The 144,179-nt window shown below is 43.7% G+C and overlaps 1 protein-coding gene across 2 annotated transcripts; it reads left to right on the top strand.

Moving 5' to 3' along the window:
- The first annotated feature begins 23,653 nt into the window (after positions 1-23,653).
- On the top strand, positions 23,654-104,667 carry MYMK (myomaker, myoblast fusion factor). Of its 2 annotated transcripts, XM_069609633.1 has the most exons (5): positions 23,654-23,869; positions 39,737-39,851; positions 45,119-45,267; positions 96,363-96,479; positions 101,619-104,667. In XM_069609633.1, exons 1-5 carry the CDS (start codon positions 23,735-23,737, stop codon positions 101,763-101,765), a joined length of 663 nt encoding a protein of 220 aa, XP_069465734.1. In that variant the 5' UTR covers positions 23,654-23,734; the 3' UTR covers positions 101,766-104,667. The 2 variants fall into 2 exon arrangements, with proteins under 2 accessions (XP_069465734.1, XP_069465735.1); XM_069609634.1 differs by lacking the exon at positions 96,363-96,479.
- Positions 104,668-144,179: the final 39,512 nt, after the last annotated feature.

Below are 144,179 nucleotides of genomic sequence, written 5' to 3' on the forward strand. Positions count from 1 at the left end.
CAATAGGTCTGCAAAAACTATTAGCCGCTTTCAGTACTTATATTGATTTAAACCAACTCATAATCAACACTGGTAAACCACAAATTGTAGTTTACTCTGCCACCAGAACTACTCACAATAAATTCACATGGTCAGTTAAAGGAACCAAACTGTTGACTGTTCCCAGTTATATGTATTTGGGTATGTCTCTTGAGGATAGACCACATGCTGTAGGTCAGGTAGATAGTGTGGAGCGAAAACTAGCCACTGCCATATCACAAACCAAGATAATCTTACATCGATATGGTAAATTCACACTGAACCCTGCTTTATCCTTCTGGAATAAGAAAGCGATTCCATGTATTTTTTACGGCCTCAAAACGCAGCCAATCTGGTTTCAATCCTCATTTGACAAATTGGAAGCAAAATTCTGGAGAAGCATTCTCTCCCTGCCACAATGTAGCCCAGGCTCATGGCTTTGCCATGAACGTGGCTTAGTAACCCTCCACGCTATCTATTTGTGGTGCCTTTGCGCTCTTTTTCGGAAATACTTGATTTCGACTGATTGTTATAACATCTTACAAATCTTGTCATCATACTTGTTTTCCACCTCTCATGTTTTTGTTCAAAAATGGAGAGAAGTTCACCTTGTTTTAGCCAGAGCTGAAATTACTATAGAAATCTTGGTCACCAACCCAGACAAGGCAAAAGATATGTTATGCCGCCATGACTGGATCAAGACCCAGACCAGATGTCTAAAATACAAGAATCGTTGTGACCAAATTCTTCATCCCAAACACATGAAAACTATGGAACCATAGCTGGTAAAATTTCCCTCTCCGGCTATGCGAAGTGCCATCCTAAGGCGACCCTTCAACCTTTGGCCCACGTGGGATATTCAAGCAAGACATCAAATCATTGACATACAAATTAATTTTTGTCGCTTTTGTGAGAATAGAGCCATTCCTGAGTCACTTGAGCATCTTATTTCACTTTGCTTCGTATTAACAGAGTTGCGACACATTTATTTTAGAGACCATTGTTCATACTTGGGCTCCTTGGAAATGGAGAGACAATGGCCTTATATTTTATGTGCTGGTAAAATGTCCATTCAGTTAGCTTCTGTGAATTTTCTAAAAGCTCTTAAATTGGATTAATAATTTTGTGCCGAAGCTTTGTTTAATTTTAAAGTTTGTGTAAACCTTTTAAGTATGAAGTACAAAGTTTACTTTTATATATGTGCATATTTGTATTTTGTATTGATATTGAAAAGTTGATATAATGTCAGCTAAAGCAATAAGAAATAAATTAAAAAAAAGAACATGTCATTCCTGCCTGCAGTAAAATGTGTCAGTGCTATGGTACTGGGAAGTACATTGCAGACCACACCACAGCCATTTGCATTGGTCACCAAGTGCTCTGACGGATCTGAAAAAGAGGGGGGGTGCATTATATTAGTCAGAAGAGAGGGAACATTGAAGGTAGCTTTTCTGTTGTGTTGATGCGTGCAGTTCAGAAGCATAGGGCATAGAGAAGTGGTGTGCAAGGCTCGCCCACCGAGGTGCTTGCTCCCCAAAACTCCCATCATCCCTCAGCATTGCCTATGCTGGCAAGGGCTGATGGGAGCTGCAGGCCAAGGTGTTCAGAGTGCCGCAGGTTGCTAGCCACTGGCTTAGAGGCGTTTGTGTACAGATGGGTGCATGACATGCCCATGATGCATGGGGTGGTTGTATGTAAGTTGGTTGCAGAGGAGCAGTTCTTCGGTTTGATGTCTGTAGAGAGGGGTTTTATATTGATGAGTGTGAAGATACTGGTGGGGGTGCCTGTACTTCCGTTCTCTATATGGTAGAGGAGAGGCACAGAGGACCCCAGCCAAGATTCTCAATTGGTACCAATGGACGAGCAATCAAGGACTAGCTTCTCGGGAGGTGATGCAGGCTGGTTCTTAAGTACAGTGTAGTCCCCGAACCCCCACAAAGGAATGTCCACACACTGTATTACTGAAAACACAGTCTTTATATAATTATATTCAAAAGGTATGTACACGATCACAATAACACACTTTGTACTCGGAGATCCACAATTATAAATATATCCAATTCTAACGTGGTACCACTAATGTTATCAAATCTCATTAAAGTGCATCAACTGTACGGTTAAAATGTCACAGAGATCAATAACGAGGAAACCAGCAATAGAGATAGGAAGGAATGCAAGATGTTTGAAACAATAGTCAGATTTCTGACCCCTACCCCTAGGCACAGTTCTGTGTGGAGATCCCCCCACCTGGGCAACCTGTAAATAAAGATATATAGCACAAGCCCAGTCCATATATTGTTCAATAGTCTTATTTCCTCCTATTAAGGTTTTACCCCCCCAATGTACCTGGTGGAGTAGAGTTCTCCGAAGATGCGTCGACCGATCCTTCTTGAGTGACTCCCTTTAAAGCAGGAGCCACGGATCGTCGAGAGGCGTCGAGGAACTCGGCGTTCGGTGTCGGGGAATCGACGGCCCTTCTTGAGTGCCCTCCCTTTAAGGCAGGAGTCACGGGTCGTCGAACGTCCGACGGAGAACAGGTTGAACTATGGCGGTGAAGTGGCAGCTTCGCTCCTAGCGGTGCTCGTCGACGACAGAGTGTTGGCGTCCTGCAAGGAAGGGGCATGCGGGGCACCTTGGTGACAATAGTTCTGGACCGCAAAGAGAGGATGAAGAACTGTGGCCCAGCAAGGGCGTCGAGTCGTCGGCGTCTCTGTGGTCTTTAGGTGGCGGGAAACCCACCGGCGGATGCTCCTCGGCGCTTCGACGGTCTGGCCTTCTCCAGCGGGATAAAGCGGGCGACGATGCAGACGAGAGCGTCCAATGATTAAATGAATTTCTTAGGCAAACGGGAGCACGGCGGCTCCGGTCGGCGACGGCGGTTGTCGACAGTGGCAGACAACAGTCCGGGTGCTTCCCTTTGGGATTCCGCTGCAGTCCCCGTCTCAGGTCGGCAGCCTGTCGTAGGTCTGTCTACCAGGGAGCTTTGGCAAAGATCAGCTGGTGCACGATGGTCCCTCGTATCTCGGGAAGAGGGCACCTTACCAGGTCCTCTCTGGGTCAGTCCTTGGAGACACAGCAGCTTTCAGATTGTGAAGGAGAGCATCAGCACTTCTTCTCTTCCAGCGGGGCTTCAAGGTCAAGCTTCAGTTACTCCAGTTACTCGTCGTAGTGGACTTCAGCTTCTGAACATGATTCCTAGCAGTGAGAGGTCCCCAGATATACTGTTGATCTGCCATTCATTCCGCTGGGTCACACTCAAGCATCCAATCACGACTAAGGGCATTCATGCAGACAGGCAGCCAATCAGGCACACAAGGTATTCAGGCCATTCACTTCTCTCCAGACACTCACAACAAGTTATGTGTATTGGGACAAGTACCGAGCCATTCAACACTCCAAACTGCATTCATACCGGTTTCGGGCAGGGCTGTCTCAGTCAATGTGTCAACCACCAGATACTAGACATCCACAACACAGAATGCATATTCGTCACACACTCTATTCACCCAGGTCCCACCCACAGGAGGTACCCACAACATACATCACTGGGAAGGCTCCAGCTAGTCTGGCCGGGCCTTCACAACAGCACCATATATGGCACTTCGACCCAACAGCCAGTCAGGGGGAAGGGACAGAGTCAGGGCTTCCCAGGACTTTGGGAAAACGAGGTGATAGGTAATAGAAAGCAAGAGGCCACCGGGGCCATTTTGTTTTCCATCCTGAATCAACTGATCCCAATCGCAGGGCCGGGGTATCCCAAAATGGAGGATACTCCACGCACCTGTCAAATTCAGCATGGAGCTGCCACCAGCCCATACCCGGCTCTGCGGGCCACCCACAGGTGCCCAAAAACATACACTAGGGGCACAGGGTTGCACCCCCACCCATGGGTGCCATAAGGATATCCCAGGGGTCCATTCACCAAACCAAAAGAGAGAGAGAGCTGCACCGCCAGGAGTCCCACATGAGCTCCTGCGCGGAAAACACGACAGAACACACGATAAAAAGCAGTAAAGGACAAGGATACGGAGGCCCTGCCCCTCCGATGCATTTCCAGCATCACAATGGGTATGAGGGGCCTAATTGTTTTGCGAATCATATATGTAGAGCAAAGGAGCATGTGTTGGAATACTTCCATTACATTGAAAACAAGGAATTCTACAGAGAGCAGGCTGGTGATGGATGGTGGCCATAGTGGAAATACAAATATAGTGATTTATTACATACTAGTGGGCAGGCCCGTGTACATAGGCCAAAGTGCAGGTTTTCATCCACACTGATGGACCACTGTATATCCTAAGCCTACAGCTCCTTCTAGAGGTGACAACAAGCAACACTATGCGAATTGGCATTGTCTCTATAAATCCTAAGGCAACAGCTCCATCTAGGTGAAGCCATGACTGCATAGACACACATGCAGGGACAAACATACATCTGGCCTTTTATTATATGGACGGATAGACTGTTATATGCTCATTCCTTACAGAAGTAACAGGAATGAATACATTATGAGTATTAACGTGAACATTGACATTCAGCACTTCTTTTCAAGAACAGAACTTACAGAACACAAAGGAGCAGCAATGGGTTTGTCCTTGCCACTATGGCTTCAGGCTTTTGAACTATATGTTCGTCCTTACTCTTCCTCTGTTTATGGCTCAATTTGTTTTTGATCACATGTCTGCAAAAATGATGATTACAATGCATGCTGGTTTGTAATATGTTACCCACAGAGAAAAGGACACATTGCTGCATTTTCGTGATACGATTTTAAATGTTTCAATAGAATTGAGAAGGTAAAGACCGTTTTCAATTGTAATTTATTTTTTGTGTAAAGTGGTGTTTTTTCTGAGTGTTGTTCTGTATTCGACTTTCTAAAGCACAGTAGCATTGAGTTGTCTCGCATCCATGTTCTTCCGCCCGCCTATTCACCAATTCATTTTTCATTGACTTCATCTATTCATCCATCCGTTCCAGTATCTATAATCCACTCATCCAAAAACCCATTCATCTACTTAGATATTCCATTCTTTACATGTCCAAAGTGACAGACCTACATCTTCAATGAGGTGCTAGTGGTAAAAGTGCCAAATTACCACCCTTGTTGATGCCGCCCCACTCACAGGCTGCTACGGAAACGCCTTTTAAGCGAGTAGAAGTGGCGCCTTCTCTTCGAAACAGAGTGGAAGAAAGGAAGCAACATGTATTTCCTGGGTAGCCTGTCGTTTTATCGCATATTTGTCATTAAGCCTCTTTTTTCCCACCGAATATTTACCGCAAAATGGGGTGTTTGGAAAAGGAAATATGGGTTGGGGGATAGGCGCAGTGTTGGTGGGAAGGGGTAGGGATTTTCTCGAAGAATATAGTGTATGAGTCCCCCCCGCATTTTGCAGTAAAATAATGGTAACAAATCGGGTGGAAAAAAGCCCTAATACAAAATTATGCGATAAAAAGAAAAAGAACCCAGTATCAAGTACTGTATAGCGTCCACAAAGGCTCCAGTCTACTTCCTGAAGGGTCCGAGCAAGGCATCTGATGACATGACACAGCCAGTTGCCACGAGCACTCCCCGAGCAAATATTCTGTAGTCCCTCATTGCTTCCATAACTGCAGCACAAACGCCTGCTGCTGTGACTGACTCATCAACATGACAACATTCTCAGCATCCCTGACTCCCAACCAGTCCAAGTTCCTGTGGGAGAGTACTTAATATGCCCCATACTTGCTCTTCAGGTAACCCTGCACAGTTTTCTGATGACTTACATTTGATTGTCAATTTGCTCACTCTCGTTGTTGCCACTGACTGCTAAGGCTTTTTCCTCTAGACTAGGGAAGCCAAGTTACTGATGAGAACCCAAGCTGAAACAACTCTTTTTTTAACAGGATACATAAACGCGTGCAGCATTTGATCCTAATGCCTATCTTCCTAACATAGAAAACACGCATTGGCAATGCCAACAGTTTGAGCTGTTGTGCGGGCATGGAAAGGCCCTTGCCAGGTCAGCATAGTGGAATTAACTGGCCATTGATGGCAGCCGGTGCTTAATGGTGTGAGTACCTGGGCATCTAATAGCAGTGTCTGGAAAATGCCTAATACCTATGCACAAGCCCAAACTGTTGGCTTTGCCAATGCTTGTTTTTAACCAGACGTCAATGAAGGTCACGAAGAGTGCTTTTAAATCGAGTGGCTGAAGCAGACCTGGTTGACATTCTTATTACACGACTAGTGGATTTACAACTCCAATTAAGCCATTCACTGTCAGAAGACTGCTTTGAAAAAAACACTGACAGGCACTTCGAGCCCACAGTTTGATTGTAAGGCTAGTTTAAAACCAGAACAAAGAGTTCCCTTGAGGATGTGTTATGTGCGGGAAGGGGCAGACACTGGGTGGGAAGGGCCATAGGGGCATAGCCATGGGCAGTCATTGGGTGGGCACATAACCAAACAACACCTACAAGCTTTGTGTCCCTCCTCATTTGCCATTTCTCCATATCTGTATTCTAATGCAATAGTTTCGTCTCATAGGTGTCACAAGCGACACCTAAAAGCTGCAACTAATGTGGCACAGGTCGATGCTGCAGATTCTGTGCAGTATAATTTGCTTCCGATCAAGACTGTAGCATGCCTGAGCTGTCACTGGCATCAGGAATATCCGAGGCAATATGTTGCTTTACATAATTTGAGCATTTGTCGATTGACCATCCCCCCACTGCATCTTCAGCTCACTGAATGACCCCTTCCTAAGACCATGATGACTATGCTGCTTTGAAAGGAGAGAGACCACCTTGACCTATGAATTCCTCTGGCCCTGCTCTGTCTATTGCCTTGTTTGAATTACATCCGTCAACTACTATATCCATCTTCCATTCCCAAAGTTTAGATGTGTGTACTCAAACCTGCAACAACTAGTTGTGTTGTCGCTTGTTTTCTCTGTACTCGTCCAAAACCTTTACAGTATCCTAATATTAGCAAGGAATGCATGCGTGATCAGAGGCAAACATGCATCAGTTAAGATTTGGGTGCTCCGGGTACACTCTCATTATGTTAATTAACATTATATACCCCCCTTTATCAATGTATACATAGCACATTTAAAATAGAGGCTGCAATTGCTCTGCTCTTTGCATTTTGTGATGGAGCAATTTTTTGTGTTGGCTGTTAGGTGGCACCCACACACCACCTTTGACGCCAACATAATTGCATTGGAGTACATCGTGGAGGAAGAATACATGTGGGTAGAGCCACACAGTTTTGGGGTGTTGTTTGTGTATTTACGCACTGATTTACTGCTCATCCTTATGACCATGCACACCCACTATTTGCTCCTCCCCACACAAAACACATTCTCCTGGGATCTCTTTGGACTAGCTCTTTCTACCAGTGATATCAAACGTTAGCTTGCAATGGCTTAACTGCAGCTATAAATGGGCTTCTGGTGTAATACAAAAACAAGTCCTCACCGAGCGTACCTTCAAACACTTGACTTATATCTGTTTCTTCCACTGAATTCCTGTTAAAACAATCATTGGCAAAGTCAACTGTTATGCACTGCTAATGTATGCCAAGCCCATCACACAATTTTCCATCTGTTGCCATCTTATGCCAGGTAGGACCATCATGTTAGCGCCTGGAAAATACCCAGCTCATGCTTACACAAAACCAATGAATTCTAAGCCTGTTTACGTGTACCATCTTTTGAAGATTCTCAAGCATTTTACAGCCACCCGACCTATCAAAGAAAAGGGCCAATGACAATCTATGCGGTCTGCAGTATTCTATTTATGGCATCTATGCTGCAGTGCCTAATGCAGTGCTGTCTTTGAAAGGCACACACTGCAATGCTATATGCAGTGCTATCAGCCAAAGGATGCAATGTGTATTGTATGTCCATATTTCCCTATGGTTTGCAGCACTTCAACATTACAATAAAGGTTCCCCATTCAAATGATTAGTGATTCCCCTTGTGGTAAGATCAGATGACATTCTTGCCACTTCATCAGTAAGGGTCACAGGCATACGTTAGATGGATACAATCCTAACAACATTCCCAGTAGCTTCCGATTTAGGGTAGTAGGGAATATATAATATTTTAGTTAGAAAGGAACCTGTAACAGTACTGATAGTGCTACAGGGTGTAATGGGTTGTGGGATGTATAGGGTGCCTATTAGAAAAGACAGTGGGCCTCATTATGAGGTTGGAGGTAAGGGGTTAACGGCGCCGGTAAAGGTGCCGGTGCCGTTAACCCCTTACCTCTGCATTATGAGGTCCTTTAGCGGGTCCTGCTAAGGGCAGCTGGTTTTAGGAGGAGTCCTTAGCGGGAGCCGTTAAAGGACCAGCATGCTAATAACGGGCCCGTTATTAGCATGCTCCCCATTCCCATTGAGCCCTATGGGGGCTTGAATGAGAATGGGGATGGTTTCCCTGAATGGGGAAATACCGGGTCCTCCAAGTTTGGAATGGCCCGGTAATTCCCCATTTAGTGAACCCGGACCCGGTATGCAGTAAGGGGGTAGCTATGGTGCTAATAGCACCATGGCTACCTCGAACCTCGTAATGAGGCCCAGTGTACTGAGTGAGTTTTGTAGTGTGCATCTTCTGGAGTGTGAAACATGTCCTCCTTAAACAGTGGGTTCGTGATTTTGTTTCACAATTATTTGAGAATGGGAGTGAGTCTGATGCTGATGGGTGTGTGATTCCACTGTTTGTGGAGATTGACATTGCCTCTTTCCTTGTTCTTTCTATTAAAGTTTAGCTTTTTAAGCTTGGACATATTCCTGTGTAGAGGGAATTTCACAATGGTGACATATACATTGGAATTAATCTCTCTTTTTCCTTCCTGATGTTCATTCACCCAGGTTTACTGTATGCATCCAATCTTGTCGTTTTTGCGTTGGTACATATAAGTACCACCTTGCATCCAAAACAATCTTAGAGTAAAATGAAGCAAAAGGTTGTTGAGAAGCACTCTTTCTCCTTCGTTACAGTCATTTGTTACAGTCCTCCTTCGTTAAAGTTGCTATTCCTGTCACAATCTGCCTTCATCACAGTGTTTGCTTTTTCACAGTCTTTCTTCTTCATTACAGCCCTTCACCACCTTTCTTCTGCTACATCAATGTCCTCCTTAATTACAGTGCTTTTCCTTCCTCAGAGTGTGTCTTCATCACAGTGCTTCGTCACATACCTTCACAACTGACATTCCTTCTCATTCATCACAGCCCTCCCTCATCACATTGAAAGTCTGCTTTTGTGACAGGTCTTCAATACAGTCTTTCTCCTTTACCGCAATCATTCATCACAGTCTTTCTACAACACCTCTTGTTTACAGACCATCGTCACTTTGCTTCTTTCTCCTTCTTCTCTGTCTTCCTTCATCATTTTGTCTCCCCTTTGCCATAGTTCTCCTTTTTAACAGACCTTCACCAAAGTCCTTCTTCTTCATCATGGTGGTTCTTCTTCATTGTAGTCCTTATTAACAGTCCCACACTTTCCTCACACTCCTTTGCCTTTATCACAGTCCTATTTCTTCACAGTACTTCATCACAGACCTTCTACTTTGTCACAGTCTGTCTTTTTTTTTTGCCACAGTCCACCGTCATTACAGTCCTCCTCTTTCATCACAGTCCTTCAACAATGTCCTTCTTCTTGATTACAGCCCTTCTCTATCACAGTCCTTCTCCTGTGTCTCTTGCCACAATCCCTGTCCTTCATCACAGTTTTTCATGACGTTTCTTCTCCATTGTCACACTATTTCATTACAGTCGTCTTCATCATGAATCCTGTCCTTCATCACACAATCATCACATTACTTTGTCTTGGTTAGTGGCCTTCATCATAGCCCTTCATTCTCCTTCATCCCAGTCCTCCTTCATCTGAGCACTTATCCTTAAGTACAATGCTTTTCTTATGTTCCACTAATTTATCTTTGCCAGTGCAGGAAGGAAAGAGACGGAAGACAATTATTTTCTGTCTACACTCACCGAATCTGGACTCTCGCCTCATGTCCACACCAGACTTGCCCCCTTGTTTCTGAATTTCGGGAAGGAGCCCACATTCTTCCTCTTCAAGGATAGTTTCTTCCCTAACACCTAGGTCTGCACCACCTTCAGTACCTACCTAAAATTCCATCATTAGAGCTTCTTCTTAATCACAGTTACTCTATGTCACTGCTCTTCTCTTTTATAAATACATCCTTCATCACAGTCCATCTGCTTTGTAACAGTCCTTCACCTTCATCACAGCTTTTGTACTGCCTCACAGTCCTTCTTCTTCATCTCACTCTTGCCCCGCCATCTCAGTGCTTCTTCACAGTCTTTCTCCTTCATCATACCCCTTCTACTTGATCAATGTCCTTCATCAAAGTAACTCTCTGTTATTACAGGACATCTCCTTCTTCATAGTCCTTCTATGTTGCCAGTGCTTCTGCTTCATCACCATTCTTCTTCGTCGCCTTCCTTCATCATAGTGCTTTTTCACAATCCTTCTCCTTATTACAGTCATTCTATTGCGTCACAGTCCTTTCCTTCATCACATTTCTTCATTAAGTTTCTTTTCCTTCTTCACTGTCATTCTTTGCCACTGCTAGAACCTGTGAAAGGTATTTTTGTGCAGAATACGAATCCCACAACTTGCCACCACCTGTTGGGAGAGTAACCACAAATAACCTTCACCTTCCCAAACACTGTGCGATGATGAAAGTGGAGACACAAAACTGATGCAGAAAGATACCACTGCATTCAGGAACACCTGTGGGTTATTGGGTAAAGAGAGTCAATCTAGATTCTACCCAGAAATACAGAATGATGAATAGCATTGCCCTGCAGACTGCTTACCTAGTATGAGATAGTGGGCATCTTGCCCCAGAATGTCCTGTGGGACTCAGGCTGCAGTGTAAACGTAAGGATACAAATCTGTAGATTTAAAACCCCTCTTGACCAGGGAAAAACTCAATTTTAAAGAAGAATTAATATATGTTGAAGGGAAACGAGGCAGGGATCTAAACACAAAGCATTTAAACTGCTCTATCCAGAGGGAAATACTCCCAAAAAAAGTAAAATGCACATGTGTTCAAGGTTAATGAAATTTCCAAAACCTGGGGAAATGGTGATAGAGTTGCACACTTTTAAGAGTACAGGTGTGGAAAGGAACTACCCTACTTTTCTTGCACCAGGCACCATGGAATAGCCATAGTACACCCTGACCAACCAAATGAGAGCACGCAGGTTAATGAGCCTTCGGAGTGAGAGAGAAGGCTGGTGACACAAACCATGGGAAGTCCAGTGCCAGAAATAACTATCACACAAGCAGAGCACACAAGGTCAGTCATGCAAGACAGAGACTAGATAGGGATGGGAATGCGGGCAAGGCAAAGGACGCGGTGGAGCACCAGGGAGTACCAGTGGAAATTAAGCCAGGGTCGGGAATAGAGCGAAGGACCAGACTGAATAACAAAACATCAAAATATCCCCAGACCAACAGAGGTGGAAAAAGAGGATAGCCCATGGAACAGGCAACTACTTTACAAAATGAGATTTCCAAATCAGAGTGTTGTTTATAATGCTGGAAATGTACTCCCTCCGAATTGCTCCCCCCACCCTTCAGATCTGCTTGCTTATGTTTGCCTTCTGCTAAACAATCAACCATCTTGGAACGGCGGTATCCTCTTCCTATCCCCCTCAAATGATTATACAAGTTCTAAGTTTTTCTTTTATATTATCCTTCTTCATTTTTATTATCTTCGAACATGATAGTCTCAGTCCTCCTTCAACTGAATCATTTTTTCTTTCTTTCTTTCTTTTTCTCTTTCTTTCTTTCTTTCTTTCTTTCTTTCTTTCTTTCTTTCTTTCCTTCTTTCTTTCTTTCTTTCTTTCTTTCTTTCTTTCTTTCTTTCTTTCTTTCTTTCTTTCTTTCTTTCTTTCTTTCTTTCTTTCTTTCTTTCTTCTTAAAAACATCATAGAAATGGTGGGAATGCCAGGGAGTAAAAGGCTTCTGGAGTGAAGTACAAAAAGAAATTGTTAATGTAATCCCAGTGGCTGCCCAGATGGGAGAGATGGTGTGGCTATGCGGATTTAAAGACTCACAGGCCAAGAAACTAACTATACCCCAATGGAGAAGCTTTATGGGACTGGTGATCGCGGCCTGGGCAACGATAGCGCAAAATTGGAAGAAAAGAGACCCACCACTGGCTTTCACCTGGCTGCAAAAAGTCTGGCCCCATATGACTATGGAAAAGATCACGAATCACCTACAGGACCAGAACAACACCTTCACGAGGGAGTGGGGCCGGTCCTGGAATACCTGAACTCTGACTACATGGCACAATGGTGCCCACATAACATCAGAATCTCGGACATATACAGCATGTAAAGTTCCCGGAAGAAAGACACAAGAGATCGGAACTTCTTCCGTAGGGGGGCGGGGGAGGAGGGAGGGGGGAGAAAGTTGGGGAAGTCACTGATGTTTGTTATTCGTCATAATTGTGAAAATGAATAAAAACATGTTTAAAAAAAAAAAAACATCATAGAAAGGGTGCATAGCATCATCATTTAATCTAAACATTGGCCACACAATATTTATGCAATTTATTAGTGCTGAAGTACGTTGTCTGATTCTGTGTGCTCTAAATAGTGGCAGGAATGAAATCACACTAATTTGAGTGTATTTGGGACACATTAGGATGGAGTGAATTTCAGACTCTTCATGCATCAGGCAGAAGAACTGGGACATACAGTAGTGTCATTGTGCCCGGTCCCTTCCTCAAAGCAATCGTTTTTACAAAAGTGAGCATTGTGAATCTACATTTTGTTAACCAACATCTAGCTGAAGACTCCCTAACCCGTTTTAAATTTCCCTGCATCGGGATATAACACGTGATCATGAAGGGAGTGTGATGTGCGGTTTTACTCAATTCAATGTTTCCCTGTAATCCTGTAATTTCCCAATCCGTCTATTACACAGATTTGTTTTATGACCATCTACAATCGAGTCCAGTTTTAGGAAGAGGGAATGGCATGGGACTGAGGTCATAGTGCATTGAACATAATTAAATCAAGGATTCTTGAGAAGATTATCTCACAGACACAGATTTGTAGTAATTCATCTTATTATTATTGCTTGGGCATTTACACACAGAGATAGTCAAAAGAAGCCAGGCTTAATGTTCACAAAGTCGAGGATGTACTCTTGTCCTAACTCATTGTGCACAGCAAAATTGGGTGATCAAATAAATACGCCCAATATTCTTTGGAAAAAACATTTTCAGCCACATAGTTCTCAGAACACCAAATCGCGGAGCAATAAAGTACAATTGCCCTCGATCTGGTCCGATAGATGTGCAGAACAGCTTGAAGCAATTAATTACCCCCGTCGTTGGTAGCCTTGAGAATAGCTCCATTGTCCTGGATCCTAACCATGTATTGCTTGCGTGTATAGGCAAACTATTTCAAATTGTCTAATCCTACCCTGTCGATTGAGAAAGAATGTATCGCCCTCTCCTTTAGGCATTTATATTTTTCTGTGTTCATTTTAATATCTAGTCCCTTCATCAAGTCTCTGTAAGCATTAACCAGTCCAAGAAGACTTCTTAGGGTCACTGCTACCAGGCCGTTATCCTCCATGTGCCAAACGAGGGGTATTGGCTCCCTCTGCACATCAACATTCTTACCAAAAACACACCACTTCTACATCACTGTTATATAGATTTTCCTTTGTGGACTTGCACATTCTGAATACTCACAAGGAAAAGTAGGTTTGTTCCTTCCTCCTTTTCCCTCCACTGCTCTTATTATTATTGTGTTTTGTAATGTATTTCACTGCCTTGTTCCCTCCATACGCCCTGTGGGCGCTTTGAAACAGTATTTTACTTGCTGTATAAGTGCCTAACAAGCAATCAATAAATAAAGAAAGAAAGCAGACAAAAGACCAGGCCAGGTAGACAGGTTCTTTCTGGAGGTAAAGATATTTCACTGCTAGAAGGTATACGCATGCATCCTGCGCCATAGTTCCAATGCCTTTTCTGAAACTTCCTGACGCGGAGGCACGGACAATGTTTTCCTCAACCCGTGTTGTCAATACGTTATATGTATCAACCTGCCAAAGGGTTTTAAGGTGGAATCAAGCAGGGAATATGACTTGGGAATGTTTCTGTCCCTTTATATTATGCATGAGGACAATTACAGCCCCGTGGCAGATGTCTGTGACTTTACCAGTCCTCCAGATGTTATTAAGGCACCGTGCAACAAAGGAGCCCATAAATCTGTATTTACCTCAAATAGATTGGCCGGGAAATCATCTGGCCCTGGGCTCTTGTTTGCATGTTGGTGATTGATGGCACTTCTTCCACTATAAGCTACACATCCTCACATAGTCCTGTGGATACACTTACTCAATTATTCTGTCTGATCCAAGCAAAGCCTGGATCACTAGGACCGTCAGGTGTATTGTAAATTTCGGAATATAATTTGATCCAATAGCCTGCCATAATGTTGGGTTTGCATGGTTTGCTTGGCATCAGGAAGGGTCCACGTGCTACCTCTGCACCAAATAATGTACCAACTTTAGATTTTACTACCACTTTTAATCTCTTATAGGTCGCATCTACCCATTATTTTTTGCCTGTGTCCGGTCCAATTTACAGTGCATGAGACTAACAGTGAATTATGCTTGTTGCGGGGTAAGCCATGTTTGGCCTGGAGAAGTCAGTGTTTCATATATTTACAAGTTGAAAAGAATCAGGTTGAGATCAACTCCTTCCTTGTTCTTAAACCGTTTGGTGTATCTGCTTGTAGGATTGTTCTGATTTTATGGAGAATCTTTTTCCTTCATTAAATCACTCCTTCATCGCAGTTCTTCTCCTTTGTCAAAGTCCCTAATCAAAATCTTTCTCCCACATCTCAGTTCTTCTAGTTCATCATAATCTCCTGCTTCCTTTGTCACACTCCTTCTCCGTTGTAATAGTCCTCCTTCATTTTCCTGACCTTCACCTTCCTCACAGTCCCTCTTTGATACAAACCCTAGTTGTTTTCGAGCACCTGGATACCATGCAAATGGTAACGATGAGCGGTACAAGTCATTTTAACATAACAAAACATAATCTTAATGTTTCTTTCATAAACCTTCATCGCAGTACTTCTCTTTCATCATGGTCATTTGCCAGAGTCCTTCTTCCTCATCACAGTCCTTCTCCTTCATCACAACCGCTTACTAACTCAAAGCACCTTCCCATGGACCCTAAAGACAGGACAAATCCTCCTGCTGCTAAACAAAAACACCCTGGATCCCGACAACTAAGGTAACCATCGCCTCATCACCCATCCTCCCTTCCTAGGTAAGATCATCAAGACAGCAGAATCTGCACAACTGCAGCAGAACATTGACACCAACAATCTCATCCAAACCTACCAATCTGGGTTCAGACCTGGATGCAGCACAGAGAAAGCAACCAAATAGGTGGTCAACAATGCCCTCAACATCGTTGATAACTGCCACCCTTGCCGCCTGGTCCTAATCAACCTCTCTGAGGCTATCGACACAGTGGACCACCAGTCTCTCAAGGACAACCTTCATCAGCGCATTGGGTTCAGTGAACTTGTCCTATGCTGGTATATATCCTACCTTGCCAACCGCCAACAGTTTGTTCAGATGGACTCCTCTAGATTGCCAATGCTACCAGAGCATTCTATCCTCTACCCAGTGATCTCCAGTCTCTACATGAAGCCACTGGGAGCCCTCATATCCACGCACAATGTCCACATCCACCAATACGCCGAAGACACACAGCTATATCTCAACATTGACTCTATCAAGGACATGCACATGCTCAAAATATGTCTCTCGCTGAACCAATCTTGGATGTCCAGTGCATACTTGAAGCGCAACCCCTCCATGACCAAATTCCTACTCCTCACCAACAACACCAAACACACAGACATACAGACCTGACTATCAGCCACAAACCTTTAGATCTTCACACCCAAGCTCACGTCCTGTGCTACGTTCCATGGGTCCCACATTGACAAACAACTCTCTTTCAAGACACACATAGCTAAGAAAACTCAGACAGCCTGGTGTCAGCTCTCACTCCCATGGAAAGTCAAGTCCTTCCTCTCTCTGGACAGCTTTGGATCCAGAGTTCAAGCACTGGTCCTATCCCACCTGGATGTGGGGCAATGCCCTCCTTGAAGGCCTCCCGTCATCCACTTGCGTGTCCCTGACAAGTGTCCTACATGTAGGCACATGCCTCATCAAGGGTCTTCATAAATACAACCTTATCACCACAGCTCTCATCAACCTTCACTGGCTTCCAATGCATGCACAAATCACCTTCAAATCTTGTGCATCATCTATAAACCAGTCACCTTCTACCTCGTGGAGAAACTCTGCATATCCTTGCAGAGAAACTCTGCATTTCCAACAGACAGTGCGCTACCAGAAGTCAGGGCACACGCAGATGTGAAATCCGGTGTTGCTAAAAGGAAAGGATCAGAAAGCAGGCCTTCACCGCCTATGCACCAAGACTATGGAACCTCCTCCATGTCAGCATCAGACTCACCCCCATGGTCCTACAATTCACAAAATAACTCAAGACTAACATCGTCAAGGGGTCTCTCCTCCTCAACATCTATTCCATCATGTCAGCCCTGCACCACTGGACTTGCTAGATGCTGTCTACCCCTTTGCTCCCCACCACTCTGTACAGCTGTGCCCCTCCCCTGTACTCCTCTGTATCCTACCCCCATTGTATATCTGTTTCGTTGTTAGCTCTGAAAAGTGCTCTGTTATACATCTGTACTGTTGTATACCCCTGTAAAGTTCTCTGCTGTGTATCTGTATTGCTGTATACCTCTATAAAGTGCTCTGTTGCCTTTCAAAGCTAGGTCCACGCTCAATAAATACAATAATAATAATAATAACAATAATAATAATAATAATAATAATAGTTCCTATTATTATTATTATTATTATTATTATTATTATTATTATTATTATTATTATTATTATTATTATTATCCTGGCTGTAAATCCGGCGGGATACCTACCAGTACCGGTGCCTGATAGGCCAGAATTACCAGCATAATACAGGTTCTGGCAATGGTAGGTTAATCCCCATTCCATGGAGTCCATAGGACTTCATGGAGTGATTGCTGGTATTACCGGCAGCAGTAATGCTGGTACCGGTAATGTGGCTGTTTTTGCCAGTGGGATGCCTGAGTTACCTCAAGTTCTTGGCTGGAGGTAAATCAGGCCACCCCATCAGCAAACCTGGAGTATGCTGGTTCGGAAGCATGCCGGTAAACAGAATGAATAGCATGCTAATTCCAGACCAGCATACTCCTAATGAGTCCCATATGTCTTTCATAACCATCCTTCTAGTTCATCACATTCCATCTCCTTTCTCAAAGTCCTGCTTAATTGTCATGCCTTCTCCTTTGTGAAAGGGCTTTAAAGTCCTTCTCCTTTGTGATAGTCTTTCTTCAGTCCTTTTCTTTGGTTTGAGTCCTACATCAGTTATTTTCTTTTGTCACAGTCCTTGCCATATGTTGGTCCATTTCCCTCCTCACAGTCCTTCTTCATCACCATCCTTCTTTTTCATCAGTGGTTTATCACAATCATCCTCATTCTTCATATTCCTCCATTGCCAAAGCCGGCCTTCATTACAGTGTTTCTCTTTAATTACAGTTTTTCTAATTTGCACCTAGCAACATTTGTGTACAGGTGCGTTATAAATGACTTATCATATCATATCATTCATCATACTGTTTCAGCTTCACCATAATCTTTCTCCTTAATTATAGTTAATCATAGTACTTTTCCTTCATCATAGACCATCCTTTTCATTATAATTGTTCTCCTTCACCACAATCCTTCATTACAGTGTTTCGCCTTCATCACAGTCCTTTCTCATAGTACTTTTCCTTCACCATAATCCTTATCCTTTGTGCTCAATTGTGTATTATTAGCATAGGCCTTCTCCTTCATCACAGTCATGCTTCATCACAGCGCTCGTTCATCAGTCATTTTCTTTCATCATTGTCCATCTCTTTTATCACAATCTTCATCACTGTTCGTCCCCTTCGATACATTCCTTCTCCTTCCTCATAGACTTTTTCTTTCCTCAAAGTCCTTCATCTCAGTCCTTTTCATTAATCACAGTCCTTCTCCTTCCTCAAGGTCCTTCTTTGTCATCAATCTTCCTCCTTCTTCGCAGAGCAGACCTTCATCCTATAGTGCTTGTTTTTCATAGTACTTCATCTTGGTTGTTCTCTTTTATCACAGTCATTTTTCATGGTCTTTCTTCCTTAGCACAGTCCTTGTCCTTTATCATTCCTTACATTTCAATACATTATTGCTTCATTAGAGTCCTTCTCTTTCATTAGTCCTTCATCCTAGTCCATCTACTTCATGAGGCTTCTTCATCTGAGTCCTTCTCATTTGTCAAAGCCTGACCCCTTCATCACAGCCCTCCCTCATCAAAGTCCTCATTCATCACAATCCTTCTCATTCAAAATAATGCCCACTTCTTTCTCAAAAGTCCTACTTCACAATTATTCTCCTTTGTCACAGTCAGTCATCATAGTCCTTTGCTAGTCTTTCTCCTTCATCACAGTCCTTCTTCATCACATTCCTACATCATAGTCTGTATCCTTTAACAAAGTCCATCATTACACCATCTCCATCATTACATTTCTTTCCCATTGTCACTGTCCTTCTCCTTTGTCTCATTCCTTCCTCTACAACACACACCTTCATCATTATCCTTCTCCTTCGCCATTGTGAAAATCCATTCTCATGGATTTTCTCAATCGTAATAACTCTTCTCCTTCACCTAAGTCTGGCTGTTAAAGGCAAAGCCACAGTAAGCCAAAGTCACAGTCCCCCAGTCCTTGTCCCCCACTTTATCACTTCATCTATCTTTTCTTATTTTCTCGCTGCATATGCCTCTTTTGTTCTTTCTCTAGCTCACGTTCTCCTTGCTTGCCATTGCTTTTTTTCTAATCATCATCATCATTGTCAAGAACATCATCATCATAAACATCATCATCATCATTGTTACCAGCATTTTGATCAACATCATCACCATCATCATTATCAGCATCATCATCCTTAACATCATCACCATTGTCACCGTCAATGTCACTTTATTGTGCAGCAAAGGCAATTACAACGGAACAAAATGTCATATTTTCATACCAACATAGACTAAACATATAATGGGTAGACAGTAAGCAATAAAATAAGACAAAAACATTCTAAGACATGAGCAATACAAATTACAGTTACAAAATTACAAAAAACACCTCCACAGCCCTTTCTGGCAGCTCACCCTATGCCTGTCTTAGCATGGGCCGCATATCTGGGGAACTAGAGCCTTCTTTTGTGCCAGTCATTAGTGGGATATTGGGTCACTACTTCTGTCAACCTCTCACAGGGGGGGTGGGGGAATGCACTATTCCACGGCCTCCTTATATATTCAAATATTGATTAACCTAAAGACGGGCAAGAGCCCCATCCATCTCATTCTATGACAAAATGGGTATAAGAATAAGAGGTGTTCCATGGTATCACAGTCTTATTATTACATTTAGATAGTCTGGCCCTACCCTAGCCCTGGGCGCCATGCCCCATGTAGCAGTTTGATAGCCCAGAGGAGGCATCCTACCATAAACTGCATAAATAAGTTCCTGGCATACATGAGGCCAAATAGTGTCTATCCCTCATATATCCTTATGTATGATCAACCAGGACAGTATGGGCCTTAGTACGGATGACCCATCATCACCTCCCTTCTACTAGGCCAAGATCTATGCCCCACTTCCCTAAAGGAATCCCTTATAGTCCTATTTGGAGGTGCCCACAGGGTTACAAACCCCAATGCATATCAGGTTTTCATCACCCTGTACAGCCACAGGATCTTCATACAAGTTTCCAAGTTTGAAATATCTTCCAATGTGGATTGGTATACTCCAGTCTCTGGGTTACCTCATAGTCTAATCTAATATAAAATGTGTAAAAGAGTGTTAGGATTAATCATAGAACAATCCCCTGTCTCTAGACTCAGACCATTCAACTTTGCAAAAGAAGTTTAGGGAATTAATTCTCAGTTACAGTTACTGTGAGACATGGCGCATGGCCCAGACATCAGGTCTATATAAAGCAGAAGGGACAGACTTCCATTGATAGACATCAATAGCCTGTGCAAGACAATTTACCATAAACGTCCTGTTGTTCCTCAGAACCCTGCTGGCAGGTTAATGCAATGTATTTCCTTTCCGTTCTATCAATATTTTAACATTACAAAAAAGACCCCTCGTGCACTTAGCTGAACTTATCACTGTTGCCTTTGTTTTGCTCTCTTTAATGATCAGTTTTATGGGAGTTCCATAATTACAATAGTGCCCAGTAGTTTATGCACTGCGATTTCTATGAGAGTAAGCAGCACATTTTCATTCACATATAGCAAGAGGAGAATGTCCTGGCCTCCCAGCTTGAAAACACTCAGTTGCTGGCCAACCAGAAACTTCTCTAAATAATTCTGGAATAGGCCAGAACATACCCCAGCCTGACATCCATCTGTAAAGCAAATTGCTCATCAGTTCTCTTTTCAGGCCATATCTTACTCTTGCCCCATAATGATCCATGAGCATCGCAGAGTATATCCATATTCCCTTCCCTCAGGACTCCCACAACAACTCCATTTTCACTTAGTCAAAAGTTGCTTTCAGGTCCATAGATCCCTTTCTATTTCCCTTCATCTTGCTGGGGTGTAGTGCTGGTCCAGATTGAAATCGTGCAAGACAAGGCTACACAATAATTAAAGGCTGGATGGACAATAAGTAAGGGTGCTTGCTCTTGCAAGCATAAACAGTGAAGCAAATGGTGTTCTCTTCTACTGAAACAACCCCACTCCAAGCTTGCCTTTGGTTCTGTAACTGGTGTTTCCACATTTTGAGTAGGGGAGGCATTTTTGAGGATTTGAGTTACCTAAGCTGTTATTAATGATGAAACATACTGGCAAAAACTGAGTAGAGCAGCTGCCTCTGTTGTCGCAGAGGTAATCGGTAATGCATAAATGATATTCAAATGTTTCTCAGCCTGAAATAGTCATATGTCCTTCACACTCTTGGACCTTCATTTCATCTGTTATGACTAGCATGTTTACATGAATGTTGATGCCCTCTTTGCATGACTAGTCAGCTGGTTACGGGTCTTGGTACTACACGATATTCTCACCTTACTGCAAACAATAGTTGTCAAGCAGTTCATACCTTTCTGCATATTATCTCAGTTGCTGCGCGTGTTAGTATTCTATTTTGAAGTGGTACATTCCTACATGTTGGCCCTGTCGTATGCAGATTATTAGGGTTTGCACTGTGCTGCTGTGCATTGTTTTCTGCCAAAGTAATTGGCAATCTAATGTGTGGTGGAACATTGACGGTGCCATGGTGGATGCTAAAGAGATCACAGTCATTGTTTGGGTCTTCCTAGTAGGCTCTGTAAACTGTAGGCTTTGTGCCTCAACTGCTGATTTAAAATATCTGAAGTATTTCATCTGCCAGCAGAGTCTAAAAGCTCACACGATACTAGTCATGTAATTACTAGCAATTCAGCTTGCATCTTCTTTGAACTGGGCCCATTCTTCACGGGACCAAAACAAATCCATGCCTATGAATGCAACATGCAAATATAAACTGCAAAATCCAAAACAATGCCCTTTGCCAATGTGCCTTTGCATTCGGGATAGTGTGTCAGGGAGTGTCTGCTTTCGGGATGGACCACTCCAAAAGTAGAGCCCCTCCCAATGTGGAAAGGTGAACGAAGAAAACATTCTACTGCAACATGTAGACTTTCATGCTTTAAAATGTCTCATGACTGTTGCTGCAGTTGTAGAAAAAATGGTAGGACCTTGTTGCAATGTAACATTTGGAGTCAGTGTGATGCAGTGCACTGTAAGAAGCTATAGTGCAGCGTTCTGACAACACAATGCACTCTTCTGCTAAACCACTCACATTCATGACACTACACTGGAATTCTACAATGTAGCATTGCCATGTATTGTCATGCACTGCACTGTCAACATTCACCAATTACAGCTGTGCCACGCAGTGCTGTGTTAAAATGTACCATTCACGGTCACAAAAATGTGCTGTGCTTGCAGTCAAGAAACTGCAATGAAATGATACCGTTACCCATTCGCAGTCAAAACACTGCACTGTGTTCTTGCAATTTAGCATTTACAGTCATGGTACTGCACGCACTGACACAATTTAGGAGATATAGCCAGCGTGCTTCACCTCTCTATTACAATCCATGTGCTGCAGTGTTAAATTGTGCAGTCTGCAGCAATGACACTGCATGTTCACAAAGTTCCTTTCACTCGGTGTACATTGCATTGCTTTATTAAAATGTACCACTTTGAGCAACTAAACTGAATTGTCACAATTTCACATGGTAGTGTGCTGCACTGCACTATTACAATTCCCAATGATTGCATTGCACCGTACATTTATAATGTACCAGGCAATGTCATTTCACTGCACTGTGCCATTTTAGCAGTTGCAGCCATGACGTTACATATTGCAATGTTGTATTCACAGCCAAGACGTTGCACTGCAATGTTATTCACAACCCTAGCATTGCACTGCTACACCTTCGCGTTCACTGCCACCATGCTCTACTGCAATGTTTAGCCTTTCACTTCGTACTGCACTGTTGGAGTGATCATCCCCAGCCATCGCACTAACATTCCCAGTCACTACACTGCAGGGTTCAGGTTTACCATTCACCATTATGACAGTGCACCCCGATGTCGCAATATACTATCTCCTACATTGCACCGCACTGCTCCGATTTGCCATTCACACTCAATGTACTACAAGGTTACAACTTAAGTCCTCTCCTTACCCTGAACTGTTACATCTGTCCATTAGCAGTCATGCACTGCACTATTAGAATGTGCGCTACGTGGCCATTAGAGCTCACTGCACTAGTACAACGTCCATGGTTATTGAATCCACTACTAGATATGATATGATAGGTTATTTATAACGTGCTTAATAACCAGATGTTTCTTGCGCGGACCCGGGGATCGAACTTGTGTTGCTGCGTGTCCTCTTGCTTCCAAGGCGAGCACGTTGACACTGTGCTATCCTCCCGAGACCAAGCAAACAGATACTGCACTGCATTGTTGAAATTATTCATTTGCAGTCCTCCTGACACTACAGTTGCAACTTACCGTTCGGTGTGCAGTGTGAAGTTTTAGAAACACGTTGATTGCCACCTATTTTAATAATTCACAAATGAAATATCATGGTGCGGGTGTATACTATTAAATATGTCATGTGTGAATAAGGAACACGTGCATGCACATGTGGCATCACTGCCGGGTCCTTTAAGGCCTGTCGCTGTAGCGGGGGTTCTCTAGGCGCTCTGTTTTAGTAGAAGTCTCTTTTGGCGTTGTGAGTGATACACAACATTGCGGGCTCTCTGACTCGCTCTCCCAGGACAGGGAGAATGACTTGCACAGGGCGCAGTCAGCTGTCGGGACATTTAACTCCGTGCAGTGCCACCTGTTTCTTTGACTGTGACATCAGCAGTGCTGTAGATTTGCATTTTAAAACGCAAGGGCTGAGCAGGGCCAGCCTTCACATGCAGTGCTGGGTCTAGAGAGCTCTCTGCTGGAACTAACTTTGCTGCTGGTTGGTCCCTCCTGCCGGCTTTCCATGGGGTCTATCGTTGCCAAAGTCCTCCTGCCGACTCTCAGTAGCCTGGCCTTCCTCCCCACCATCAGCATCGCCGCCAAGAGGCGCTTCCACATGGAGTCCATGGTCTATTTCTTCGCGATGTTCTTCATTGCGGTAAGAGCGCGCACGGCCTTTGTTTCCAAGGCGCTGGATGAGAACCAATCCCGTGTCCTTTGTCTGCTTGGGCTGTGGCCTCTCATCCTCGCCATTATTTGCGCATTCTGTTTTGACTTCTTGGAACTGCGTGCCATTCCAAGTGATGCGTGTGCTTTTGGGCTCTGATAATACAGCTTTTGAGGGCTATAATAGAGAGAGCTGGGCAAAGTCTGTGCCAAAAATGTGTCTTCATTGTTTCCCTCTTGGCAAGAAGGTGACATTTTAAAAAGCATGAAAGAGGCAGTGTAATGGCCATCCAAAGCAAACCCCAGAACTGCGCAGATTCTAAGGCATGACTGGAAACAAGTCCTCCATCGACATGCCAAAAATGTCCCCTAAAACCACGAATTCCAGCAGAAGATAGGATGCCAGTGCCCGCGCCTTCTTGGGACTGCTGCTGCTGCTCAGATGGCCACAATATTGCATGAATGACATGCTGAATAGCCCTGGGTGCTTCAAGCGCCCAGATGCCCAAGGGTTAGGTGCGCAATATAAATATAATACATAAATAAATGAAAAAATAAAGCGATGCAGATGCCATAGTCGATGATGGGGATGTAGCTTTGCTTGAAGGTCAGAGGAGGGGTGCAGTGAAGCACTGTATCTTTAGAATTCATGGGTGACTTGGTGTCTGTGAAGAAGGGATAGATATATAGATAGATAGATAGATAGATAGCTAGATGGATAGATAGATGTTCAGATGAGAGTGAATTAGGTCACATTCTTGCTTTTCCCTAAGTACCCATGTATCACACATTGCCACTGCACAGGTATTCCCATTAGCTCCCAAGCACATGACTATTAGATCCTTGCACTGGGGGTTCCTGCCTGGTGCCCCAGCCCCCCCTTTGAGCACACCGACGTTATTTCCCCATTCCTTCTCTTCACGATAGACACTGAACAACTGGGCATTGGGAAATATATGATGTGCACATCCTAATGGGTGAGGCTGGAGGTGAAAGATCAGGCCAAAGGGCCGGCCCCCACTAACAATGCCCGACTTGACGATGGTAGGGGCCAGTAATTAGGCACCTCATAATGGGGAGATGTGGGGGGGGGGGCAGGTGCGTGTTAATCATTTGTAGAGCAAAAACAAAGCCCCACAAGTTGTGCCTGAGCACTGTACAATAGGTCGATAACAACGATGTACAATAAAAGGCATGCGTGCAAGTCTATTACAGGCACAGAAAGGAAGCGGAGATAGCGTGGGCCTGGTTTACAAGGCGGTTTTCCCAATCGGAAAAAAACGCTCCGTGAATCAGACTCTGTGTGTATTAAGCTACAATCGAGATTACAAATATTTTAAAGTGCAGTCAAAGCAGAGTTTTAGGGGCCGACTCATGGAACGTTTAGCACGGCGCAAAGTGACTTCCCTGCCAAAAAACACGCTGCGCCGCGCCTAATTCACAGAGCAGTGCAACGTGTATTCACGGACCAAGGCGCATCCACCTCCTTAACCTGAGAACAGGCATCAAAAAGAGGCAGGTGCAGCCAGGTGCATTGGCCTACAGGCATACCCTGCTGCTTGTAGGACCCCACTCGGAGGAGCGGGAGTGGGGATAGCTGGACTCAACACGAGTGATGGGCCAGGGTTCTGTCCACTCCCTCGCTCTGGGCCTGCAGCGCCTCCCATCCCACGGGCTCCAATCCCACAGCCACTGGCCTCTCCTTTCTCTGTCGCCCAGACTGAAACAACTGTCATGAGTGACCATATGCACGATACTGCAACAGTTGGTCCTGCACTGCTCAGTGAGCCACCCCTCCTGCCATGCGTCCTGAGATGAGGGCATGGGCAGAACCACAGAGGGCCAGGCAGCTGCAGCTGGTCTCCCCTCTCAGTGAACACTGTGCCCCACTTATCAACCACCCCCCACCCCCACAGAGGAGCATTCCTGATTCCATGTGTTAATATCAAAGTGGCTTCTGCGTCAAACACATGCCTGTTGAAATGTAGTGCGACTCCTGCTCGGTCCCTGCATCCCTCATTCCACTTTACGATCACCCCAAGCTGCTACTTAATGTCTCTTAGGACATGTAGAATGTGATGTGCTCAAGTGCAAGGGTTACAGCAGGGCATAGTGGCTAAGCCCTTGACGATGGAGTTACTGCATGGCCTAGTGGCTAATCCCCTGACTTTGGAGTTACAGCATGGCCTATCTAAGTGCCTGATTTTGGAGTTTCTGCATGACCTACCGGCTAAGCCACTGATTTCAGAGTTTCTGGCACTGACTTTGGAGTTACTGCATGACCTAGTGGCTAAGCCACTGACTTTGGAGTTACAGCATGGCCAAATGGCTAAGCCACTGACTTTGGAGTTAGGGCATGATCTAGTGGCCAAGCCACTGACTTTGGAGTTACAGCATGGCCAAATGGTTAAGCCACGGACTTTGGAGTTACATCCTGGGCAAATGGCTAAGTCACTGACTTTGGAATTACAGCATGGCCTAATGGATAAGCCACTGACTTTGGAGTTACAGCATGGCCTAGTGGCTAAGCTCCTGACATTGGAATTACAGCATGGACTAATGGATAAGCTACTGACTTTGGAGTTACAGCATGGCATAGCAGCTAAGCCGCTGACTTTGGAATTACAGCATGGGCTAGTGGATTACCCCCTGACTTTGCAGTTACTGCATGACCTAGTGGCTAAGCCACTGACCTTGGAGCTACTGCATGGCCTAGTGGTTACACCACTGACTTTGGAGTTAAAGCATGGCCTAATGGCTAAGCCACTGACTTTGGAGTCACAGCATGGCCTAATGGCTAAGCCACTGACTTGGGGGTTACAGCATGGCCTAATGGCTAAGCGACTGACTTTGGAGTTACAGCATGGCCTAGTGGCTAAGCTCCTGACTTTGGAGCTACTGCATGACCTTGTGGCTAAGCCACTGACTTTAGAGTTACTGCATGACCTAGTGGCTAAGCCACTGACTTTGGAGTTACAGCATGGCATAGTGGCTAATCCACTGACTTTGGAGTTACAGCATGGCCTAGTGGCTAATCCACTGACTTTGGTGTTACAGCATGGCCTAGCGGCTCAGCCACTGACTTTGGAGTTACAGAATGGCCTAGTGGCGAAGCCACTGACTTTGGAGTTACAGCATGGCATAGCAGCTAATAAACTGACTTTGAAGTTACAGCATGTCCTAGTGGCTAAGCCACTGACTTTGGTGTTAAAGAATGGCCTAGCAGCGAAGCCACTGAGTTTGGATTTACAGCATGGCCTAGCAGCGAAGCCACTGACTTTGGAGTTACAGCATGGCCTAGTGGCTAAAACAGTGACTTTGGAGTTACTGCATGGCCTGATGGCTAAGCACTGACTTTAGAGTTACTGCATGACCTAGTGGCTAATCCATTGACTTTGGAGTTACAGCATGTTCTAATGGTTAAGCCACTGACTTTGGAGTTAGAGCATGGCTTAGTGGCTAAGCCACTGACTTTAGAATTAGTGCATGGCCTAGTAGCTAAACCACTGACTTTGAAGCTTTGAGAGCTGGGCGATAATCCTATCTTTAAAGTTGTTGATTTTGGGATTAGTCGCTCTCTGCCATAGATTTTGAATGTGTAGGAGCAGCTGTACAGTGTGAATTCTCTTGTCCTAAATATAGATTCGCATCGCAGCACGATGTTTAATTCTGTTGCAACTGGTGCCAGCGCACCAACATAGTGTTAAGCAGCTACACCTTCTGAGGTGGGCTCAGTGTTTTAAATGCAATACAAAGTCGAGGAGGGGCCTATGGCGAGAGTGGGCATGGCCAAATTGTGCTGGGCGTGACCTAAAGGACTGTCAGGAGATGTGTCGATGTGTGGCATGTGCTATGTGTGGCAAGTGTGTGCTTACTATTGTGCATAATGTACACACACCCCTTCTAATAATGTGTGTAAACAGGTGCTTGCCACCGCAGGTTTTGCCATGCTGAGCATGATACATTGGTGTGTTGCCGAAATAAGCAATACATAAACACAAACCCATACAACTGTATGAGATCACAAGCATTAGGAAATGGAGACATGCACACATACATAGGTGCAAACGGACATTTTTATAGACTCGCATATAACAATATTTAATACCAGGCAAACTAATATTTGGAGCTATTTTATGCTCCTACTAAACTGTTGTAGTAGGGGCTATAATTACCCAGTTTGTGGACACTGCTCCCCCATCAGGCCCCTGATATTTTCTGTGCATTCACTAAGCCTGCACTCTAGGTGCAGACAATGCGAGGACGGCCAGAGGTGAAAGGCAATCCATGGTCCCTCATAGCCGTGCTTAAGGACTTTTGTAATTAAAACGACTCCCTCATTATTGAGGCACCAGCGATGCCCAGTTCGACTCAGGCTGAAGGCGTACCTTTTTGCAGCTAATTAAAGGTGATTCTGCAAGTGCAGACGGCAAAGGAAAGGGACACACTGCAACTCTGTCCCAGCACACCTTAGCACGCCCCAGCCCACGGATTGGCACTGGAAGTGGTGAATATGTTGTTTTCAATCATCTCCCCCATTACACACAAGCACAGAGACACCTTCCCTGCGTACACATACGTTCCTGTCACCCCTGGGTGCTAAAGTTCTGTCGGGTGCTCCCAGTGGAGGACTGAAGGAGCAGAGACTCAACAGTGATCTGGCTCAAAGACCGTATTTGGAGACTGTCAGGGCTGTGTCCTGGAAAACCTCGGCCCACTTAAAGCCTTGGGTGGCCTTGGGTGGTAACAGCCCACTAACCCAAGTCTAGATAGACAAGAGTGAAGTGAGATCCTCGGCAAGGGCTTAAAATGTTTATCACCCAAGCCAGCCGTGGGAAGTGAAGCTTGACGCTATTAGCTCTTGACTTATTGAGCTGTGTGCCTAAAGTTTTTTTTTGTGAAAGAAAGATTTTCCCTTTGATAAATGGGCACTTGGACCGTGGAGCCCATTCAGCCAAGAGAATACTAGCCTATTTAAAGATTGCTACCACAGACAAACGACAGGGGCTCAGGAATGAGTCCCTTCTTACTTTCCATAGTGGCCTTCAGACAGGTTGGAGTCAGGTGCGGTCATGAGGGTGAGATTGGCCCAGCAGGTAAGTGGAAGGTGGAAGGGGATACGGGCGGCATGGAGGGGCCAGGCAGATGAGAGGAAGAGGAGATGAGAGAGAAGCAGAACTCCGGAGCCTTGCATGTGGGGAGCAGCAATCAGCTGTCCTTGAACACAGGCTCATATCCAGGGGTTCCACCCCGGTGTTCCAGGACGCTAGTTGACTGGCACACTTCTGCCAGGTGCTAACGCTACTATATGAACATCACCTCATAATCTGGAACCACTGGTTGTCACAGGAATGGTGTTGTAATGTGCTGTGTGTTCCTTCACACTAGGCCCCTACTGTATCTACAAGCTCAATAACATTGTTAAACCCCATTTGACATTTGAGTAACTCAACAGAGCATAACATATATAGGTACTAGCAGTTCCTGGGGGTAATGGCCCAAAATGTCCCTCTCATAATTTCTACGGCCGAAATTCCTGCTTTTTTGTAACACCCCCCCTTACACCACATATATATGTGGGGGGGGCTATGTGGTATTATAGTAATATGGGGTGGGGGCTCTATGGGGTCTCCACCTCGCATATATATCTAGTGTAAAGGGGGTTAAAAAATTAAATTTAAAAAGTCAGCATTTTCGGCCATCGGAATTGTGGGGGTCGCAGTGATCACATAGATCCGTTCCTGGAGTAGTGCTCGCTCCTTCGCTCTCGTGGTTCCTCACTGGCTCTTTCTCTCCCACTATATGTCTGTTGTCAGGTGCATGTTTGCTAGAAACACCCCAGCTATTTCTGATAGCAGAACAACCATAGAACAATCTCACATTTCTCAATGAAGGGAGCCAGGGGAGAAGGGTAGTGGGGGAGGTGCTGTGGTGTAATGGTTAACATGTGATAATGAGAGCAGCAGCGACAGAGGTATCCCCTGAGATGGGGACCAACCTGGTCTTTGGGGACATCCATTATTTTCCGTGTGTTCCCTGCAGCAATGGCGCCATCACACCAAGGCCCATTGTCCTTATAGCGCAAGGAGAGGGGGAATGTGAAAAAAAACAATTAGTGGGCGCTGTGGTTCTGACATCCTTTTTAATGGACCAGGAGATCAAGCTGCTAGGTCTGCAGCTGTGTATATTTTCTATTTGTATGTAATGGTGGTACATAGTGTAACAATTGTGTGAGTTTGCAGCACAACAAACACACCAATGGCAAGTACACACATTTAAAGATTGCTTTGCGGGCACACTGAAAAAAAAACGAAAATCATTGGTTTTAATTTGGACATGACCCTTTCCAGGAAGAAAGGCGATTTTGGGAGAAGAAACTGGGCTACATTCCCGACAAAAGAAGGTGGTTAATTTCGAATGATCACTTCCATTGTATGCGTTAGTAATAATATGAACGCTCCATTGTTTGTACTGTGCCAAGCACTTTCTCATAAAAACAGAATAATTAAGCAATATGACCCGAGCGGCGGGGCATTACTGACTCAGGTAATGCACCGGGGCCCATAGGTATAGGCCCCGAGCAAAGCGAGGGCCTTGCTGAAGGCCACAGGGCATTACGTGAGTCGGTAATGCCCCCCACCGTGAGGGTCATATTGCTATTAGTACCCCGGCCCGCATTATGTGCGTGAACGGGGCACTAAAAGCATTTTTTTCTAGCCCGAAACGCTGCGGCGTTTCAAGACAGAAAAAAAGAAAAAGGAACGACCAAGAAAATGGCCGCCATGGAAAGGGAAAACAGAGTCCGTTTTCCCTTGCCATGGCGGCAATCAGTGGTAGACGCACATGGAACACAGGTGTTCCCAGTGCGTCCGCTCCCAAAAAAGGATCAAAAAGAAGGTAAGTGGAGTTGGAAGGGCAGGAGTGGGACGGGGGAAGAGGGGAAAAAAAAGTACCTGCGTCCCCGGCGGGGGATGAGGGAAGCCACCAGCTGTGTGGAGGCGCAGACCGGGGATGGCCCCGCTCCGAGTCTCCACACGGCTGGAGGCTTCCCTCGTCCCCCACCGGGGACGCAGGCACAATAAGGTAAGTTGGGGGGGCGGCTGGGAGGGAGGGAAGGGAATAAACAAAAAAAAAAGACTTACCCGAGTCCCCGTTGGGGGCCGAAGGAAGCCTCTCAGCCGTAGGGAGGCTCGGAGCGGGGATGGCCCCGCTTCGAGCCTCCTCATTGGCTGAGAGGCTGCCACGCCCCCCGCCAGGGAAAAAGGCTGTGGAATCCCGATGGAGGGATTCCCGGCCTTGTAATGACTCGTTGAGGGCCAATCAGAATGGCTCTTTCATTCTGATTGCAACCTCGTCGGGTACTCATCATATAAATGACTTTCCGATAGACGTTTATCATTCCAAGAACAACAGTCTGGAACACTCCTATGCACAAAAGAACATTTTGGGAACGTTACAATTACCAGAACGCTTAACTCACCGAAGTAATTTGGGCTGGCAATTCACCACACCATAATCAGCCTGGAAGTCTAGCACCTACTGCTTGGGGGCAAAAACATGAGTGCTTTGTCTATGGCTGCCTTGATGCCCATCATGCCTCCAGACCGCCCAAGAGAGCATCTTGCCTCCTTTATGGGGGTGGGAGGGTTCTGGGGGGGGGTTAAAACCTGCTTGGAGAAGGCACTCCCGTTTTTGGGCAAATATGCAGAAAATAGTGCACAAAGTGGGCACACTGCCCTGTGACGAGTGCACTAAAAACATGACCTGATATGCCAAACAGGGGCAATGGAACGCCAATGACCTGCTAAGTTAGTTTGAGACCATTTGAAACATGAGAATAGTGTAAAAGGGTAGTGATGCAAATGCTACATTCGTAGGCACATTCATTGTCAATCATATTTATCGGTTCCACTATTTGCGCTGTATAATGGCACTGACCTTTTGATTTCACATACAAACACAGAAGGTGACTCTCCTAAAACATCCTGTGCATTCTATTTTTTAATGGAATTACTAAGATAAGTAAACACTGTTCTGCATAGTAATCTCTTGACATATTATTGAGTATATCATCACTGAGAATTATGCCACAAAAGAATAGCGACCACGCCCCCCTAAGGTTGTCTTGGAAAAGGTGGAACGGGAAGTCGAGAAATAAAGTATGGCAACATGACATAGAAGCCGCCAACGGACACAACCGAGTGAGACTGAAGCCATGTGATGTTAGAGCCCTGAGTGCTAACTTTGAGTCTCTAGAGGTGGGAGATGTGGGTTGGATTACGTGCCCATGCTCTTAGAATTTAGAGTCAAAAAGAATAAAGTTAAGGGCCTGGAGAAAAAAAAAAAAGCATCCATTCTTTTGATGAAAAAATCACCAATGAAAAAAAAAATGGTCATAGAGAGAATAGATCATTGGGCCGAAAAATGGATGAGGGTTTTCTCCTGTTAATTAAAAAAAACAAGCAGACATTTTGAAATTGGCTAACATCCTATTGAGCAATATTATTACAACAGGGTGCAGACGCTATACTAATGAAGATTAAAAGACCACAAGATAGGTACGCTGCTCCTTGCGGACAATCTCGTCCTTTTGGATCAACCTCTGACAGGGCTATAATGGAGCCGTGAGGCGTTGCAAGTCTTTACGACTAAAAATGGCATCGAGATGAATCCCAAAAAAACAAAAATCATGGTTTTTGGATTTAGAGCTGCTAAATGGAGTCTAACATATAAATGGTATTTGGAAAAGAACCCATTAACAGAAGTCCAGTCTTTGGTCTACCTCGGGACAGACATTGACAATAGGAGAGACGATAGACCGAAACTGTTGGTCTTGAAAAAAAAGCAAACATGCTGACATCACAGGTGAATGTAATTCATAGAAGGCTTGGCAAATTTTCAATAAATCCGGTTCAGACCTACTATGAAGCTGAAGTCACCCCAGCACTAATTTTTGGAGTGGAGGGTTTTCTCTTTACCCTGTAAAAAGTCTGGGCTTATGATAAGATATGATATGATAAGGCATTTGTAACGCGCCTATACACAAGCTTCTCTGGTGTGGGATTCTGGAGGAAGATCTCAAAGCTACCAAACTTGATAGCGACTTCCGTGATTAGGTACGAGTTGGGTTTAATATCGTTATATGGAAGAACGGTCTGGAAGTCGCTGTCATTCTTTCAGAAATGTATGTTTCCAATTCCACCTCTGCCTTTTGTGTTCCTTGGCGCAGCATTGGGTAAAAAGGGTCCTGACATCCTGAGACAGTGGGAGAGATGTTGTGGGGCCACGCTGGACTCTTTAAGCGTGAATTTAGAAACATTGGTAATCTAACCCAACAAGATTAAAAAAAAAAAAACAATCTGGGAGTCGCACTGGTTCTGTACAATGGGAAATAGGAATACCCATTGATTGCAGTCGGCTCATGGGGAAGAAGTCAAGGCCCATGTCTATATACCTAGATACTTGCAGCTTTTCCCTTCGATGTGGTATAGGTCACAGTTCCTCAGATTCCGTCTCAACCTGCACCCGACCAAGGATATCAAGAGGATCTATCTCAAGTCGAAGGAGGCGGCCTGTAAATTCTGTCAGTCTGAGACTCAGATAGAAACGCTGTAACATGTCACAGTATATTTTAAGTGTTTGAGGCAGTCAGAACTAGACATCTGGGTGATTGGATAAACAACAAGAGACAATGTTAGGGGGCAAAGAAGTTTTGGAACCTCCTAATGGATGGAGAAGACTTTCAGGCAATTTTTGTGTTGGTGCAATTCTAGACGAGGAGGGTGATGTAAGGGAGGGATCAATTTATTCTGGGATAAGGAGGGTGTTTGTGGGATTGTGACATCTAAGTGAGTTTTATGAATGTATAATGTATTGACAAGGATAGCTCAGTGGCAACGTGCTGGCACGGAACAACACAGGTTCGATCCCCGGTTCCAAGCTTAGAAACCTCTGGGTATTATATTGTATCATGAAAGTTTGTAATAAAATATAAAAAAATAAAATAATAAAAAACTGAGAACATCTTCTACAAGCAGGAACAGATTTTACCACCGTGTCATGCTTTGCATTTACATTCTTTGATTGACACATTGGGATTTCCTTTGTAGGGATTTCTTTGTGGTTGTATCACGTGGTTGAATGGATTCTGGCCAGTGACAAGTAAGATAGGGGAAATGCTGCAACACCGGGCTGTAATCTTCAGACCATACCTGTTGTCCAACGTTCTTTGTTCAGAAATCGGGACAGCAATCAAACTGCAACCAGTGCAGTCCTTGTGTGTATGTCCCATGTATCTACTCACCTGAAACGTACACACCATTTTGCGCACTCACATAACCCTTTGTTTGTTGGAGTACTGTCAATTGCGATAATCAACAATTTGCAAAGTAATCACCTTGGCATTGGGTTGTAATGGGATGTTAGTGGACATGAATGTGCATTCTCCCCTCCAACTTGGGCACTAAATTCTGGAGCAGGCCAATAACACTAGTTACAGCCCAATGTCTCGGGTTGGAGCACAACAAATGATTATGCCCATGATTATAGACTGCAGATCAAACTATCCCCCTTGTGCGGTTAGCACACACCTTTGTTGAAAATAAGTGTATAGTGAAAGTTTATCTAAATATGAAGTACAGTGAGACCAATTATTTTCCATACAAGAACCACTACACATGTTGATTATACTGCTTTTGCCAATCCACCCCTTCGAATATTTAAGTGACGTACAATTACAATCACGAGATGATTGCTAAAATAATGCACATATGTACCCAACGAGGGCCATGGAGTGGTAATGACAACACAGATCTTATTCCAGACTACGCGCAGTTATGTGTCATTCCATAAATAGGGAGTGAGCAAAAGCAGCTATGCTATGAACTGGAAATGCACAGTGTTGCTTTTGGTCATCAAAAAAAGAAATGACTGCCCAATGTCCATGCTAAGAACATTTTTCATGTTCACTACACTACTGTCAGCAATATAGAGGATCAATAAAGTCTACCTTCAAGCTACTGTGTGATAAGGATAAGCGGCTGGCGCCCATGAGGGGCAATAATTCAAGTTTATGTGACAGATTACACAGCAATGATACGTCAACATCATTGAATAATGATCAACCATGGGGTGGCCAGACAACACCATGCCACCAGGATTATACTTTTCCACTCCCAGTCTTTCCTTTTAAACATCATTAGTGCCCGGCGAGGGCACAATCAGAATGAGAGAACCATTCTAATTGGCCCTCGCCGAGGCATTACCCAGCCAGGAATCCCTCGGCTGGGATTCCACAGCCACTGTTCCCGGCGGGGGGCGTGGCAGCCCCTCAGCCAATGAGGAGGCTCGAAGTGGGGCCATCCCCGCTCCGAGCCTCCACGGCTGAGAAGCTGCCTTCGCTCCCGCCAGGGACTCGGGTACTTTTTTTTTGTTTCTCCTTCCCCTCCTCCACTTACCTTTAGCCGACTTTGGCCCCACTGCGGGACGATGGAAGCCTCCATCCGTGTGGAGACTCGGAGCATGGCCATCCCCGCTCGAAGCCTCCACACGGCTGGAGGCTTCCATCGTCCCCCGTCGAGGACCCAGGTAAGTGTTTTTTTTTATTTTTTATTTTTTATTGTTTTCTCTCCCCTCCCTCCCTCCCTTCCTCCCTCCTTCCTTCCCTCCCTCTTCCCTGCCCTCCCCATCCCACTTACCTTCTGCCTCATTTGTCCCTGACGGGGACGATGGCAGCCTCCAGCCCTGTGGAGGTTTGGAGCGGGGCTATCCCTACTCCGTGCCTCCACACGGCTGGAGGCATCCATTGTCCCCCACAGGGGCCAAACTACTTTTTTTTTCTCTCCCCCTCCCTCCCTTCCTCTTTCCCAACCCCACTTACCTTCTTCTCCTTTTTTTTTTTTTCGGGAGCAGACACGCGGGAAACATTTCTGTTTCCAGCGCGTCCGCTCCCGATGGCCGCCATGGAAAGGGAAAACGGACTCTGTTTTCCCTTTCCCGGCAGCCATTTTCTTGGTGTTTTTTTTGTTTTTCTGTCCAGAAATAAATGCTTTTAGTGCACCGGTCACGCAAATCATGCGGGCCGGGGTACTAAAAGCAATATGACCCTCGCGGCGGGAGCATTACCAACTCAGGTAATGACCCGGGGCCTTCGTTAAGGTCTGTGCTTCGCTCGGCCCTATAACTATGGGCCCCTGGGCATTACCTGAGTCATTAAAGCCCCCGCCGCAAGGGTCATATTGTTTAAGTGGTGTAAAGGGCTTAAGACCAATTGGTATTTACAACGGCTACAACACCTTGAAGGCATTCAGTTGTTAAATAAAATCCCATGATTTGCATTTGAGCACCCTACTTAGCCCACCTTTCATTGTGCATACATTGTGATATTTACATGCAAATGATCAACATCAAAGAAAACACACTATTCAATCCAAACGTGCTGATATGTGCAGCTGAGATCACTTAGCAGCACCTGATACCTACATGATAGCATTTAGAGGGAGGTGCAGAAGTCTGTTATCTCTTTCTTTGGTCAGGTGATATAGCTTGCAACACTGCAACTGGTTGAGAAGCAGGACGTACAGGAAAGGGGTGGCATCCTCAACTTGTCTTGGTGAAAATACTGTGAACAGTGTGGTGGCTGTGCCAGGTGCCTCACTACCCATTGGAGGCCGGTCACCACATAGGGGTACTGACGGCCAATGAAAGCAGTGTGGGAGTGAAGGACATTGCCTGCTGCAGCGGAACAAAGGACTCCTTAAAAACATGCTCTGATCTGTGGAGCGAGCGGTAAGAACAGCACGAATAAATAAAGCTCGCCACAGTCCAAAGAAAGGCAAGAGGTATACACGTTTGACTCGCAGCTAGAGCCAGAGAAGGGGTCTGCAATCTGCGGCTCTTCAAATGTTTTGAAATATGACTCCCACGTTTCCTCAACATTGACTATATTGGCTAGTGCTGATGGGAGTTGTAGTCCAAAACATCTGGAGAGCCAAATGTTGCAGAACCCTGACTCAGAGTGTGGCGTTGACCTTAGGAAGTTGGGAATAAGCAAGCAAAATGCAGAGTGGGGGGTCGAGGAGTAACACAGACGGATTAAAGGTCGACATAAGGACCTAGAGAAGAAGGCCCGAACTACTTTTGAAAAATAATTATTTGAGAACAGCAACACTGTGTGAAACGTGGAATATTATGAAACTGAGTTGTTATTCACAGTGAAATGAGTCGCTATGTGAGAATGCTGCATACTGGAGCACTGAGTATCTATTCGTAGAGTGCTTTGAGAAAGGCAACACTGTGTGAAATTCTGCATGCTGGGACTTTGAGTCCGATTTCCAGAGCGATCTTAGAAAGACAATTCAGAATGAAAGACAGAATACTGACATACTGGGACCTTTTTTGGCGCAAGTGAGCAACTCCTCACTTGCACCCAATAAAGTGACAGCCCCATTCGCAAAGGGCATCTGATTGAGCGTACCTTAGCTGCCTTTTTTCCCCTTTGCGCAAATAAGGTGGCGTTTCAGGGAATTTAAAGCGCACCCCAAATTCACAAACAGAATGTGCTTTAAATGCCCTGAAATGTCGGGCACCCTCCTGCACCTTTTAAAGCAGTTGCATGGGGAGGATCAAATCATGTCAGGGTTATTTCGGAACGTGCCATGATTTGTTTTTGAAGTGTGACAGCTGCAGGTTAAACAACGGCTGTCACACTCGGCGGATGGGAATGTTTTCCTTTTTTCCTCATCTGTTGTGACCACGTGCTTGCTGGCAGCCTGTCATACATTAGTGTCCGGAGCACACTCCAGACACTAGTATATGCAAAGAGGCTGAACAGCACACCGTTGCATCACTGCCCAGCACCTCCTGAAATGCAAAGGTCTCCTTTGAAAATAAGATGACCTATGCATTTGTAAAAATAGCTCAAATGAAACGAGCGTATTCTCTGTGCTCTTTCTTCCATTTGAGATTTTTTTTTGTGAATCTGGCCCAATGACCTTAAAATCACAAAGCAAACTGAGAAATGTTGCATGGGCTGAAACGAAAGGGCCGATTCATGGAATTTCACGCAAAAATCATACAAGGGCTGCATTCCGAGAAGGACACTGCGTGAGCCTGCGCACAAAAGAAAAAATGCATGCCCCGCGTATTCATGGATTTGTTCGCACAAAGTAACTGTATTCGCAAGTCACAGGTGGAACGCCCCTGACACGCCCACACGCAAAGCAAAAAACTGCTTGATCGCTACCTTTGCGCGCTTCCCAGGGCACCAATACATGCATCCTACAAACAGTGTGTGGGGTCCACCGTAAGCAGATCTGTCACTCAGGGACTCTGTGTGGGGACCCCCTAACTGTATCCAGCACCCCAACAACATGCGTACAAAAAAATCATAAACTGGGGAATAACTCAGGAAATCTGCGTGCAAACCCACGTAAAATGTTCCTGCACCCCGCTACACTGCTTACACGCACCCCTAAGTTACATTGGAACCCTGATTGAGTACACGCACCTGGAAATCCGACAAGCAACCCCACCTACGCAATGAAAATCCTACACGCAAGTGTACTTACGCCTGCCTTTGGGTGGCGGATCGTATGAAAGACTTGCGTGGCCATTTTCAGGTTGAGATGTTGTGCAATCGCATCCATGAATACTCTCGTGCCGTGCAATAGTGTGCGTGCGAGGGACGTGCTGCAGGCCAACCCTCGGAATGCCCACTTTTCCCACAAGTTCTTCCCCATGTTTGGTGTTGGGCTCCCTTCCAGCCCTCTGCGCAGGCCACACCCATGCTTTGCTCAGAGTCTCGCACAAGGCCCTCGACAGCTCGCACAGACAAGCCGAGCTAGCATGAAATCCATGCAAGTCCAGAGAAAGTACCGCGCATTTGGATCCATTAATTGATAAAGGCGGATTTGCGCACAGTTGTGCGTGCAAGTACCCTATTTTCCACACAGATAATTCCATGAATTGACCCCTGAGTCTTAAGTCCCAGTGCAAACTGAGAAAGGCGACATTAGGTTAAATACTGAGGGCCAGATTCATCATTTTTTTGCATGGTCCAAAGTGACTTTTGCGCTGCTAAAAAGTGATGTTGCACTGCCGACACAACCCTGATTCATGGAACTGTGCAAAGTGTCTTTGTGGAGTGAAAGTCGTTTGCACTAGAAAAATACACTTTGAACTGCTCCACCCTGATTCATGGATCAGTGCAAAAGACACTTTGCACTGTTCCATGAATCGGGGTGTTTGTTGGCAGTGCAAAGTCACTTTGCACCAGTGAAAAGTCACTTTGCACCCTGCAAAAAATTCAATGAATCAGGCCCTGAAAGCTGAGATACCAAGTCCCAATTTACAGAGCGAACTAGGAAATGCTTCACCACGTGACACTGCATGCTGGGAAGGTCATTGTGCATGAAACATTGTATGCTGGAATATGAAGTCCATAAGCGTACGGCAGACTTGATAAAGCTAATACATACTGGAGTTTTTTTTGGAATCCATGTCATACTGGATACAGAAGTCCCAAACTCTTTACCATTTAGTTTTGAGATTATGTGAACCATTAAAACCCATCCTAATACCACAAAACAAAACTTCCAAAAGTTCTGATTTAACTTTATAACTTTACATATTCTGTCATTTTGTTTTATTGAATCTTTTACAATGCATACTTGTTTTCATTAAAAGCATGACGTGTGCACCTGAATATTTAACTACAGAGATATATAGCAATAGTTTCAAGGAGCAAGGCCATTGTGTCCAGCACTGTTTCGGTCTGTTGACTAATGCCTACTTTTTCAGCATGTTTCCGAGTTCGGCCATCGTCTGCAATTAGAACCTATCTGTTTCCCTTTTCTATTAGTTCTATCACGCCTGTGAAGGGCCGGGCCTGGCTGTGATCTGCTTCATGAGGTACGATATCCTGGAATATTTCGCCATCTACGGAACAGCGCTGTCCATGTGGGTCTCGCTGATGGGTGAGTGTCTCGCGCTATGAAATGGTGGTATGCTATTTCATGTAATGCTTCCATATACTATGACATGTCAGCATTCTCTATGTTATCAGAACCTGTTTCCAAGGGACATAGTGCATACGCAATTAACATCTTGTTTAAATCAGAAGTGAATTCGTTTAAAAAGAAACTGTATTGAAACCCAAACTAGTTTCACAACATAGGGCTGTTTTATTCTGAATATATTACATAGAATCAAATCCAAAATTAAATAGATAATGTAGAACTAACATCCAATTAGATATAGCATAAACGAAATAGACAATATTTACAGCAACATGAGATATAAACGTGCAGTGAAATGATAATCATTTCACATGATAAACAACGGAAAGAAACCTAATTAGCGTTAAAGTTAAACATATGTCATGACACACATACAATAAACAATTAACGATCTCCAAAACGTCTTTTTTGGAGAACCATACTTTGTCAAAAATATACAGATTGTTAGTTTCTATAAGCATGTTAAACTCCTGTGCTCATCAGATAAACAAAGCCCAGTGCACATACAGCTCTCATTTAATTAGGATCACAATGTTTATCTTCTCTGCTAGTTCCTACTATGCCTTGTTGTTTCATGCTATGGTATGCGATGTAGTGTTATGCATTGTTACATTGTGTTATGCCATATTATACTCTATGTTATGATGTGATATGCTTTGTCATGTCGTGCTGTGCTGTGTTTTTTTATTTTATGCTATGCCTTATTTTGCCATGTCTTACTACACTATGGACCTCAACACGGGTTTGGCGGAGCGGTAAAAATGCAGAAGTAGCGCTATTACCGCAACATTACCACGCTACCCAATCATGAATGTGGCCGAAAAGTTGGGAGATTCACATCCATCTTTGAGCTGGAGGTAAATCTGCTGACTTTCCGCCCATTTGTTCGGCGCATTTACTGCGGCACAATTTGCGCCGCAGTACATGCGCCGAAAATATCCCATAGAGTTCTATGGACTCTGACTAAAATGAGGATTTACAGTCTTGCTGCAACTCGGGATCCAGCGCTAATAGCGCCAGACCGGGTTGCAGTAATGCTATTTGCATTGGGCGGTATACCGGCAGATTTACCACCAAGATACTGCCCAACTAGTGACTCTGCAGGGGTCTATAGCTGATATGCACCTGGGGATCTGCTATAGCCTTGTGTATGTTTCATTGTGTCATAACTTCCTATTTTTGAAAAATCGCAAAATCCACAATCTCTCAAAATTGTCTAACCTGATAGCACAGAGCAAGGAAACCCACTCCACCCTTGTGCAGGGTGAATGGGTGGGGTTGGTCACATATCACTATCACCAGTCCCCCCCAGACAAGTATAACAACCTCATGTCCTAACTTCCTATTTTTGGAAAAGTCTTCCAATCTTCCAAATTCGCTTATACTGTGGAGGGCGAATGGGTGGGGTTGGTCAGAGTTCATTGCCATGCCAGTACACCCCAGACTGGTATGCCGACATTGGGCCAGGATTTCAGCCCATCAACTGTTGTGGGGCTGGAGCCAACAATCGTAAAATCGTCAATTTCCTGAAATCACCTATACCGATAGCACAGGTACGGACCCTCCCTGTGCACGGCGAATGGGTGGGGTTGGTCAAATTTCACTATCGCCAGTACACCCCAGACTGGTACGCTGACCATGGGCCACTGTTGCAGCCCACCAACTGTTATGGGGTTGGAGCCGACCCCAAACATACAAACACACTTTCACAAATATATTTATATAGATAAGCTTTATCCCGTTCTACAATTTGAATGTTATGATATGTTATGCTAGCGTGTGTTATGCAAAGTTATGCTTTGTATGCTTATCTGCTCTAAAGGTAACTTATTTTAAGTGGTATGATGTTATGCCTTGCTATGTTGTACCATTTCATATTATGCTGAGTTATGTTTTGCTCTGTTATGTTATGTTATGTTTTGCTTTGGAATGTTATGCTATGCTTATTTTATGTGTTCTGATGTTAGACTATATGGAGGGATGCGTTGATATGTTGTGCTATGCCCTGCTATACAAAGTTTAGCCATGCTATGTTGATGTGCTATGCTATGCGCTGTTTTATGTTGTGCTATGTTGTACTATTTTACCTTATGCTGCGTTATGCTGTGCTTAATGTAATGTTGTGTTATGCTATGCTATTGTATGATGTTTTGGAATTTGTTATGTGAATTGATGTTATGCTGTTATGTGATGTTAAGTTATGCTATGTCAATGTGCGCATTGTTTAATGAGTGTGAATTTGAATCTAATATATTTGATTTAGGCCAGTTAGGTTTATAAAGCCTTTTCTAAGAGAGTTTGTTGTCGGCACCGCTCCCACAGCGTACTTGATGGCTTCTTGAAAAGGAAACTGCGGCTCATGACACAACTGATAGCTCACAGGGGAAGCAGGGCGCTGCCCATTCACACGCACCACACTCTGAGTCTCAGGAAATGCTGGGGAACCTCCCAAGCTTCAGGTCCGAGTCACTCAAGGCTGGGTAGGGAAAACCTGCTTCTTCTCTTGCCTGTCAGGCTGTGATGCCCCTTCAAAGAGTGGCTGGCAGGGTCCCTCCTCTTTGCTGCCCCCTGCCGCACACTGCCCGTCTGGCGGGTTGCCACCATTTGCCTGGCTGGTTTTGAAATTCATTAGTGTCCTTCTCAATGCCCCCTGGCACTGCTGCTAGTGTCATTTTTGGTGTAGTGCTTATACCATGAAAAATGGCACTTGTCACAGTGCAAATGTTTTCCAATATGGCCCCAATGTTTTTAGAACTATGGCAAACTTTGCCATAGTGCTAATAAGGTGCAACTTTGCACTTGCGCAGGTGCAACGTTTCTGTAATTTGGCCCCAAATGTCTCCCAAAAAATGTTAGTTTTTAACAGGAATTCAATGTAAGGAACAGCTCAGACGACACACGTGGTTCATAAAAAGGACATGTTAGAAGGAGCACATGGTTAAGGCATTTTATTACACTAGGAACTGATTTACAAATGCAATGAAGTCATTGGGCCTCATTCCGAGGTGGGCGCAAAGGGATGCCGGGCACCGTTAAGGACATTGGTGCCGGTAATCCATTTGCGCCCTATTCTGAGGTCCCTTAGCGGGTCCCGCAATGGGCGCCCAGTTTTACCAGGCGCCCTTAGCGGGAGCCGCTAAGGGACCACAGAGCTAATAACGGTAGCGCAAATTGCGGTACCGCTATTAGCTACTTCCCCATTCCCATTGAGCCCTATGGGCGCTCAAATGGGAATGGGGAATGGATTTTTCAATGGGGACTTACCGGTCTCTCCAGGATCGGAATGGACCGGTAAGTCCCCATTGAACCAGGTCGGACCCGGACCTGGTATGGGAGGTAGTCATGGCGCAAATAGCTCCATGACTACCTCCTTACTCGGAATGAGGCCCATTATATTTGAGGACACTGCTTAGAGATATCAATCGCAGCCCCATAAAAGCCCATTGTGTGTAGTTACTGCATGAAACAGGTAGCTCATAGAGATCTCAGGAGGGTATTCTGGGTCAGGAGAGGCCAGTAATGGATGAGAATGGACATGGGCGCTCAAAGGGTGGGTAACAAGTCAATCAACACCCGCAGAACGTGTGTCATTCTTTGCATCCCATCTCTCTAATGTCTCAATAGTTTTGACTTCATAGGTGGTACTGGAGTGACATTTACTCGCCAAGAGTGACGATCTGGAGCAGGATGGGTGGGAGATGGGATGAACAGTGCGATCACAATATAATACTATCACAGGAAAAGCTGGAGTTCCTTGTTGATTCCCTTATGAGTTCTATTCAAATTCCCCCCTTATATACCACTTACAGGAAATGTCCACACTATTGGCCTGAATCATCGAAAAGATTACATTATTCCAGCAATTGCGACTAAACGAGCATGACACTGTGCGACCCTTCATGCAGAATAAAAAAAGAATATTCGCAAGTCACGCCCGGAACGCCCCCTGAAATGCCTCCACGCAAACCATAAAAACCAAGAACAGCTACATGTGCGCACTCATACTGGTGCGAATACACGCACCCAGCAAACAGTGCTTGGGGTCCACGGCATGCAGGCCAGCATATCAGGGACCCTGTGCAGGGTCCCCCATAACTGTTGCTGGTACCCCGACAACATACGTATGAAACTTTGTAACTCGGGTAAAACCTAGAAAATTTGAGTATGGTACCCCAGTAAACCGGCCCTGCACCCCACTACGCAGTGTACGTACACCCCTAAGTCCAATCAAAACCCCGCCTGCATGCATGCACCCTTAATTCTGACATTCAAACCCACCTCCATGCTGCAAATTCTATGAGCAAGTGTCCATGTGCCTGCCTTTGGGTGGCAGAGACAACAAGGGATTTGAATGGGCAGTTTGAAAGCGAGATGTTGCACAGTCACATCCATGTCACACCCATGATTAGCCTTTGCCGTGTGCACTTGTTGGCGTGCTGTGTACTGCCTGCAGCTCGTCCCTCATAACACCGAGTTGTTCCCTTGTTCTTCCTCGTTTTCGGAGTTCTGCCCCCTACTCTGCCCTCTGCGCAGGCCTTGTCTACGCTCTGCGTGGAGTCTCGCGCAAGCATCTCGGCCGCTCGCAGAGCCTGCGTGAAATCCATGCAAGTACAAAGATTATGCTGCACATTCGATTCCATGAATTGACGAATGGGAATGTCCATGCAGTTTGGTGTGCAAATACCCTATTTTCTGTGAAAATAATTCCATGAATCCGGCCATAAATGTCCTATTTTGATGACGTTTTTAGATGAATGTGGGGCATTTTCTTTGATGTTTAAGATGGAATCTACACGCCTGGCTCCATTAACGTAGTCCATGATCACATTTTGAGTTGGGGTGGCAACGTCCCTCACTTAGGTCTCCTGAGGTGGTCCCTGATCCCGTTTTATCCTCTCTGTTGCAAACTCAATCACCTCCACACAGAGCACCAAGATGCTTCTACCATATTCTGGACTCAAAAAGGATCACGCTAGGGTGGAATGATATGGAACATGCTTGCGTTAAACATCAGCATGTCAGCACTGGAAACCATTTGCCTCTAGCAAGAGAGGACTAGGAAACACTGAGCATGAGAAACGTCCTACACTGGTCAAGGTTATTTCTTGATATCGGGGAGCACACTGTAGCATTAGCGATGATTCGTAGGGTATATGCCATGGAGCAAAGTTGAACTTTGTTGATCTTGATGCTAATCATTGCTCTGTTGACATTTCACCATCCAGCTCTGGCAGAATTTGATGAGCCGAAGAGATCCACCTTGGTGATGTTTGGGGTGCTGACCATAGCGGTGCGTATCTACCATGACCGCTGGGGCTACGGCGTCTACTCTGGACCAATCGGGACAGCTGTTCTTATGATCTCTGTGAAATGGGTGAGTGCCTTCCAAACTCCTTCCCTGCTTAAAATGTTTCCCAGTATGTTTACCTAACAGTTACTTATTTGATTTGAGGATTTTCCATCCCATGAAGGCTACTCGAGGACACCCGAATGCTGTGCAGCAATCCTAAAAGGATCTTCAGCATCAGCGAAGTGCCATACAAGTTTCCAAGGGGAAAGTGCCCTAGTGGAGCAAGTTGGCACAACTTGTTTCCTCAGAGAGGTGCCACGAACGCATGGCTGCTGCCATTACTATGGGGCACTACGCACTCTGCTTCCCCCAAAAGGCTGTCAGAACCCAAATAGATCAATGCTTTTCACCTTCATCAAAATTGTGAGGCAAGTGGAGATGCAGGCAGATTAAGCACATGCAGTGGGAACAGGTGCATATTGTATTTTCCATTCCACGTCCCATTTGGTGCAGCAAATTGGTGCTAAAATATACCAGATGGTAACATCTGTGGCAGTTTGTTGTGCAAGCCAGTCATCTCTCTCTCTCTCTCTCTCTCTCTCTCTCTCTCTCTCTCTCTCTCTCTCTCTCTCTCTCTCTCTCTCTCTCTATCTCTCTCTCTCTCTCTCTCTCTCTTTCTCTTCCCCCCCTCCCTCCTGGCTCCAAGTGGTGTGAGCTGGAGCAGAATGGGACTAGCATTATTAGGTCTGTGGTTAAGTGACTTCAACCTGGAGTAAGGAACTCCTCCCTTCCTGTCTTTGTTCCTTCCAGATATTTAGTGGGTTCTCAGGAAATGACAAAGTCCTAATGCTGCAAGCTGCACAGAAAGCTTGTTTGATTAAAGGCTGAAAGATGACAGATTATGTGTCATTTACTAAAAATGTAATAAAACATTTCTCCCTGTACCTCTCTGCAGCGGTGGAGGCATCTTTTGGTGCAAGAGGGCAGGGGGGCAAGTGACTCCAGAGGGAGCACCAGCATTCAACGCCTAGTGGTGAACTTTTTAATTGCAGGGACTTAAATATTTTCCATAAATGTGTGTGAGCGACTGAGCAGAAAGAGAGAGCCCCGTTGAAGAGGGCTTTTGGTGGGTACTCCCCCCAAAAATGATTTTATATAATTGGTTAAAATGTTACATTTACAAACACTCTTTCTAAGAAAAAGTGTTTTATACCTATACAATTTACATTCGGTTTTAGAGGGCAATGCAAGAAAACATCCAGTAGATTCCAGATCACTAACAGCACACAGGATCGTTTTCATACACACATAAATTATGCCTATGCACAGCATATATTCCAGTATTATGCCTGTGTAAGAAGTCATTTTCATATTGCCTCTGGCTATGAGTTTCAGTATCCGCAGGTAAGAACCCTAAATTTGGTTCTCCTCTTAATGCCACTAATAACCAGCAGTCCACATCAAGAAAACATCTACATGCTGCCTTTGCCCATGACAGTATCTTCACATAGGAACACACATGTTTGCTTTGCTCATAATGCCTGAACGAATGCCATGCCACTTAAAACAAACAAAAAAGTGTCAATGCTGTGGCTATGTCGCTGAGACCAGTATGCCCAATGACCAAGCGCTCAGTTAGGCTGTGCACAGAATGCCATTAAAACATGACATGCCGCTATAACAAAACTAATCCCTATAGAGCAACTACAGGAGCCAAACTCGATTATTGCAACACCCTTCTAGCTGGCACCTCTGCCACAAACATTCACAGACTGCAAGCCACACAAAACAATGCCCTCAGAGCTGACATGAGCATCCCTAGAAGAGACCATATATCCCACGCCCGACGTGAAGCACGGTGGCTCCAGGTCAAAGACCGTATTACTCTGAAAATCCTCACCATCACTCACAGGTGCATCAACAAAACTGCTGCAGCATACCTATCTGAAGCAATATCAAGGACCACATCCACTTGCCCCACCAGAGCTCAGTACACCAACCATCTACACATACCACGCATAAAGAGAGCCACAGCGGGAGGTCTAGGTTTCTCCTATATGGCACCAAAACTCTGGAACTCACTCCCTGCCACCCTTAGAGCTGAAACTTCCATCTCTGTCTTCCGCAACAACCTCAAGGCCACTCTCCTCAACTAGCAAGTGGACGACTGCCTCCTCCGCTTCTGCCATGTATATTGTAATATAACACAAATGTAATATAACTATATTGTAACCTGTATATATACTGCTAATGACTCTGTAACTATATTGCAACCTGTATATATATATATATATATTGCTAATGACCATGTAACTAAGTAACTAAGCTTTGTACTGTAACAAGTGCCACAATGTCCTCGGGCTGTTGTGCGCTATATAAATACAAATAAAACAAAACAAATATCTCAGTGCAAAAACACTCATCATGTTGGTTTTGCCCATAATGTCAGTAGAAATGCCATGCCACTGTAAAAACATGTCCACCCTTGCTGCACCAATGTAGGCCAGTCTGGCAATCAAGAAACATGCATCATGTTGGTGTTGCCAATCATGCCAGTAAAATTGCCATGCCACTGTAAATAATGCATCCATCCTGGCTGCACCAATGTAGAATGCCAGTAAGAATGCAATGCCCCTGTTAGAAAACATGTCCATACTGGCTAAACCAGGTCAGGCCTGTATACCCACATGTTGGTTTTGTCCATAATGCCCCGAAAAAATGCATTCCAATTCCACATCAAAAAAACATTTTAGTAGGCAAATAACCCACGTTAAACAATCATTTTTGCTTTGACCCATAATGCTATACCTGTTTAAGAAAACATACCCATGCTAGAGTTCCCCAGTTCGTACACTGACTCTTCCGATCATGGGGAACCTGTCAATCCCTCCCACACCCACCCCCTCTGAATTCACATACATTCATTCTTACTCACATTCACCAACCCCCCACCACCCTCTTTCACTCACACACATATATACACACATTAATTCACTAGCCCTCCTTCTCCCAAGCCTGCACAAACACACAGGTGCAACTACACTTATTTTTTATAGAAATCATACGTTTCCTGACTCACATGCATGAAATTGAAATTCTACTCTGTGGTTGCAGGAACTGCATCACACATATTGCTTGGTAACCTATTTCTGATTCCTGGCAGGTTCAAAAGGTGGTTGCCATGCAATGCTCGACTCACCTCCAGCTTGGCTCCAGTAGTCACTACAATGTATGCAAAATGCATGCATTGCAATCACTACTTTTATTACACAGTGGGTGGTGCTCTGTGAAGAGGACGAGGGGCCCAAGGAGAGCTACCTTCCATGTATTGCCCTGGCTCTGCCACTTGCAAGTAAAAGATGCTACTCCATATTGGGAAGTTGTCCCTCCAGCACATGCAAATGTGAAATGGTTTTTTAGCTGTTAGAATGCTGGCCAGGCAACAATGATGCATGGCATGTAATCCTGACTTTCATACTTGGCTAAACCTTTGCATCTTTGGAATACGCTAATTTCCGTGTATCTCAGTTGCCTGCCAAGTTCAGGAGTGCTTTGAAACAGGTACAACCCAATTACAGACCACTGTAAAAGAAAGTGGACATGAAAGTGACCATACAGATGATGCTCTGTACATTTCCTCCATGTTCCCTGTTCCCCCAGATTTAGAGACAAGACCTTGTGGTAAGGCCTTGTACTCCATTATTGTTCACCTGTGTGCCCCTACTGCACCCCAACATTCAACAGCAGACTTTACAAATAGGTTATGCATATTTATTACACAAAGTGGGTGATCACCTAACCAAGCTGGCGTCATCACACGTTAGTCTGCACAATGTTCTAAATTGACCAGTGTCAGTAGCATCTAAAGACAGGGAAGACGAATGACATTTATGCAAGTCATACCATTTCTGTATCTCACTAAGCTTCTCTTGTGTTGAGCTCTTTGGATCATGCCCTCTCTGGCTTTTAGGATGGTCTCAATTATTTGTTAATTCATTAAATGTAAGTCCTTGAATAAATCCAAACATTCGTTTGGTGCTCTTGCTTTCACCAGCGATGTACACTTCTTTCAAAGGCAGCCCAACAAAAGCTATTTAGTGGTCATTGCATGCTCGGTCATGAGTACGCAGGTTGACATTGATGGGTGTCCAAGCATCACCCTTCTTGGCTGCTGACCGTGTAGCACTTAAGAAAGCCTTGGTAGAGTTGCCTGCCAGATCTTCACCCATCTGAAACACTTGTCATGGTAGAGACTCGAGCTCCACTTGGAAATGAGTGATGTGTTGGGTCTTCCCTTGCACCTATGACCCGCTACAACTCTCCACGTGTGGCCTCTCCGTTTGATCCCCCTTCATCTCCTAAGTCAACCTGCCCCTTGATAACCCAATCCTTCCTTCTCTCTCTTTGTTATGATGTCACCCTAGAACTCCGAGCTCTCTGCGTTCTGGAGAGAAGTTTGAGAAGCCGGACGGTTTGTTGGTGAGGCTCCATTCTCATTCTCTTTCTCTCTCTCTCTCTCTCTCTCTCGCGCGCTCTCTCTTTCTCTCTCTCTCTCTCTCTCTCTCTCTCTCTCTCTATCTCTCTCTCTCTTCCTCGCTCTCTCTCTCTCTCTCTCTCTCTCTCTCTCTCTCTCTCTCTCTCTCTCTCTCTATCTCTCTCTCTTTTCCTCTCTCTCTCTCTTTCTCTCTCTCTCATGTCACGTGCTACACGCATCAAAGAAAAGGCAATGTCAGATGCCAGGAGGACAAAGGAGCGTTGGTTCATCTGAATTAAAGAAGGCACATTCATTGTAAAACAGTCTATTTTAGCTTATATATGCAAAGTAAGATGATTTAAATGGTGGCTTTCTTCTTATAAGTGCTGCAAATGTGAAAATATAGTTGAGTTAAAATAAGAATGGGTTTCCTCATTCCTATTGAGGTGGATACTTTTGGGAGTAGTCGCACTTTCCTGCTTATCAAATGCCTCAGCATCCCGTGTCACATGGTGCCGGATGCATGGGTTGGTGGTTAGGTGACTGGACTCAGATTGGGAAGTTGGGAGTTAAGGGACTGTCTAAGCCCAATGACACACGTCCATGAGGGAAAACGCTTTATCGCTGCCTGACTCATTTGCAGACTGGGAGTTTCTTGGAATGGTTTTAAAGAGGGAGTGCCCTATAGACGCATTGATGTTTTGTAGTTTCTAGAAAATGCAGGACATTGGGAAAAAAGATCCCTGGGTGCACACATCACTTGGAACTCAATTACCAGAATAACTCTTGGCTGGTTGCCATGCCATTGTTGCTGTCTGCAGCCGAAAGAGACCGTGGATGCTGATATTGGTCCGTCGCTGATATACACGGTGCAGATGTTCTCTGTATCTGGTGTTAGATATAAAAATACAACTTTGGGAGATGAAAGTTTAAACACAAGTTTCCAGATATAAAAGTGAGAAAAAGAGAAAAAAATAAAGCAACCAAGAACCATTGGCAAAGCCGTGAGGCAGATTATCAGTAGGCATGAGATAGGCATTTGCTTATAAATAACACTAGTGGGCTCTATACAGAACACAGTTTGATTTTACTGCTTGAACAGCTTGGTACTGCTAGTTAAAAGAGATCCCAGGAGGAAGAGCTTTGGGCCGGAAGAGACAGGAAGTGGAAGGCAATGTCCATAGGATTTAGCCTGGTCATGGCATTCAATGGTTGAGTAAACAGTCAAACAAGACCTACAATCTGTGCGTCCCTCCTGAACCCCCATCTTCTTCCCATATGTACTGCAATGTATGATGTTTGGCTTTCGGTGGCAATAGCCAAAACAATTAACTTATCAGGTGCAAGAGTTAAGACAATAGGTTGACAACTTGAGTATAATACCCAATAAAAATGAATAGGATGAAAACATACATAGTTTAGAAGAAATGAGGCAGGACGAAACAAGGGGGTATCAGAGAGGTAGCAAAAGGGAAGGCAATTGCATATACATCATTATCAAATTGAATGCACCATGAAATGCACATTTTCATACTTTCTTTTTGAACTGAAAGATATAGGAATAGAAATGATACATACTGTTCATTGTTGAATTTTAATGTTTGAGGTTTCATTTTCAAACTTCGGTGTTTCAAATTTAAATTTGAGAACAAATCACCCAATTTCCCCTAAATGGAGTATCTATTCATATGTAACTTGGTGAAATCTGCAACAAAAGCATCCCTCATTTTGTATCCCCTCTTTTCACCTTGTATTATCCACGATGAAGGACCCCTTTTCGTTTAAAACAAAAAAAAAAGAATTTGATATACTTTTAATCCTGAGTATACAAACGATCTGCATTTCAATATTACACCTTTTCAAAAGCTGTCATTCAGGCACATTGCTTTCAATGGGCCTCGTTACAAGTTCATCACTATGGTAACAAAGTGGCAGTAGTGGTAACTGAATAACCACTGTTTTTACTGCACCACCAAATTCAGAGTTTGACCTTTAAGTCATTTTCACTTTTAATCCCAAAATCATTGGATTTGCCGTTCACAGTAAACCACCAAAAATCCCACGGAGTCCCATGGACCCCCAAAATGGGGAATTACACCCTCATACTACCACGTGTAATCCTGTCATAATAGCCCGGGACATACCACTGATTTGCCACCTAAACCTTAATGAGGTTGTCTGTACCGTAAAGTTGCCACTCTGGTAGGCATTGCTTGCAAAGCAAGCACTGTCAGTGCCAATAGGTTTGGTAATAGGTCTGACTTGGTAATTTATACTATTCATTTGTTCTGTAAACACACCTATATCCGGAAACTACTGACGTGGGAAAAGGAGATAGGAGAGAAATGGAATAAATGGAGGGACACATACTCAGCATCCTCTATTCCATTGGTGCCAGATGCATGGGTTGGTTGTTAGGTAACTGGACACAGATTTGGAAGCTGAGAGTTAAGGATTTGTCTAAGCCCAATTACACACTTCCTGTCCATGAGGGAAATCGCTATATCGCTGCCTGACTCATGTGTTGTTTCGCTTTTTGCCCACCTATTGACTGCCAATGGCCATGCTAGTCCCAATGGCTATTCCTACCCACTTCCTGCCCTTCCCCACCAAAAACACCCTGTGGGATTCGTTTGAGGTAGCGTTGTGCTTTTAAGGGGATGCCAGTGGTATTTCAAAGCAGTCCATTAAAAGTGATTGGCTTAATTGCAGGTGTAAAGCAGCTCATAGGGTGATACAAATGTCTTAATCAAGTGTTCCTTCAGCCACTTGTTTTATAAGTAACATGGAAGTCTTTGCATGTGTTTCTTGCACTGAATTCCCTTTTAAAACACACACTAGCAAAGCCAAAATGGTCACTCATTAGATAGGTGTTTTCCACACACTGGCATGGTATGCCCAGCCATGAACACCATTTGCTATCTGATGCAATCATATGGCCTGGTAGTACCATTATGGCAGTGCCTAGAAAATACCTATTTTGACTTTGCCTACAGAAAAGGAAAAATTGTGCCAATTTGTGTATGAATAGATGGTATTGTTAGTTTATGGATAGATGAATGTATGAACGGATGGATGAGTTTGATATTTTAGATGACGAATAGGTGTGCTGTTGAATGGAACTGTGGGGAAGTAAGTGATTGTGTGTATGGAATTGATGAGTGAGTGTATTTGTGGTCCTTAGCAATAGAGATGGCTGGGTTTAAATGCGTGCATTGATGAATGAGTGAAATGATGTGGATGCAGGGATGGATACATGAATGTGATGTATTGGCTGTGACCAGATGGGTGGCCGGTTGAAAGACAAAGAAGCAGAGTGCTTGCGTTGTGGATGAACGTGGGTGGGCTGATTAGTGGATGTGTGAAATTTGATGCATAGATGACATTTGTTAGGTGAGTGTATGGATGGTTCTTATAGGATTAGTGAAAAACTTCCAGGCTTTGGGAATCACAAAGGATTAGGAATACAGAAACACATAAGAGTCACAATAGCCATTCTAGGCATAAAAGGCATAAGAGGCACACACAGGAATAAGAAGCACAAAAGTCGTGAAGGCAGAAAAGTCATGCATTGAAGTAAAGGCATGCAATGTACAAAGAAGGAAAATGAGGCACACGCGAGGCAGACAAAGGGAAAGCGGCACACAAAGGCATGAAGGCAGAAACGCAAAAAGGAATAAGAGACACACGTACTGTGTAAAGATACTCTGGACACTTCAGGTAGGATACTTCAGAGTACCTTTATTGTAGAAGCGTCAAGTCTCCTTAAGTTAGAGAGGAACAGACTAACTCCCACCGATCAGGCTTCATGTCTCCAACTGCTTTGGTTGGGACTGCAGCACCTTAGCCTTCTCCCACTTATACATCAACATTTTTATTTATTTTATTTATTGTTCACTTGTTAGGTACTTATACAGCAAGTACATTCTATTTCAAATCGTCCACAGGGCAACAGGGAGGGGACATGGGAATGAGACACATGAAAAGGCATACATATATTAAATACAGTGGAGGGGGAAAAAGGACAAACCTACTCCGCATTGTGAGTATTCAGAATGTGCACGTGCAGAAGGGAGGGGCAGTGAGGGTAGGTGCTGGCGTGCCACTGCTTGGGGTGAGCAACAGATGAAGTCCAAGGTATGGTAAGTGCGAGCCTCCAGGACAGAGGGTGTGCCGAGGCAAGTGCTGAGGATAGACATAAGCTGGGGGCGATTCGGTGTGGGAGGTCAGGGCCCCGAGCATGCATAAGTGCACTGGACACCAATCAAAGCAACTGTGAGAATTAGCAGAGGAGAGAAGGGGGGAAGGAGGAGGTAAAGAGGAAAGTGTTTAGGAGCCTCCTACAATATAAAAAAGTCCTGCTCGCGACGCAGAGGCAGTGGGAGGCTGTTCCATAGAAGGGAGCCAGCTGAGGAAATCAATCGACCTCCTGCCCTCTGTTCAGTGAAATGCTTTACACAGAGGGACGCAGAGGTCTAGAGGGAGAATTTAGTAAGAGAGAGTTGCAGATAGTGTGTCTCTCGGACCCAGAAAGCCTTGTGGATGATACAGAGGGATTTGAATTGGATCCGTAAAGCAACCAGAAGCCAGTTGAGGCTTTTTAAGGCAGGGGTGATGTGGTCCCTGGGTTTGAGGCCAAGGATAAGTCTTGCTGCCCTATTTTGGATTAGCTGGAGGGGTCGCAGAGTGGACGAAGATAAATTCAGGAGGAGGCTATTGCAAAAGTCAAGCCTTGAGAGAACCAGGGCTCGAGTAACATTGAGCTTCTGGGGCAACATGCGAAAAGGTAGAATTCCTTTTCCGATGGAAGAGCTGAAAGTGGGACTTCTTGGCAATGTCCTGAGTGTGAGGGAGGAAGAAAAGAGAGGAGTCAAAGATGACCCCAAGGTTTCTGGCTTCAATAGAAGGAGCATGGGGAGAGTGAAGGGAAGAAGGTGGCAGCAGGGGTCCCAATGGAAAGGGTCACGGTTTTGCTGGCATTGAGGCAGAGATCATTGGAAGTGCACCAGGCCTGGATGGCAGATAGGGAGACAGGGATGATGCAAGGTACAATAGGGTCAGCAGGAATTTTGAAAAAGAGTTGTGTGTCATCTGTATAACACTGGAAGTTGGGGAGAAGGAGGCGATGAAGAGTGCCAGTAAGGTTGTTGTTAAAGATCCAAGGGGAGAGGATAGAACCCTTGGGGACACCACAGGTGGAAAAGGAAGTAGGAGAGGAGAAGGTGCCCAGGATGACCTGGGATGTGCGGTCATTTAGGAAGGAGGGCAGCCAGTCCGGTGCCCATTCCAAGATAACAAGAGTGTCGTGGAGCCTTTGTACGAGGATGAGTGGTTGACCATGTCAAAGGCAGATGAGAGGTCAAGTAGGATGAGGACAGCTGGGGAGTTGGAATCCAGGGATGCAAGCAGTTCTTCACAGGTGTTCAGAAAAAGCAGTTTCTGTGCTTCTTGATGCTCGGAATCCAGATTGATGGTCGGGAAGACCACCAACAAGTTCAGTTTGAGAGTTGAGTTTGGGCAAGACCAGCTTCTCCAGCAGTTTACCCAGGAAGGGGTTGATGGAAATAGGGTGGTAGTTGGCTGGGCAGGTGGGGTCTGCTGACAGTTTTTTAAGGAGTGGGCACACAAGGGAGTGCTTGAGGGATGAGGGGAAAGGTCCAGTGGTAAAAGATTGGTTGCAGAGATCAGCGAGTGTGGGGGTAAGAGAGCCAATGTTGTCCTTGATGGTTCTAGATGATCAAGGGGAAACCTGTTTGGAAGAGACCTTGTTGGAGCGGAAAACTCTGGTGACTTGTTCAGGTGTGACAAGGGCGAAGGAGGAGAAGGAGGAAGGAGGAGGGTGAGGGGCCAATGGAGGCAAGGGGGTGTGGGATAGGTTGGAAGGGTGAGTAACAAGGCTGTTCAGGATGTCCTGAGTTTTGATGGAGAAGTGAGTGGCCAGTGCATTGCAGAGGGCCTGGGAAGGAAGAGGGGAGGAGGAGACTGCCGAAGGGTTGGCTAGTTCCCTGCAGATTTTGAAAAGTTCAGGCGTGTTGTTGGATGCACCAGATACCCATAATTGAATGTGGGCCCTTTTCTTGGCACAGATGGAGAGTCTGTATTGCCTTTGGAGCAGGCAGCAGGCCAGTTTGTCAGAGTGTGAGCCTGAACTTTGCCACTTCCGTTCTGCCACTCTCCACTTTCATTTCAGGGCTGCAAGTTCAGAGTTGTACCAGGTGTTACACTTAGAGGCGGGTTTCAGGCGGATCCTCATGACTGGTGCAAGAATGTCAAGAGTGTTGGTAATGGGCAAGTGGAAGTTGATGAGGGCAGTGTGGGCGGTAGAGTCTGAGGTAGGGAGGTAGGGGGGGATAAAGGTGGAAGTCAAGGCAGTAGTTGACACTTGTTTCATCGGGTGGATGTTTGTGAATGAGGTTGGCAGGGCTTTTGGGTGTGTGGTCAGAGAGCCAGAGTGACCCAGGTGGGAGGAGAGAACAGAGTGATCTGAGCAAGAGAAAGGGGTGACCAGAGGAGATGAGAGAGGGAGGTCAGAGAGGATGAGGGAGTCCAGAGTGTGTCCAGCAAAGTGGGCTCGACCAGATTGGAGAATGGGAGAGGTGCAGAGGCCAACGAAAAGTCAAATTGGATGTTGAAATCATCCAAGAGGAGCAGACTAGAGGAATTTGAAAGAAAGGAGGAACAGGAATCAGCCCATTCAGAGATGAACAAGGAGGTAGCACCTGGAGACCGGTAAATGGTAGCAATGATCAGGGTGGAGGAGGGAGAGATGACCAACTTGCACACCAGGCTCTCAAACGAAGAGAAGGGCTGGGTGGGTAAGATGGAAGAATGAACCCACTCAGGGAAGATTAAGGCAACCCCACCACCAGCACAGTGAGGTTGAGGCTTGTAAATGATTGTGAAGCCATCAGGAAGGAGGGAGTCAAAAAGCGTGACTGAGCTGGCATTGAACCATGTCTTGGTAAGAGCGCGAAGGTCGAGGTCATTGTGTTCAAGAAGGAGGCAGATGTCAGCAGAGTGTTTGTTGGCTGTGTAGGTGTTAAGAGTCGCCATGAGGAGATGGTCTCTGACTTTGAAGGTTTTCTGAGGTGGAGTACCGGAGTGTGGTATTCCAGTCAGATGAGGGGGGGCAGAGAGAGTGGTAGGAGGAGAGGCAGAAGAAGGAAGAAAGTTAATGAGGGACGACAGGATCTGGTTAAATAGAAGGAGGTTGGCTTGAGGACCCTGAACTAGGATAGTGCCCGTGTGGTAGACATTAATGAAGCAGCTTGATGAGAAGAAGCCTGCCAAGAGGAATTCTCACTTGGTTCCACCATTTATGGGAGAGGATCTGAATGGGGAGAGAGTAGAGATGATACGAGATGTCCATAGGTCTGGAGAGGGGAAAGAGAAAAGGATATCCGTGAAGATCACTCTGGAAGATGCGCTGAAATAGGGTACTGCAATGGGAAGGCTTGTATTTGCACCCAGAATGTCTTTATTGTGCTTTATTCATCCAGATTTCGTGAGAGAGGGAGGATAGGTGATAGTGTAGCAGTTAGAGAAGATAGGAGACATGGTGAGTGCTATCTCAGTGGCAGAGGATAGATGAGAGAAGGAAGGAAGGGGGGTGCTGCACTGCACTGCCCCGGCCCTTACTCCAAGGTGGCCTAGTAGTGAAAAGGGCACACATACACATGTAGAGCAATAGGTGGGGTGCAGGATTCAATTATAAAAAGGATCACAATGCAGTGCACAAAATGGATGCAAGATCTAAAGCACACCCACCTAGAAATGATTTTAAAAAGGATCACAATGCAGTGCACAAAATGGATGCAAGATGTAACGCACACCCACCTAGATGCGATTTTAAAAGGATCACAATGAAGTGCACAAAAAGCATGCAAGATGTAGAGCACACCCACCTAGATACAATTTTAAAAAGGACCACAATGCTGTGCACGAAATTGATGCAAGATGTGAAGCAAACGCACCTAGATACGATTTTAAAAAGGATCATAATGCAGTGCACACAATGGATTCAAGATGAAAAGTATACCCAACTAGGTACGATTTTAAAATAATCACAATGCAGTGCACAAAATGCATGCGAGATGTAAAGCACACCCACCCAGATACGATTTTGAAAGGATCACAAAACAGTGCACAAAATGAATGCAAGATGTAGAGCACACCCACCTAGATACGGTTTTAAAAAGGATCACAAATAAATGCAGTGCACACAGGGATGCCAGATGGAAAAAGGAAGACACACAACTTCTAGGAATTTACCTTTGTAGAACAGAGAGTGCAGTGAAGAGAAATAGGTGGTTGGATAGAAAAGGAAGGATTGGATTGGCACAGTTATGGATCAAGGAGATAGATGGAGGAGGCACTAGGGCAGTTCAGCCATCACTCACAAATGAGCAGAAGGGAGTCCGGAGGTGCTGGGGACCAAGTTTGTGCAAGAACAATATGTGCACAGAAAGCTGCAGCATTGTTTGTAGAGGGACACAAATGTGGGTGCCCTCCCGAGCCCTTCCAGGCCCAGGCAGGCTCAGACAGGAACCTTACAGAGGGGTCTTGCTGAGAGGGGCAGGCAATCTCAATTGGTGTTTAAAGTGTGATGCTGCCAAAAGAGTCAGCTTGCAGGGCCTTCCAACAACCCCTCTGCACAAGGAGGATGCCACCATCTTTAAAAAAACATTAGGGAATGGATTCACATCGCCCACTTACTACAACGCTGGTGGAAATGCATGAATTAACATTGCCCAACACATGCGCCTCCACTGATTGAATGATGAAGCAGATGTTGGCCTCCTCTCATGCCAGCTGAAAATGCGAGCAGTGCTGTCCTGCAGAGGTCTCCTGTCCCCTACCGTAGGCAGCATCCGATGAGGGGGGTATACAACAAATCCAGCCCATGCCTGTGGCCCCGGCACCATGTAAAGGGCTCGCCCAACAGCAAGTCACGGTGGAGACCTAGGCTACAGCCGAGGTCACGCAGAGTGAGGACTGCACGGGTACTCCTGTGGCACACTCCACAATCCAGGGGCACCGCAAGTGCATCACCCACTGTCAACACTAGGACCCAGGGAGAGCCACCAGAAGCGTGTATGCACAGGTCCCCCTCCTCCGCTCTGCTCACCTGCAAATGCACCTCAGAACAGGTCACAGCGGCAAAGCAGCACCATCCCCGACCCTCCGCTGGGCAAATGCAAAGCAGCACTGTCCCCGACCCTCCTCTTGGAAAATGCACAATTTCCAATTTCCAGCCCCCAGCATGATCGCCATCTCTGGGTGTCGCACCAAACTCTGACTGCACCCTCACACCTGACCAGAGCCCACACCACTCAGCCGCGTCCGGCAAGCGCAGAGTTTTAGGAAAGACAGTTTTGGGAGCGAACAATACAGATTTTGCACTGACCTTTTTATTTGTTTTAGTGAGGATCGTGTTTGGGGTTGAGATTCTGGTGAGTGGTCATAGCTTTCACCAGACATGCTTTCCGACAATGTTTACTGGTATAATGCATTCTCTGCTAATCTGCCATTTTCTCGAAGTGTGACTAGCCATGCATGTGGCTCTATGCTTTGCTTGTCGTAGCTCAGCCTACTGAACTCTTAACCAGCTGGATTTAACATTTTTCTGCACTCCATTTCTTCCGATAAGCAGAGTATTGCTTATGTTTCGTCTCCTTCAGATGAAACGCAATTTATTTCCATTTGTAAGTGCTGGATGAGTGGAGGTTGACCTCAGAAATGCTTTCTGCATCCCAGGGATCGAAAACAGTGCAGTAAACATGGTGGTACTCCTTCCCCACCACTTTTTTCCGATCTGTAGGATTTTCCTGGATTAGGCAGGGGGGATTTATGGAGCTGAATGGATATAAGACATCCGCTAGCTTTTGCGATCCGCCTGCCACTTCCGTCAGATCTACCGCCTTCCAACATTCTCTCTGCCCTCATGCATTCCAGACTATCTTGCATGCATCCATCCAGCGAAGCACTTCACAACACACCTTCCCCCTACTAGACACACACATCATTCACACTCACTCATCCTACTCCAAGCCTCCACTCTCACACATCCCACTCCAATCCTCACATCCATCAAAGCACTTCACAACACGCCTCTCTTCCTTACCAGACAGCCACACAATCTACACTCATGCATTCACATACTACACCCCCCCTACAGATCACATACTTGCAACACTCCTCCATTGCATGTTTTCAATGAAGCTCTGTAAATACTTTTCATGCACACATTCCTTTGATCCACCTGCATGTATAGTCCTATTCCTTACTCACACCTTCTGAGAGCATTACCTTGCTCTATACCATGATGGCATACATGCCAAATGACTCACCTCCACGTGTGGTACTCATTCGTCATCCGAGAGCACTTACTTACACTATGGGCAAACACGCCACACATCCACACTTCCATTACCGGTTGGTAAATAACTCTGGGCACAACAATTGCACATCCGGTACCAGACGGTACATAATAACACTGCACACGATTAAGCACAACTCTTACTGTAAGCCATACATCCATATCCTTCCAGTACTATGACTACAGCACAACACACTTCTGGTACTATGAAGGTAGCACCAAACCTATCAATCACTGTGAATGTAGCACACACTTATCCTGTATCACAAATGTAGCAAAGCAACCAATTTGATACTACGAAAGCAGCACAACAGTGTATCCAGTACTGCGGATGTAGCACAAAACCACACTGGTACTACAAATGTAGCACGACAACCTATCCGGTACAATGACTGTAGCACGACACATATCCAGTACTATGAATGTAGCACACATTTATCCGGTACCACAAATGTACCACACAAACCTGGTATTACAAATGTAGCACCAAACATGTCCGGTACTACAAATGTAGCAAAAACGTATCCAGTACCACGTATGTAGTACATCAATTTACCCCGGACTATGAATGCAGCACAACAATGTATCCCGTACTACGAATGTAACGCAAAAATCCAGTACTTCCTATGTAGCAAAACAACTTCTCTGATACTACAAACGTAACACAAACGTATCCTGTATTACAAATGAGGCACACACCTACCTGGTTCCACAAATGTAAAACAACAGTCTAGTACTACAAACGTAGCAGAATAATTTATCCGGTACTACAAATGTATCACAAAACGTATCTGAGACTTTGAATCTAGTACAACGTATCCGGAACTATGACTGTAGCATAACAATTCAGGACTACCAATGTAGCACAACAACTTGTCGGTACTCCAAATGTAGCACAAAACATATCTGGTACCACGTATGGTAGCACGTCATCTTATCCAGTACTACAAATGTCGCACAACCACCTATACGGTACTACGTCTGTAGGACAACGCATATTTGGCACTTACTGGTACCTCCATTACACCTTATCCATACAAACAGAGCATGGGAATACATACTGTGTAGCTCAACAACCAATACACATACATCCTGAACACTTACACACACTGTGTCACTACACAATAGCAATCCATTGTGAACAGTGCCATACACACCAGTGCAGCCCAATAATCAATATGCCTACGTCCTGAAACCTTGTTTTGTTTTGTTTTTGTTTTGAAATTGTATAGCGCTGAGACGAGAGGCCCTGCGGCTTAGCAGTGCTAACATCAGAGACAAACATACAAAAAAACCTAACCAATCAACCTAAAAGAATGAAGCATCAGGAAGTAGGCGGACAGATCAGTAAAATAAGGCAGAATTTAATCAGCACTTGAAGCAGTCTCGGGAGGCAGAGCCCCTAAGGTCAGGAGGTACAGCATTCCAACACCTAAGTACTGCATGGTGAGATTTTCCCTGGCTGACCATGGTCAGCTTGGATCTCGGCATATGCAGGAGATGGGTATTCTACTTTGGGAGGGCAGCCAGGCCAAAATGTTTGCGCTGTAAACTGTACTTAGGCCATAAAAACATGTACGTGTCAAGTGAGAACACACACACGCACGCACGCACGCGCGTGCAGCATGTGAAAGTTGAAAGATGTGCCAGAATTTCATTAGTGCAGAGCTGGTGAACAGAGCCCCAGCAAGCAGCCAGCACATTAGTCAGTAGGAGCTTGCCGCTCACATTCCAGGGAATGGACAGTAACAACAATGCCACGAATAGGGACAGGTGATCTACACTTTGCCCTCGGCCCAAGATATGTGTAGAGTCCGGCAGTTTTTAAATGTGACATGCTGCATTCAACAGCCCCAGTTGGGAGTAACAGAAGGGCAGCAACTTCTCTTCTCACTCCGGTCATGCTTACCGATTGCTTAAGTGTGTGCTTGCAGCTGTGCATGGTCCGAACAGTGCACGAATATCATCTGATCGTTGGCACTCTGCTCGCGTTCTCGTGAGTTCTGTCCCAAAGTGATACCCATCACAAATGCTCCCTGAGCGGTCAAGTGAAGCCACACTCAAGCGGTGCCCACTGCGTCGCTCTGTGTCCCTTACAATCCCAGCACCTGACAACTCTTGATAAAGGATGCAGGAGAGAAGTGTATCCAGACGCTGCACAACCTACAACTACAGTGGATGAAGCAGCACAAAAGAGTGACCACAGGGCAAAAGCCCCATTCTCCTCTCTCCTACCACGGTAAGGGTTGGGCAGGATGCAAAGAGCAAATTCCCTGTAACAATACCACTTTAAATGACTGACAGTTTAGGACGATTATATGCGAGCACTATTGAATGCAATTCCAGTGCTAAATTTAAAGGGTTTGTAAAATATATTAAAGCTAGTGGTTTATGAGCATGCTTATTGCCATTTGGCCAATTGTCGTATAACACATTCATGCTTGCCCAAGTGCCCACTTGTTATGACAGCCAGGTTGTAAGTGCTATGTGGAAGAGCCTTAATGTGAATGTCTGAATCCGGATTGCCATGTTCTGCATTTTCAGATTTAAATAAAGAAGAGTAGTGTATTACACAATCAATGCAAAACCCTACCTCGTGAGATCACCTTGCTGGGCGTACAATACAAAACTCAATAAACTTTGTGTTTGGGAAAACTATTTTTTAATGTTTAATAATTATGGATTGGGATCCTCGTTCTTAAGACAAGCAATAATAATAATTACCATTGTAATATAAACAATGTAATGCAGCACAAAAGTGCAAAAAACATCACAGTACCGTGCATCCTTGACACAAAAAAACGTGTAAGCAACATTTACCAACTCGGATCGCACATTGAAAACATTTCAATGTACCAAGCAGCACGGAAATAAAACAGACCATTTAAGGCAACATTTAGCATCTTTCTAACCAACAAACAGCTCCACTACTGACAACAAAATGGCTGCTATCCCAGAGCTCTCGCAGTGACGCACTCATTCAGCATCATGGAGAAACTGACTGGCTTCAAGTCCCGTGTAATATGTATCGTGAAGAGCTCTGACAGAGAGCAAACGCTCTCTCTAGCTAAACCTAAAACGAGACAGAGCAAATGTGCTAAACAGATACTGCGGTTTTCCTTGGTGTGGTGCTCCTTACAAAAGCCTCCATGTTTTTCACTACCAGATGTCCAGAAAAGGTACATCCTAAAGCGTGCACTTTGTGCCATGTGACACTATTTGCAGATCACAAACACATGCATACAAGAAAGGGAAGCCCTTCCTTCGACACCAGACTGTAGCTTTGTTGTTTCCTAATGCTGGGATGTCGCTGGGATCATTTTTCCTCAGCTGTTTTTTTTTATTTTTATTTTTTACAAATAATAATGTTCACGCTGGTGCCTGTAGGACCATCTGTCTAATGATAAAATGTTGAAACTGGCAGCACAAGTGCCGTGGTCTGAAATAGCATTCTGGATAGTAAATCCAGTAGAATACACTTTGTACAAACATGTCATTGGGAACATGCAGTTCGAAAACATGCTAAATAGAATAATGCAGGCGGGTAATGTGAGGTCACTGTGGTGTGTGAAGGCGAGGACAAACATGCCGCCGGTGATGTGAGGTCACTGTGGTGTGTGAAGGCGAAGACAATAATGCAGCAGGTGATGTGAGGTCACTGTGGTGTGTGAAGGTCAGGACAAACATGCAGCCGGTGATGTGAGGTCACTGTGGTGTGTGAAGGTGAGGACAAAAATGCAGCGGGTGATGTCAAGTCACTGTGATGTGTGAAGGTGAGGACAAAAATGCAGCCGGTGATGTGAGGTCACTGTGGTGTGTGAAGGCGAGGACAAAAATGCAGCCGGTGATGTGAGGTCACTGTGGTGTGTGAAGGTGAGGACAAAAATGCAGCCGGTGATGTGAGGTCACTGTGGTGTGTGAAGGCGAGGACAAATATGCAGCCGGTGATGTGAGGTCACTGTGGTGTGTAAAGGCGAGGACAAAAATGCAGCGGGTGATGTGAGGCCACTGTGGTGTGTGAAGGCGAGGACAAAAATGCAGCGGGTGATGTGAGGTCACTGTGGTGTGTTACGGCGAGGACAAAAATGCAGCCGGTGATGTGAGGTCACTGTGGTGTGTGACGGCGAGGACAAAAATGCAGCGGGTGATGTGAAGTCACTGTGTTTGTGTGAAGGTGAGGACAAAAATGCAGCCGGTGATGTGAGGTCACTGTGGTGTGTGAAGGTGAGGACAAAAATGCAGCCGGTGATGTGAGGTCACTGTGGTGTGTGAAGGTGAGGACAAAAATGCAGCCGGTGATGTGAGGTCACTGTGATGTGTAAAGGCGAGGATAAAAATGCAGCGGGTGATGTGCAGTCACTGTGGTGTGTGAAGGCGAAGACAAAAATGCAGCGGGTGATGTGAGGTCACTGTGGTGTGTGAAGGTGAGGACGGGAACTGTGAAGTGCTTGCAGTGAGCAGGGGCTTGCCTCTGGCAGCTACAGGTAGCGCTTCATGGCAAGGTGAGAGAGGCAGAAGTGAGCATGGTGGGGTGCGAGCATGGGGTAGGGGCACAGAGGGAACCCTCATTAGGGATCCTAAGCAGAAACACAGCGACACAGAAACCTGCTGGCATTTGGATTCATGTACAAGAATCGGTTCCGTGTGATTATTGCGAAAATAAAATTTCGAATCCCAAAATAACGATTTCTTTTACCCCATATATATGTGGGGGGAGACCGCTGCAGCACCCCAATACCTCTTTACCTTGTTTATTAACTTAAACCCCCCCCCCAACATTCGCCGTCGACCGCGAACAGCGCGGTGAAACGTGGATAAAAAATTGTATTTAGTGCCGTGTGTAAGAGTGTTTGGGGATGGTGGGGGAGTATGAGATAGGTTCAATGTTTTGTTTTTTATGTGCTAGACGTTTTTGTTGTGTTCGATTTGTCCGTGGAGAACACGGCTGTTCTGACATTTTGTAAATAAACTAAATGGTGGGGTGTTTAGAGGACGGAGTATGTGTCATTTTTGTTCGCAAGGAAGGTAAAAATGAGCTATCAACACTCTTGGTGTACTTAATTGGTCGTAAATACACAAACTGGGGGTGTCCTCAGGACGCTCTCCGTATTGTAATCTGTCTAGTTGAATGTGTTCTAAGAACACTCGCGGTGTCCCGAAATGGTTGCAATTACACAAAATGGGGGTGTTCTGAGAACGTTGTTTGTATTGTTCGTTGTCAGGGTGAAAGTGTTTTAAGACCACTCCTTTTGTCCGCTAATAGTACAATTTCCTATGGGCGTCAACCGACTTTTTGTCCACTAAAGAAACGATAAATCCGGCTGGTGTGCACCGACATTATGTGATAATCCTATGACTGGCGCTATTGACCTGGCTGACTTACTTTTGCGACACTAAATCATATCTCCCGCCCCTAAGCCTGATATAATCAAAGCATTCATATTTCCCGCCTCTCTCCGTGACGTTACAGGGTGCGTCATCAAACTCGCCCAGTCCTCTCCAGTCCTAAGTGACTTTACACAGATCCCGGAAGACAACACATATTATGTCACAACACAGAGCGCCACAATTCGGAATATGAAACAGTGATTTAAAAGCAAACAGCAAGATTGTAAATTTTGTAAAGTACATTTATTTGACATCAAATGCTTAGAGAATATTCAGCAATTTGCATTTGTCTTTGTTGTCGATCCGCAAAAGTTCATGTTGAGGCACGCGATGTTCCTTTGCGGTACAGAGGGTGTTAGATCACCTCACAGCTCAGTGCGCCACAATTCGGAATATGAAACTGTGGTTTAAAAGTAAACAGCAGGATTGTACATTTGGTAAAGTACATTTATTTCACATGAAATGTTTAGTGAATATTCAGCGATTTGCTATTGTCTCTGCTGTCGATCAGCAAAAGTTTATTTTGAGCCACGCGTTGTTCCTTTGCGGTAGATAGGTAGATAGTAAATGGTTGCTCTGATAATCGGAAGGTTGCTCCAACAACGAGCCATTAGACCACCCTATTGGTTGGTATGTTGTTTGTAGCCGCTAGTACTGCGTAAGGGCATATTGGTCCTTGGCGATTGTCCCATAAAAAAGTGAGGGTCATGAAGTTGCATATTTGGACCTGCACCTGGAGGTTGAAGACCCCATCCGCTGGTGTCTGTAAATCGTGACCTAGGCAAAATGGGGCGACATACCTGTTTTAAAAAACATAAATTATTCTCACCAGCCGATCTTCATTAAAAATCATCATTTTATTTATTAGGGCGTGAAACTATTTGCTATCGAAGATAGTGCAACGGAGTATGTTAATAATAAAACAATAATATTTTCCCACTCATATAGCGCTAAGAACCGTGAGGTATCTAAGCGGTGCTTATTATTACCCACGGTGTGTGGTGCTCATTTATTGACCACGGAAGGATGAAAGGCTGAGTTTGGCCTTGCCGGGATTCGAACTTGCGTTAGCAAGCTGTGCACGGGTGTCAAAGCGAGCGTTGTACTCGCTGTGCCACTTGACAGGCTACAGTGAAGTGGCACAGCGAGTAGAGCGCTTGACCGCCTATAGACCGGTTAAATTATTTCTATTAACCCACCCTGTGTCGTCTGCCTTTTTCAGAGCCCTCTAAACGACAGGGGATCAATTCGGCAGTGATAGTGCGCGGTAGAAAACATTATGCCACTTTGAACGAACAAGTTCAATTTGAACGGTCTTTAATGCTACGCTATTGTAATTATATTTGGTATAAAATAATCTAAAGGGTTACTTACAGTACAATTGCAATTTCCATTGTCTACGAGTAGTGCAGTCCCAAAATACGACTCTGCGTGTGAGAACAATCTTTTGCATAGTGATATAATATATAAAAGTAGTTTTGTTTCAGAAATTTCATCCTTATCTTCTCTTACGTTTTAGCAATACTCCTTCAAGAGAAGTCTTTCATCACAATCTCTGTCTGTCAAGGTCAAAACACAATACAACCTTATAGTCCGCTTCGTGAGCCTCTCCGGGGCCCGAGAAAAAAAATGGAAGCAGCTGACCTTCACTGTGAACGAGCATAAATTCTTACTTTTCAACATTCTGTGTAAAGCCATCTGTGAGAAGTTGGTTTTTGCACGCCATGTTTGTATATTGTTTGCGTGATATTAAAAAAAGTTTGTTTAAGGGACGTTATGGTTCTAAGTACAGCCGAAAGACCCCTGAAAATCGCAAGTTATGGTAAGCTATGAAAAATAACTCGCGCCACCACCGTGCACTGCTAAGGCTAACACCCAGGACATCAAAGATGACATTGCAAATGTCATTGATGAAATCACTGATGACATCACATGTGTATGTACTTTTCATGGAATTTGTGTGCTAGGGATTTTTATTATAATGTTGCGAAAAAAGTGTCAAGGATATTGCAATAAATATCATATCGTTATTAGTGCTTTGAATGATGCATTGATATAAATAGCATTGTATTATGGGATTCTATCTAGTATACTGAGCTACTAATGGAGAAACATAGCATTGTGTGCAGAGTACAAGATGAAAGTATAATATTTGTAATGTTAATATGTTGAATAATGAAATGATAATTGTCCTGTAATGTTCGAAAATTCAAAAAATGGGGGTGTTCTGAGGACGTTATTCGTATTGTGTGATTGCTTAGCTGTATGCAATGAGGGAATGGCACAGAGAGTAAAGTGGACGCCGTCCGCGGACGCCGCGGCCTTTCGTGGACAGGGCGTGCTACATCCGGGTTTTTCCAGGAAATCCAACATGGAAAGAAGACTGTACGGATTAGCCAATCAGATGTCGAGGTTGTGGATTTGTGTTGAAAGAGACTGTGTGTGGTGAAGATGGCAGAAGTTGAGAAAGTCAGGGTGGTGGTGCTTGGAGATATGTTTGTGCATGGTTTACAACAGTATGGTTAATGCAGGCATGTTGCAAAGAACTTTGATGTGAAAGGAGTGGAGGTGGTGTGGAGCACTGTGCCTTATTGCAATGTACAGGGAATTGTACAAGTTTGTGAGGATATGGCCACGATGAACAGTCCGCAAGTGGTAGTTTTGCACTATGGTGCTTTCCATTTGGGCAACGTCAGTGCCCCTACTTTGTTGGCTGATTTGGAACACTTGGTTCAAGCCGTAATGAAGATCCTTCCAAATGCGAAAGTAGTTTTTTCTGGATTACTACCTAGGGCAATATGGGACAATAGTTCAGTTTTTTGTCCTCAGCAAAACATTGCTAGGTTTGTCATCAACCGAGGCATGTGTGCCTTCATGCTTAGAGCTGGTATGTTCTTCTGTAATAATGAAAATATTGATGCCAGTAATGCTGTTAATTTTAAAGAAGATGGCATCTCTTTATCTTTTACGAGAAATGCCTTTCTATTTTGGAATGTAAGGGTTGCTTTGGAGAAGGTTATGTGAAGATTTTAGGAGTAAAGTAAGAAAAAAAACCAAGAAAAAAAATACAAAATAACAGGTGTCTGTCAAGCATCTGTAAAAAAACCCAAAAAAAACGGCTCTTTTCAGAGCCAACTTCAAAGGGGAAATGGGGCACACTATTTAAATTTACATTCACCACGCTCAGATTTTCAATATGTCCGTGGACATGGCGGTAGTCCGCGGACATGAAAATCACTACGAGGGGGTTAGTATGTTCTATGTTACATGTATATGAAGTCAGGGATATTATGGTTAAGTTGTGCTACTAAAAACCTATGAAATTCATTGAAAAAACTTTGTTAAAGGGACGTTATGGTTAAGTTGCGCTACTAAAAACCTATGAAATTCAGTGAAAAAACGTAGTTAAAGGGACGTTATGGTTCAAAGTAAAACCGAAAAACCCCTGAAATTCGGCAGTTATGGTAAGATAAGCAACCATAACTCGCGCCACCGTGCACTGCTAACACTAACACCCAGGACATCAAAGATGACATCACAAATGTCATTGATGACATCACTGATGACATCACATGTCTGGCTCCCCCTTTTCTTCCTTTACTGACATATCTAGGCCACATGGTTTTGCTCAGTAACAGTCAAGGGGCCTCATTACGACCCTGGCGCTAAGGGATTACCAGTACCGGTAAGGGTACCGGTACCGGTAATCCCTTAGCGCCTGATTACAAGGTCCCTTTGCGGGTTCCCGCCTTAACGGCTGGTTTTACCAGCCGTAAAGGATTGGACCCGCAAAGGGACCTTGGTGCTAATTACGGTACCTTCACAGTAAGCAAAACTCTAATAATAAAGCAGTTATCTTTTCACTATTCAACATGGCAAGATTATGAATATTGCACCTTCATCATGTATGCTGCACACACTGCCTATGTTTCTGCATGAGTAGCTTACTATACTGGATAGAACTTCATAATAGAATGCTATTTATATCAATGCATTGCTTAATGCACTAATTAGCTCATGATATTTATCCCATTGATCCTTGACAGTTTTTGGTCAGCATTATAAGAATCCCTTGTACAGAGTTTTCATGAAAAGTACATATACCTGTGATGTCATCAGTGATGTCATCAATGACATTTGTGATGTCATCTTTGATGTCATCTTTGATGTCCTGGGTATTAGTGTTAGCAGTGCACGGTGGTGCAAGTTATGGTTGCTTATCTTACCATAACTGCCGAATTTCAGTGGTTTTTCGGTTTTACTTTGAACCATAACGTCCCTTTAACTAAGTTTTATCACTGAATTTCATAGGTTTTTAGTAGCGCAACTTAACCATAACGTCCCTTTAACAAAGTGTTTTCACTGAATATATATATATATAATATGTATATATATATATATATATATATATATATATATATATATATATATATATACACATATATAGGGTCAAAACTATTTTGGTATGATCCCCAAGGATCGACCTGCGGAATGAAACCAACACATATTGCAGCCAGCAGCTTAACACTGTTGCTAAAATAAGATAAATAGAAAAAGCTAATTCATAGGCCAGATGTCATTTCGTATCCATAACTTCCTAGTGGGAATGAACCACCAGGAGTGATCAATCACTTTATGATTATAGTGCAGGAATGGCCAGCATGCACTGCTACTTCTGTGTGAAACTCTGTGCAATAACCTGTTACAATTAACAGTTCATATTGGGAAGTATGGCCCGCAGCACCTATAGGAATATCTGTCAGTAAAAGCGCACATTTATTCAACAACAAGCTTACGGCTAAAACCAAGAAATATCCTGACCTAATTTACTTACATGCAAAATAACCTAAATGTGTCACACCAATACAATCTGCCCACTCTAATGCCCCTCACAGCAACCAACATCCATTGAATTAATAACCTCCAAACCCCCGGGATCAATCACCAATCCCTTTTTAGATCTAACACGCTGAACCCTCCATACCTTCTAGCGCTCTCTATTAGGCCAAATGCCCTACAAATCTTGGAAAGAACCGTCTGTCCCATTACCCAATGTTTCCCATTCTGCTTGGACCTAGAGAAAGGGGCACAAAGCTAGCTGTCCCATCACAGTGCATGCTTGCTTAACTAAAACCAACAGTTCCCACTCCAGTGGTGGTTGGTGAATTTAGTTTTGTGGCACAGACTAAGCACAGCGAAGGAGTCTGAACCAACTAAGGGGGTTTGTAGGTATTCTCCCCTGAGAAATGTTTCACAATAATGGGTTAAAATGGTGCAGTTTACAGCACACTTTCTGTGAAAAATTGGATAAAAAGCCACACAGTTTGTAATCTGTTTTGTATCGAAGCACATGAAAAATGTAATATATGCAAAGTCACCCACCGTGCAGACACATTTTTATTTATTTTTTTATTTTTTTTATTTACATGTTTATAATCAAAAGCATTTGATTTTTACAAGATGTTGATACGCAAAACAGAGAAAAACACATTTTGTAAAATAAATATCATAGATGCAGATAAAAAAGAGGAAAATAGAGGTAAAAGAGGATAACAAGAAACAGAAAAATAATTGAAACCAGGAAACTAGGCACTTCACTAAAGAAACTTTATGTCTCAACTTAAAAGAAAGTCACTGTTCTTTGAATTACACTTGATTAGTTTGTAAGTTCTGGTTTAGACTCAATGCTGCTTCTAAAATCTTTACTGTCACTGTCGACCACTTAGTTCTGTCTCCAGCAATCAGACGACACCACCATGTGTTTTCCTCTCGGAGTGGTACGTCGTACATCAAAGGGAGCAAATAGGCTTCCTGCAAAAATGAGGTTCTAGTGCAAGTCATAAGTAAATGTCTCAGAGTTTCCACTTTTCCTGGGTCCAGACAGAATCTGCAAGTACGAGCGTCTTTTTCGTACGGATTGCTATGATTTCCTGCGTTGGTAATTGATTGAATCTTATTTTCATAAAGGTTTTCTGCATTTTTTTGTTGGGGAATTTTATGCAGTAGCTCATAGGTTGGTTAAGTTTATTTGTTGTTGCTGGTAAATGAGCCAGGAGTTTGTTTCCTATTGTTTTTTCACCAGTTTGGATCCAATCTGCTTGCGCTATTTTTGTCTTGATTCTGTTGGGGTTCGCGATCAGATCGTCTGCCGAACAAGCCAAATCTGCTAGTTGTTTTGTGAGTTTTTGAACCCAATTATTTAGTGCTCTGCAACGTCCTTGGTTAAGCTCTATCTGGACCAACCTGTAAATTGGAATGGTATCTGGAAGAATAATTTTCCGAAAGAGACGCATTTTGCTTTGGTCTACTGATGCTTGTAATGATAGTAAGCCCAATTCACATCTAACAGCAGCAATTGCAGAGGATTTAGGCAGTCCTAACACGGCTTTCCATAGGTAGCCTTCCAGTTTGGTCCATATGGTGTTATCAATGTTCAACGCAGCGTCCATGCCGTAGATTATAGACGGAACTACCTTTTGTTTGTACTATTGGATTGCTGGAAGAAGCGAGAATTTACCAAATTTCCAATCTACTAATTTCATTTGGATTGTCAGAGTTTTGGTCTTTGTCCATAGCGCTGAGATGGTCGCACTTTCTGACCTTTTTGAATCTATCATGATTCCCAAGTATTTTATAGTAGACATGGATTCAAATTTGTGTTGTTTAAATACCAGTGGTCTAGATGCATCGTTGCTGGACGACTTTTCCCCATCGTCAAAATTTTTGACTTATGGATGTTTATCTCCAAGTCATTATCGCTGATGTAACTTGCCAGGTTCGTAAATTGGCGTTGGAGACCTATTTGGGTTTGATCCATCAGGATCAAGTTGTCAGCATATATCAATCTTGAGATTTCAGTATTGCCCAATTTAGGTGGAAAGGCTCTGACCGCTGGTTGTGTATGCTGGAAGTCTCCCATGAAGGCGATGAATAGGGCCGGAGCGAATGGGCAGCCCTGTTTAACACCACGCTCTGATGAAAATTGGTCCGATAACATCCCTTGCCGATTTAAGCGTACTCTTAGTTTAGTATCCGTGTGTAATGTGATCACCGGGCATAGGATCTTTTCAGGGCAATTCCTCGTTTTTAATTTCGCCCATAGCCTTTGACGGCTGATCTTGTCAAAGGCTTGTGTTAAATCGATAAACTCAATATAGACTGGAGGCGCACCATTCTTAACATTGTCCTTTACGATGTTCAAAATCAGGATGTTTATGCTGGTACTTGCGTTTTTAACAAAGCCTGTTTGAAACTTATCTAGACAGGGCTCCGATCTCGCCCAGTTGTGAAATCTAGTTAATAGAAGGGTGGCGAAGATCTTCCCCATGATGTCAAGAAGGGCAATGGGGCGGTAGTTTGCTGGAATTTCTCTATTTCCCTTTTTAAAAATGGGAACTATTACCGCCTCAGTCCAAGTTTTAGGTATTATCCTAGTGATCGTGCATTGCTTAAACATTTTTGTGATTAGGGCGGCCCATTCCTCTGGGTGCTGCTTTAGATCGATATTGGTTAAGCCATCAGGGCCAGGCGCCCTAGAGGTTTTTAATTTCAGGATAGTTGCCAGAATTTCGTCACGATCTGCCAGATCTTCCCAAGGTGATGTTGTGCAGCATAGAGATTTGTTTGAAGTTTGCGAGATAGAAGCAAACTGAGCTGAGAAAAAGGTTATCCACGCCTGTTCTGAGACGGCGTTCAAGAGTTTGTTGTTTGTCACATCGTTTTTATCTTTGATCAGGGACCAGAATTCTCTTGGATTTTTTTTTGTTAGAGTTTTTAGCATCTGCTCTGAGTCATTCTGGTACATTGCTGCTTCATGGTGTCTCACCCAAGATTTGTAAGATCTTGTGGCAGCTTTGGCGTAGTCCTTTTGTACCTGATTATTGGAGACTTTAGCCAGACGGTTTAATTTACGCATCTGCTTTTTTTTCAAGGCTAGTTCTTTATCATACTTGTGGACCCCTTTTCCATTGGGTCGGTGACATAGACCCTTTTCTTTCCTATGCGGCAACAACAAGGGCATGTAATTTGGTCTACTTGTTGAGTCTATCTTTGTTTTACTGAGTGCATCAAATTTCTTTGCGATTTCCTTGATGTTGGTTGCTGTAAGTTGGATTCGCAATGACTTTCCCGCTACCTCCACCTAAAAGGATATATTTCCTTTGGAGTTGATTCGGACTCGAGAGTCATTATCAGAGGATTATGGTCGCTAAATTTTGTTCTGTATACCGAAAGGATATGAGACGTAAATATGATCCAGTGTTGCTGACGTTTCAGCACGTTCCCAAGTTGGAATTCGGGGTAAATGGCCTCTAGCTGGTGCAACATTGTAAAATTTTCTCGAGTCCATAAAATCAGTCTAAAGCACACCTCTCAGAGCAGAGGGTCAGAGATTTGGTGCTGCAGCAGTTTGATCAACTCTTGCGTTAAGGTCGCCACAGATTATGATGTAGTCAGTTTTCTCTTCAAGAAGGAATTTATCTATGGTTTCCGCAATGGTATCAAGAAATTCCATGTTACTTGTTCTCTGCGGGTTCCAGTAGGCATTGATGATTCCGAGGTTGGATTTCATATTGCTTCTTGATATAGATTCTATATGGAACCACTCAACTAGTGGAGCTAACATGCCATATGATTCGGCCACTTTCTTTTTGCTAGAAATGCCCAATCCACTTTTAATTGCCGTTAGGAAGCCCGATGACGGTCTTCCAAACAAACCTTTAACTGCTGAAGAGATGTGTATGTCATATCCATCTAGTACTGGTGGTTCCATAAGCCACGTCTCCTGGAGGCAGATAATATCAAAGTCACTCAAGTCAAAAGCGTCTGGCTTGGTAAGGTGATCGTGACCCCTCGTGTTCCAAGAACACATGATACTCCTGTTCCGTCGTAAACATTCCAATGTTAGAGCTCCCGTAGGCGTCGCTGAATCTTTTAGTTGTTAATCTTGCTGGTTTGGGTTCATAACCTTTTTGAACCATCTCCAACGCCCCAACGGTTCACGCTTTTTATTGTGGGCCCACTCAGCAGTTTCATCAGTGGACTCTGAGTGCCTGTAGATTTTCCCCCGTCTGGGATTTGAGCTCCAGTTACCTTCATGTTGGAATTTTCGATTATTTGTGTTGGTGTTCGACGAGTATAATCTCGATCTGAATCTCTCTCTGCTAAGTTCAGGTTTCTCCCTGAAAGCGACTCTTCTACTGCCCACCGGCAGATATGTAGTGTTTAGGTGGCGGTCCGAAAAGTCCACCGTTGCATTACTTCGCAGAGGAACAGCCTTTTCAGCACCTTCAGACACAGGAACTTCCTCTATCGAGAAGCCTAATTGAATTAAGGCGGCGATCACATCTTCGCCACCGTCCAGGTCCACGAGATTGTTCACGTGAAGGTAAGTTTTAGCCTTCTCGTCTCTATGGTAAGGCTCCACCAATACAAGATCTGATGTTTTTCAATGCCGGTATGCTGGTTAAGATTTTCAGGACCGGCTTTCTGTTCAAGACGAGGAAATTTTTCCCGGCTGCGAGTTGTTGCATTTTATAGACTCTGGTAGATGTTACTTTAGAATCGCACTGACGCCTTGTCTCCCCCGATATCTTTGTAGTATTTACAGTTTTCGTCTTTTCAGGTATTTTTTCATGTTGTTTTAGCCGCACATCCCATTTTTTGGCCGATGGGTCCGCTGGTAGTTTTTCGCTCTCTTTACACATTGTAATTTTTGTTTTATTTGTGTTTGAAGGCAGGGATTTACTCACAATTTGTGGTTCTTCTCCATCATTTACGTTTAACTCCAAGTTCGTTTCCTCTTCATTCAGATGGTAGTTTGGAATTGTCAAGTTCGATTATAGTTTGTTCCATTTCTGAGTTACTGCCTACTGGGGCTTGAGGTGGCGCGTGGATAGTTGCAATCTTTCCCTGAGTCGAAGCAATTGCTTTAGGAGTTTTAAACATTGCTGGCGTTTTTGGGTGTTCTTTGCTTTTCTTCCCGTTTTGAAGCGTAGAGTTTATGCCCTGGTTTCTAACGGCTTGATTTACCTTTGCACCTTTTGTTTGTAAATCCTTTGTATTTAAGGACAGAAGATGTTCTAACTGGGGGTTTTGCCTGTTTTCCCCAAGATTTCTTGCAGTCGTTAGTATGGTAATTAAAGATTCAAGCCGGGTAAGCTTTGAGTCCCATTGTTTCTCGTCACGTTTTGTTGGTTTTGGGCAGTAATGAAACCTTCCAAAAATGTTACTTTTGTGTTCAGGGCCGAAACAAGAGTTAAAGAATCCTTCATTGAATCGTTAATTGATTCATACAATTTTATAAAAGGTGCCAGCCCCACTGTTATGGCGGACATGATTGTAAGTAAGTCTGGCTTTTTTGTTGGCGTTTCTTTGGGAAGGTGGTCCACCATGTCACTTGGTCTTCTATTTCTAACTGGTGTTGAGGTGTCTTTTAGAAAGTCATTGTATGAAGACTGTCTTCCAGATGGAGGGTCAGATAGAAATATCTTTTGTCCATGCGTAACCAGCTCAGGTGGAACGATTCTAGGAAGGGACTTATTCCTCAAATCCGGTTGGGCTGGTATTGGTGACAAAGTCTTTCTTTGGTTATTTACTTTCATTGGAGGGGAAATAGTTGATGGTATTAGTAGATTTTCCCCCTGTCCGGCTCTCTCCGAATGATGTGGGGGGACATCTTCATCGAGCAGATTTATTGTCTCTGTTTGTGCTCCCGTTTGACAAGGGTTGATCCTATTTCCTTGCACATCCCTGTCACCTCGGCTGCTGGATAGTGGGGTGGTGGAGTAGCCACACTGGGCCTCAACTACACTATGAGTGGAATCCGCTATTTTTTCTCTTTGTAGCGCCACTGGAGGTAATTCCAGCGGAACATCGAGCATTTCTGCATCAGAAAGTTCGGTGTCTGTTTGTGGTATCCTCTTTGTTTGTTTAAGAAAGAATTCTTTGAGCGTGTGTGGTGTCGGAAGATTTTGAAAGGTGGATTTGACTGAGTCACATTTTTTTTGTTTCTGAATTGTAGCCCTTTTTAGTTGCTGGGAGCTATGCTCTAAATGTTCCCCCAGTTCCTTTCCACTCTTTCTTAATGATGCTCTTTTTTTTAATAGCGCCATTGTAATTTCTCTTTTCTGGACAATGAGCTCACCAGTTACGGCATTGTGTCTGTTTCCCTGAGTTGGTCGATCTGGGGTTGCGTCCGTGAACCCATTCTTAATAACAGGCAAGGGAGCCTGTTGCTGCGAGTCTTGGCTTTGCCACGAGGTGGCGGCGGAGAGAAGCTCCGCGGTGGCGTCGCCTGAGTCTAACACAGGCTGATGTTTGGAAACGACAGCTTCCGCCTGTGAAAGGACTTGGTGGTCTTGGATATCTGAACCCTCGGCAAAAGTAGCGGGTGGCCCCATCACCCTCACCGATGGGGCTAGAGGGACGTGGGAGCCACAAGCATACGACTCCGCTTGGCTCACTCTTACTCGCCGCAGCGGAGGCCTGCGGGGCGCCAACAGGCGATGGCGGCGGGCTCGTACTGAGCAGCGGTCTCCCAACGTCCAACCTTAGGTCTGTTTGAGTGTGAAAGGCCTCTCCTCGCTGGTCCACAGAAGCCTGGGCTCCAGGTATGATCAGGGGCGAGGGGGGGGGGGCAAACTGTGTAAGTTGGAAACAGAAGGCTTGGGTTGGGGAGGTAGCGATGCCGGATACAATGTTTCACAGGAAACGTTAATAGAATCCTCCTCCGAGCTTTCACTTGTTGCATTCTCCAAAGTGCCGTAGGAAATGTCGTTTGATGTTTTCTGAGCGGTCAAAGGGCTTACAACCTTACAGGACGCTTTCTCAAGAGGGTTCTCAAGGTGGCTAAAGTTCGTTTGGATGGGGGGCACTGAGGATCCTGAAGGTAACGCTTTTTTCACTGGCATAGTGCCAGAGTTAGCGTTAATTCCACGGTTTTTCCTTGCCGTGTAAATTTTATGCGATTCTTTCTGCTTCTCAGGGCATAGAAATTTGCTCCTCAGTACCCTACCAGATGGGCTTTTTACTTGGGGATAAAGGGTGGAAAGTTCCGAGTTATCCATAACACTTTCAGGTCTAGGAAGTAGGGGGTCCGTTTGCAAATCCATGCCTCCTTACCTCTTAGCTTCCGTAGACTGCTTCCTTACCATCCACCAAACAGCTGCACAACAGCCAGCGGCCTTTACTCCGTGGGGCTTAACGCCACAAGGGTGTGCTGGTCTCTGCTTTGTGGCCCTGGATAAGTCACGTGAGCAGTCACGTGATAGGCACAGCGCTCAGCCTCCTCCTGGAAGTGAGCGAGCGAGTTGGAAAGCGCGAGTTCTTAAGTAAATGCATTTTTAAATGCATTTTCATGATGCCTTTCACCACAATATTTGCCTTTATAAAAACATATTCATGCTGGCTGCACTCATAAATCTCCATTCAAGATATGTGAGTATAACCATATAAGAACTCCCAGCCAGTATAAACTGCCAAGCCACGCAAAGAAAGTATACCTGGACTGACTGTACCAATGCAGCCCAGTCTAGACACATAATAACACTTCTGTTTGTTTTTATCATTGATTCCCAGTAAAATAAAAAATGCAACTGTACAGAATATATGGCCAAACTAGAACCACCAATGTAGGTTGAGTCAAGCCACATAAGAACACTTGTCATGTTTACTTTAACCTTGATGCACAGTAACAATGCCATGCCATAGAAATAATATACGGGCAGACTCACCTCTAAAATAGGTCAGTCAAACCATGTAATAATACTTAGCATGTTTGCTTTGCACTTGATGTACAGTACATACAATGCTGTGCCACAGTAAGAAAATATGGGCAAACTGATACCACAAACAAAGGTCATTCTAGCCACATAAAACACGTCTCACATTTGCTTTATCCTTGATGCCCAGTAAAATACCACGCCACAGTAAGAAATATGATCATACTGATGCCATCAAAGTAGGCCAACCCAACAATCTAATAACATATATCATGTTTACGTTACCCTTGAAGGCTATCAAAAAAATACCATGCCACAGTAAAAAGTATATGCAGACTGGCACCAACAAAATAGCCCTCTCTAGCCACTTAATAACATGTGTGCATATTTGCTCTACCTTGATGCACAATAAAGAGGCATTATTGTGCATCAAGGGTAAAAAACGAATGCCAATCCCCCTGACAGAGCCCACCCCTAAATCGAGGAGACCACTATCATTCAAGCACATTCATCCACCATACATTTTCTCATTCACCCGTGCATTCTTACAGCATTCAGACAACTTGTTGCAAACACACATACATAAAAGAAAGCAATTGTGTTTCCTGCTTCATTTCCTGGGAATAAATATCCTTTGCAAAATCCTTATTATTCACAGTGCATATAATTCTTAACCTCAACCAATCACCTCAGAAAAGTCAAGAACTCCTAAACAGTCACCGACCAAGGGAAGTTTGAATGACAAGCCACAGCAAGCACGTGCATTCGCGTTTAATTCAACCGTGTCCTTGTCCAGAGAGCCCATTCAGGAGAGGAGAAATCCTGGGTCTCATTGTGAACCTCCACCGAGGATCCATGTTTCTTTCAATGGTATCGACATCAACACTGTCCTCCTAAGCACGACTGCATCACACAGCCCCGAGCACTCTCTCTGCGGACACCAGTTTGAACCCTTTTCATAAATGAAATAAGGACATGCGGCATGCTCGTGTTATATAATTTATCAATAATAGCTGGGTGTTTTTTGACAGGATTTATGTTTTAAGACACGTTGCTCGTTCACAAAACACAGCATATCACCCACACTCTTTTCCATTGCAACTCTCTCTAACACCAGCAACCATAACAGTCATTCTATTTTGCTATTTTGTTTGCCCTGCTCGTTGTCACAAATGCGCTCTCTTTTAATATCAGTGAACTGATGTCACCCGGTCCACTAATCCCGAAGGAATGAATAGTTTAAAAATGATTAAGGCGGCATGCCGTCATTATCCAGAAATGCACCGTTGTATTTCTTATTTAAATAATTGCCTTTTATTACATCCTATGAACCCAATGATGGTCTTCAAGGCACGCGTTAAAGGCTTATGCAGCATTTCCTCTCTGCAGTTTACTATGCGCCCTGGGCTGGTCTGACATCACTTCACCCACAGCTTGTGAATGAATGTCTGCTCCCTCCTCCAGCACACGGTTGCTGGTTAGCACTTCCTTTGCGGCTCACGTGGTTTCCGGTCTGCGTTCCATGCTGCCCATCTGTTCCCACATCCAAGGCCTCTGCATGGATGACTGGCGACGCAGCTCAGAGCGCCATTCCAGTCTCCCATCTGTGGCCCATCGGCAGTCGATTTCACAAAGGGCACAGGCGTCCGAGCTCATCACCCGGCTCTCTGTTGGTCACCGCTTGGTGCTCGTTGCCATGATATGAAGGATGACCGTCATATTGTCTGCATATATGTAGGAAACAGGAGGCTTTCATTTTGTGAGGCTGACTTAGGTCTAGTACTAGGCAAGCTAGTTTGGGGATTTACTTGAATGAAATGAAAACTTGAGCGTCCTTGGTTTTGTGCCCCAAATGTATTGTATTGCAGATTTCTCAAGCAGTTTTACATTAACTGTTACATATTATCTTCATATGTCATGTAAACATTGTACATCAATTTCCTTTCATATCCTTTCACATTGCTTTATTTCGTAGTGCTTCACTCTTTGAGTGGTTTTTATTTTATCTTTTCACATTTAACCTCACTTCATAGTGATTACCTCTTTATTTTGATTTCCTCGACACGGGTTCCTCGATCTTTTTGAGATGGTTCATCAGGAGGGGTGCATATTTATAGATCTAGATTTGTAAATTTAACATCTTTGGCTATAATGAATAGCTTCTTAAATTTGCTGCGCCAAATATTATTCGGTGAGTTACGGTAGGTAAACCTTTTTTCTTGTTTTTTTTGTTTTTCTCACTTTCGTAATAATGTCTGTGTTTTCACTCGCGGCATGATAACCGCCTAGTTTGGGGACTTACCAAACCATCTGAAATATCAGTGTTTTGAGGTGCCATGAACTCTTTAAACTTTTCTGCAGATTTGCCTGGAAACCTTTAAGATTCCCCAGTGGTAAAGATTGATGGCCCGGTAAGGGTGGGTCATTTCCCAGTGGACATTATTACATGCAGGTAGTAAACAATTTATTTCAGTACACAAACCATAAAATCCACCTAATAACAGAAACAAATTCATCACAATATAATAATACAAAATCAGTGCATAGCTACACATTTTTATTAAAAACATACCAATTATCATTCGATAAAATCCCAATTCATGATCCCAATTTAAAAACAAGCAATTTCATAACAATTTTATTTCTTTCTTAAGGGCAGCGCTTTCTTCAAAAATTGACACTGAGCCCAGAGTTCAAAGTCACTCTGGGCCTGGATGGTAGTCACAATATTTAAGTTGTTATAAATTGGGAAAAATCATCTGAGTCTCAAGTTGTTATATAAGGGACACAGATGAAAACACGCCGTAAATCCACTTTCTCAGTTTGACAGACCTTGCATCTGACTGAAGCAACAAACCCACTTTCCCCAAACCCAAATACCTAAGACAGCTACCAATGGCAGGGCTCCTAATCTGGGCTTTCACCCACTGCCTTCAAGAGTGTTTAGATACAATCTCCGGGACAAAGTGGGATTTAAGCGAAAAATACTTTGTCATTATGCCAGTGGAGTCTATTGACTAGTACCAGTCTTTATATTTCTGTCGAATGTGTACCTTAGGGATTAAGTTCCCTGCATTTATAATGGTAGCGATGGGGGTCATTTTGCACTTCGATCGTTGATGTAACACACCAAGGGGAGTTTTTTGCCCCACTTTGAGCAAGAACATCCACCAGTGCTGATTTATAAGAAGATAAAGACGTTGTTGTCATGGTTTTATACGCGTACAAGAAGGGGTTTAATGTGGCATCGTATACCACCCCATCAACCCCATGCTTACATGCTATAATGGGGCATTCAGGCACCCTCCCCCAATATTGGTAGTAGCAGATCTTACACGTCTTGAACTATTTCCAACACACTTGCATTCAAAATACAAATAAGGGGTTAACCTTTCATGGGTGCTCACAAGGGAGACTATGGGAGTACTGGCAGGCAGAGGGCAGAGGGGCACTTTGCAAAGTTTTGCTGGGATTGGTTTGCACCTGCAACAATGTCCCACAAGTATAAACAGCTACACTTACCACAGGTGAAAGCTGAGGGGGACCTAGCGAGAACTGAGTTCCATTACTTTGCAAACTGTCTTCTTTTGTAATCTAAGCATGCCTGTTTATTTAAGCTAAGAAGCTCTTGAAGTTACTCACGACCCATGGGCACCTGCTGTGCTTATAAGCAGTAAATTACATATGCTGTGATTCTTATCCTCTATGTGTGTGGGGACGAGGCAGCAAGGCAAGCTTGATGTTCTTAAAGATGCCAATTTCTTGACATATGCCGTACAAGTGGAGAAGCACATATTCACTAGAGTATGCATTTTGTATTCTTCTTACAAGCTGTGGTAGAACCTTGAAGGCAAAATCAAATAGCTCATTTCTTAAATCTGTGCATCCTTTTGGTGTTTATGTATGCACAGCAAACTTTCATGATCCACGCATCAGTTTTGCACAAGCCAGAAGCTCCTTGCAATCGCTCCTCCAGTAAGAGTGCTGGGGCCCGGTGTTCAGGTCCTCGCTTCGTTTCAGCCTATAACTTGGTCTCCGCACCATTACTGGTTTGTGAAGCCAGAGTATATGGTTAATATTGCTATACTAAGCACAACTACTCTTGGAACACTTTGAGGTCGTGTTCAGCATTTCCAAACACCATGCCCTACAGCCTGCACAAGCAAAGAGGTTCTGATTTGTCAAATATATTGTGCTACAGGAAAAGGTTATACACCTTGTATTTTGAATTTTTGTCAGAAAACACAGGTCATTGTACAACAACTTTAATCTACATGTCAGTACAATTTATATTGTTGTAGAATTGTTCCCCTCACTTTCATTGCATATCGCAGTTGCCAATGAGGGAGAAAAACAAATCCTTCATAGAAGGTACATCCAAATTGAAAGCTGAAGAACGAGATCTACCACCAACTTGCTGATTGGAGAATTGACTGACCCTGGGGGAGTTGGAGGCAGAAGAGTGAAGAGCTTGAGAAGGAAGATATGTAGGAAGAGAGAGTTGAAGGTATTTAGGCCCAAGTCCTGTTTTGGATGAATTGCAGAGGGAGGAGAGAAGAGGCAGGCAGATTTAGAAAGGGGCTGTTGCAGTAGTCCAGCCTAGAGAGAAGCAGAGCTCTGCAGACAGTGAGATTCTGGGGGAAGGAGAGGAAAGGAAGAATACCTCTGAGGAGGTGCAGCTGGTAGTGTGACTTCTTAGAGACATCAGCGATGTGAGGCGAGAAGGAGAGTGTGGAGTTGAAGATGACCCTGAGGTATTTAGCCTTGCAGGTGGGAGCAGGAAGAGGGCCAAGAGAGGCCGGCAGAGAGTGACAGGGACGGAGGGAGTGGTTGTGCCAATGAGGAGAATCTATTTCTTACTGGCATTAAGGCAGAGATCATTGGCGGCACACCACTCCTGCATAGCAGACTAAGGGCCTCATCACCAGTTTCGTGGTAACCCTTAAATCCGGCAGTAGCGCTGTTACCGCCGGATTTAAGGGTCTGCCAAATCATGGCCTTGGCAGATTTCTCCCCAGCTCTGAGCTGGGGGAAAATCTGCCAAAGTTCGCGCTCATACCGCCAGCGGGAAATCCGCCGGCGGTATGAACGTGAAATTTCCCTATTGATCCCAATGGGGAATGGGGCATTCCCGAATGGGCTCAATGGGGCATTGGGATTTCCAAATCCGCCAAACCCGTGATTCGGCGCTAAGAGCGGCAGTGGGTTTGGAGTAGGGCAGATAGCGCCAGCGCTGTTAGCGCCGGCGTTACCGCCCAACTCGTGATGAGGCCCTAAAAGTCGGAGATGAGAGACGGAGAAGAGGTGGCCAAAGGTAGTCTCAAAAAGAGCTGAGTGTCATCCGCATAGCACTGAAAGATGGGGCTGAGAGCGGCAATGCAGTGGGCAAGAGCCAGGTATTGGCTGAACAGCCATGGAGAAGGTTAGACCCCTGGGGGACACCACAGGTAGAGATAGAGATAGAGGAGAGGAAGGACCCAAGTTGGACCTAGGAGGGTCATTCAGAGAGGACAGAAGTCAGCCAAGCCAGGGTTTGACCGGTGATACCCATGTCATCAAGAGACAGTTGAGCAAGATGGAATGGTTGACAGTGTCAAAGGCAGAAGAGAGATCAAGTAAGATGAGGACCCAGGGGGCCTCCATTGAGAAACAAGAGAGCAAAAAAAAGACCACATTCTCACACAATCCTCAGCCTCCAGAAACCCAACAAAGCAACTCAGCAAGGTTGATCAGTAAAAGCTGTGATCCAGGCCGACTCAGCGATGTGAGCCGCAAACTACCCCTACAATAAACTCCTGCCCCATGGATAAAACATGGGAAGGGGGCTAGAAAATGAGAAATCAAACTACTCGGAATGAGGAATTACCATCTTATTCACAAAGGGGAAAAAAAGCTCATAAATAGTGCCGCTGAGAAAGTGGGTGGGAAATAAATACATAATGCAGCTGGGGAGGCAGGTGGGGAATACATTAATAATGCCACTGGCAAGGTTTTTGCTCTTACCCTATGAAATGGCGGAAGCACATCCCTCCTTGAAAAAATCAAGGCCTTGCTCGTGCTTCCGCCATTTTATCGCAAAGCATTGGCATCTTGCCATGCTAATGCAATAGACTGCCGCCATACTCCCCTTTCTCCTTTGTCTTTTACAGTACCAATGTTTTTGTCATCAGGTGGCGTAACTCCTCAAAATGTGCTAAAACCTAAAATGGAGCAGCTGTCTCTTTCCTTCTCACCTTGGGCACTACCATGCCTTAGGCATATAGACATAAAAGGTTGGCATTGTGAGAAAAAATTGTTTGCCAGTTTATTAAGGCCTGGTTTAGGGTGTAGTACCCGAGCCTCCGATGGTGGCTTTTATGCTTCCAGAGTGAGTGTTCACTACCTATTCTACACTCATTCCTGGACTTTTGCAAGTTAGTTGGGATGAAAACCTCTGGCCCATGTAGAGTTGGAAGAAAGGGATGCAGTGCATGCTTGCTAACACTGTCCCCTAAACGTGGTACTCTATGTGCTAATTAAAATGGCAATTTTAGGTAATAATAATGTGTGTTGTTTTATAAAACTTCACTATGGATTCCTCCATCTCCTAAACAGGGTAATACATATATTAATTGTACTCTTTTGATGGTACTCCATTTCTCGACTTCGGAAGGATGAAAGGCTAAGTCACCATGCCGCGGGAGTCACACTTGTGAAGTGAAGGCATCGCCCATATCAGGGGCCAGACTTTTTCAAGGTGGGGAGAGTGAAAACCTTTGGCAGGCAGGGTGTTGGACCCAAGGGCTGCAGTATATGCTTGCCCTCAAAGTTCCTAAGAATAGCTGCTATTATACATGCACATTAAAGTGCTAATCTTAGATAGCAATACCTCGTGTTGCTACATAGTGTCTCATGCTTGATTCCTCCAACGTCTAAGCTCTGTAATAACAGGTTTTATTATAACTCCATTTGATGTATTCATTGTACCACCCACGGAAGGATGGAAGTCTATGATGGCCCTGGAGCAGGATTTTCAAGTGGAGGCTGTCCACATGTCCAAGATCACAAGCTTTACTTGTGAGCTATGTACTCAGTCAATCCGAGTGAAGATCTTTGAAATTAATGAAGGATCCTGGAAAACCACATTAGTGAAAATGGGAGAATGTCTTGTCAGCTGTGACATGAGCAGATGACTTATACCTAATAGGCTTGCTGTCTCTCTATTGTGTATGCTAACAAGGAAATACCTACCACATGTATTTTGACTTTATCAAACATCTCAGCAAATCTACCCACAATAAGTAAATTGTACACACAAGACCAACTCAGCAAAAGATGAGGATTTCTGAAAAGAAGAGGTACAAATATCTGTAAACAAAGGCACAAATATCTGAAAATAGTGGCACTAAAAATGTAGAAAGCTAAATAAACTTGACATATTTCATTAATAAATAAAAAAACACACCTTCACAATCACAGTGGTTTAGTCTAGCTGAGGAGAGTTGGATGGGGCCTACGGCTCTGGTTTAGAAAGTATACATTGTGTGGAAAAAAATAGGTGTCTGTCAATTTCGGGGTGCTGAGTTGAGCTGGAAGGATGCAATGGTCTTCGCCCATACAGTTAATTGTACTGGGGAACAATACGATTTCAATAAGAAATCACAACTGCATTTTTAAAACAAATGCTTATATTTGGAGGGGATTTCGTTATTTACCTAAAATAAGAAAATATAACAAATTCTGTTTTTTTTTCGTCTTAAAAATTTCTTCTTTTTTACTATTTAAATTACTTTCAAAGTAAATGCATTTCTCGTTTGCCCTTTCATTTCAATGCTTATGTCTGAGGCGGGCCTATTATTCCTGGAATATTATTGTATAGTGTGAGTGCAGGAACTAATTCTGTAGTTTACCAATCTCAGGCGTCATTTATTAGCTATTGACAACTCACAGGCATGACCCGGGCACTTCATGACCCCTCTCGCTGTCGCACTCACTACACAAGCTTCTGTATTGAGCTTTATCAAGCATAAACTCTCTCTCATAAAACGATATAGGATATGAGTGTCTGTAAATATTTTGTTTATGGTCTGGGGCAATGGATTGTTCATAATAAATATTAAAGTGGATGCTATTCTTTCCTTCTCCACTCACCATTGTATAATTAGCCTTATCTACTCATTATTCCAGGGGTCTGCAACCTTTGGCTCTGCAGGTGTTTTGGATTACAACTTCCATGAGCCGTAGACAACATAGTCATTTGGAATGGACCTGGGAGTAGTAGCCTAAAAAATCCAGAGACCTGCAAATTGCACACCCCTTCATTAGACAGTGCCCTGGCCTTCATCAAGACACGTAGAACCTTTGCCTTCATCCATGTGTTTCTTGTATGGTCAATTTTATCTGCAAAGTGAGGGAAATTGAGTAATCCTTGTTTGGAGGAGGTTGGAACCCAAATCATCCATGAGGAACCTGGTAACTACTCTGCTTTCAGTGGTGCTTTTCTGGAACTTGATGTCCAATCACATTAGAGAATGACTTCCAGCTAACTGTTGGGCACCAGAGAGATACAGAGGGAGACTGCAGGCGCGCTCCAGAATCACCTGTCTTGCCACAGATGATTTTCTGTTGGTATTCAATCCGGACAGAAGAGTTCTAGTTTGTAGAAGTGCAAGGTGGCATTTGAAAATGAAGGCAGAAGAACCACTCCACTGTCCATGACATTTTAGAACAGTCCTTCTCTACTGACAGGACCAGCCAAGCAATATAATTGGTGAGCATAAAGTAAGCCATACATTTTTAATAACTTCCTCATAATTTGGAAATCACCTTTCTGAAGAATGTCTGCCCGACGTTCTTTTCTGTTTCTCGTATTTTAATATAGGTTCTTTCTTTTTTTGGAGCTTTAAAAAGGTTTAGAATAATAACGCTTTTATTTTACATGTACCTTGAATTCTCCACTGGCCTAATCCAGCTTCATTACCTCCACAATATTGATAGCTCTAAATGTTAGTTAATCTAGACGAGTATTGCTTGACTCCCACAGATATGAATCGTTAGATGAACACTTAGGAATTAACTGTGATTTGTTCTAAAAGAGGCATTATTATATGAATTAGTCCGGATGCTTGAGTGTTCCTTTCATCCGGTTATCCAGGGAAAATGGTGCTATTTGTCTGCAGAACCTTGCCTCTAGCAGCTTTATTTTCTCCAATGTGCTTTTCTTGGTAGGTCTCTTGCTGTCAGGGAGCCGGACTGTATGCCTAACTAGAGGCAGTCACCTAAAAATGATGCCTGACATGGGACTGACTCTTGTACACAGCTACCATCCTTTTACAAGGACACATTTACAGACAGGGCTCTGATAAGGTTGGGCCAGACACGTGCCAGGCAATGCATGGAGGAAATGGAAATGTCCTTTTCTTAGCCCAATCAGCCTGACAGATTGGGAAGCCTTGTTTCTGGATCTCCCGAAGTAATGTCATAGCTTGTAAGCCTTCACATGTCAGTCAAGCCTGACCACTAAACTCCAGTCCTGATTTTATCAGAGGCCGAAGCCTGTTGGGAAACTTCTAATTTTCCTTAAGAGAACTCTACCTTTGCTTGCCGCTGCTTGCCATATTAGCCAGTATGATGGGGGTAAGTGGAGAAAGGGAAACAAGCAAAACCGCATAATTCCCTTGATAATTAAGAAAACAAAAATATGAACAAATAAAACAAAATAGCAACGCACAAATGATGTTGGGCAAAGTGGTCAGTAGATAATTGTGTGTCTTTATATTGCTGCAATTCCTTCAATATATCTTTCCATCTGTGCACTTTCATTGACGCATTTAGGCACTCCATGTATCCCTAACCCCTTTTTTTTCTTTAAATCTATTGCCCCTTACTCTTTATTATCCTTATTCCTCTTGTTCCCCAATAAGGACCAAACCGGAAGCGAATGCACAGCTGGCAGAGGCTTACAGAAATAATGAATGTATTTCCTTTTCAAAATGTATAGATGGCTGCAGAAATGTGTCTCTGCTCAGCAGCAATAGCAGACCAATTGTTTTTAGGGTGAAAATGGATTATGGCTTGATGTGCAGGAGCTCAGCATCTTAAAGCATTCCATGGCATTGCGAGCCCTGCATGTATTTACTTTTTAATATATGTGTAACAATACTAATTGTGGCTTTTATTTTTAGAGACAGAAACATAAATTGTGGATCAATAGAGATAATATGATTTTTAAAAAAACAGAGAGCAATGTGGAAAAAATAAATGAAACCAGGAGCCTTACTTATATGTTTGCTTCATAAGTCACTAAGGCCTGTTTTTCTATGGTATTGCACCATTCTAAAATGCTTCTGTGAATTAGGCCCACAAGACTGTATTTTAGTGAGATGGTTCAGTCAGTTAATGTGTCTGCTGCTGTAATTTGTTTTAAAACTGTGGGTCACACGTTTTATCAAATGGTATAGCTCAGTGGGCAGTGCATCTGCTGCTGCAGAGGCATGTTTCAGAAGTGTGTATATAGTAGGGACTGACTTATCTTTACACGATTATGCACTGTATGAAATGGGTGTTACTAATTTGAGTAATACATTAAAAGTAAACCATGTGATAGTAGTGGAGTAGGTTAGACCACCAATCAAGGATGAGGCTGTACACTGTACACATTCTGCTGCTTTTCATCCTGTGCCTGAACTGCACTGTCGTAATCCTGGGAAACAGTAAAACACAAATCATGCTCGGGTTCCCACAAAACCCTGCCTGAAACGAAGATCCCCAAATAGAAACATGCGTTTTTAGCTTAATCCCTTCCACTTGGATAATCTCACAACTCATGCAAGGGCCTCTGATAAGGACAAAGGGGGGTGTGCATCTTGTAATGGCATACTTTTACCATCTATTTTATAGGCAACTAGATTTTGTTTTGGATAATCAGCTCGCATATGTACCATTTACAATGATCGTTTGTGCCAACGTTTATAAAAACGTGGATTTCCTCTATTGGCGGGTACTTGTCCAATTAAAAACAATGTTATGCAGTAATGAGAATGCTGGAATGTGTATTAGTAGAGAATGGTGAGGGGGAGAAAAAGATTGGATTCTCAACTTGATTGTAAGCATGGACTGAATGTGTAATTGGGACAGATGACTGTTTAATTGTGGACTTCCTTTTTTTCTTCTTCCTCTTCTTTTCTTTCTAATTATTGGAGTGTAAATAGGAGAATGTAATGTACAAGGTTTAGTTGTGTCTTGTTACAACATGTTTGTTCTTGACTATAAAACCAATACATTTTTTTAATAATAATTAAAAAACACAATGCTATTCTCTTTCATGATGACCGTCCCATTTGCGTTCCTGCACATCAGATGAAACATTTATGGAGATACATGTGATAGTCACACTTTGGGTAGGGAGTGTGGTGAGCGGCCATGAATTCATACAGGTCTTAGCATGGGCCTGAGTGTTGAATGGGCACATGTGATAGGCACACTTTGGGTAGGAAGTGTGGTGAGCGGCCATGAATGCATACAGGTCTTAGCATGGGCCTGAGTGTTGAATGGGCACATGTGATAGGCACACTTTGGGTAGGGAGTGTGGTGAGCGGCCATGAATGCATACAGGTCTTAGCATGGCCCTGAGTGTTGAATGGCCACATGTGATAGCCACACTTTGGGTAGGGAGTGTGGTGAGCGGCCATGAATGCATACAGGTCTTAGCATGGGCCTGAGTGTTGAATGGGCACATGTGATAGGCACACTTTGGGTAGGGAGTGTGGTGAGCGGCCAGGAATGCATATAGGTCTAGCATGGCCCTGAGTGTTGAATGGGCACATGTGATAGGCACACTTTGGGTAGGGATTGTGGTGAGCGGCCATGAATGCATACAGGTCTTAGCATGGCCCTGAGTGTTGAATGGCCACATGTGATAGGCACACTTTGGGTAGGGATTGTGGTGAGCGGCCATGAATGCATACAGGTCTTAGCATGGCCCTGAGTGTTGAATGGCCACATGTGATAGGCACACTTTGGGTAGGGAGTGTGGTGAGCGGCCATGAATGCATACAGGTCTTAGCATGGCCCTGAGTGTTGAATGGCCACATGTGATAGTCACACTTTGGGTAGGGAGTGTGGTGAGCGGCCATGAATGCATACAGGTCTTAGCATGGCCCTGAGTGTTGAATGGCCACATGTGATAGGCACACTTTGGGTAGGGAGTGTGGTGAGCGGCCAGGAATGCATACAGGTCTTAGCATGGCCCTGAGTGTTGAATGGCCACATGTGATAGGCACACTTTGGGTAGGGAGTGTGGTGAGCGGCCATGAATGCATACAGGTCTTAGCATGGGCCTGAGTGTTGAATGGGCACATGTGATAGGCACACTTTGGGTAGGAAGTGTGGTGAGCGGCCATGAATGCATAGAGTTCTTAGCATGGCCCTGAGTGTTGAATGGGCACATGTGATAGGCACACTTTGGGTAGGGAGTGTGGTGAGCGGCCAGGAATGCATACAGGTCTTAGCATGGCCCTGAGTGTTGAATGGGCACATGTGATAGGCACACTTTGGGTAGGGAGTGTGGTGAGCGGCCATGAATGCATACAGGTCTTAGCATGGCCCTCAGTGTTGAATGGCCACATGTGATAGGCACACTTTGGGTAGGGAGTGTGGTGAGCGGCCATGAATGCATACAGGTCTTAGCATGGCCCTGAGTGTTGAATGGCCGGGTAGATAACAAAAGAGGACCTGCAGGCTGAGTGTCCAACCTCATATGCCATTGATTCTCTACTACATGCCCATGCCAATGCTTTTACCTCACAAGGTGCAGTAACGCGCCACCTCGGAGACGAAACTAAAAAAGAAATTGTCATTCCTGAAACTTGAACCACGATAAACCTAATTAAAGGGATGGTGCGCTTGGACTTTAAAAAAGGACCAGAATATGACATGTGTCCATTGAACATGCACAGGTTCAGCACAGGGAAGACATGTTTCTATAGTGTTTCCTGCTTGGTAACTCAATCTAATGTACATTCAGAATAATAGCGTGTGTGCCTTGCTTTGGCAATCATTCACATATATGTATTAATATCTGCCCACCAGATAATCCTCAATAACATTTTACTGTGTGCATTCCACAACTTTGTCATAAGTAAACTGAAATACCACATTTAATTGTATTACAGCCATCTTTATTCCTATGTCACTCTCAATGCATCTGTGCACCTGTGCTCACTTCGATATTTGGAAAAGCACAATCTTTAACCATTCTGGGCAACAAGGTAACAGACAAAAGCACAGCTTGTTGCATTCCGTTCTACAGAGACACCGGGCCTCATTACGTGTTTGGCGGCAGCCATGGAGCTAATAGCTCCATGGCTGCCGCCAAACCGGCCTCCTTTATCGAGTTCCCAGAATGGGGAATTACCGGTCCATTCCGAGTACAGAGGGCCCGGTAATTCCTCCCTCTGGGAACCCGGGACTTCCCCATTCCCATCTGAGCCCCCATAGGGCTCAATGGGAATGGGAGAGGGAGCTAACAACGGGCCGATTAGGAGTGTCCCGTTGTTAGCTCCCTCTTCCCCCCGCGAGGGGACCTCGTAATTTTGCGGGGTGGGTTTAATGGGTCCGCCTCCATTAGCGCAGCCTGTTAACCCGTACCGCGAAACTTATAATGAGGCCCACAGTCACAAAATCCAATCAAGACTTTTTTTTTATTAGAAAAGATTCATCCATGGAGAAGGTTGGCCGCAGACAGAAACTAAATTGATATGCACATTCTACCTAATACTCTCACTTTGGTTTGAAATTTTTATTGAGAGATAGATGTGTTTTTTTTATTTATCTTGTTTAATTCCATTTGTGTGATACTATATTATTTTGGTTTATGCTGCTATTCTAATTGTATTATACGTTTTGTTTTATGGCTATCCTCTCAATACATATAGTTTGGATAATTGACACCAGATAAAACTGAAAAGCAGGAAATAGAGGCTACTATGAAAATACCCTCATAAATGTGTTATTTAGTTGTTTAAAAAACACGAAGCAGAAACAATGTGGCTGATATATTTTGCAAAGGGTTGATACATATGGAGAACTAAAACTTTAATACCGTGTGAACATTAATAACTTGACTGATATCTTGAAATGTTATGAGTTTCTTTTTTTCTTTTTTTATTAGTTTGGGATTCGATCGTTTATACAGACCACTATAGAATTCTTATTACAAACAGACAAATGAAGATTACTTCTAAAAATTCATTAAAAAGAAATTGAAGTAATAAGGACATATAATTCTCTTTGATTAAATATGGATACATATAAGATGAGCCGTGTGAGGCACAGCAGCACTTTGTGTGTAAATTAAAAAGTGTTGCAACAGATGAAACATTGCAGTCTGATGACGAAAAGCAAATACAAACCGTAGACAGAAATAATCTTAAAATCAGGTACCTGCTTTACTTTGGAACCTAAAATGCAATACTAAATTGAATACTCAGCTATACTGTGAGAGTACTGGCATTTAAACCTAAAACATATGAACAAGAGTTAATTGTCTAAATGCAACTAAAATTCAGATTAGATATCAATGCAGAAATGTGCTTGTTTTATACTGATTTCTGTATTGGCTCTCTTCCACTAAATGCATTCGGGTTGTGGGGGGTAGAAGAACTTAGAACCCTCAGAGTCTCTCTATGCATTTCCCTTGTATCAATCTATTATTTATGTCTGGTTGAAACCATTGGTGATGGAGATACAAATCAGACATCTTAGTGAGACCATGATTTGGGCACAGCGTGTCCTTTAGTAGTGTTCACCAAAGCACACTATACCTGGAGAGCCTTTAAAGTCAAAGGGAATGAAATGAGGGTCGTATTGTACATTTGTGTTTTTTGACTCATTTTGGTCAAGTTAGATTTTGTTTATTTATTTGTATATATTGAAAAGTGTACATTGTTTTTGTTTTATGATTGATGTGCTTTGCTCTAATGGCAATGAAGGTGATCAATACATGGGAATGGATTAGATATTTAGAAAACAACGTAGTGATAAAGAAGTAGTGATAAAGAATGCATACTAGGTATATAACACATATTTTGCTTCTTAGGCATCCTCCATTGAAATAATTTCCTCCGTTGTAGATATCGATGTTTGATTCAACTTCATTCACCCAGACTTATAGTTTGTCCCTTGTACATTTACATTTCCTTTGTTTTAAGGTTTGCCTCTGAAGTAACGTCTTCAGACAGTGAAGAACATTACAATATCCATACATCTTGACTACACCCTGCTTGTCATCCATTCTGATTAATCCTATTGACTTCAGATTTTGTAAAGTACAATTGAAGAGCAACTTATTTTGTTAGAAACAATCACACCCTTGAACAAGATGATTCAAAGACACCAAGTAATGGCAAGAACAGGTGTGCATTATTTACCCTAGATGAAGCGATGTAAGGGAAGGCTCGATTTTATATTTTAAGGGATAACACCGCCACGGAAACAGAGCAGGAGTTCTGCAATAGCCAATGTAGTTGGACACTTTTGACTAGGGACACCAAGTAAGGTAGTACGCTGTCATCTGTAAATCCAAAACTATATTAAACCTTTCCTCTGAAACGTCAAACCTTTTTAAAAACTGATTTTGTTAAGAAGTAGCTTAATGTATGACTAGTTAAGCAATTCTAAATATATAATGATGTTGATCTTGTCACTATTTCTCTACACAATTTCTCAATCCACTTTATCCCTTCTTTCCGGCAACAAGATATTTCTCTTGGGTTATTTTCACACACACGTCAAGACTCAAGATAAGTAATATTTTGAAAAATCCCAGAATAGAGACATTGAATACATTCATATGGTCTACTATTGCTGGATCATTTCCTGTAGTAAATTCCCTTTGTAATAGTAAGAATAATTGAAGGTATTTCCCCATCATGAAAATCTGAAAGTGGCTGCACATTGAGAGATTATAACACTAACCACTGGTGGCACCAGATATGTGGAACTGAGCCGCCAGGTATGCTGTCCTGCTACTTGTGACTGCTTTGTATATGATATATGCAATTTTGAACAGTATCCTGGCCAAGTGAGGAATCCAATGAATTTTGCGTAGGATGAGGTGATTCAGTCAAATTTCTGTTCAACCATAAAAAGAGGTGCTGCAGCGTGGTGAACTTCTTCTAGGGCCAACAAGTGAAGAACTCAAAGACCCATCAGGAGGTAATTTCCCCCATTGAATGTGCAAGACTACAAGGGCCTGCACTGCAGTCTAGAAATCCTGCTGCAGGATGAAGGGTTTGGGTTTTGCAAAGTTTAGAGACAGACTGTTTTGGCTGTCTTGTCTATGTATTTCTGGAGGGACAGGCTGCTGTCACTGGTGAAGCATAATGATGTTGCTGAATTCAAGACAAATCAAATCCTTATAGACACATCTCACTGAGTCATTGTTGGAGAAGTTGCTCATTAGAGGGGGGACTGATGAGGATGAATTAGGTCTTGAATGGGATTAGCTTGAGGTAGGCAGTAGACATACACGACTGGATGATGACTAGGTCATCACTGAGATGACTGATGTCCTGTATGCTTTTTGCTCTCATGTATCATCAGTGTATTAGTGGATGGCCATATCGGCATCTTTGAGGAGTGTGCCCAAAGGCTACGTGTAAAGGTTTCCAATTATTGCTTATAGGTTAGAACCTTGAGGGACTCCGCAGGATACTGGGAGTCGGTTAGAATACAACATGTTCTTCTGGATGGCCTGGAGTTTGCCCGAGAGGTGGGAGGTAAACCAATTTAGGACAGAGACAGAGAATCCCATACTGTCCGTGAGGAGGGGGAGGAGGAAGTGGTGATCAACAGTGTTGAATACAGCCGAGAGGTCAAGGACTTGAGTAGTCATGAGTCTCGGGTTACTTGACAATTATCATGAGAATATGGTCCTCTGAATGCTCCACGTTGGGGACAGTATTGAAAGATGTGCGATTTGCAGGGATTCATGCCACTAAAAAATGTATACTTAGAATGTGGGCTCGATTTGTTTAAAGGATCATATTGATATAGGCATGCTTGAGATTGGTCTATATTTGACAAATGAGCAGGTTGACATAGAGAAATGATCAATGTTTTCTAGGTTTCACAAAACAAAGATAATTAATTTCTATGGTCATATACCATGTTAAAGATGTCTTGAGCCCTATTATGGGGATTTTGAGAATGCACCCTTCTACAAGGTCACTAAATTGCTGGTTCGTATTGGTTGTAAAACATTCATGAAAGTCAGGATTTAAGTTCTTATCAAGCACTGAAATCCTGGACCATTGGAACAGGGTTCAGATGCATCAAAGATACTCCAGACTATTCAAAGGCACATTTGAAACACTGAGTCATTTAGTATTTCAGTGCCTGGCTCTTACTAAGGAACGATATGTGACCTTTAGTCATTTTAGGACTGTAGGATGGGCACATAAGTCAGTTGCTGGTTGGTATGATTGTATGAGAAATGATTAAATGAGGTTAGTGTTTGCCCTCATTCATGTAGCATGCCACTCTAATAATTTTGAAAACCTTCACAGCAGAAATTGGAGTTACCACTGATTTTCCTGTCTATAATTTGTCTTTTTGAGGTAGTGTGTAAATGTTTTAGGGATACATGGACATTGAGCTAGAACAATGTGAAGATTTTAGAATGATTTGTAGGCAGTATATATTGCCTAACTCTGATTGTGTATGTGATATTGAAGGTTTGCATTTAGCCATATCATACCAATAGAAAATAGATCAAGGACATAAGTCAAAAAGAGTTGGGAAAGAAACTAATCTTTGTTTGCTAGCCCAATAAGTGCCACTATTTTAAAGTACAATGCATTCACATTTGTTTTCCATAATAGGCAACAACATGGAAAGGCACACAATCAATTAATGAATTAACTGATAATTTGATTATGTAATAATAAAGAACTTTTAAATGTGTGTATACTAAGCCACAAATAAAATAAGGTATGTTTTTAAACTCCTCTTTTGATCTTCTCAACCCACAGTTTGGTAAAAATCCAGTTGGATTTTGGGGGCATAGATGAAGTCTCAGAGGATCAAATTTGTATGTTTTTTTGTTCAAATGGATTTTTGTGTTTAGCGTGTCGGCAATCCCAGTTCTGCTTATTTTCACTCAATTATGAAACTGCATCCCCTCAGCTGTACTTGTGGCTTCTCGTTGTTTATCTTGTTAAACATACTTCCTTCTTTGCAGCTTACAAAGATGAAGGAGAAGAAGGGTCTCTATCCAGATAAAAGTGTCTACACCCAGCAGATTGGCCCGGGGCTCTGCTTTGGAGCATTAGCCCTTATGCTACGCTTCTTTTTTGAGGTACCTTCTTGGCTTAAAGTGGTACAGAAAGTCTTAGAGAGCTACTCTGTAACCAATACTGGTATCACCAAACTGTGCATATCCACTGACTAAATGAGAGTCTAATTGATGTTTCCCTTACCCGTTGCCTCACTGTTCTCATCTCTCTCACTCTCTATTAAGCAGCTAATCCTCCACCCACTGCTGTCCTAAAGCACTTTGCTGTTCACTGCTAGACTCATGCTTCCCTTAAGTCTATTCATCACATTTCATCATAGAACCTGTTTTGAGGAAAAAGCTGGGCTTCTTTGTTCGAGTCTGTGTGAGGTGTATTTGCAGAGTACCTAGGGTGTATGTGAAACATATGCAGTGTCATATAGGACTGTCGATGGGGCATTATTCGACTAAAGGCTTCTGATTGTCATGCTTGGGTTGTCTATGATGTCACTCAGGACCCCGGGGTGCAATGGACGCTGTTGTTGATTGCTGCACATCTACAACTTTATAAAGTGTGTGGAATTGTTAGTATCCCTTCTCCAACGCCATGCACCAACAGTCCAAGGGATGGCCAAGGGAAGTATGATGGATGCATAGACAACCTGCAACAACATGAAATACTTTAGGTCATACCCACGACTCCAACCTCTCTGCTTGTTCTTACCCTCCTTCTTTCTTGCCACATCAATGGATAGGTGGGGAATCAGAGACAATGACATATACCAATTAGGTAATGTCATGGCAGAGTATCATGCCTGCCATATTTCACTGTTGTGGTGTCATAGCAGCAGAAGGCAACAATAACAAACCTCTTTGTGCACCACTGGCTTCCATTGTTATCTATGTAAATTTGCAAAGACTCCTTATAGGATTTTCTGATTTCAGGAGTTCACCTTCTGCTCCTCACATGGGGTATCCACAGTTCCCATTTAATGGTATTGAGGTATTATGCTACGACTGGAGTCTTCTGCTCATAAACCTTTCATGCTATAAATGGCCACTGTAAATGAAGAACCAGGAACTAAGGTTACTACTGTAAGATCTTTTTTAAATAGAAAATTGAAAAAGAATGTCCAAAGACTAGGGTGATTTAGTAAGGGTATATCCATCAAATGAAACATGTGAATAGGCTAAACAAAAACAAAAAGCTCTGTGTTTCACTTTTCCAATGTCTTTGGAAATACTGAGAGAAAGAAGATTGATATAGCAAATTGGCAGTGCACAGCATTCTACAGCTGTATGAAAGCAATTAATATTTGATTCATAATATGGTGTACTGCACTATGGATTTCATAGACTTAATGTCACTAGTGTGACAGCTGAAATAAGCAATGCTTGTTGGTGCAGCAAAAGTGGCAAAAACCCCGGATATTGGGCACCATCATGATAGTGGAGTTATTCTTGGCTATCTCTGTTATCCCTTCTGTTGTACAAGAGTATAAGCGGTATGTTATGGCAAACTGAGAGTCAATAAAGAACAAACCTTTCAATACATCTTTCTGTTAAATGGATACCAAGAGGATAACATAAACTTTTGGAGCACATTGCCTGTACCCCCCATGGGAGATTGGGGGAAGCCCAAAGTCTTCATTCTTAATCTACCTTTGGATGCAGAATACATGACTCTTAATATGAAGTTTAAAGCTGGATTTGCAAAAACACTTGGTACAACTTTGCGAGCGAGGCTGTAGACGGTGGACAGGTAGGCCCACATTTAAACATAGCAAATAACTAAAATATAAAATAAACAAAAAGGGTGTTGGCTGTTTATTATCAAATCTACTCTTTTTATCCACAGGAAATTATCCGTAACTACGGATAATAAAAAGGATCACAATATAAAAGGGTCAGCTAGTCCTACAGAATAGCAACAAAAACAAGGTTTAAAATACAAATACAGGAATAAACAACTTCATTCTGCATATGCAGCGATAATTGAGAAGTTCTCCAGCTGACAATGTGGGCATGGGTTAGTTTCTAAATAATCTCTAGTTGAGATGGAGGCTCAATGATATGTCCTTCTAGCAGTTCACATTTACATGTGAGTATTCCAATGGTGATCCAACATGTTATTGTATCAAGATGAAGTACTTACAGCTCAGTGGCTAAACACCTGCATAGTAGCAATCCATAGAAAAGGTAGGGAATATCTTCAGAGCTCAAATGTGTGTATGTGACTTCATATAGATTCTGCAACAATCCAAAACAATGCACTCATAAAGATGGACACAGCCCTGCCTGACCACACTACAGCTAGCATCTCCTCAAAAAACAAATTATTCTCAAAGTGATAAAACATAACAATGAAAGTCGCATGGTGTGTCGCTGCTATTCAGTCACAGGGGGGGCTGTTTTGTACAAGTTGAGCTTTTGTGCTTGCCGAATCAGCAACAGATAATAAATAACTCCAAATCTTCTATTGGTGGACATCATTTACTAATCCGTCTTTCGTTGCCAAAAGGACAGCATCCAGATGTGGGTTGATCCTTCAGGACTTGGAAGTTTGAACCACACTAAACTTGAGTCCATCAAAGTCACCAATCCAAAATCATTTTTTAGGGTGGACTATCCATAGTGCAGGCTTCTGCCCAGAGTCAAATTCCTCAGCCTCAGCAAACCTTCAAGTGCTCAACTTGAATGCCGATTAGACCTATCTTGATAGCAGCTGCCTTTTTTTAACCATAGGCAACTATTCATATGAACTCTGTTGAGCTGACTCAAACTAGTAAGAGGAACTGAAAGCAGAAACCTGCCTTTTATGAACAATGTTCTACAATTAAGTGGGATAGGACACAGACATGGCTGAGCACTGACTCGTTTATGCTCATTATTCACCTATGAGGTTGTACAAATGTACAGACATTGCCATTACTTTCATATTCTTATGGTAATGAAATAACTGGCACTTTTACTGCATTGCCAAATTCCAGTTTTGGCAGTGAAGTGCCAGCGATGCCTGTGGTTAAGTGCTGAAGATAAATCTTCTCTTGAATGTGAAAAAGTAGTGGAATTACCACAGGCAAAAATACCACTCTGAAAATGGGTACTAACCGAGCACTCGTAATCTGCAGGTATTCTGCCAGATTGAACAGTGTTTATGGTAAACGTGTTTGATAGTATTTTCACCAGAATTACCACCAAGCTCATAATGTGCTGCAAAGAACAAGTTCCCACTTTAAATGGTTTCTCTTAAAATAAAAGGGTTTAATCAGAAATGCAAAGTTATTTTAAAAGATTTAGATTAAGCACACAAGTCCTAGAGGTCTGGTTTTCTGTCCTCTCTGCCATAGAATGTATCCAGACATGAAATGATAGTCCTACTACATAATTTTCTTACCCATCATTATTACCACAGAGCCTAGTTCAACCATCAAGTACGTGTACTGTTTCAGCAGCTTGCAATGTGGTTCAAATGTCTCAAAGCATGTTGAGCATCAGCTCTAAATTGTCAGAATGTTTTGAGTGAATTCAAATCTCCATTGTTTGCTCAAATTTGATTCATGTTGGTTATTGATATTTTATTTCTATCGCGCTCATACACAAGTGTTTCAGAGAGTGACAGGGGAAGGGGGCTTGGGGATACAAGGGAGAACAAATCAATGATCTTACTAGGCCCAGTAACATTGACAACGTGCAAGTGCATGGGAGAGGGGGAAGGGAAATGTTCAAGGAAAAGGGGGGTGGAAAGTGCAGAGCAAAAGGAGAACAGACTAAATAATAATAATAAATAAATAATAAAAGCAACACAAGTGGTAGTGCGCGCAGCAAGTGGCAATTGCTGAGTTTAAGGCAGCAGACAGGGTAGGAGAGATAAGTGCAGGAGGAAAATGGGGGGAGCTGTATGGGTACAGATACAGACCCCAGTGCAAGGGGTGGCCCGGAGGCAGTGAGGCAGGGTGGCAAGGGGAGCAGGAACCTGGGCCCGGAGCACAGAGGGTGGCCAGGTGCACAATGCTAAGAGAGACCAGATCATACACTGCCTTTTGCCCTTCACATCTGCAATCTACAGTGCAAAGTGAGCAAATGCTGCCTGGCATGCTAGCATGCCAGGAAGTGTTTACTTTTGTTTGTGAGCGCTGCTTGCCATGATGGCATGGCAAGCAGCACTCAAGTTTCAAATGAAACCAACACAGATTTCATTTGAACTGGGAACACTGTTAACCATGTACGCATGGTAAACCATGTTTCCAATTGAAATGAAACCATGTTGACATGTTTGCGTGGCAGGGGGCATGTACAATGGAACGCTATGGGGTCCACCAGCTTTTTGCTGGGGCATAAAGCAGGCAGACTCCACAGGGATCTCGAGTCTCTATACCAGCATGAAAGTCCATGCCAGCTAAGATGCTGCAGTATTTGTATGGCGGAGAGGAAGTAAGTGTCAGAAACGTGAGTTGCGTTACGACCTTAGTTTCCACCATATATATGACTGAATATGAGCTGTAACGTAAATGCAAGGCGTAATGCAAGCCGTAACTTAAATACAAGGTGTAAAAGCCTTTTACGCCTCACATTCTAGTTACGGCTCATATGAACATGAGACCCTATATCATAAAAGGACATTTTAATATGACATATTTTAAAACACTTCTGTCATTATAGGGAGAGTTAACCAAACACAGGTGTCAGAATAGGACTTTTTGTTCACCAACGCAGAACAAAGGAGCCTTAAAATTGCCAGAAATATACTTCGACCTGGTGACAGACTTTTATTCGAAACTTTGGCTACACTGACTCCTTGTTTAGCCCCTGAAGTTTTTTCTTTTCCACTTCGGGGACTCGCCTCCTAGTTCTCACCTACTACAACTTTTCAATGAGTATTCCTTTTAAGGGGGTTACTGCAGACATGTGGTTTCAAGGGGAAATACTATAGGTGTTAATATTTCATCACAACCAGAGAAGAAAAAGAAACAATGTTATTGAAGACAGCTGAGGTTTAGTCCCCCCACACAAGCCTTTAGCAGGGAAGAGTTAATGCCAGCTCTCTTGGTCCTCGTGCTCTCTTCAACTGATAAAGAGGGTATATTTGTGTACCAATTGCACACCACAATGTGCACAGGAAAGCATGAGAACTAGATGTGTTGGCAAGACGTGGTTTTATGTGACTGCATTATTGGAGGCTTGGAGTACATGTCGCATTCTAACTGCCTGTCTTTTCTCCAGGAATGGGACTACACCTACGTACACAGCTTCTACCACTGTTCCCTGGCCATGTCCTTTGTCCTGCTGCTCCCCAATGAGAATAAAAAGGCGGGAAATGGCGGCACACCAGCCAAGCTGAGCTGCACTACTCTATGCTGTTGCGTATGATGAGAGTAAGCAAGGCTGGTACCAGTCTCTTGCCTGGCACTGTTGGTGGGCATTGGAGGCATCCAAGGAGCGGCGGAGGGAAATGGAGAACGCTGAAAAAGCACATTAAGGATATCCTGTGAAAGACTGGTACATGGACTTGGAGTTAAACACAATCTTGGGAGCTATGTCTACACACAATGCCTAGCAAAGGTGTGGGATTTTATTAATTTTGTAGATGGTAGAGAGCAAATTTCCCTGGAAGACCTTGAGTGTGACTAAGGCCACACGGAGTTTAGAGCAATCCCCCACCCTAGTTTAGAGGAGCTTCCCAATTTGCCATGTAAAGAATGTGTATGTGCTTGTTACACCTACAGGCATGCTATGGATATGATCCCTTCCTGAATGAATAGTTACATGCATTGCATAACTAGAGACATGCGATGTAGTGTGCTCTACTTCCTTCTCAGTGCCAGACCTGGATCCAGATATGTCTTGGCTATGGGAACTGTGAACATGATACCGACCCCTTGCTATTCACTTCTATGACTCCTCTCCATGCTTGTTACAGCAAGACCCACCTGATTATTGTACTCCTCTCTGACCAAAGAGAGGAGGCATAATCCATATCTCTTTCCTTAAACATTTGCAATGACTATCTTACTATGGAGATACAAAATCAACTTCTGATGAACATAGTCTTCCAAATGCTTCAGAGGGTATGTTAAGGTACAGGGCCATAGAGCGAACTACCTGGGATCCCTCATTGCATGCAGTTTTGTTAACTGAAGACTCCTGAAATCAGCTGCATTGTGTACAGTGACCATGCAAGGGCAGTTGTTCTTTGCATATATTGTGCATAAATGACAGTACACAAAAGAGTTCTGCATGGCAGGCCCTAATTAGCGAAACGCGCCCTATTGTCAAGTGTGTTGATTTCAAAATCAGCAACTTCATAAGCACTTTCCACCTTCTTAAAACGTTCACGACAGCTGAGCCGAACAATCGATATGTGAAGGTATGCAGGCTCTATAACAATACAAATTATACTGATTAACAGGAGATCCAATAAAGCACATGATCAGTCCCAAACACCCTGCAATTTAAGTTCACATATTACATTTAACCGAGATTCAGATATAATTATAGAGCAAGTCATTACATATACAAAGACAGCATTGTGTGGGAAAGATAAATGCACTTCATGTACACACGCACACAGGACCTCCTGCAACTAATGCACATGTCTGTGCGGATGGAGGGAGCTACGAACACCGGGAGATCATAAGCCAGACGTTATGCACAGAGAAGCCGTCCAGACGGGTGGTTACTTTGCAGATCCCTGTTGAACACACTCTCTTGGAAAATTGCTAGTTATATTCAAATGTTCCTCCTGGCACATTAGCTCTTAAATGAATCAATCCGACTCACACTTATTCTATCACACTTAAAGAACTGTCACCGTACGACTCTAAATGTGTTGCAAAGTGCCCGAAAGTATGTTTTCCTTCTAGACCTCATGTGCAAATTCCAAATGAACCATGTCATTTCCACTGAGCGAGCGTTCTCTTTCCTTTATACAAGCAGTCACTTTCATATTTACTCAATGGCTGTCTTTTTTATGCAGGATATCCACACTGAGTATCAGCAGATGATGTCTCTCCAGGAGAAATATGCATTTTAAATATTGACCCGGAACACAGGGCTATGTTTGTCATCAGTATCCATTCTGAAAGTGTATCGTTTTAGAGTTTAAATAAGAAAAAAATACTCATTCCGTGTATATATTTGAAATGAAAATGTCAATTTAGGTTTATACGTGTTGCAATTTCGGTACTTTTTATTTTAGTTAATTGCTTGTGTGATTTTTGATCTGTTATATCTTCGTGCAGCAGTGCACACGTGTCTAATATGACAAACCAATTAATGTGCACAACAAGAGGAACTCAATTACATCAGTTTCTCTTCAAACATCACAAGATAATGTAATTATTTCCTGTTGTGGCGAGCTGTTCATACCAGCAATTCCCTGCAACTAAACCAAATCTAGTCCAGAGCTGTGATGTTAGACTCACAGCATAGTCAAATTCCCTCACGATTTCATGGATGGCCACGGTAAATATGTATGAGAAAAGAAAATGTAATAATTTCACGGGGGATTGTTTGCAAACTTGTTCCATACGTGTTGGTCATTCTAAGAAATCAAAGTGAATGTGACCATAAACTCGCTACACATGTCATTAGCCAAGACAAGTAAGGAGAGGTTGACCTTTTTAATTGTGCAAGTGCGAAACCTAGTTCTTTTTCAGAAATCTGAATGAGAAGCAGCATGTATATTATTCATAGTCTGCACACTTTATTAGATGCACACCACTACTCACCCAAAGGTAGGTTTCCACTCAAGGGGCATCCCATGTCATATTTCAAATGACTTGTTTCTGGTTTACCAAGCATCTTTTGATGCTGTATGTTTGGTTTCACTTTGGATGTTGCTGGTTTAAGGCTTCAATTAACATACTTTTAAATATTTGGTCAGAGCACTATTCCTGCTTGGGAGATCAACCACCATTCACAATTTTGGGGGTACTGTGTAACATATCTGTGTAATGCTGTCCCCTAAAATACTGCTGATGGTAAACAAACAAAATCTTTAAAATGATCCACAGGAAGTAATCTTCTGTTTTGTTCCTTTTAACATTTGCACTTTTGTACACATTTCGATCTAACAAAATATGCTGACAGGACTTTGGTGTTTTTTTATTTTTTATTTACTTTCTGTATTGTTCTTAGTAATGCTTTTGGGTTGATTTTTATAATGCACTGATCTAGATTTCTGAATTGTGTGAAATATAAGCGATTTTGTAATTTATTTTTCCATTTGTATTTTTATTTGTAAAGATGAAATAAAACAATATATTTGTTACATGAGTGATTTATTGAGACTATACATATTATATGGGGATATCCCTCTCTCACAGAGAGGAATGGCGTTTTTAGGTATCATCCACGGAGTGGAAGTAGCAGATGTGATGCAATGACCCTGATAGCAATATTGGGTCACACATGTTACTTTTCATCCAGAGGCATTAGTCTTTTAATGTTCATTAATCATAAAGGGTGTATGAGCTACTCATAAAACCGTCAGATATATTAAATGGGAATTGTTTCCCTTGAACCACTTTGGATAACCTCATATATGAGGACAATACTCAACTTCTATACAATGGTACCAAAAAACAGAGGAAGAAAAGCTGTACATCGTTGACATACCAATACATATGTTTTAATAGTATACATTTCTGTGTTCCCTTTTGAGTGAGGGGCTGTTGTCTACTCATACCACACAGACTGCTTGAAGCCATATATGTATTTAAGACGGGGCTACGGAAGCCCATCACTACTAATAATCCTATATATATTTCTCAAAGCACATCAATTAACAGATTGCCCTTTTAGCCAAAACCATTAGTACACAATGGAGCAATAAATGTCTCAGCCATTTTACCCTCTTATCCAAATGGTGAGACTGTCTGAATGAGTATATATGATTCATGCTTACAAACAATTTAATGTTAGGAGGAGTGTTGTGAAAAAACAGCAAACCCAGTGCGAATGATGATGTACTTTGTCATTCAAGTGTGCAACTCCTTTTCATCACAAACATATGTGTCAACACCATTCTTTTGTCATTGTTATGTTCCCAACATGCTCTTTAATTAAAAATGGCCATGAACCCTCATTGGTGTTACTTTTCTCCTTCCCCTTTCTCATGATTGTATTTCAAAAGATTCCAGACTGCCCATCACGGACTGGTAACCTTCTATGTAAACATCATGTATATGCTTCTGCAATGTTTAAGACAAGTATACAATTATTATTATGGCTGCAATACATACTGGAAGTGATAATTGGAAATGAACAATATACAGGAAATGGGTTACAATATTAATATAATTAAAGCATGTTGTTATTTATTTATTTATTTGAAGATTTATAAAGTGCAACTAAGGCTCAAGGGCGTCTATATTTATATACCTTATTTTGATGAGAATACACTTAATGTTGTCTCTCAAAATAGCATTCCATCTTGGAAAGGGTCCCTCTCAAGTTAAATCCAATTATCTTTTTTTTTTCTGTGAGTATTGAGCTTCATTCCAAGTCCGGCGGTAACCGAGCTGGAAAAACTGGCAGGTTGCTGCCGGACTTGGAATTAATTATCGGCTCCAGGATTGGCAGAATTACCGGGGCATTACAGCCCCGGTGGTCTGGTAATTCCAGAGCCGGCATTCGAATACTCCCCATTCCTGTGGAGTCCCATAATCCCATAGGACTCCACGGGAATGGGGGCCATGGAAACACCGGCACCATATGGTAATGGTGCCGGTGTTTCCATGTCCGTCTGCGGCCGGTGGCGTTACCCACGTCAGGGCAGACCTGGTGGGTGCAACACCACCAGCCGCAGAACTTGTAGTTAGTCAGTCCGGAAACGTTGCCGGTACGGTTTTACCGGCACCATTAAATCCGGACTGGCTAACTTGTAATGATGCTCAGCATCTGCATTTCCCACACCACTGTGATGCAAAATCCCTGCAGGTCAAAATACATGATTATTTATGTTTCCAAATACCAGACAGATCTGACCCCAGGGGGATTTATTTGGCACTAATGCTCTCAGTCCACTTAAATCCTCAAAATATCTGTGTTTTTACTTTGGTCGTGCTGCTGTCAGCAACGGCTGGGGTGGTCCTAGGCGATTGCACACATGACAATGTTACGTTCATCCAAATAGAGTGAGAGGGAGAAAGAGAGAGAAAGAAAGAAAGAAAGAAAATGTAGAAGAAAAGAGCGAGAGAGAGAGCGAGGAATAGCGAGAGTGAGAGAGTGAGAGAGAAGATCCAGATCGCCATATTATACGCCATGCGCAGCTAATGTTAATATTACCACTACTATTAGAGCTATATCTAGTGCTACTACTGGTACCACAAGTGCCATCACTTGTACTCCTTACACCCTTACTCTAATAAAACAGATGTTAGATTACTCAAGGGTTTGGTGAGCGAACGCCCTTGGTTATTCCCACAAGAGCAATGGAATAAATGAATGCAAGGGTCAGAGGAATGGAATGGACATATTACATGATAGGTGGAATCTTATGGTTTAAGATGTGCCATAAGCAACCAAGGGCTACATTCTATCAATGCAGACTCTTTCTCCAGCATTGCCACATGCACCGACGCGCCCCCCCCCATGTGTTTCTCTTCCACATCTCTGATGAGACAGAATCAATTGAACAAGGACCCATGTCGGATCCAGAAAGCAGCATCCCACCCAAAAGGACACTTGTGGTGGAGTACTCAAAATGTACATCTGCACAAACATCAAAACTGACAACACCCGTTTCTTCCCGCATTATATTGCTGGCCCTCGGCATGAACGGTAGAGTCACAGATTTGCTGCAACAGCTTGAGATTGCCCATTGTGGTGGAAGCTAACTGAAAGAGCCAATCCACTGGAAGCACAGCCGAACTAAGGAGCATAGGTTCTAAGGTTATAATATAGCCACTCCTCTTCTCCCCCTGGTAGGGCTGCACGGGCTGCACGGGCTGTTACCAACCTGTGACCCCCGGCAGCTGAGCTATTACTGCTATTAGCATCATAGGTTTATTAACCGGGGTGCGGATAACAGTGCATTTCTTTGAAGCAACGGGTTGGCCGCTTGCCAGAACCTGTTAATTCAAACAAATCCTTACCGAAGATGGGCATCGTGTAAATTGAGGAAAGGGCCACGCCTCCATTTCCATTTTGGCCTAGGATCAGTTGAGGAGCAGTACAGTGTCCAGGGGAAGCCAACAGACATGTGGGCAGGTTGGGAGGCAAATGGGAGGTGGCGAGTGGTCCAGAGGTGGTGGGGAGCACGTTGGAAGAATGCAAGAAGATGGCAGCGTGGATCTGAGTAGCGTGCAGCTTGCTCCCAACCTGGGCTTGGATTGTATGATTCAGCTTGGATTTGGGGAAACCTGGCTGGCTGCCGCACCACCACAGGCACTAGAATAATATGATATATTGAAATGGTACTCCTTCTACTTTTGTGGCAGCGACCAACCATGTAGCCATGCCATCCTGGAGTAAATGCATCAACGCTACAAGGAGAAAGCAATAGACAAGACCAAGACATAAATATTTGTTAAGCGTCCACACTCTGCTTACAAACACACACAGTGAAGCAAGTTCATGCATACTACTGACTCTCCCTTATGGCTAATGGGAATATGCCTAGCGATTTTTCAGTGATGTTGTCCTAAATAGTACATGAGTACTCCCTGCATACTCTATGGGGTATTCCACCAACTAGGGAAACCAGGCTTAACTAGTAGCAATGTTAAACATACTATGAATTCTAATAGTTCTCCTAATTGTAGCAATGTCAGTGATTTTAGTATTGATACTTGAGAGAAATATATTTATTTATTATAGATGTGATTTAGTTTAAGCATTAAACTTTACACATCTAGATAAAACCACAGTTTCCGTTCATATATTACACAGCATTCATCATTATACACAAAACAATGACATTTCTTATGGAACTAGCACCATACATAGACAATAAAGAAAATAAAAAAATACATGAAAAGTATTGATACTACATGTGCATCTACCACTGGTAGCAGTGGTAGTACTTGCAGTGCAACCTCCACAACCGCGAGGATGGCTATCAGCAGAATTAGTCATAGTAGTAAGAAGGGTTGGCACAAGAGTAAGCGACTATATGATGACTTCAGCTATTTAATGAAACGGAAGTAACATTGAAATGTAAGGTTGCACTTCTGTTGCATTACAGCAGTGGACATCAGTTATCTGATCACAAGCGACCTCCTTAACGTACCGAGGAAGGCTGGGCAACATTGATCTTCTGTTGACAGTGGGGTTTATTACCTTCTGAATCCTGCAAGATGGTACTGATGTGCCCATCTAGTAGCAACTAAGAATGTTCATAGTATTGCACCAGGCCAGTGAACTGCTTACAGGAGGGATTCTCCAATACCCCAAAACCTACTTTTCCTTATGGAAGGATGGAGACAATGGATAACACGAGGATGATATACAGACAGATAATGCAATGTTTTGAGACACAATTTAACAAGAAACAATTATGCTGGACAAACATGGAGATCTTTACAAAGAAACTGTGGCATCGGTCTAGCCTAAAAATCGGTCAACATGGTCATGCGAGTCATTTCCCCTTATTTAGTTATTTATTTGAAATTCTTCAGGCGCCCATGCCCGTAGGTCTCAGGGCGTGTATTCCTGTCATGCACAATAGGTCAGTTACACACTCATACAACACCTTGCATAACACTCCGACACAAAGGACTGTCAGGCTCCCCGGTTCACAGTCAAACCCTCAAGTTGTCCCATCACCTAGGGTGCAGGGGAGTCGCCATCACCGATGGTTTCAGGTCACATGCAGAGGAAGGCGTTGTTTGTTTCCTCGTCTCCAATGGCAACTGCCATGGAGATTGCGATCGGGCTGGAACAGCCGATCGCGATTGCTTCCTGGTTTCACATCGACTTCCCGATCACGTGCACGAAGTCCCGCTCATGTGATCGGGAGACGGCTCACATAAAAGCCGGGAGCTTTGAATCACTCGCCGCTTCATAGCTGTTTCAGAACACTGTTCGGCGTTCTTGACTCTTGTTTTTTGGCCACATCGGATTTCGACTTCAGGCTTACACATAACGGATTTGGTTAACTCTTGCTCCTTGGATACGGTTGCTGGAACTTTGCACGGATACTGGTACTTTGGACCTTTGGCTTACGCATAACGGACTGCTTTGGATTTTCCCTATCTGCTCACTTACTGCAACTCGGATTTTGACCCTTGGATTCCTTACGTTCTTTCTTGAAAACCATTACGTGCACCTTAAGGGTTACGGGTGGTCACCCCGTACCTGCCTCCAGGTACTTGACTGTTTGAATCATTGGCGCTCCCTTGCACCAAAACCTCAGGCTCCCTTTCACGGAACATAGGTAAGAGAGTATCATTTATTTGCATTTCACTAAAGCACTGTCTTTGCCTGTATTAACCCCGACTTCCTTCCAACAGCCTCTGGGGTCCTCGGCGCCATCTGATTCAGCGAACCATCAACCACCTGTGGCCTCAAAGCTCGCACAGGGAGTGTTTATCTTTCTCTCCCTGTGGGTGATTTGTGGACAGAGGCTCAATACTCTTCACTTCGTGGCAAGTCACGACAATTCCCTTGTTTCTCAACGTCCCTAGATTTGATAGCACACACACTGATTAGAGTGTTAGCTATACCTCTGGTCTGTCACAGTGCCCACAACCCTCCATATTCAAATTCAGAGCATGGCCTCATCCGAAAAGAGACTGTGACGTGGAGCACAAGCAAACACACATTAGAGTGTCTGCTGGAGCAGTCATCACGCAGGAGGGCTCTGCACCGGAGCTGGGTGGTTCTGGCACCCCGAGAAGGTGAAAGAAGACACTGTCCTGAGCTATAAATCTCACCTCCAAACATATTATAAATCATTCTTGTCAGGTTTGTTTTACCGTTAAAAAAAAAAAAACATAGAAGCTAGGAATGTTTTTCTTGAAAGCCCAGTGCATGTGAGTGCCTCTTATGGATAAAAGAGCAGGTCAGAAAAAAGGAATGTTGGGCAAGGGAAATAGCTGATTGTCGAGAAGAATGAAGCGGGCCTGACTGATTTAATATCACAGACTATAATAAATGGCGAAGAGCCCCACAGGGCGCTGCACTCACAATGCAAGAGCAACGGGATTCCAAAAGCAGACATTATTTGGCTTGGGAAACACTTTCACAAAATCCAACATTTTTATTCATTTTGAAAGTCGAGCTTAGTTCATGCCTTCAAATTATAATGGATTCAGCCAAATAATAAAGCATATAAGGTTTGCAAATTGTGTCTACATTGTTTTGTCTGGGATTCCATTATGTCGGGGAAAATCATTGAAGGGACTCCAGATCAGGTACTGCTTCTTTTGGTGTAGGGGGAACATTGCGGCCATTTGCGGTTATTGTAAGACGCCTTCCCTTACTCTTTACCAGGCCTGGACAAACCTCTTCAAAACAGAGCCGCAGTATTGGAGACATTATTTCGATTCCATGAGAATGTGATGGATTTTTGAATGCTGATGAATCCCCACTTGACTTGTGGGCAAGAACGGGGGATGGGGGAGGGGGAGGAGATTGCGGGTCTTGTGCAATGATTCTTTATCCAAACTAGAGCAGTGGATCTTTTGGAAGCAAGGCGACGCAGAGCAACACAGGTTCGAATCCCGAGTTTGTGCATAGAAACCTCTTCGGTATTAAGTGCGTTATAAAACAAATATATATAATTACAATGGATTCATTCCTCGGGTGCGTCTAGTTATTCAGAGCCCTCTGGGGTGATTTGTAGAGTTTGTTTGTGTTTATGCAGCCAACCAGAGGCCACAAATCTCCTAAAGAATGTTCATCTACCGATATAAGGCACATCTCACTTCCTGTTCCTTTGTGGCTTTTGCTAGGCTGTGAGGGAAGGCATCACACAGAGCAAATTCACATCTGAATGGTGATTGGTGTTTTTGGAGAGTTTTGCGAAGTCTTTTTGTGGAGTATGTAGGAACGTTTTCTGTTTGTTTTTGGTCTTTTGTGCAGTATCTTGTTGTCTTGAAAACATGTTTCTGTTCCCCAGCATCTCTTCAGTGTGTGTCAGTGTCTTGTATTTGCTTTCCTCTTGTATTTTACCTCATTTATGCCCCTTTATAAAAGTTAAAAAGCCCAAAAAAAGATTTAAACACATATTGTCCGCCCAAATATGCACACACAAAAAATACACTTTCTCTGTGTTTGTCCTGTACTGTTGTATGGTACTATGTATTATCATAGTCGTAGCTGTCATTTTAGGTCATAGTTGCAGGTATGGCTCTCCACTGACACCTAGGTCCACACACCCCACCTAACCTGAACTGTGGGATCTGTGCCCCCTTGTTTCCTCCCCGAGTTGCTTGTAGATCCTTTGTAGATCCCTTGTAGATCCCTTGCTGCCAATACGCCTGCCCCATTCTGCCCTGCTCCCTTTGCCTTTGGATCTTTACTTCCCTCTCTCTTCCACTTATGAATGTTAAAGTGCTTTGTTGCTTTCCAAAGCTATGTCTGGACTCAGTGAATATAATAATAATAATAATAATAATAATAATAATAATAATAATAATAATAATAATAATAATTATAATAATTATAATAGTTGCAGTTTTAGTAGTTTGATTATTTGTCCCCCTACTTGTCCACTTGTGTTACCACTTGATGTTGTGCTTGTTACTACACAAATGTGTTTTTGGGTCCAAACATAAGTAGGGTTCTCAGCATGTGTCAATGACATGATGCGTCTGGGATGCTGGCAGGGGAAGAGGAAGAAGGTTGGAGGGGAGGATTAGAAGGAGGAACTTTATTTCTTCTCACAGGAGTAGGAATTTCCCCCCTGATTGATGAGGAAGGGAGAACCGTGTGCTCTTTGTGGAGACCAGTGTGTGGTCCTGAGGCACAGAGTTCCATGAATTGCCTGAGTAGGTGGGTGAGGCAGAGGCTTTGGGAGAGATTACAGGAGTGTGGGACGAGGCAGGGTCATAAAGGGAGGTCCCACTGGAGACAAGCACACAGGAAGCGGTGGGAATGCCTCATGTGGATGCAGTTCTATTAAATTATGAGAGCAGGCACACACTGCAGGTGGTATACACAAAAAGCACCATTACCATTTAAGAGGTGTTTGGTTTGGGTCCTGACCTTGTGGAAGGCATAAAGAAGGACAATGTCTCAACGGTGCAGGGCAAGGGTACTGCTCAGGATGAGGGAGAGGTCTCTCAGGAGGGGACTCATGGAGAGGGCCAGCATGCAGATGAACTGCAACTCTGGAGGTGCACCTTCCTTGTGGAGGGGGCAGGACCAGGAAGAGGTGTTGATGGAGGGCCTGCTTCCTGCCACAATGAAGGGGAAGCAAGAATACGCTGTGATAACCTCTCCCACACATTCTTCAGGGACCTGAGCGTGGGACTGTGTTGCCCTGATACCAATGGAGAGGCACCTGAGGTCTTCTCCATTGTTGAGGGCTGTGGGAAGTGGATCACGTGGGGGCACCAGTGTAAGCTGTGAGGGGAAGAACACCCGGAGGACCACATCAATGATGGTCCATCTGTGCTGGAGACACAGCAGGGTGCACCAGGCACATGTGTCCTCAGAGGCTTGCAACCATGCATCCACCACCACCATCCCCTCTGGTGGAGGGCAGTATGAGGGTGCTAATACATCTCAGGACTGTGGTTCAACACAGGACCACCATCAGGTATGTCATTGCCAATCCCTGGCGCCCATCCAGCCTGTAAAATCCATGTTAGTAATACAAAACAATGTGGGCCACACTTAACCACTGACAGCACACATATTTATTCAGGATTCCCTGGAAGAGAACATACAGCATGGAGAGAACTGCTGCATCTATTGCAAGGGTGCGGTTAGGTCTGAGGAACTGGAAAGCATAGTGGAGGCAGGCAACCTGTGGAGGCATATGGAGTCCACCACCCTTCCATTATGTACAGCATTGTATGGGGGAAGAAGTGAAGCAGTCGTGGGGGAGGGACTGGACTCACAGTAGGCCTCCACCACATGTGAGTGGAGCAGCCCTCTCAGGGACACCTGGAGAACCTTATGAAAAGCTCTCATTAGAACGTGCAAACCTTAGCAGGCAGTGCACTATGTGAAAGAGCATGAGGGTATTAAGAGGTGCAGCACCATTTGAAAAAACCAAAGATCCTTATGGGGCATCTACACCCTGTAAAAAACATGAGAAACGTAAAGGGTGGGTGCACCGTGTGAAACCCAACATCCATACTTGGTCATCGTAATGCCACAAATCTGAGGATGTTGTCCATTCTCTTCTAGTTAGAGACCTTTCCCATGGGGCCAGGGCAGTGCATCCATAATACAAATAGTCCCCCTGGCGGTGGTAGACCGAGGGAGGTTCACATGAAGGGGGAAACCCCTTATTGGATTAGGGACGACTATCTTCAGAGAACAAGTTAGGGCCAACTGCAGTACCCCTTAAACCCTCTACAATGTACCATACTCCCATCCCTCCTTTTGACAAAGCCAATATTTTGCATAGTTTAGTCAACCTAATAGACCTGTTAAAGTTCAAATCCTAGAGAAGGCAAAGTCTCCTATATCTGATTCTCTGACATGTACTGAGAAGAAGATGGGCAGGAGTCCAAGGATTACTATTGGGAAACAGAGTTAGCATTCTAGCTTTTCAAGGACTGAGCTGAAGAAGATGATCAGGAGTCCAAGGATCATTATCGAAAAGCAGAATTTTTGTTCTAGTTTTCCAAGGTATGTGATTGGCCTAAAGCAACTTCCTTTCCCAACAAAGGAGTTTACATCTCAGACAGATGAGATGCAAGAGCGAGACGATCCTCCTAGGAGGAAACCGGCAAACTGAGCCGTGGCCAGTAGGATGAGAGCTAGCTGGAGGGGATCTTATAGTGGAGGAAGAGGAGATCGTAGGCAAGGTCCAAGAAGCCAGGACTGCAAGCGTTGTTGCCATCTGGATCCTCCGGGCCTCCACGAGCTCCGGCCGAAGCACCCAGCAGAGTATACACACAACTGGGAAAAAGCGATGTCCAGAATGAGAGCAGAGACTCCAGAGAAGCTGTCACCACTCGGGAAAAGCAGGTACCTTCTACTCAAATGCAAACAGGTAAGCTGGTTACCCGAGTGGTGCAGGAGGTGGCATGGTGAGAAAGGGTGGGGGCGGAGGCCACAGAAAGGGGTCTGGGAGCCTGGGAACTGGGTACAAATCTGGGACATGCATACATCGGAAATAAAAAACCAAAAGCCAATATTAACTTTATGAGTCTGGGACTCTCACCCATATGAGAATCTGAAATGAAACCAACCAAACACTGCATGTCTGGGACCCGCACCCACAGAGAGATACCGTATATTGGAAGTGTTTCTTGGTAGTAGAGCAAAGCAAGTCATTCTGAACATTGCACACCTGGGACTCACGCCCACAGCAGGACAGTCCATGAGAGGACAAAGGATTGGCAGGAGAGTATAGATGGTCAAATTGAATGTTGCTAGTTTGGAACCTGCACCCAAATAATAAGTTTCATGAAATGATATCTGCTTGGCAGAAGAGTGAAGCAAGCAGGTATATTGCAAGTCTGGGACCCACACCCAAAACAAGAGAAAAAAGCACAGTACAACAAATCCTATACTTTTCAAAGGGAACTTGCTAAGGTGATAGGACTAATAGGAAAATCATAAGGAGGATGTTCTTATGAACTGGCTTTTGACATTTGTGAAAGCAAGTACATGCCTGAGGGACATTATAAAGAGAAAGACATTAAAAGAAGGATCCGAGGGGAAAGGGTCACCATCCCAATCATTGGAATCCTACAGTTTTTTACTGTTCTTTATTCCTGCCACATTTTGCCCAAGAGACTGGCAACATTTCTGTTGTTTGGAATCAGAAGGAAAATGTTTGCTTTAGGAAGGGACCACCCTTGCACAGTTGGTTTATTTTATTAGTGTTAGGAAAAGAAGTTGGCTATTAATGTCACCACAGGGACAGACATTAAAATGTGGACATTCTGACACTTTCATTAGTTTTCTTAGAGGCAGTTAAATCCCTCTTAGATTCAGGGACAGGGATGGTTTTTTTCCATTCCTTTTCATATAATAAAAGTCTGTGATCACAAAGATGCCAGCACTGTGTACAAGTCTTACTTCTCGCCCCTTACATATGGTGTCAGTGTCGGATCTGGGCTAGTTGATACAAACTATGGGACCCTTACTTTTACCAAACCTATTGAGTGTGCTAGACCTCCCTCACCTACCACTATGGAGTGGACAGGATTTGATTTCTCCAGTAGTAGGGAAGTAGTACTAGAACTCAGGGAATGACAACTAATGCCTACAAACCTTCCCCCCTCTGGGCTTACATAAGGTACATTAGGTTGACTGCAAAGTTTGGTCTGGCTTGGAAGTATGGCCTAGATGTGATGGTGGCCGTAATAGACCCACATTTTAGAGGGGATGCTAACATACTATTACAAAACAATGGGAAGCAACCCTATAACATTAAGCCTGTGGCCAAAATAGCTCAAGATATTTTGAAGAAAGCTCTATTCCCAAAAACATTTGAACTGATGGAGCCAGAAGTTACAGAGAGAGGAACTAAAGGTTTCAAGGAGGCAGATAAAGAAACAGAAAGTAACACTGAGCTAAGAAAGATTTCCCCTCGTAAAGATGACACAGACATCATCCCGTGCCTGGCCTTTGCACAGCGCAATCCCCCAGTGTTAGCAGAGGCCTTCCTCAAAGTAATTCCTGAGGAAGAGGGAAGAAATAAAGAGGGTCTGTTTTTATTTTCCTTAAACCTGTATTGCGATACAGGGGTATTGTTGAGCCAGGTGGGAATTCCAGCTCCCAAAATTATTGTACCACATAGCCAAAGGAGAGTGTTATCAGAAATTGCATATGCCCACCTCACGGCTGGACATCTAGGTGCTGCTAAAACCTAGGCGCAAATACCAAACCGCTTTTACTGGGCAGGGGTGTATTCATAGATTAGAAGTTTATTCCTGATTTGTTCACTCTGACAGAAGACCAGTACACCTATTCCCCCACCAGTTCCCTTGCAGCTATGTCAGCCATGTCCCATTATTGACATACCCCTTTCAAGGATATGAATGGACATTGTTGGCACACGGAAACCTTCCAAATTGGGAATCCTTTATATCTTAGTCTTATTAGGCTATACAACTAGATATTCCAAGGCTTTTCATATGGAATGCATCCCTACCCAACACATTCTTAAACAACTGCATCCCTTCCTGTCCCGAGTGGACTTTCCTAAAGAGATCCTAATGGATCAAGGAACAACTTTCATGTGCCGTTTTATGGTCAAAATAAAAGAAAGTCTTGAAATAAAGACCCTTGGGATTCAGTCTATCACCCACAAACTGACAGGTCAGTCAAACAATTTAATCAAACCTTTAAAACTGTACTCAAAAAGTTGGTAGAGGCTTATGGGAGAAATTGGGACACTCTGATACCCTGGACGTTATCTCCCCAAGCCTCCCTAGGTTTCTCCCCATTCAAACCTATGTATGGTGGAGCCCTTAGGGATGCTTTCGATATGTTAAGAGAGGCATGGGGGGAACAGGAAGAGGCCATATTGTTCTTACCCAGAAAGCACAATGCTTAAAGGAACATAATATGGTTGTGGTTATATCTATAGTTTAAGTACATCTTAATAAATCCCAAGAACATCAAAATACCAACTATGAACAAAATATCATCAATCTCTCCTTTTCAACTGTCCAAAAAAGTGTTGGAACCTTTGCCAACCTCAGATCATAAAATGCTTTCACGTTGGCATGGTCCCTATGATATCATTGGACAAACAGGACCCTGTAATTATCAGGTCACACAACCAGATATGAGTGCCAAAACACAGATGTATCACATCAATCTGTTAAAGGAGTAAAGGGAGGATCTAGCTGAAACCACGTCGGTATTGCTGGCCAGTCTTCTTGCAGAAGAAACAGATGGGTTCAACATATTCTGGCTGATCTATCACCCAGTTAGAAACAGGACATTCAGAATCTGTTAACCAATTTCCTGATGTTTTTTACAGCGGACCAGGGAAGATAACAGGGTTTTACCACTACATCTGTACCCCCCAGATCAAGTTGTCAATCTAAAACCCTATCAGATTCCTGAATCCCAGAGAGAAATGTCTAACATGAAGTGGACAAAATGGTAGCTTCAGATATACTCAAACCATCACAATGTCCCTGGTACTCTCAAATAGTGTTAGTAGCGAAACCATATAAATCAAAGAGGTTTTGGATTGACTTAGATAGTTAAATGCATTATCCCAGTTTCACAACTATCCTATGCCCAAGATGGATGACCTTATTGATCAAGTTGGATCTTTGTTTTTTCTTTCCATGATTGATCTAACTAAGGGCTATTGGCAGGTACCAGTGAATTCATCAGACCAGGAAAAGACAGCTTTCTGCACTCCTGTCGGACTATATCAAGTCAATGTTTTACAATTTGATCTCTGGGGCACTTGCGACATTTGAGGGATTAATGGATTGGATTCTCCGGCCATTCTCTACAGCTTGCCGAGCCTACTTGGATGGCGTAGTCATTCATCGAAGAACTTGCGAAGAACTCTTGAGACACCTGTACGAGGTTACCAGAGATCCAAGGAAAGCTGGTCTTACCGCTAACCCCAGAAATTTACATTTGGCTCAATCTGTAGTAAAATATTTGTTTTTGTGTTGCCAATGGGCTTTTGAAACCCCGCACTAAAATGTTTAGAGCAGTACAGGAGACAATGATAACAAAAACGAAATTGGACCTAAGAGCCTTTCTAGGCCTAGTAAGATATTATAGGCGGTTCATACCAAACTATTCTTCCATCACCTCCTGTTTTACAGACAAATTAATGAACGCTAAACCACACAAACTCAAGTTGGACATAAACAGTCAGGCTTGCTTTGAGACCATAAAAACTATTATTTGTAGTGCCACAGTGTTGAAAGTACCTCATTTCAGCAAAGAATGTATTCTTCAAAACTGACTCGTCAAAGACTGGTTTAGGGGCCATTTTTTCTCAAAAATATGAGGGGATAGAGCACCCACTATTATTTATCAGTAGGAATCTCTTTCCTCGAGAAAATATTTATGCAACCATTGAACTAGAGGCTTTAGTCATCAAGTGGGAAGTGGGGGTATTTGAAGTATTATCTTACTGGTAGAAGATTTCACCTGGATGGGTCTGCATAAAGTTACAAACCCTAGATTCATGCTCTGGCTTCTTGATCTCCAAACCTACTACTTTTGTGTGGAACACAGAAGAGGTAAAGAATATGTTAATGTAGAGCTTTTGTCTTGTTTTCCATTTGGAGATGAGGAAACCAGTGGCATAAGGGAAAAGATATGTGACGAATCTGGGGAGTTTGTCCCTTCTCCCCTAGGCAACCTTTCATGGTACAATAGTCCCCCTGGGGTTTGTGCACCGAGGGAGGATCACATAGGGGAAGAACCCCCTTATGTGATTTGAGATGACTATCTTCAGTGAATGTGGGTTGCCACCACACTAGTACCTATTAAACCCTCTCCAGTGTATAATTCTCTGCTCACTCCTTTTGACAAAGCCAATATAGTCAGGTTAGTCAATATAATACACTTGATTCATTCATTGTTTATTTATTGTTCACTTGTTAGGTGCTTATACAGCAAGTAAATCCTGTTTGAAAGCACCCGCAGGGCAACAGGGAGAAGACATAGTGATGAGAAACATTTAAATACAATCAAAAGAATTAATTAAATACAGTGCAGGCGGTGCGAGGATGAACCTTCTTTGCCCTGTGAGTGTTCAGAACGTGCAAGTGCAGAAGGTAGGGGGAAAGGTGGTAGGTGCTGGGGTGCTCATGGGTGAGCAACATATGAAGGACAATGTCTGGTAAGTGCTAACCTCCAGGATGTAGGGTGTGCTGAGGCAAGTGCTGAGGATAGACAGAAGCTGGGGATAATTCAGTGTGGGAGGTCAGGGCCCAGAGGATGCATAATGCTCCTGGACACAAAACAGGCAACTTTGAGATTAGCAGAGGAAGGAAAGGGGGAAGGTGGAGGTAAAGAGGAAAGTCTTGAGGAGCTTCCAGAATTTAACAATGTCCTGCTCAAGATGAAGAGGGTGGGGGAGGCTGTTCAAAAGAAGGGAGCGAGCTGAGGAAAGCCATCAACCTCCTGACCTCTATTTAGAGAAATGCTTTACACCCAAAGAGTTGGCGCCAGATGAGGGCAGAGGTCTAGATGGGAGTATTTAGTGAGTGAGAGTTGCAGATAGTGTGGTCCCCATCCCCAGATTGCCTTGTGGATTTAACCTGTGAAGCAACTGGGAGCCAGTGAAGGCTTTATATGGCAGGAAAGATGCAATCCCTGGCCTTGATGCCAAGAATATGTCTTGCTGCCCTATTCTGTATTAGCTGGAGGGGATGCAGAGTGAAAGAAGTTAGATTCAGAAGGAGGCTATTGCAATAGTCAAGCCTAGAGAGAACTAGGGTTCAGGTAACATTGATCTTCTGGAGGAAAGTGAGAAAAGGTAGAATTCCTCTGAGAAGGAAGAGCTGAAAGTGGGACTTCCTGGCAATGTCCTGAGTGTGAGGGAGGAAGGAGAGAGAGGAGTCGAAGATGACACCAAGGTTTCTGGCTTCAGAAGAAGGAGCAGGGGAGAGCCCATGAAGGAAGGCTAGTGTGAAGGGAAGAAGTCGGTAGCAGTGGTCCCAATTTGCAGGATCTCCATGTTGCTGGCATTGAGGCAGAGATGATTGAAAGTGCACAGGGCCTAGATGGCAGATAGGCAGTCATGGATGATGGAAGGTCTAAGAGGGTCAGCAGGAAGTTTGAAGAAGAGTTGTGTGTCATCTGCATAGCACTGGAGTTGAGGGAGAAGGATGAGATGTGGGGTGCCAGCTGGGTAAGGTAGATGTTAAAGAGTCATGGCAAGAGGATAGAGCACTGGTGGACACCACAGATGGTGAAGGAAGTCGACAAGAATTTAAAATCCTATAAAAGGTCAGTCTCTCAGATCTGACTCTCAGACATGTACTGGGAAGAAGAACGTGGTCAGGAGTCCAAGGATTACTATTGGGAAACAGAATGAGCATTCTAGATTCTCAAGGACTGAGATGAAGAAGATCATCAGGAGTCAAAGGATCATTATTGACAAGCAGAATGATCATTCTAGTTTTCCAAGGAACCTGATTGGCCCAAAGCAACTTCCTTTCCCGACCTATGAGTTTAAATCTCAGAAAGCTGAGATGCAAAAGGGAGACGATCTTACAAGGAGGAAACCGGCAATCGAGCCGCTGCAAGCAGGACGAGGGGAGCTGAGAGAGGAGAAAGAGGAGAACATGAGCAAGGTCCCAGAAGCCAGGACTGCGCATGTCATTGCTGGCTGGATCTTCCAGGCTACCAGAGCTCTGGCGAAGAGCCCAGTAGAGTGGACGCACTGCTGGGAAGAAGAAGACATCCAGAAAGCCACTGCGGCTGCAACGAAAGTCTGAATGAGACCAGAGCCTCCAGAGAATCTGTCGCCACTCGGAAAATGCTGGTACTTTCTATTTGGAAGCAAACAGGTATGTGGGTTACCTAAGTGGTGCAGGAGGTTCGGGGGTGCAAAGGGCTGAAGGCAGAGGCCATAGAACGGGGGTCTGGGTTCCTGGGAACTGAGTTTAAGTCTGGGACATTCACTCATTGTAAATACAAAACCAAAAGCCAATATGAATTTAGTGAGTCTGGGACTTGCACCCATATGAGAATCGGAATCCACCAAACCGAACACTGCAAGTCTCGGACCCACACTCAAAGAGAGATAGCATATATTGGAATTGTTACTTGGCAGGAGAGTAAACTAAGTAACTGAACGTTGCAAATCTGGGACTCACACCCATTGCAGGGCAGTCCATGAGAGGGTGATATGATATGGTATGATATGATATGATATGATATGATATGGTATTTGTAACGCGCCTATACACAAGTGTTTCAAGGCGCGACGAGGCAGGGAGGGAGGGAAACAAGGGGAAGACAGACAAACGATCCTACTAGGCCAGGTGTCATTCAGATCGCGCAAGTGCAGAGGTAAGGGGAAAAGGAGGAAGTGCAGGGGGAGGAGGTGGGGGGGAAAGTGCAGTACAAGGTAAGTAGCGTAAGAAATAATAATTAATAAATAATAAATAAAAAGGGCCAGCTGGTGGCAAGTGCGAGGTAAGTGCAGAGCAAGTGCTGGGAAGGGGGCTGTAGGGTACAGTGACAGTCCCACAGTGCACGGGGAGCCAGGGAGGCAGTGCAAGTGGAGAGTGGCTGGGCCCTGGACCGAGGTTGCTGAGAGTGGCCCAGATGCAGGTTTAGTGCTGAATTCAGTGGGGGGTTAAGCAGGTTTAGCAGGGGAGAGGGAGAGAGAAGGCAGAAGCAAAGAGGAAGGTTTTGAGGTGCTTCCGGAACCGGAGATGGTTCTCCTCAAGTTTCAGGGAGGCAGGAAGGCTGTTCCAGAGGGAGGCCCCTGCTGCGGAGAGAGATCTACCCCCAGCTCGTTGCTTCGAGAAGCGGCTGACCATGAGGGAGTTGGAGACGGATGAGCGAAGGGCTCGTGAAGGAAGATATTTAGGAAGAGAGAGTTGAAGGTATTTAGGTCCCTGGCCCCAGAAGGCCTTGTGGACAATGCAGAGGGTTTTGAACTTAATCCTCGCAGCCACTGGGAGCCAGTGAAGGGATTTCAGTCCTGGAGAGATACGGTCCCTGGGCTTGAGGCCAAGGACAAGTCTCGCAGTTCTGTTCTGGATAAGTTGCAGAGGGCGGAGAGTGGAGGCAGGCAGATTAAGATAGAGGCTGTTACAGTAGTCCAGCCTTGAGAGAACCAGGGCTCGGGAGACAGTGAGCTTCTGGGGGAAGGAGAGGAAGGGAAGAATACCTCTGAGGAGGTGCAGCTGGTAGTGTGACTTCTTAGAGACGTCAGATATATGAGGAGAGAAGGAGAGTGTGGAGTCGAAGATGACCCCGAGGTTTTTAGCCTTGCAGGTAGGGGCAGGAAGGGGGCCAAGGGAGGCCGGCCAGAGAGCTGCAGGGAAGGAGGGAGTGGGTGTGCCGATGAGTAGAATCTCAGTCTTACTGGCGTTGAGGCAGAGGTCATTGGCGGCACACCATTCCTGGATAGCAGACAGACAGTCGGAGATGAGGGAAGGAGAGGAGGAGGCCGAGGGTAGCCTGAAAATGAGCTGGGTATCGTCGGCATAGCACTGGAAGTAGGGGCAGAGAGCGGCGATGCGGTGGGCAAGGAGTGCCAGATACTGGTTGAAAAGCCAGGGAGAGAGGTTGGAACCCTGGGGGACACCACAGGTGGAGAAAAAGATGTCAGAGAGGAAGGAGCCCATTTGGACCTGGGAGGGTCGACCGGTGCAGTCTTGGCAGGAAAGTATACCAAGCTGTATTGAATGTTTTGAGTCTGGGACCCACACCCAAATAGACTGGGACCTTTTCTGTTGTTTGGAATCAGAAGGAGAATTTTTTCTTCAGGAAGAGATCACCCTTGCACAGTTGGTTTATGTTATTAGTGTTAGGGACGAAATAAGGCTTTTAAAGACACAACGGGGATGTACTTTATAAATTAGACATTCTGACAGTTTCATTAGTTTTCTTGGAGACAGGGCAACCCATCTTAGTTTTACAGACAAAGCAGTATTTCTCCAACCCTTTTCATATAATGAATGTCTCTGATCAGAAAGATGCCACCACTTGTGTCCGAGTCTTACTTCTGACCCCTCACAGTACCCTGAGAAAATATCTAATAAACCTAGTGGATGGTAGCAACCTATGAAAACAAGCCAATGCACTCTGTGAAGAATATCTGTAAACCATGCTGGGTGTTGTGTCCTGTGAGAGATTGTGAATATGTTGACACGTTGGATATCAGGAATTGAAAACATTATCTCTATTGTATTCAATGAAATCAAATGTGTAAGGCAGCAACTGGCCAGTGCTACTTAGTCACAGTCACTACTAAATCTATTTAATTAACCAACTACTTTGACCATAAAACAACCTTGCTCCAATTGTAACTATCTGACATGCACTGGGTATCAAATCATCATAGTAATCATCATCATCTTCAATATGAGAGTTTGTGTGTTGTTTATGTGTAGATGTCATTCCATAGTCTTCCACTCATTTGCCTACAGTTCTATGTTTCAATATGCATCACTGCACGTATTCTCCTTCGGCTAGAGAGCATAGCCTGGATACACTGAAAGCTTTCTCAGACTGCACACCTGCTTATGGGCAGCTTAGTAATTCAACAGAAACTCATAGAAATGCGTCAGATAGCCACTTGCGGTCATCATTCCTTCTACGGGTCAAGTGAGATAGGAATCAAGCATTTATCCAGCTGTTGGTCTGTTGTCTCTTGTGATAACCCATATGTATTCTATGTGCCTGAGTCACGGGAGTTGTCTCACAGATTATCCTCCCCATAGGTTGGGCCCTCAACGCTCTCAAAGCTTTCAACTTTTGGCAGTGATATATTGCCCATCGATTCCACCATCATTCAGATGTTTTACATGCCTGGTTCATTTGGAAGAATATGGGCTAAATGATCTTCTTCCTCTATACTGGGTTCCTGCACCAATTGATTTTGCCAGCTCTGCAGCACAGCATCTCTGCACATTTCAAATCTGTCTCCTCTTGCGATGCCTGCTGAAACACCTCCTCCATTGAGACATCTGGATGAAAAGCAGCCATTTTACTTTGACAGCAGGCAGTTACCAACTGCTGTGGCGAGATGGAGTTAGTAGGCTGACAAGGCGTTGTCATTTTGTCTATAGACTTTTATTCAAATAGAAAAAAGAACCTGCCTTTCCCTCTTTGAGAAGGGTCTTCCCAACCTCAATACAGAATAACGTAAGTGCTCATCAGGATGTAAGTCAAAAAACAATATACTGTCCTCTGTCCTAACCACCTGCTCTATCCATACCATGGCATAAACCAAAATGGGTTCAATGCATTTCTTATCAAAGCCACCAGGGGAATGGCTCCCTTCTACTGGTGAAATAATCCAGTCTTAGGCTGACTTAACAGCAGTCTCTTGCAATAGGGTCTGATTTACCAAATGCTCTTAGATCAGGAGGTTGACTGCCTTCTCCTGGTCTATCAGGAAGTGTGTTGAAGACTGTTCCTGGATACGCGCTTGTACTGTTCTTTAGAAGTCTGTACTTCTTCCCAAGGATTTGCACACAACAGAGCTAATGCTTTATCAACTATTCTTCTTAATGCTAACACTTTGTCAGGAATTTATAGATCTTAATGTTTGGGGATATTTCTCCCTGACAGTTCTTGGACCTTTTTGTATCTCCACTAGTGTAGGGGTTCCCACTGTGACGAGGGAGTGACAAACCTTCGACTTTGCAGACTACTCCTGTAATTCAGGAGACTACACCTTTTACAGTTTTTACTTTTGTGACTCTCGTTTATTCAATATCATCACTAGGACGAGGGAGATCACTCCAGAGGAATACTTGACTCTTTGGGCTCCCCGGACCCCAGCCCAGTTTTCAAGCAACTTCCATTACCTATATCTTCATTGGGGAGTGCTCTGGTTCTTCCAGGGTCTCAGGCTGATGTTGGTTCTGCTCTCACTCCACACATATTTCTGTTTTTCCTGTTTTGGTATTTGTGGCTATGCAGGGCCATTTAAGCAGTCTATGCATGTTTTGGGACCACCAGTCCACCTCGGAGAAGCCACACCACCAGTGGATTCTTCATGCTTCTGCAGTGAGTCAGGTTTACTCCAGCTCACGTGAATCTTTTCATCTTCAACCTTCTGAGTCCGACTGTCACTCGATGCTTCAGACAGTATGGGTTTATAATCCATGGACCCTACAGGCTTGCTTCCTGCTCCTGAACACCTCTAATCCTTCTTCGGTCTTTACTTTTTATATTACTGGGACCGGCCCAGTTTAGCGTTGCTGTTTGTTATCTTCATACCTCCTGGTGGCCGCCTCATCACAGTACGTTGGTAATCCCTTCTCCTGTGTTTCTGTATGTTTCTTTGGTTCTTCTTTATCTCAGTCCTATCTGGTCTTACAGTTGAGATTGTGGAGACTTTGCAATAATATACAGTAGTAGCTTCAGGTTGGGAGGGAGAAGGAGTCAATGAGGACATGGCTTCTGGGCACAAGGGTTTGGCGAGGTCTTTCACAGGACGAGAGTCCTTAACCCCACAAGGGGAGTCTTTCCCAATGAGGCCATCCCACTTATTACAACCCCTAGGAGGACTATTGGGTTGGGGCCTCATCTCCCAAGCCTCATAGGGAAGGTCCCCCCTCTGGGGAGAAGTGACAAGATCCTGTGAACCGTTACAGTACCTGTAGATCATAAGTGCAAGGTTGAAAGCAGATCCCTCACTAGACATGCACATTATCATTACCGGACAATGACCAGCTCTTGTTGTGTTGGTCAGGTTGAGTGCAAGCAGGTAGACCAGAGTGAAAACCTTACTCCAAGGATGCCTTATGATGGCTAACTGGCTTTATTGGGTTCCTTACAATGTTGTAGTTTGAACACATATTAGACAGCAGCTGCTACTGACAATGTGTTATTATGCCCCACCTAGAACTCTTCTATGAGTTTTGAAGTAATCTGTAATTGTTTTGCAAGGTACCTGGCCAGCATTTGCAAAGTAGAGATCTAATAGGGGACCACCAAAGTGTCCAGGTTATATAGTGGAAATGTGTGTCTCCGTTAAAGTTCATTCAGTTGATTTTCGGCATATGAAACTCAGCTTAGATGGAAGATGGTCTTCTGAGCTACAGTCACCATTTCTTTGACAGGCTTGCAACTGTTGATAAAGTGTGTGACAAAGAGGCAAAGGGCATGTGCAAAACAAGGAACTTTATTTGTCTTGCCAATTTGTAAGGCAGGAAGGACAATTGATCCATTGTCTGATAAAACAAAGCCACAGTGATTCCACCTCCTACCAGATGGCAGTGCCCCATGTAGCATCTGCCATATAACCCTTACATGCACATGGATGACTTGATTCTGAATTGCACACCTGTTTCCCCCTTGAAATAAAGGGGGAAACTCTGTGAACCCTCTTGGCTGGTGGAGGAAAAAAAGGCTAACCAGTGTGCTGTGATGGCCCGGTATACAATGCTCTGAACACTGGTCCACATGTCCATGGTGAAGTCGGCATTTTTCCCCATGGGATGCAGTAGTGCCCACTCCACTGAAGCCATAAACTCATTGTTCAATTCCAGTATCAATTTTGCAAGAGGAAAAGAAAAGTTGTCTGGGAATTTACCATCTGTGAACAACTGTTTTCATAAATCACAAGAATAGAAAGTTTGACACAAGTGAGTATTGCAATCAATCTATTGTGATGATTATAGACAGGTTAGCAACAAGCAGATGCTCTCTGTCATAGGAGTTGTGATTTCTCGTCATGCTCAAATGCTTCCATAACACTGTCCTGATGAAATGGGGTTCACTACTATGCACTGCTGGAATACAGGAGGTAGAATGTATGTATTACTTCCAGTACTAAATACCTTTGCAACTAAAGTATTTTACAGGGTAATAGTGTGGACTGGTTGAGGTATGAGGTGTGTCTGCTGTGTGAGAAACCTGAGGGCGTCCTCACATCTACTCCCCTTGGGCCCTCCTCACAGGTGGCCAGGGAAAGGCCATCGCTTTTGGATTCTGACCCTGGGGGTGGAGAAGAGAGGGAGGATCACCTAGGTGTATGGCCCTTGGGGATTGGGCATGAGAGGTTTTCCGGTGAGACACCATATCCAGCATTTTCATTTCAGGAAGAACTTTCTATCCCAGAGGCAGTTATGGGGTATTGCTATCCATGTCCCACTGACCAAAAACACTCCAGGAGATATTGCCAATCTAGAAGCACCAGAAACAGGGTGAAGTAGAGAGGGTTAAGGGTAAAGTAGGTGAGATATGGTATCCCCTTTCCCTGTTAATAACCAACCTAACCCTCCCCAACCTTTATGGACTGTTGTAAAACATCTCCCCTCATTTTGTATTTTATTTATTTATTTTATTGAGCATTTGTTAGGCAATAACAGAATTGTGTTTCAAAAAATTCGTTTCAAATTGTGTTTTCAGAGCCAAAACAATTATGAGGTGAAAATGCCTCCACAAATCTGACACTCTCAGTTAGCTCCAAAGGGAGCAGAAAAAGGGTTGTGTATTTGTTTCTAAAGTTACTTTTCACTTTCATTGTTTCTTCACCAATAAGATACTTTTGTTTTGTTTCATATTTCAAGTTAACTGTTGTATAACAAACTCAAGTGGAACTCCTCAAAAGTGCAGGAGATGTTTAATGCACATTCCTGTCACATTGTTAATTGAAGAGGCAATGCTGACACACAGATCTAATACATGGTCAGTCCAGTGCAAATAAGCCAATGCATTTCAGTGTGTCTACACCATCTTTAGGGCTTTGCAGTCTGCCAAAATTCCAACAGTAAAGAAACATGTCATACAAATCAAAATTAATTATCATAAAAAAGGTGTACATACCACAGCGTGCCAATAATGTTCACATGTGATTTCAACAAGAATACAAAAAAAAAATTGCAATCAGTGACACAGCCGGAATTATATAAAGCTCTCATATTTAAATCAATATGTAAATATCTCTGTTGAACTGTTAGAGATAAATCATACCTCTGTCATATGTGTGTTTCCCATCAAAAGCCACGTGTAACCCGTATCTATTCATTGCCGGCTTGCGTCCGTCATTCAGGTTGAAATAAGTGCCTTAAACGATTAGGTAAATCAGTATTCATCTTGTGTCTAAACACTGTGCTCTACTGTGAGTGAGCGCACTGTTGATTCTTACCTCCAAAGTCGTGAAGGATGCGCAGTTCTGCTTTGTTTTATGCGTTGCTATGGTGATGTGGTGAGGCGTTGCGCTTCGGCAGCAGCTGGAGCACTTACGCCTCGCGTCCCACCCTCCCATGGCAACGGGAGGGCGGGATAGTCACCGGGGCAACGCGTACTCTGTGTGATACATACAGAAAATAGATAAGACAGATCAAAGTCTGTCATTGTTGTATAGAGTGCAAACAAAAGAGTTGTGTGTGAATCTGAAGAGCTATAAATAGGAATCTTATGACATTAAGCATTGTATCTCACTGCGCATGCTCCGCAGTGAGTCCACTACTATGCACAGCCCCTCGAAGAATGTAGGACACTCGAAGAATGTGGGACAGGAGATATTTCTTGTGCAGATTGTTGTCAAAACGTGACACCAACTGTAGATTAAATTAAAAAGGAAATTCTTGTTGGGATGTATGTATGAACAAAACATATTGTTCGGACGCCCCACCAGGCGGTCTGCAGTCTCCAAATGGCTACTGTGCAGTTTCTAAATCATACATTGAATTATAAAACCTAAACAGGTTGCTAGTACGTATGTTGAAAACCTCTTAATCAAAAATAAAAAGTTTAAAATCAACCGTCAACATATCCAGGAGAACACGTAACATTAAACCAATAGAGTGTTGTCGAGATTATAATTCGAATTGAACATTAGTGGTATGATCATGAAGTGCTCATATTGGTCTTCATATGAATCATGAAACTTCTACTTTATCACATAATGTGTTGATAAATGCAGAACTGCCGACACACATTTCTTAAGTTTTCTGGGATAGTTGGTACAATCTTGGATAATCGGGAATTGTTACACAATTTTTCTTGTTATTACCGATAACACATATAGTTAATTTCCTCGTTCAGTCCCTTTGGAGTTAGCGTGCTGATACTGTCTATCCAAATAGTCTCTCTTTGGTCCAGTCTTTTCTGGATATTTTCATATGGATCTCTTTTCTTCACGACTTCCAAGATCACACACGTAATCTGTGCTAGTTTGTGGTTTTTCTTGTTCCAATATCTGGCAACTGCCAAATTTACATTGTGTTTGCGAATACATGACCTGTGCTCGTTCCATCTGGTTTCTGCAGCCCCTATGGATTGTCCTATGTAATAAAGGCCAAATGGACATTTAATCGCATAAATTGTGCTTTGTGTGTTGCAAGTTGGGTAGCTGCGTAGTCTAATCCGTTCTCCTGTGTGTGAATGAATCACTGTTTCCCCCTTCTGGCTATACCCACAGTTACTGCAATTGAGACAGGGGTATGTCCCAATTCTGTCTGTCATTTTCTTTTTCTGAGGTGGTCTTGAGTTGACAAGTCTATCTTTGAAGTTCTGGCTTCGTCGATATGCAAAATTGGGGAAGTCATTGAAGCGATGCTCTACTCTCTGGTCACATGTCACCATCCTCAAATTTTTCTTTAGGATCTCTTTTATTCTGTTACTTTGTTTCAAATATCGATATTCTAGTTGTTAATTCTTATAGCTGGATCTTGTTTGGTTGTTTTATTCGGATTAAATCTGGAGTCGTTGATCAAACCAAGTATTTTATCCGCCTCTTCTGCAGAAAAGCCTAATGTTCCTGCTTTTATCGAAATAGAGTATTGTGGGTTGTCATTCAAAAAAGTATTTCGAGTGTGTCTCCACCTCAATTAAGTCGAGAACAAAAGTGGAAAAGGTGAAAAAGAAGTGGGCACCACTTTAAAGTTCACGTTATTTCAGTCAATTAGGCTCCTGTGGATATGTGTAGTTTAATTCTGGTTTTAGCCTTGAGCTGTCAGAAAAAAATAATGGTCCCGTGAGACAAAGACCAAAAATTAAAGAGACATGCAAATTATTAAAAAAACACCTCAACAAATCTGACTCTGTCAGTTAGCTCCAAAGGGAGCCGAAAAAAGGGTTTCTTGTGTATTTGTTCCGTCAATAGAGGTTTTTCAGAAACAGGTCACAAGAGACCTAGAAAAGATCAAATACAAACATACAGGACATCGCAATATGCAACCTCATGAACTACAAGTTATCAAGAATTTATACAGCGTTGAGTCAATTACAATAAGATCAGCAGATAAAGGTGGATGATTAGTATTATTAAACACTGTTGACTATGAGCGCGAATGCGAAAGACAGTTAAGTGATGTGAATACATATGCTAGACTAGACCTAAATCCCACAAGCCAGATCAAACTCAATCTTGATGAAAACTCTTTGTGAAAGCAGAAGAGTTGGAATGGATAACCCACAACACACAAAAATTCTTAACCAACAACCATACCTCATTTTTACACTGTATTAGATCTCTGTCTCAGCACTTGCCACTTCAAGTTACAATGTGACAGGAATGTGTATTAAACATGTCTTGCACTTTTGAAGAGTTCCACTTGAGTTTGTTATACAATAACAGTTGACTTGAAATATGAAACAAACAAAAGTATATTATTGATGAAGAAAAAATGAAAGTGAAAAGTAACTTTAGCAACAAATACACAACTGTTGTAATGTGAGTTAGATGGAACCATTTGATGTCACATTGAGTTTTCTCTGACTACTGTTCTAATGATGCCAGCGTGTTCTTGTTTTCTTTTAGAGAATTCTAATGTTAGCAGTTGAAGCTTTTCTGTTTTGTCTCTGGATGCTCTGGCTGTGCTGGGGGTTCTTGTATGGTATATCTGCTTAATAAATTACAAAGTAAAAGACTATTTGTTGCATAGCCTCCATCGTAACATTGGCAACGAGGATGTTGAATGAAGCGGACCCCCAGCAGCAGTAAAGCCGCTCCGCTATATATTTGGCGTGGTAGAGGCAAACGCGGGAGTCAGCAAAGTGTCCACAATGCTCCGCTGCTATAAGAAGTAATCAAGTAATTGCCCTGGCCCTGATTGCCCACCCGCCCCTACAAACACTGCCTGAGATTCAGTGACAGTTACAGAGGACTCCAGAGAGCACCCGCGGCCACTGCAGCTCCAGCACGAGCCCGTATATGCGCGGGCTCTACCATATTACGCTGTACAGAGGCTCACTTTCAACAGTCAACGGGCAAAACGCAATAGCATCAGCCCAAGCGAAGGGACACAACAAGCAGGGATATAAGTGTAAGAGGAACGGGAAAAAGGGAGGGGCATTCCAAAGAAGGAGAGGAAGTCACTAAGCAAGTGACACCCACACAAGTATTTGGCGTGGAGTTTGTGAAACAAGAACCATGTGCCAGGCACAGGGTGCACAGATCCAAGGGGTGAGAGTGTGAGGGGCAAGGACAGGGTGCATATATTCAGAGAGCGAGAGTGTGAGGAGCAGGCAGTGCAGGCAGCCACCAGAGACATATAAGAATATCAAGTCCCTCCAATAATAGGCACCTGGAAGAGCTACTCACATTAGCAATACAGCTGAACTTTACCTGGCAAAGTAAGAAAGTAGCCAAACTTCACAGAGTCTACAGTCTGTCAAGGAGAAAAGTAACCAAATATTGTCACTTGTAAAGCTTTAGGGAGTCAAAAGTGAATCAAGATGGCCTTACCGGGTATAGCTGGTCCTCCAATCTTCATGCCCACTCCGGTACCTGCAAAAATATTATGGGCTCAGTGGCGTAAAAGTTTCATGCATTATCTTACGAGAGAAAACTTGCATTATTGTTGCATTTGTTGGGATATGAAGGGCAAAGGATTTTTGAAACACTTCCACTACCAACCGGAGACGGAAGTGGTGACTCTATGAATGAATTTGAAGCGGCCCTTCTCAAATTGGAATTACATTTCAATCCCAAGACAAGCACAATGTTAGAGCGTTTCAATTTTCATATGCGAGTGCAAGATCAAGGGGAATCAGTAGAGGAGTATGTGACTGCATTTACGGCATCTGGCTTTGTCGTGTAAGTTTCAAGGGTCATTTGATGAGCACATATGAGACCAATTTATGACTCATTGTAATTTGAATAAAATTTGTGAAGAGCTATGGTTGAGGGATGAGCCCATCCTTGGCGAGGTATTGGACATAGCAAGACTTGTGGAGCATTCATTGGCTTGTGTGGCAAAATTGGCAAAGAAAGAAACCAATGAGTCAAAGGAAGGGAAAGTGGACATTTTGAATGTGGTTGATTCCGAGAGTAAGAAAAAAGTGAAGGACAGACAAGCAACACGTGGAATCGTGGAAGACAAAAGGAGACAAGGAGGCTTCCCGAGAGTAGAGAAAAAGGAGGAAAGAGTTAGTTTCCGATGTGCGAGCAGCAGTCACTTCGCAGAATCAGTGGTGTGCCCAGGGCGAATAACTATTTGTGCAAAATGCAAGAGAAAGGGGCATATTGCAAACTGTTGCAAGAACTATCAGATGGGTCAGTTTAATGAAAGAAGGGTGTTATATGTCAACGAGGAAGACAAAGCAAGATCGTCGGATGAAGATGCTACTCTACCATTACAGAATGTTATTGTTAATACCATACATGTGGTGTGGAATAATAAGGATGAGGATAAGTGTGAGCATCCGTATGCTACAGTGAGAGTGAATGGGTATGATGTACGCATGATGGCTGATTCAGGGTCTAAAATTACGTTAATGTCGAGAGATGTATTTGAAAGGGAACTGAAGGTTGAAACACGAGAGTTACTGAAACCAGATAACAATCCTGGAGGATATAACCAAGACTGAATAGAGTTGTTAGGTTATGTTTTGGGAAAATTCAATTTCAAAGGTCGCCATTGTGAAGGAAAGATATATGTCACCAAGAATGGACTCACTTTGCTAGAATGGAGAGAGCAGAGGAATCTGAAGATAAGGCTTGACCCTAATGAGGAAGAGCAAGTGTTACAGGTGGCGTGCCCACCTGTTGTGAATCATCCCAGATTGTTTAAGAAGACTTTGGGTAAGGTAAAAGGAGTCCAGCGTCAGATAATTGTAAATAAAGGAAGTGCACCTATAGTTGCCAAAGTCCCGTTCCATTGGCATGAGGGATGGTGTTAAGAAAGAGCTGGATAAATTGTTGCAGATGGGACAGATTGAAAAGGCAGAAGGAGTGGAGTGGACGTCACCAGTAGTGGTTCTAAAAAAGGGGTCAGGCGAGCTGAGACTTTGTATTGTTTCACATGAGCTCAACAAGTGTGTTCTAGTTGATAGACACCCACTACCGAACATGGGAGAGATGTTTTCAAGTGTGGGGCATGGTAAGGTATTCACAAAACTGGACATGGCCTCACTTTACCACCAGGTGGAGTTGGAGGAAGGCTGTAGAAAGCTGACAGCATTTATCACCCATGAAGGAGTTTACCATTTTAAGAGGGTGCAATTTGGCTTATTGACGGCTTTGTCAGTCTTTCAAAAGGTGATGGACTGGTTGTTGCAAGGAGTGAGAGGGGTTTTCTGCTTACATGATGATGGGGGTCATTACGGGTTTGGAGGTAGCCATGGTGCGATTAGCGCCTTGGATGGCTCCAAAGTCGTGTCCGGGTTCATTGAATGTGGACTTACTGGGTCATTCCAACCTTGGAGGACCCGGTAAATCCCCATTCAAAATACACATCCCCATTCCCATTCGAGCCCCCATAGGGCTCAATGGGAATGGGGAGGGAGCTAATAACGGGCTAATAATATTACCAGCCGGCCTTAGTCGACCGGCTAAGGGACCTCCTAATGCAGCGGTAAGGGGTTAACAGCACCGGCATCCTTACCGGCGCTGTTAACCCCTTACCGCCAGCCTTGTAATGAGGCCTGATGTCTTGGTTTGTGGCAAGACAGTGGAGGAACATGACAAAGTATTGGACACCATGTTGAGGATATTTGAGGAGAAAGGAATCACTTTGAGAGAAGAAAAAATGTGAGTTTAGTGTAGAGTATTTGGGGCACGAAGTGTCCAGTGAAGGGGTGAAACCAAAAGCGAGTTTGGTGAATTCTATAAAGGAGGTGAACAGGCAGGCAAATAAAGTTGAATTACGATCATTTCTTGTAATGACCAAATTCTACCAAAAATGTGTGGAAAACTATGCTATCAAGGTGGTAGAGATGAGAAGGTTGTTGAAGAAAGGTGCTGAGTTTGTATGGAATGAGTGTTGTGAAATGGAATTTCAAAGGATAAAAGATGAGATAAACTTAGCACAACCTTTGGGTTATTTTGACATGAGGAGAATGTCTGTTATCACTGTGGATGCGAGTGACGGGGGTGTTGGTGCTGCTTTATCACAGATATGTGATAATGGGTCTGAAGAAGTGATTGCACACGCATCTCGAGGATTAAGAAGTGCAGAAGAGCGGTACTCTGTGTTAGAGAAAGAAGCTTTAGCATGTTATTGGGCAGTAGAGAGGGTCATAAACTTTGTGTGAGGAACTGATTTCATTATTCAGACGGGCCACAAACCTCTCAAGGTGATTTTTGAGAATACGGGTCTGGACAAAGTTTCCCACAGGGTGGCTGGATGGGTCACCAGGATGCAGTGTCATTGATTCAAAATGGAAGTGATTCCAGGAAGGGAGAATATTTTAGCGGACAGTTTGTCGAGACTAATGGTATCGTCGTATGACATGGTTGAGGTTGCTGACATGGAGATGGTATTCGTCAATTCCGATGGTATTGTCTCTAAGGAGGAGTGGCTTGAAGAAGTGAAGAAAGATGCAGTGATGATTCAAGTAATGACTTATATAATGTCATCCGTGTGGCCTAAGAGAGTTGAGTTGTTCGAAAGGGAGAAGCCATTTTGGGAGGTGAGAGACAAGATGTCTGTATCAGATGGTATTTTGTTTAGGTGGGAACGGGCAGTGGTTCCCGGAGGTATTCGAGCTAAATTTATTGATCTAGCCCATGGTGGTCATATCGTTGTATCTAAGACCAAAGGAGTTTTGAGATGTGATTATTGGTGGCTGGGTTTCGACAGAGATGTCGAAAGACGATTGAAAAATATCCGATTTGTGTTAAAATTGGCAAGGGTATTGAGGCGAGGAAGCAACCTATAGTGGATGTAGATGTCCCTTCAGCGGTGTGGTGTGATGTGGCCATGAACATTTTGGGTCCTGTTGATTTAAGCTATGGCAGGGGTAAGTTTGTGGTGTTGGTCATGGATCTATTCTCGAGATGGTGTGATTTCAAGATAGTGAGGGAAATTTCGGGGAGAGTATGGTGGATGTGCTTCAGGATATATTTGCGAGGGAAGGTGTCCCGGAAAGTATTCTGACTGATAATGGCACACAATTTACTAGAGGGTGTTTTGTCAAATATTCAAAAAAGTGTGGAGTGAAGCATTAGAGGTCTGTGCTGTACCACCCCAAGACTAATGGAGTGGTCCAGAGAATTAATAGGTGCGTAATGGAGAGTATTCGCATGGCTCGAGAATGTGGATATGACAAGAAGGTGGCTATCCAGAATAAGTTGTGGGCTTTGTGTATGGCTCCTCACTCTACCACTGGGTTGTGTCCTTTTGAACTTATGAGAGGGCGAAAGACAAATTCGGTGGTGAGTCCTCCGTGGTTGGGTAGGAGTAGAGAGTCTGACTTAGTAGTGGATGAGGTGAGGAGGATGTTAAAGAAAAAGAAAGAGAAATGGGCGATGCGTGAGAATGAAAGGAGAGGCAAGAAGGAGTTACGAGTACAATGTGGTGATTGGCTAAGGATCAGGAAGGGTGTGGTTAAAAGAAAGGGAGATCCCTTATATTCTGAGCTGGTGAAAGTGGTTGCCGTTTTGAAGGGAGCTGTATGGGTGCTGGGTGGTGAAGTCTGGCACAAGGACAGAATTGCGATTGTGAGAAGAAGTGGTGAGTAGTGGTGAGTGTGATTGCTTGGATGGAACCATTTGATGTTACATTGAGTTTTCTCTGACTACTGTTCCAATGATGTCAGAGTATTCTTGTTTTCTTTTAGAGAATTCTATTGTTAGCAGTTGAAGCTTTTCTGTTTTGTCTCTGGATGCTCTGGCTGTGCTGGGGGACCTTCTACGGTATATCTGCTTAATAAATGACAAAGTAAAAGACTATTTGTTGCATAGCCTCCATCGCAACAACAACAAACCCTTTTTTCTGCTCCCTTTGGAGCTAACTGAGAGCGTCAGATTTGTTGAAGCGTTTTCACCTCATCATTTTTTTGCCTCTTGCATTTTTTGGTCCTTGTGTCACAGGACCATTATTTTTCTGACAGCTCCAGGCTAAAATCAGAATTAAACTACAAATAGCCACAGAAGCCTAATTGACTGAAATACGTGAACTTTAAAGTGGTGCCCACCCCTTTTTCACCTTTTTGTAAAGCACCATTTTCCCACACTTTACCTATGACAGTACTGTGATGAGGAAGAGGCAACTAGGAGTAATGAACACTAGAAACTCCTTTCACCACTCTAGCATTGGGATGAGGAAGATGCCTTCAAAGAGCCCAGGGTGAGTTGGCCTGTTAGACTTCCACAGGTGTGGGAGCTTCCGCGGTCAGGAAAGAACAGCTGGAGCTGCAAACAAGGAAGAAAGAAGAGAGGATGTCGTCCTCATCTGCATAGCTGCCAGCATGTGTAGGGAAGCACCCAGAGTGCGAGCGGAGCTCGCAGTGACCAGCCACCAGCCAGCAAAGCAAATCGGAAGCAGCGAGGCTGCCGTAGAGGAACACTGAGGACCGACGAGTGCAAGGAAATCACACTTGAAGCCGGCATTTTCCTCGGCGCTATGCATAAGTAACAAAGTGCTGTATGAATCATATTGAATGCCAAACTGAATAAAAACTTTAAGCAAATTTAAATCACGCATATTGAATACCGAAATAAATGAAAACTTTGCGGGCAAAGCTATTAGCTGATGAAAGTTAACAGGGAGACTACCCATTTGAAAGCATCCTATGAAATAAGAGCGCAAATATGAAAGAGCACGACAAAAAGATGGGAATAAATAAGACCACCACAGAGTGAACCTTATGAATAGAAACAGTTCAGCAACACCCAAGACTGGCATGAGATGTGTGAAAGGTTATGGCAAAGCCAAGAGGCTAACCAGGAGAAGCCAGGAGAGTGTGAACCTGCACATAAAGCCAAGAGGCCGACAAGGAGAAGCTAAGTGGATGTGGAGCTGTACACTTGTGCAAATACAGCAGAACATGCATGGGCTGAAGAGCCTAGGTTTCCTGGTTGCGCAACATGTGAATGGTGGACTCTATGGTCTGACAACTGCGCCTATACCAGGGAGCCCTAAAATTGTGAAAACCAGAGACATTGTGAAACAAATCACCAAGAAGGAGCACTGTAAGTGAACTGTTGATGCAATCCATGAGGAGGGTCAAGTTGACCTAAGTTTGTGTTGAACATTGAGAGACTGAAACAAGTACAAGTTGCTACATTGAAGACTTGGGGAAGAGACCCCGGGACTTGATGGACTGTATATGTTGTCTTGAGGACGGAGCCTGAAGATCCTTTTCTTTTGAACTGTGTTGCCTTGAATGTGGGGAAGGGAACCTTCAGGATTTGTGGAACTGTTTTGAACTTGGAAAGGTAATCTTGAGACTTTTGTGGAACATTCTTGAACTTGGGGAAGGGGAGCTAAAAAGGAACCTAAGAGCTGGAAGAAACTCAGAACTTTGCTTTGATCACCATTCCTTTGATTATTGACATCCCTACAAATTGTTTAGCTTTGGCTGTGAGGGCAAGGATAGGCTTTGGACACAGACAGAGTTTTATGTTGAACTCTTTGACTCAAACTTAGTTTTGTTCAAGAAGGGAAATCCCACCTTAGCATAGGACAAGTTAGGCTTTCAACCATCCTAACATTTGATTTAATAAACCATTTAATTTTGAACTTTGAATCTGTCGTCTGTGTCTTGCTTCATGATGCTCTCACAGATAGTACAGTGAGGTATGCAGCTTAACTTTTGATTTCTTCCCATCTCCTTCTATGGTTTTACTGTTTATGGGAATACATAGATGTGGTACCCACGTTGGACCATGCCTTCCCTCCACACAAAGTTGTTTGGGACAATGATCATGTGACCAAATTTGGTTGCTGTTCTTTTTTTCTCTGTGAAGTACTCAGTGACATTTTGTAGTAAGCTAGCAGCATACAGGCTGGATTCTTGCTGGCATAATGATGCTGACGGTGGTGGTGCTAGTGAAGTTGTTTATGTCATGTAATAATGTAATATACTTTAGAATTTTCTATGGGAGATCTGTTTCTTAAAGCGTTTATATAAGATTGGGGTGGGAGTGTACTAATAATACTGACTCTGCTTCTTTGCTGGTGTCATTCATCTCATCCACCTCAGTAATGCTGGTTTCCCACAACAATGCTTGTGTCCATTAGGTCCTTGATGGAGTATAATCTTTGTCTCGATTATCATCCATCTCATCATAACTTCTATTTCCCGATAGAGAGCTTGATTTTCAATATCAAAGACTTTGTCGGTCATTCTATCCCGATTGTTGTTATGCATGATCTACATACCTACATCTTCTGTTCCTAAGATGCTTGGAAAAACTGAAATTGTACCGACGACAGTCAGTCTCAGTGGCTGTACTTTGCTGTGGTGCTAAATCTGTGCATGTTCCTGTATTGGACCATGTATAACTGGTTGACTTGTGATGCAGGTAGTGGAATTTGAGTTGTATGATACCTGCAATTGACCATGTGCAATTCCGACCTCCCAGTGTATATAGCAATTGCTGAAGCAGAAGTGAAAAAACCAGAAGCATCACATCTCCACCGCATCTCGCTTGTTTGAGTGAGGACATACCACATAACATAACATAACACAATGTCCTAATGTGAGTCACCCGCTGCCTCCCTGAATCTCTGATGCTTCGTACGAGGAAAAACCTGCAAGTGCTGCTCTCCCATAAACTGTCCCCAGCTATTTCTGGCTAGTCCCAATCTCCTCCAATGTATCATGTTCTATTATGTGCCTCATCGACTTGTGTTAAGAGATGGACACTGACTGATGTGTGACATGTATCCATGAATCTATGCTGCTTCCTCTAATCAAAATCATGCAAGTGTGAATCTCTAACAATCAGTTGTCTGACAAAGTGCCTTCAAGGATGTCTGTCTCTTCCTCCAAACTGTCATACAATGGTGTGTGTTTAGTCCACTGAAATCTAGGGAGGTACGGATGGTGTGTCACTGCCTCCCTGAATCTCTCCTGCTCCCTCCTAGTAAAATCATGTGCACATGACCTTTCTTCATGCTACGCTCAAGGACTCCCTGCTCTTCCAGCACCTCTTTCCAGTTATCACCCCATGGCATTTCTCATATACTTGACTCAAGAGATAGACACTGTCTGAAGTGTCACCCGCCTTCTGATTTCTGCTGCTCACTTCCAAGAAAATCTGGTGAGCATGACTCTCCCACAAGGTTCCCTCAGGAATAGCTGGCTCCTCCCATGTATTTATTTTATTTATTGGGCATGTGTAAGGCGCTTATACATCAAGCAATTTTTCTCTCGGGTGTCACTGAATGGCATGTGTCTCATCCACTAGCATCGAGAATCAGATACTGACTGGTGTTTCACCCATCTCTTTGAATCGCTGCTGCTCCTTCCCTGTAAAATCAGTTGAGTGTGACTCTTTCCAAATCTGCACATACACATTACCACTCCCCATGCTGCTCCTGATGAAGGTCACCTGATGGCACACACCTTGTCCACTGGCTTTCAAAGAAGGACACTGACTTGTATGTCACCCACACCCCCACATTTGTGGAGATGGCACTTTTGTTGTTGTTTACCCACTCAAATTTAGTGAAAATATCACATAGCCCTACATAAGTGAACCCCATTCCAAATCTCACTCGCTGACTGTGTCTCAGTCATTGACTAATTCTCTCTATACTTTGTTTAACTAATTGACCTCACACATCTTTATATCTCTTAAGCGCACCATCAGCAATAGCCTCTTACCTCTCTGACTGCTGCTTGAGACTGAATGGGAGCTTTAAACTATGTGTATAAATTTCAAACAATCGTTTCAAAACAGTTGTTGATGGTTTGTTCTTGATGAATCACGTGAAGATACTCCTTATATAAGTCATTTACATATTCAGGCCATTGAGCTCTTGTTTTCAAATTTAAAGACTTTACAAAAATAGGAACATTCTTTCTAGATGGAAAATTGTTTTGTCAGTCTGTTTGAGGGATTTTTAGTATGTGCAAATCTTTGTATGCCACCTTGCACACTTACAGACATGTTTTCTGTTTCCACCAGCCTAAGAAGTCTGCTGCCTAAAAGGATGCCTTTCCTCGAATGCCCATCGCGGAGCAAGATCTTGTTACCCTGTACATCATACTGAGTCATTCTGTTACCATCATGGAAATCTATTGTTAAAATGCAATTGCTTAGTTCAGGAAACAAGATAAATTCTCAATTGTACTTAGACGAAACCGGTTTTGTCTGTTGCTCTGATGCATCTGATGGTTACATCTCTTTATTTTATCTGTGGTTGGATGCAGCTAATGAGAATAGTCATTTGATGCTCATGCCTCAAGTACATTTAATTTCTATTTGTCCTTGAAGAACCATTTACCTGGCCTCCTAATAATTTTATGGAATGCTAGCGATTAAATTCACATGAATCTTCGTATACACGAAACAGCACTAAACAAACACTACTCTTCCTGCTATGTCTCTGTGAAATGCAGGACTACAGGTTTTGAAAATACCTGGAGTACCCATTACATATGCACATCATCAGCATTGTTTTACCTTCTGGCCAATGGTGGGCTGTTTCACACAAAAGAAATGAATGCTTTTGCACTGCCAGGAGAAAATCCACTGTCATTTCCCCACCCCGCAATAAGCAGATGTTTGTCTCTTTGTAGTTCCAACGATACGCAAAAGAACACTTTGGTAAAAGAGATGTTATTTGGATGGCCCCTCTGTGTGGAATTAGCCTCCTTTACAATCAAGAGATGAACCCTTCCACTAGACACAGAGAAAGGTGCTTAAACACGCTGTGCCTAGTTTTCTCCAGTGTCCAGTGCAATGGGCAAATGAATCCTGTCAAAAAGGCAAAAAGTTATTCTTGGAGGATGGCGCGGGGCCTCTGCCCTTTGAACAACATAGTTGAGGCAGAGATCACACTAGTGCCCATTCCTGCAACCATCCTGTGCAATATACCTGCTGACGCAAATAATTTCATGTTCATCAATCTCAAAAATGCAATATATTCCATCCCACTGCACCCACTGTACCCAGACTCCACCTATCTCACAATGTTCAACTATCACGGGCAGAGGTTTCAACACACTTGTTTGCAACAGGGGTACTGTGACTCGCTGAGCATTTTCAACAGAGTACTGCAAATGGATCTAAAAAACCTACAGGTTCAGAGCACACTGATCCAATATGTATATGATCTCTTAGTTTGGGGCTCCACAGAAGAGCAATTTAGCGCTAAAGTTACTCACAGAGAAGGGGTAGACAGTGGAAAAGAACAAATTGAAGTATTTTCAGGAAGAAATAGTGTACCCAGGGCAAATGAGATCACCATTAGGAAGAAGAGTTACCCAAGACAGAGCAACAACAATACATAACACACCACAGCCAACAACAATGAAACAGATTAATCAGTTCCTGTGACTGCGCAACTACTATAGGTCATGGATCTTTGATTACTCCTCCTACACCAGGCACCTGTTACATTGATTAAAAGAAGAACAGAAAACAAAAGTACCAATTGGATAGGCAGATGAGATGGACAAATGTTATCAGCATCTTAAACAAGAAATTAGTGAAGATCCAGTTTTAGCAACACTAAATTACAGTAAACCATTCTTTTTGTTCTCATACTCTGATGACAAGGTAATTACAGTAGTTCTCACTCAGCACATATCTCTGTGGCACAAGCTCTTAGCTTAGTACAGTGACCTTTTGGACCCACTGATGCAGAGTAAATTCCCATATGAGCAATATCTAGCAGCCGCCGCTTTAACGATTGAGCAGTGCTCCGCAATAACAATGGGATGCCCAGTCACTTTGTATGTAGAACATGCTGCTTTTGCTATTCTGGAAAAGTCCAAGTCCACCCTCACTGCACAGAGAGCTTCAGGATATCAGGTCATGCTATCAAACAAATGCATTCACATAGTGATGTGTCACATTGTAAACCTAGCAACGTTCATAGCAAAACCAGTGCAGTCAAACGATAAAAAGTACAAATATGCAGTGTATGAGGGTACGCCAGAACAAGGTAAACCAGTGAGGGAAGACACACTTGAGGAGGGGGAGGTGCTGTGATAATCGACCAGGAGACAGGAAAGAGGCCACACATGGTTGACGGTAGTGAGATATGTAAAAGGGGAGGATGAGAAATTTGAAGGGTTGATACCAAAGAGGTTGCCCTCATATTATTTGGCATAAGCAGCAGAACTCATACCACTCATAGAGGCCCTAGCAATGTCAAGAGATTATGCAGTCACCGTTTGTTTTTATTCAGCACATGTCACCTCTACAGTAGAATCTGGGTTGTTCATCATGCACAAGAGAGGGTTCAAGCAAATTGATGGGAAACCAGTACAGCATGCAGTGTCACTTTCCAGATTAATTGACACATTGAAAGTCTAATTTCTGGTGCTCATTGTATAATGTGCCAACCATATCAAATCAGCAGGCCACGTTTCCCACAGCAATGAAGCCGCAGACACAGCAGCAAAGTAGGAAACATACTTACTCGTCCCTGAGGAGAAAAGGGCACCTGTCATTGCGTTACAACTAGCCCAGACACCAGCCCCTTATAATTCATTTGACATGGCACAAATAATAGAATTGAAGGTACGAGCCTCACATAAATAAAAATACTTATGGATCAAGACTTGGAGACAAAACATTACAGGTAAAGTAGTTATACCTTTATAATTGCTTAACATCACCTTGGATCAATTGTACAATCCAATTCATGCATCTAAGCAGCAGATTGCTGCAGACATCAGTGAGGATTGACTTGTTTCCCAATCTCTCTGAGCATGTTGACAAATTCATGGCTAATTACACTAGGTGCCACCTATTCAATACAGAACACACTCTAAAGACATACAAGGCAACAATGCCCTGCACCTCTGGGCCTTTCTGGGAGCTACAAATCGACTTTGTCAATTTGATTAACAGGTGCAGTACCTTTCATTATTCAATTGTTGTTGTTTGTCAATTCTCTCGCTTGCTTGAGGCTGGTCCATGTGCTCATTGCAATGTTAAATCAGGAGCTACATTCTTGATTATAGAAGGATTACCCTGATGGGTCATATGTGATGTTCTGAGGTCCGATGACGGTCCTCATTTTGCTAATGAGCTTTTTAGAGAAATAACCACGTTATCAGGCATGCAACACAAGCTTTGTATAACTTACCACCCACAGACCAACAGCAGAGTTAAGAACTTAATGGGTCAATTAAAAAAACATTATCCCAAATATGCCACTCATTAAAAAAAGAGGTGGCTGCATGTCTGCCATTGGCACTGTTCAGTATGAGAAATCAGCGAAGGAGGGACCACCACCTGACACCCCAGGAGATGGTTACAAGTCAATGGATGAGCACCCCACTCACAACTGCTTGCACAATTTCAGATGCCCACAAACGTGCAGACATTTTAGGGAAAGAGTTTCAGGGATACCTTAGGGATTTCACAAAGTGTGTAAATGTTACTTGTCGACAGATAGTGCCACACCTACATCAGCCGGGTCACACCGTACTCAAGCAACCCAGTGGGTCTACAAAAGCCACAGTGGTGTCCAGGAAATATGATCTTTATGAGGACATTTAACAAGAAATAGCATGACCAGAAATTTGCAGGCCACTATGATGTGGTGTACGCAACACCCACAGCAGTGACATAGGCAGCAAGAAGTGGGTCCATTTTACAGATGTCTGGCGAGAAATAAGCAGCAAACTATCCCACCAACAGCAGGGGGATGACAGGGAAGACACAGATACATAAAAGAGGAGTACAGCAAGAGTGGTAATGACGTTTTG

The sequence above is a fragment of the Ambystoma mexicanum genome, chromosome 8, assembly GCF_040938575.1.
Source record: "Ambystoma mexicanum isolate Mex_15411 chromosome 8, UKY_AmexF1_1, whole genome shotgun sequence".
Lineage (NCBI taxonomy): Eukaryota > Metazoa > Chordata > Amphibia > Caudata > Ambystomatidae > Ambystoma > Ambystoma mexicanum.

Coding starts and splice junctions, on each gene's coding strand:
- MYMK (XM_069609633.1), top strand. CDS start 23,735: ATGGGGTCTATCGTTGCCAAAGTCCTCCTGCCGACTCTCAGTAGCCTG. Junction 23,870..39,736: donor TCGCGATGTTCTTCATTGCG/GTAAGAGCGCGC, acceptor CTTTTCTATTAG/TTCTATCACGCCTGTGAAGG. Junction 96,480..101,618: donor TGCTACGCTTCTTTTTTGAG/GTACCTTCTTGG, acceptor TCTTTTCTCCAG/GAATGGGACTACACCTACGT.